Here is a 144179-nt window from a genome sequence, read left to right as displayed (position 1 = left end):
TACGTCAAGGCTGTATATTGTCACCTTGCCAATTTAACTTACATGCAGAGTACATCATGCGAAATGCCAGGCTGGATGAAGCACAAGCTGGAATCAAGGTTGCGAGAGAAATATCAAATAACCTCAGATACGCAGATGATTCCACGCTTATGGCAGAAAGTGAAGAGAAACTAAAGAGTCTCTTGATGAAAGTGAAAGAGGAGAGTGAAAAAGCTGGCTTAAAACTCAACATTCAAAAAACAAAGATCATGGCATCTGGCCCCATCATTTCTTGGGAAAAAGATTGGACAACAATGGAAACAGTGACAGACTTTATTTTCCTTGGCTACAGAATGACTGCAGTTGATGAGTAGAGCCAGGAAATTAAAAGAAGCTTGTTCCTTGGAAGTAAAGCTATGACTAACCTAGACAACATATTAAAAAACAGAGACATTACTCTGCCAACAAAGTTCTGTCTAGTCAAAGCTATGGTTTTTCCAGTAGTCATGTATGGATGTGAGTTGGACTATAAAGAAGCTGAGAGCCGAAGAATTGATGCTTTTGAAATGTGGTGTTGGAGAAGACTCTTGAGTGTCCCTTGGACTGCAAGGAGATCAAAACAATTAATCCTAAAGGGAATGTATGTCAAAAAGGTTTATTTCTAAAGATACTATTATGGTCCTTGTAACAAGTTCAACTTGTAAGAAAATAAATGAAAATTAACCAATATGAAAGTTTAATTTCTCTGTCTCCATTATTAAACTGGAAATATGTATATATGTATTAGGTTTTGTCTCTATATTTGACAAAATATTTAATGACTAGTCCATACTTATTATTCTTTATTTGGTAATATTTCTACTATATGAAAAATTATAGTGATTTCATTTAAATGTTAGCAATTTAAATGAGTAAAGCTATGTTTTAAAATATCACACCATTATATCTAAAACGGATAACCACCAAGGACCTACTGTACAGCACAGGGAACTCTGCTCAATGTTATGTGGCAGCCTGGATGGGAGAGGAGTTTAGGGCAGAACGGATACGTGTGTACATATGGTTGTGTCCCTTTGCTGTCCACCTGAAATTATCAAAACATTATTAATCAGCCATACTCCAATACAAAATAAAGAGCTTAATAAGAAAACAAAATTACTCAAAAATATTGAGGGGTTTGTGTTTTTTGTTTGCACCAAATAGAAAAATTAAAAGGTACAATTTTTGGTGGACAAAAATGAAATTCATGAGAAAATTGGTTAGATCTGAATTTCCAGGGTTTACTCTGGTTGATTCTGATACATGTTACCCAAAATCAGTTTCAGTCAACACTTCCTTAAAAGGGAAACATCATGGATTATGTTGATATAGATACACTGCAGAATCTTCTACACATTGAAATGGACTTCCTTGTGAAAATGATATCATTAAACAAAATATTCAGCATTTACTACTTTTACTAAATCTTTGCTACCTTGAGTGATTACTAGTGATCCCCTATTGTCTAAATAATATATTATATATTATGCAATTTTATTTTAAAAATCCCACTACTTTGCCATGATACTTAGTATTATCTATCACTATGCATTTAATTAAATTTTGTATTAATAATACTGAGATGGTCAGTAATACTGAAATTCCTTTCAATTCCTTTATATGCTGAATGAGACAGTTTTAGACAGCTCAAAGTAACGATAATTTAGGGATTCAGTTCAGCTCAGTTCAGTCGCTCAGTCGTGTCCGACTTTTTGCAACCCCATGAATCGCAGCACACCAGGCCTCCCTGTCCATCACCAACTCCCGGAGTTCACTCAAAGTCATGTCCATCGAGTCAGTGATGCCATCCAGCCATCTCATCCTCTGTTGTCCCCTTCTCTTCCTGCCCCTAATCCCTCCCAGCATCAGGGTCTTTTCCAATGAGTCACTCTTCGCATGAGGTGGCCAAAGTACTGGAGTTTCAGCTTTAGCATCAGTCCTTCCAATGAACACCCAGGACTGATCTCCTTTAGAATGGACTGGTTGGATCTCCTTGCAGTCCAAGGGACTCTCAAGAGTCTTCTCCAACACCACAGTTCAAAAGCATCAATTCTTTGGTGCTCAGCTTTCTTCATAGTCCAACTCTCACATCCATACATGACCACTGGAAAAACCATAGCCTTGACTAGATGGACCTTTGTTGGCAAAGTAATGTCTCTGCTTTTGAATATGCTATCTAGGTTGGTCATAACTTTCCTTCCAAGGAGTAAGCGTCTTTTAATTTCATGGCTGCAATCACCATCTGAAGTGATTTTGGAGCCCCAAAAAATAAAGTCTGACACTGTTTCCACTGTTTCCCCATCTATTTCCCATGAAGTGATGGGACCGGATGCCATGATTTTCGTTTTCTGAATGTTGAGCTTTAAGCCAACTTTTTCACTCTCCACTTTCACTTTCATCAAGAGACTTTTTAGTTCCTCTTCACTTTCTGCCATAAGGGTGGTGTCATATGCATATCTGAGGTTATTAATATTTCTCCTGGCAAGCTTGCTTCCAGCTTGTGCTTCTTCCAGCCCAGCGTTTCTCATGATATACTCTGCATATAAGTCAAATAAGCAGGGTGACAATATCCAGCCTTGACGTACTCCTTTTCCTATTTGGAGCCAGTCTGTTGTTCCATGTCCGGTTCTAACTGTTGCTTCCTCACCTGCATATAGGTTTCTCAAGAGGCAGGTCAGGTGATCTGATATTCCCATCTCTTGAAGAATTTTCCACAGTTTATTGTGATCCACACAGTCAAAGGCTTTGGCATAGTCAATAAAGCAGAAATAGATGATTTTCTGGAACTCTTTTGCTTTTTCAATGATCCAATGGATGTTGGCAATTTGATCTCTGGTTCCTCTCCCTTTTCCTTAGTTAACTGTTTTTTCCCCTTGGAAATTAATATGCAACTAGGAACTATTGTACCACACTCATACTGAAGACCTTGGATATGAAAATTGAAGGTAAAAACTTCTGTAAATGATGTTACTGTAGCAAATTTAAAGATGAAATACTGAAATCTCTCTAACTCTGTTATTTTATATTTGTTTGGATTGACTATCTAAGCCAAAACCCACTGGCCCAGTTTTATTAGAATTTCCATGTCAAAATAGGCCTAACAATTCTGAATTTTTCTCCCACAAACTGTTAAATAATTGCTATTCTCGTTCTCATTAGGAATTATGAAGAGGGCAACCCCTCAGGTATATTATCTGCCTCTCGTTGCCAGTTAGAGATCAGGTAAGACAGATTTCATAAGCAAGTGGGTCCCCAAACTATCATTACATCATTACATTGTAAACAAAAAATCATTTATTCCTGCCTTAACATTTTGATTTTCTGCTGTTTTGTAAGGTGGAGTGGAGAGGCAGGAAGAATGCTTTAATCTGAAACAATTTGTAATGAAAATGAATTTTCCATTTCTATTGCATTTACTGTTTTATTGATTGATTTCAACTAGGGTTTATATCAGCCAAGATACATGTGCAAATTGCTCTGAAACTATAGTCATGTTTGGCAATGTTGGTGTTTCAAGAAATTCTTTGGTTTTCATTGGAATCATTTTTCCTTATTCATAATGTAAAGTGTTTGAATTTCTCTAACACAAAATTCCTGGATTGGGAGTTAATACTAACTTTACCAAAGTACATGATGGTAAGAAAGAGGATGTCTCACTCTGGATCTTAGTTTCATTTCCTATAAAATAAGGAATTGGTACTGTCATGAGCTTCCAGGTCCCTTCTGATGATAGGATACTGGAGTAATAGACAGCTGTACTTAGCCATTATTTTTATTTATCAGTATTTGTAATGATCAAAATACAAAGTACATTGATGACAGACCATGTGATAGGATAACTTATTGAAATATCAATTTGTGTGTTTTGTTTTCATTGCTATGGATAACAAATGTTGGCGAGGATGTGAGAAAAAGAGAACCATTGTGCCTTGTTGGTGGAAATGTAAATTGGCACAGCCACTATGGAAAAGCAGTGTGGAGGCTTCTAAAAAAATTAGAAATAGAACTGCTGTATGATTCAACAGTTCCACTGCTGGCATTAATTAAAGAAAACAAAAACCCTACTTCAGAAAGATATATAGAGGCTCATGTTCATTGAAGTATTATTTACAATAGCTCAGATATGGAAGCAACTTACACGTCTATCAATGGGTGAATGAATAAAGAAGACACACACACACAATGGAATATTACTAATCCATAAAATAAAATGGCATCATGCTATTTGCAACAACATAGATGGAACTCAAGAGCCTCATGCTAACTGAAATAAGTCAGAGAAAGACAAATACTGTATAGGTAGGTGTGTGTGTGTGTGTATACATTAAAAATATATCTATAAAACTAAGTTTATAGGTACAAAGAAGAGAAGTGATTACCAGGGATAAATGGAAGAACCATTTTGTTTTAGTTTAAATAAATTGAGCAAAAAATTAAATTAAAATATGATTTTTTTTGGAAAAATGTGAGCCTGGATATTAAGCATATCATTAAAATCATGCTTGACTAAGAAACTGAGGCCTTCTCCCATTATCCAATTTTTCTGTAGAACTTGTGGGTTTCTGTGTGGTCCTGGAAAGGCAGATGGATGTTGCCAAAATAATTGAATTTGGATCACTTATCAACCAAACAAGAGGAGGCTTGGAGTCAGATTCAATTAGATTTAATGACAAGAAAGATAATGTGACATTTCTTGTTTGTGAGTTTTAGAAACTCAAAATTATGACAGCAAGTATTGAGAAATAAAAATTCCTTTGAAAATTAACTATAACGTAACTCCAAATAATTAAATTAGAATTACTTTCCTCTGTTACAAACATTGAAAGGCAAAGTTCAAACTATGTATATCAAAGAGACATATATGTTCCAAGAGACTAAAAGTAGTGTTATGGTTGTTAGAAAGTATCATCATAGGTAAAACTTTCTAAGACCTTTTTTTATGAAATAAAAGTGTATAATTTCAGCAATTCTACAAATGACTTACGGAGAAGGCAGCGCTTTAATATTTGTACTTAAAGCATGTCTTACACAATATAGAGAGGAATGATAAAATTAATGATAATAATTTAAAATGTTAATTTTTGTTTACTTAGAGCAGCATTCTATAGTATATATACATATAAATACCATGGCAAATTGAGACAATAGATGAAATTTTAAAACTTTATATTTTAGTACCTTTAGTACTTTTTCCTGCTTTTTTAATTAAGCTTTTTATTTTGTACTGGAATATAGCCTATTAACAATATTGTGATAGTTTCAGGTGGAGAACAAAGGGTCTCAGCCATACATAAACACGTATCCATTCTTCCCCAAACTTACCTCCTAGCCAGGCTACCACACAACATTGAGCAGAGTTCCCTGTGCTATACAGTAGGTCCTTGTTGGCTATCCGTTTTAAATATAGCAGTGTGTACCTATCTACCCCAAACTCCCTAATTATCCCCTACTCAAATCCTTCACCCCCGACAACCATAACTTTATTCTGTACTCTGTGAGACTATTTCTGTTTCTAGGACTTTTCAATGCACAGAAAAATTTAAAGCTTTCAAATTTGTTTTTACAAAGCCAAGGGGTGAAGCCTAACATAAAAAAAATACAGCATTCTTTACTCCTTATCTTTGTACATTACTATGCATTCAAGAGATTTGCCTCTACAAAGCTTAGTTATTTTGAGAGACAGCCCAGTGAACTTGTCACCATTCATGAAGCCGTTGTGGGAAAAAAACTCTCTTGTGTGTCAAGTATCCTAATTCTAGCCCTAGTTTCTAATTTGACATCTGCGTACTTGGTTAAATTGCCTAACTTTTTTCTCAGAAGTATTGTCTCTAGGTTAAAAAGATCATAATGAGATACTCCAAAGCTTCAGCCAGCTTGAATTTGCTATTACAATGATTATTTTTTCCAAATAGTTTATTTCCCTAGCCTTTAGCCAAATATGCTAAGAACTGCCATCTTGACTGCCATTCATGTATTAATGTTGGCAGTTAAAGGAGTCACTACAAAGATTCTCTCATCAGCTAATACTTCTAGAATTTTGTTTGCTTATGTGTTCAGAGTCCATCTGAGTTACACAACAAAGTGAATCTCATTACTGGTATGTTAAACTCATAGCAGTGTTAGAAGAAAAGCAACATTATCAACTTTGTTTCAATCACAAGATGCCCTCCAAAAGATATAAGTTGTTTCAAAGAAAATCCACACTCTAAGACTCCCCTATATTAAAATTATTCAACAAGAATATGCTGCAGGCATTGATGCCAGCTACAAAGGATGAGATCTGAAAGTGTTTTAGGTGATGGCGGTTATCTTTGAAATAAACAACATCCTTTAGTCGATATATTTAATTCACTAAATATAAGGCCTGTATGTTTGCCTTATTTACTATTTTCTTCTAGAAATGCCCTTTTCTAGAGGCATCTGTTATGTCATGTGCCCACCACTAATAGAGAGCCGAAATATCAGGGCTCCAGCATTCTTCTGAATGGAAAGATCTAGAATGTTTGCTGGAACTCAGTTCAATAATAATACGCTCAGAATGGGCATACTTTTTTTATTTTATTTTTTTGCACATTAGCCTTTATCAAAGGACTGTTTGCAATACTTCAATGAGACTAAAATCAAAGGCATTCATTTGAAACTCTGAATAATCAGATAAGTACACAGGATTTGAGGGCAGGAAAGAAAAACTATTGGCTCCATTTTATAGCTAGGTGAAGCAGAGACATAATTTGAAATCCAAAAGTTATGGAGGAGGCAATGTTAAACCTAGAGCATAACGAATTTTTTTAAAGACGTAGAGTCAGCTACAAATTGGCACTTGCCATCTACCTCTGCAAGGATTAAATCATGTGCTGCCGCAGCTGCTGACCTTTATCATTCCCTGAAGGAGTTCAGGGTGGAGAGCAGAAATGAGGCACTCTGTGCTCAGGGATTCGGGGGAGGGGCAAGAAACTAGCAGGACAGGTCTTCAGATAGTTAGATATATTCAGGAGCTGAATTAATGAGCCCAATTTTTAGATCTCCCCATATCTAGAATGGCACTAAAATCTTTCATAGTAACGACTGTTCCTTGTGACTAACAGAAAGCTTCATGAGACTGGTAGAAACCTAGAAAAATATGTGCTTGATTGCATGTATTCCTCCTCCTGAAAATCACACATATATACTGACCTTCCACTCTGGCTCTTCAGAACAGTTTCTCAGAGCTATCTGAGGTGTTGTCTCCCAGGCTGCAGTCCTCATTTTGCCCCAAATAAAGTTTAACTCGCAATTCTCATGATGTACATTTTTTTAAGTCAACATCAGTTTTATTCAGAAGAACACTGCATGCATTTATCAGTTATACTACCTTAATAGGTAGCCAGCAAGTCATTTCTTTTTGAAAAATTGATAACTATCAAAGACACTTAATAGAATATTGGCAATGGCCTTCCTTTTCTTGTCTTTCTATTTGACTGGAAGACTGATGTCCCAAGACACCCTAAATAAAATCTATATAAGAACATTATGCTTTTGAGGCAAAAACACTACATGTTACACTGCCCTTCCTCTCAGTCAGAAGAGATTGTTGGCTGATTGTCATCTGAAGTCCTCCCATTAAGACATTCTGGAGTCCTCTTCATGTGTTAGAACCAAGATAGTAGTCTCGAAGAAAAAAAGAACAATCAATGCAGACTTCAGTTAACATGTGACATCAATAGGATTGGTGAAAATTTCCATGGCAACACCCCTGAAAATGTTGTTTAGCAACTATATTGTTGTATAATAACTATATACTTAAACACTTATCTTCCGTTGGATGAAAAGAAAGTCAGATGGGTTAATTCTGTCAGTAAAATGTTCTGGCTGTCCTTTATGCCTACCAAAGTACAAGAATATTTAGCAAATAAAGTTTTTGTCTACTTCTTAAAGAAAAAGAATAAGAATAACTGACATGAAGTAGGTAATAACAGGCGGTGGGAGGAATGCAGTCTGCCTTGTGAAGCATCTATGAAATTTTTACATCTAAACAGCAAAGAAATCTTATCTTTAGTTTCTTTAACCCACAGAAGATAAGCTAAGCACTCAGATTGTAAAAATTTGTGTGATTAGACAAACATGGCATAAATATTTTTCTTTCCCCATATTTATTTTATTTTTTAATGTTTACTTATTTATTTGCCTATGCCAGGTCTCAGTTGAGAGACATAGGATCTTAAGTTGGCATCATGTGGACTCTCATTTGCATCATGTGGGATCTAGTTACCTGACCAGGGTTCAAACCAGGCCCCCTGCAGTAAGAGCTCAGAGTCTTAGCCACCAGGGAAGTCCCTCATCCCATATTTAAATATATATAGGAGATCAGCCCTGGGATTTCTTTGGAAGGAATGATGCTAAAGCTGAAACTCCAGTACTTTGGCCACCTCATGCGAAGAGTTGACTCATTGGAAAAGACTCTGATGCTGGGAGGGATTGGGGGCAGGAGGAGAAGGGGATGACAGAGGATGAGATGGCTGGATGGCATCACTGACTCAATGGACGTGAGTCTGGGTGAACTCTGGGAGTTGGTGATGGACAGGGAGGCCTGGCGTGCTGCGATTCATGGGGTCACAAAGAGTCGGACACGACTGAGCAACTGATCTGATCTGATCTGGTATATATATGTATGTGTATGTGTGTGTGTGTGTGTGTATGTATGTGTGTGTACACTCAGGTGTGTCTGACTCTTTGTGACTCCATGGACTGTATCCTGCAAGGCTCCTCTGTTCATGGGATTTTCCAGGCAGAACTAGAATGGGTTGCCATTCTCTTCTCCAGGGGATCTTCCTGACCCAGAAATCAAACCTGTGTCTCTTATGGTTCCTGCATTGGCAGGAGGATTCTTTACCACTGAGCCACCTGGGAAGCTCCTATACACACATTCTTATTCAACATTCAGAAAACAAAGATCATGGCATCTGGTCCCATCACTTCATGGGAAATAGATGGGGAAACAGTGGAAACAGCGGCAGACTTTATTTTTGGAGGGCTTCAAAATCACAGCAGATGGTGACTGCAGCCATGAAATTAAAAGACGCTTACTCCTTGGAAGGAAAGTTATGACCAACCTAGATAGCATATTGAAAAGCAGAGGCATTACTTTGCCAACAAAGTTCCGTCTAGTCAAGGCTATGGTTTTTCCTGTGGTCATGTATGGATGTGAGAGTTGGACTGTGAAGAAAGCTGAGCGCCGAAGAACTGATGCCTTTGAACTGTGGTGTTGGAGAAGACTCTTGAGAGTCCTTTGGACTGCAAGGAGATCCAACCAGTCCATTCTGAAAGAGATCAGCCCTGGGATTTCTTTGGAAGGACTGATGCTAAAGCTGAAACTCCAGTACTTTGGCCACCTCATGTGAAGAGTTGACTCATTGGAAAAGACTCTGATGCTGGGAGGAATTAGGGCCAGGATGAGAAGGGAACGACAGAGGATGAGATGGCTGGATGGCATCACTGACTCGATGGATGTGAGTCTGAGTGAACTCCACGAGTTGGTGATGGACAGGGAGGCCTGGCATGCTGCGATTCATGGGGTCGCAAAGAGTCGGACACGAATGAGCGACTGAACTGAACTGAATTGAACTCTAAATTACCCATATTTTCAATCCCTGATTTAAAATTCTCAACTTTTTCCTTTCTAGACTTAAGAAATTATACACGTATATATGACATCTTTTTGCCTTTTTATACTGTTCATGGGGTTCTCAAGGCAAGAATACCGAAGTGGTTTGCCATTCCCTTCTCCAGTAGACCACGTTTTATCAGAACTCTCCACCATGACCCATCTGTCTTGGGTGGCCCTACATGGCATGGCTCATAGCTTCAATGAGTTAGACAAGGCTGTGATCCTTGTTATCAGTTTGGTTAGTTTTCTGTGATTCTAGTTTTCATTCTGTCTGCCCTCTGATGGGTAAGGATAAGAGGCTTGTGGAAGCTTCCTGATGTGAGAGACTGGCTTGGGGGAATCTGGGTCTTGTTCTGATGGGTGGGGGCATACTCAGTAAATCTTTATTCCAATTTTCTGTTGATGAGCAGGGCTGTGTTCCCTCCCTGTTGTTTGGCCTGAGGCCAAACTATGGTAGGGATAATGGTGACCTCCATCACAAGGGCTTATGCCAGCAGTTATTCAGTACCCCTGACTTTGCAGCAGGCCGTTGTCAACCCACACCTCTGCCTGAGATTCCTGGACACTCATGGGCAAGTCTAGCTGAGTCTCTTGTGGGGTCACTGATCCTTTCTCCTGGGTCCTGGTGTACACAAGGTTTTGTTTGTGCCTTCAAAGAGTCTATTTCCCTAGTCCTGTGGAAGTTCTATAATCAAATCCCACTGGCCTCCAAAGTCAAATTCCCTTGGGGTTCTCAATCCCTTTGCTGGATCCCAAGGTTGGGAAATCTGTTGTGAGTCCTAGAATTTTTGTAACAGTGTAAGAATTTCTTTGGTATAATTGCTCTCTAGTTTGTGGGACATCTGCTGGGTGGGCTCCATGGTGGGGCTCACACACTGTGACTCCCAGCTCTGCTGCAGCCAGAGGCCCTGTCCTTGAGTCAGGCCACTGCTGATCACTCAAACACTCTAAAGCAGGTCTGGCTCAGTCTTTGTGGGGTCTCTGTGTCCTGGTGTGCACACAGTTTTGTTTGAGCCCTCCAAGCATCTCTGGTGCATGTGGGGTTTGATTCTAAATATGATTTCGCCCATCCTACCATCTTGTTGGGACTTCTCCTTTGTTCTTGGACATGGGGTATCTTTCCTTGGTGGGATCCAATATTCTTGTAGATAGTTGTTCAGGAGTGAGTTGTAATTTTGGAGTTTTTGCAGGAGAAGATGAGCGCACGTCCTTCTACTCTGCCATCTTATTCTCTCTCAAATTCGAAAAGGAGTATGTCAAGACTGTCTATTGTCACCCTGCTTATTTAACTTATATGCAGAGTACATCATGCGAAATGCCAAGCTGGATGAAGCACATGCTGGAATCAATAATCTTAGATAGGCAGATGACATCACCCTTATGGCAGAAAGTGAAGATGAACTAAAAAGCTTCTTTATGAAAGTGAAAGAGCTGCCTTAAAATTCCACATTCAAAAAAAGAAGATCATGGCATCCAGTCCCTTCACTTCATGACAAATAGTTGGGGAAACAATGGAAACAGTGACAGACTTTATTTTCTTGGGCTCCATAGTAACTGCCGATGGTGATTGTAGCCAAGAAATTAAAAGACACTTGCTCCTTGGAAGAAAAGCTATGACAAACCTAGATAGCATATTAAAAGTGAAAGTGAAAGTTTCTCAGTCATGTACGACTCTTTGTGACCCTCTGAACTATACAGTCCAGGGAATTCTCCAGGCCAAAATACTGGAGTGGGTAACCTTTCCCTTCTCCAGGGGATCTTCCCAACCCAGGGATCAAACCCAGGCCTCCCACATTGCAGGCGGATTCTTTACCAGTTGAGCCATAAGTGAAGCCCAGCATATTAAAAAGTAGAGACATTACTTTGCCAACAAAGGTCCATCTAGTCAAAACTATGGTTTTCCCAGTAGTCATGTATGGATGTGAGAGTTGGACTGTGAAGAAAGCTGAGCGCCGAAGAACTGATGCCTTTGAACTGTGGTGTTGGAGAAGACTCTTGAGAGTCCTTTGGACTGCAAGGAGATCCAACCAGTCCATTCTGAAAGAGATCAGCCCTGGGATTTCTTTGGAAGGACTGATGCTAAAGCTGAAACTCCAGTACTTTGGCCACCTCATGTGAAGAGTTGACTCATTGGAAAAGACTCTGATGCTGGGAGGAATTAGGGCCAGGATGAGAAGGGAACGACAGAGGATGAGATGGCTGGATGGCATCACTGACTCGATGGATGTGAGTCTGAGTGAACTCCACGAGTTGGTGATGGACAGGGAGGCCTGGCATGCTGCGATTCATGGGGTCGCAAAGAGTCGGACACGAATGAGCGACTGAACTGAACTGAATTGAACTCTAAATTACCCATATTTTCAATCCCTGATTTAAAATTCTCAACTTTTTCCTTTCTAGACTTAAGAAATTATACACGTATATATGACATCTTTTTGCCTTTTTATACTGTTCATGGGGTTCTCAAGGCAAGAATACCGAAGTGGTTTGCCATTCCCTTCTCCAGTAGACCACGTTTTATCAGAACTCTCCACCATGACCCATCTGTCTTGGGTGGCCCTACATGGCATGGCTCATAGCTTCAATGAGTTAGACAAGGCTGTGATCCTTGTTATCAGTTTGGTTAGTTTTCTGTGATTCTAGTTTTCATTCTGTCTGCCCTCTGATGGGTAAGGATAAGAGGCTTGTGGAAGCTTCCTGATGTGAGAGACTGGCTTGGGGGAATCTGGGTCTTGTTCTGATGGGTGGGGGCATACTCAGTAAATCTTTATTCCAATTTTCTGTTGATGAGCAGGGCTGTGTTCCCTCCCTGTTGTTTGGCCTGAGGCCAAACTATGGTAGGGATAATGGTGACCTCCATCACAAGGGCTTATGCCAGCAGTTATTCAGTACCCCTGACTTTGCAGCAGGCCGTTGTCAACCCACACCTCTGCCTGAGATTCCTGGACACTCATGGGCAAGTCTAGCTGAGTCTCTTGTGGGGTCACTGATCCTTTCTCCTGGGTCCTGGTGTACACAAGGTTTTGTTTGTGCCTTCAAAGAGTCTATTTCCCTAGTCCTGTGGAAGTTCTATAATCAAATCCCACTGGCCTCCAAAGTCAAATTCCCTTGGGGTTCTCAATCCCTTTGCTGGATCCCAAGGTTGGGAAATCTGTTGTGAGTCCTAGAATTTTTGTAACAGTGTAAGAATTTCTTTGGTATAATTGCTCTCTAGTTTGTGGGACATCTGCTGGGTGGGCTCCATGGTGGGGCTCACACACTGTGACTCCCAGCTCTGCTGCAGCCAGAGGCCCTGTCCTTGAGTCAGGCCACTGCTGATCACTCAAACACTCTAAAGCAGGTCTGGCTCAGTCTTTGTGGGGTCTCTGTGTCCTGGTGTGCACACAGTTTTGTTTGAGCCCTCCAAGCATCTCTGGTGCATGTGGGGTTTGATTCTAAATATGATTTCGCCCATCCTACCATCTTGTTGGGACTTCTCCTTTGTTCTTGGACATGGGGTATCTTTCCTTGGTGGGATCCAATATTCTTGTAGATAGTTGTTCAGGAGTGAGTTGTAATTTTGGAGTTTTTGCAGGAGAAGATGAGCGCACGTCCTTCTACTCTGCCATCTTATTCTCTCTCAAATTCGAAAAGGAGTATGTCAAGACTGTCTATTGTCACCCTGCTTATTTAACTTATATGCAGAGTACATCATGCGAAATGCCAAGCTGGATGAAGCACATGCTGGAATCAATAATCTTAGATAGGCAGATGACATCACCCTTATGGCAGAAAGTGAAGATGAACTAAAAAGCTTCTTTATGAAAGTGAAAGAGCTGCCTTAAAATTCCACATTCAAAAAAAGAAGATCATGGCATCCAGTCCCTTCACTTCATGACAAATAGTTGGGGAAACAATGGAAACAGTGACAGACTTTATTTTCTTGGGCTCCATAGTAACTGCCGATGGTGATTGTAGCCAAGAAATTAAAAGACACTTGCTCCTTGGAAGAAAAGCTATGACAAACCTAGATAGCATATTAAAAGTGAAAGTGAAAGTTTCTCAGTCATGTACGACTCTTTGTGACCCTCTGAACTATACAGTCCAGGGAATTCTCCAGGCCAAAATACTGGAGTGGGTAACCTTTCCCTTCTCCAGGGGATCTTCCCAACCCAGGGATCAAACCCAGGCCTCCCACATTGCAGGCGGATTCTTTACCAGTTGAGCCATAAGTGAAGCCCAGCATATTAAAAAGTAGAGACATTACTTTGCCAACAAAGGTCCATCTAGTCAAAACTATGGTTTTCCCAGTAGTCATGTATGGATGTGAGAGTTGGACCACAATCAAAGCTGAGCACTGAAGAATTGATGCTTTTGAACTGTGGTGTTGGAGAAGACTCTTGAGAGTCCCTTGGACTGCAAGGAGACCAAGCCAGTCAATCCTAAAGGAAATCATTCCTGAATATTCATTTTAAGGACTGATGCTGAAGTTGAATCTCCAATGCTTCATTATACTCCAATATTGATGTGAAGAACTGACTCATTAGAAAAGATCCTGATTCTGGGAAAGACTGAAGGCAGGAGGAGAAGGTGATAACAGGAAATGAGATGGTTGGATGGTATTGAGCAAGCTCTGGGAAAGGAAGCCTGGTGTGCTGCTGTCCACGGAGTCACAAGGAGTCAGACATGACTGAGCAACTGAACTGAACTAAACTGAACTATGATATCAGTTGGAAAAAAAATCTTTCATAATAGTTTATAACTAACTCCTGACAATTATAGCAGTCATTTCCTAAATTCTATATATGTTATTCACTTTAGCAAAAAGGAAATGTCATTCTTCTTCTTTATTATTATTGCATTAAAGATATGCCACTTCATTGAGTTATAGAATTACATTGAACATAAGTCAACCATTAGAATGAAATTATGAATACCAAATATACATATGTATGTTACTCTTTTCATTCTTAAAAGTTTGGGAGAATATAAGGGAAATGTATGCACACTTAGTTGCTCAGTCATGTCTGACTCTTTGAGACCCCATAGACTGCAGCCAGCCAGGCACCTCCAGGAGAGAATACTGGAGTGGGTTGCCAAGCTCTCCTGCAGGGGATCTTCCTGATCCAGGGATCGAACCCATGACTCCTGCAATGCAGGTGGATTCTTTATCATCTGAACCACCAGGGAAGCACAAATATATATATCTCTCCTACCCTTTTCATTCTTGAAAGTGTGGGAGAATAGAAGGTAATAGGAGAGACTTACAATGCCTCCAAGTAGTCCTGTCCTCAGAGAAGGCAATGGCACCCCACTCCAGTACTCTTGCCTGGAAAATCCCATGGACGGAGGAGCCTGGTAGGCTGCAGTCCATGGGGTCGCTGAGGGTCGGACATGACTGAGTGACTTCACTTTCACTTTTCACTTTCATGTATTGGAGAAGGAAATGGCAACCCACTCCAGTGTTCTTGCCTGGAGAATCCCAGGGACGGGGGAGCCTGGTGGGCTGCCATCTCTGGGGTCGCACAGAGTCGGACACGACTGAAGCGACATAGCAGCAGCAGAAACAGCAGTCCTGTCCTAGACAAGAGGGGACTCAGCATTTAACAAGGATCCACATACTTAAATAGACATTCACTTGTATTTTTGTCCCTAAATTTTATTTTGCCCTGAAAAGATTGATTGATTTGCATTTAAACATCACTTCAGTTGTTCTTAGTAATGATATTTTATCAGAGATTCTTCTTTATAACAAACAATATATACAGCAAATGTTGTTAGAAGTTACCCTTAATACTTACCTCTCATTGCCTACATCCCACCACTTTAGTATTTTAGTCATGGCTAAGTTGATAATACAAATTAAGAAGGGATTTGTGCTTGTGGAGATTAATGAGAAAATGGAGAGAAAGAATCTTTTCAATGATGAAAATTATATTTATACTGTAGGATTTCCTTAGTTTCATAGTTTCTTATACAGTTTGGATCAGAGGATGAAGCAGAGGACACTATGGTTTCCCCATCTATAGCTACAGCTGTCACATCATTGGAGTTGAGGCCAACATTCTGGATTCCAAGGAAAGGTGGCAGTAATAAGGGAGAAATAAAGTGCAAAACAGCTGGTAGAAAATTAAATGAAAATAATCTTTGATAGTATATAGCTGCTATTATAAGTATTAAAAATTGGTCATTTAGACTATAACCTTAATAACAAAAACCTTATAAACTGGATGTTACATTTCAGCAATGTAATAACAGGTCTTAGAGAGATTAAGCAAACTGCCTGGGATCACACAGCTGTTAAATGGCAGAAGCAAGGTTGGAATCAACAGGTATAGCCCGAGGAATTTATCTTTCTCAGTGTCCACCTCTTCTCCCATCTTCTCTATGTTCAATGCAACCTATTTCCTTTTTTTTGTTAATATTTATTTATTTGTCTATATTGAAAAGCAGAGACATTACTTTGCCAACAAAGGTCCGTCTAGTCTAGGCTATGGTTTTTCCTGTGGTCATGTATGGACGTGAGAGTTGGACTGTGAAGAAAGTTGAGTGCCAAAGAATTGATGCTTTTAAACTGTGGTGTTGGAAAAGACTCTTGAGAGTCCTTTGGACTGCAAGGAGATTCAATCAGTCCATTCTGAAGGAGATCAGCCCTGGGTGTTCTTTGGAAGGAATGATGCTAAAGCTGAAACTCCAATACTCTGGCCACCTCATGTGAAGAGTTGACTCATTGGAAAAGACTCTGATGCTGGGAGGGATTAGGGGCAAGAGGAGAAGGGGACGACAGAGGATGAGATGGCTGGATGGTATCACTGACTCGATGGACGTGAGTCTGAGTGAACTCCGGGAGTTGGTGATGGACAGGGAGGCCTGGCGTGCTGCGATTCATGGGGTCGCAAAGACACACGACTGAGTGACTGAACTGAACTGAACCAGGTCTTAGTTGTGGCATGTGAACTCCTAGTTGAAGCATGTGGGATCTAGTTCTCTGACCAGGGATTGAACCCAGGTCCCCTGCATTGAGAGTGTGAAATCTTAGCCACTGGGCCACCAGGGAAGTCCCAATATATGATTATTTGGCTTCCTAGGTAAGTAGAAGCCTATTTCTATTCAGAAGAACTTCAACTGCAATATCAGTTATTTTTAAGATGATAAAATAAATTGGTATAATCTGCTAGAAAATGAATGCACCATGCACTGATCTAGATAAGAGATAATTCCTTTTATCAACTCTGTGATGGAGGTATCTAATTATTCCAATTTTTCAAAAGAACAGATAAAGGCACAGAAAAGTAAAATAACTTGCCCAAGGTCACACAGCTGCTAATTAGAGAAGCTAGGATTTGCAACAAGTCAATCTGGCTCAAGACCCTATGTTCCTGAGCAAGGCTGATTTCTCTATTAGGCACACAGACACAATGCCAAGGGCCTGCCATATTTTAGAAGACCATAAATGTGCTTTAATCTGAGTTTTTTTTTAAAGAAAATAAAAAAATGGAAATAAAAATGAAGTTAATAATATCAAGTATATAGTAAATATAATATCAAAATATAATACATATAATTAATGGTTTCCCAGGTGACTCAGTGTAAAGAATCTGCCTGTCAAGCAGGAGACCCAGGTTTGATCTCTTGGTCAGGAAGATCCCCTGGAAAAGGAAATGGCAACCCACTATAGTATTCTTGCCTGGGAAATCCCGTGGATAAGAGCCTGGTGGGCTATAGTCTATTGGGTTGAAAAGAGTCGGACATGACTTAACAACTAAACAAAAACAACCCAACAATAATGCAGTAATTCTGAATATATAATAATTATTTCTTATGCCAACACAATCTTAAAATATAACAATATAATTATATATTTTATTAATAATATTTAAAGGAGGAAGGACCCCATGAAAGCAAAGATGATCAGGATCCACAGAAGTCAAATTTAGCCATGTTCTTAATCACTGTGCTATGATGCTTCTCATTATAAATAAAGTTCACAGTCAAACACTCTTAAGTTTATTTGTGGAAATAACTTCCCCAATAGTTATCTGCCTATTATTTAGCATCCTTCATATTTATCAGCAATGATATGTCATTATCTCTTCCTAACTAAAACAAATTAAGAAATGAAAATCATCCTTTTCATGCAAATATCAATTTTTACTTCTAAACTGCATACTGAAATCATTTTTAAAAAGCAGACACAGTAAAAGGTAGCTGAGGTCAATTTCACAAAGCCTAGGAGTAAAGTCAAACAAATTATTTTACTAGGTCTCATTAATTTAATGGAGATCCAGTTTTTTGTTTGAGGGTGGACAGGTGATATAGGTTTGAAAATGTTCTGAAAACTAAAATGTAGTTTATTATCATTTTTAAAAAACTTTTTTGAAATAGAGTTGATTTACAAAGTTGTGTTAATTTCTACTGTAAAGCAAAGTGATTCAGTTGTCCATATCTATATTGTGCTTGTATTCTGGCTCTACAGCTTAGAAAGCTAAGAAGAGGACTCAGTATCAGTTCAGTTCAGTCACTCAGTCGTGTCCGACTCTTTGCGACCCCATGGACTGTAGCATGCCAGGCCTCCCTGTCCTTCACCAACTCCCGGAGTTTACTCAAACTCATAGAGGATAAAAATCAGTGATCAGAATGTTGAAAGGTCAGAACTTAAGTGAAAGCATAAATGAAGGAAGTAGAATTTTAAGCCTTGTTATGGATAATATGAGAGAATTTATAGAAAAGCGTAATAGATCTCATGTTGCCTTGAGCATGCCTCTAGTTAACTATTTATTCAGTGTGTATTTGGTGAACGCTCAGTGTGGGCCAAGTCCATTTCCAGACAGGCTTGTACATAAAATAATGAACAAGAACACCAGAACCCGCCCAACTCCACGAAACAACTAAGCCCACCGACCACAACTAAGACCTGATGTAGCTGAATAAATAAATATTAAAAAAAAAATCCATACTACTTTCCCGGAGCTTACGTCTTGGAGTGGAGAAGGAAGAATCAGGAAACAAATAAAAACTCGGGCATATAAGTAAACAAGTGGGAACATTTTAGACAAGCTAAATGCTATGATGAGTAAAGCAGATGAATATGCGGGAGAGATGAGGTAGGGGAGACACAGGGTGAGTCATGGAGGGCCCTTCTAAAAGGCTGTTTCACTGTGCTGTCTCTGCTTCCAGCTTATGCTTTCTGTCTGGCGGGGGTGCTATGTTATTTGTGTCTTCCTCATATAACACAGCGCCTGGCACACTGTGATGATGAGTGCTGAGACCTGCTGGTAGCAGCTGCACTTCTCCATTTGCTAAACAGAGAATTTAACAAGAGGAAATAAGTTTCCACTTCAGCAGAAGGGATTTAGTTTAGTTATTACTAAGCATATCCCAATCCTGAAGTGTTAAATCCCTAAATGGTGTTGTAATTTGCAGTTCTCGATTTCCTCTGGGTCTTAGTTTGCTCAGGCTGCCACAGCAAAATACCACAGACCGGCTTAACAATGGAGACTCATTTTCTCACCATTGCAAAGACTGGAAATACAAGATGTGGGTGCCAACTTGGCTTCTCAATGTGCGCTTGAGTGAAGTACCATAAGTCCCCTACCCACAGACAAGCTTCATTCCAAAAGTGCATTTGTAAGTCCAATTTGTTCTAAAGTCCAACAAAGTTAGCCTACATACCCAGTTAACACAGTCAGCTATATAGAACTGTACTGTCATAGGTTTATAATACTTTTCACACACAAATTAAAACATTTTTAATCTTACAGTACCTTGAGAAGTACAGTAGTACAGTACAACAGTTGACATACGGGGGCTGCCGTTAACAGTCAAGAAGAGTTACTGACGAGCAGGAGAGGAGGTGGGAAATGACAAAGCTGAAGGATTGTCAGCAGTAGGACACAGGGCAAACTAACTGTCACTTTCACCTGACATTGACGGCACAGGTTCTGGTTCCCTGGCGGAACCAGATGCACATTTCCATCTTTGAAATTTTGCAACTTGAATGTTCGAATGTAGGGCACTTATTGTAAAGAAAGTGGGAAGGGGCAAGAGAGAGACAGAATGAGAGATAATCCCTCTTTCTTGCCCTTCTTACTCTTTATACAAGGGCACTAAACTCACTGTGAGGGCCCTACCCTCAGGAATCATCTAATCCTAATTACAGAAGGCAATGGCAACCCACTCTAGTACTCTTGCCTGGAAAATCCCATGGACTGAGGAGCCTTGTAGGCTGCAGTCCATGGGGTCGCTAAGAGTCGGACACAACTGAGTGACTTCACTTTCACTTTTCACTTTCATGCATTGGAGGAGAAAATGGCAACCCACTCCAGTGTTCTTGCCTGGAGAATCCCAGGGATGGTGGGGCCTGGTGGCCATCGTCTATGGGGTCGCACAGAGTTGGACACGACTGAATCGACTTAGCAGCAGCAGCAATCATCAGATGGGGCTTCCCAGGTGGCGCTAGTGGTAAAGAATCTGCCTGCCAATGCAGGAGACTCAAAAGACGAGGGTTTGATCGCTGGAGGGGAAGATCCCCTGGAGAAGGGCATGGCAACCCACTCCAGCATTCTTGCCTGGAGAATCACCATGGACAAAGGAGCCTGACGGGCTACCATCCATGAGGTCTCAAAGAGTTGGACATGACTGAGCAATTTAGCATGCACACATGCAGCATCAGATTAGGGGTTAGAGTTTCAACATACACAATTTTTTTTTTCTTTTGGAAGGGGTGAACATAGATATTCAGTCCATATGCTTTGTTTTAGCATCTTTAACAATAGGATGTGTTTAGTAATTCCCTTAAGAGTCATTCCTCAGCTAGGTGACAGGAATACAACCATGAGTAAGAGGAATTCCTGTCTCCTGGAGCCTTGCGTCTAATTGTGGCATAAATTTGAATGTCAAATAAATGGATTCAGTCTGTGATGGACTGGGCATTTGGAAAGAGAGAAGTGCTTATAGTCACCCTCTAAGGTGGCCCCCAATGATCCCACCCTCCTGTTATTCTTCCGCTTTCTGTACCATCCCTCTCTCATGAGGTATTAGTCTGTATGACCAGTAGCCTGTGGCAGAACTGTTGGTTAGTCATTTTCAAGATTTGATTGTAAAAGACGGATTTCCATCTTGAGCTACCTCTCTTGGATTATTTGCACTGGGAAGCCATGTCATCAGCAGCTCTGTGGAGAGGAACACATGGTGAAAATCCGAGCTATGTGGCCAGTAGTTACAAGGAGCTGAGATGGCCAGCCACCACATGAGTGGACTTAGATGCAAATTTCCTAGCTCCAGAAGTCTGCAGCTCCAGTCTACAGCTTGAATCTCAAGAGGGACCCTGAGCCAGAAACACTCAGCACGTTTCCTCCCAGATTCCTGACTCACAGAAACTGTGAGATAAATAAATGTGGATTAACTTAAGCCACTAAATTTGGGGTAGTTTGTAACTGTGTGATAGATAACTAATGCAGATCTTTCAGTGCAGATGATTTGAGAGACAATGATCTAGAGTGTTCTTGATCAATGGTCAAATATGGAAAGCTTAAGTGAGAATTGATAAGCTCTCAATAAGCTAGAAAAATAAGAAGAGTAGCAATGGCGTTGATACCAAAATTGATGCACTACTGGCGTCTGTTTGAGCTGTAAGATTGAGTTACCCAGGATCCAAGCATTGATATCTCACATTTATGTCACGAAAGAGTCAAGTAACAAGAGCTATTTATAATGAATGTCATGGCCTTTTCCTCTGTTTTAACTGATAACACTTATTATTTTAAGAATTCTGAGTTATCAGTAGGAGTGGGTGTCAGAATGTGTATATGTAGAAGAAAGAATATCGTTGTCTCAACTCTAAATGCAAAATTATTTTTAGTTCTCATTCATATACATACCTGCTTCCTGAATGCCTTTCTGATAATGCCTTCCTTTATGGACTCAAATGATGTCTAGAGCATCAGATACAAATCTTTCCTAACAAAGGTAAGGCTCTCATCATAAAAAACTTATTTTTCTGGGTAGACTATGTTTCTCCAAAATACATTTGATAAACCTATGAGCATTGATATTATTTGACACCAGAGAAACAGGTAGTAATTTCAATTTAGAACATAAAAATGAACCAAGAATAAAAATCCAAGTTGTATTTAGAGTGTGTCTTACAGATACAAAGAAGATTTGCAGCTTTCTTTGATGTGCTCACATGAAATGCCTGTAGTCAAAGGGCTATTTTTAAACTTGAGAAGAAATTCGGGACAAAAGGAACATTTTAAATATAAAAGAGAACTCTCGGGAAGATCACAGAGAAGTGAAATCACTATTACAAAGTTCAAAGACACATTGTTCTTCAAATACCAAGAGGCTGACTTAAGGATCATTGGTGACCCTCATTCTGGGACGACTTTTCTAGCTTTTAAGGAAGTGATGGACATGAAGCTGTTCTTTTGCCCCTTTTCAGAAACCACTCTGTTTTGGACCACTTTTCTGCTTTACTTTTTTGAGACTAATCCCTCTGCTGTCAGGCAACATTTTCTGTCTCCTTCAACTACTAGGCTAGAGTTTTTGAACTCAGTGAGGAGATCCGAATTGCAGGTAATTAGCATGTGGTGTCAGGCATCAAGTTGGCCGATCATAAGAGACTAGGGAAAGGAATCTGAGGTGTCAGTCCCTGGTTGGAGCAGGAAAAATATCAGAGACCAGGAATTGCTCCCACGTCGATGGGAAGCTGGAAAATTATTTTAAAACATGGGCAGGAAGCCAGGCAGACCAGTCCCATGTATTAAGGACAATTCTAAAAGTTAGCTGGAAGGTCATAGGGATAGATCTGTGACCTCAGGCCAAGGAGGACTGACCCAGAGAGGCGGAATCTATTGTTTGATGTCAGAGAGAAGCTCTAATAAACAGGACATGAAAGGCAACTTCTATGAGTACCAACTCTGAGAGGCAATTTGAATACATTAGCTCATTTCTTCCTCATAGCAATTTTGGAAGATAGGTTTTATATCCATTACATAGACGTGGCAACTGAGACTCAGAGAGATGAAGCAATTTGGCCTTTGTTGGAGCCACCATTCATGTCCATGACTGTCTGATGCCAAATCCTCTTTCACCACACCACTTTTTATTGTCCTATGAGTGATTTTATTTAACACAGTCATTGACTAAAAATAATAAACTTAGGGGACTTCTTTCATAAGGGATCTCAAGAGCATCAAACTCTTTATTTAATGTGCTTAAAAATGAAAGAAAGGTCACAGTGGTACAGGTTATGATTCTGAATTATATAATTCAGATACTTTGCTGTTGGTCACATATCAGATCCTTAGAAATCACAAAGAATGTTTATCTGTGTCAAAAAGAAAAGAAACCAATACATAGGAGAAATATATTTAGCTCAGTGCATCTTTTAATTTTCTTTTTGATGATAATTTTAAGAATTTTTATCTAGAAGCCATTTGTACGCAGGTAGTCAGTCCTTTGGAGAAGGCAATGGCAACCCACTCCAGTACTCTTGCCTGGAAAATCCCATGGATGGAGGAGCCTGGCGGGCTACAGTCCATGGGGTCTCTAAGAGTCGGACACGACTGAGCGACTTCACTTTCACTTTTCACTTTCATACATTGGAGAAAGAAATGGCAACCCACTCCAGTGTTCTTGCCTGGAGAGTCCCAGGGACAGAGGAGCCTAGTGGGCTGCCGTCTATGGGGTCGCACAGAGCCGGACACGACTGAAGCGATTTAGCAACAGCAGCAGCAGTCAGTCCTTTTCAACTATCCAGTAAATTTTGGTTTGTTTTCAGAACAGTCACTGCCTACAACATTGCTTAGGGAATATTTGAAATGCATTTATATTTGTAGAATAAGGCAATTCAGTAGCATGGTGTCCATTCACTGGTTCACTCATCCTACAACACCTTCTATATGCCAGTAGCTGAGAACACAATTGTAATCACAGTACGAAGAAGTTTATTGAATGAAGGATGGTAATTAACATTTACACAGTATTTAGAGCTATCAAAAAATGCCAGCTCTGAGAGGCCACAGGAAGGAATGCTCCTAATTCTACCTTGGAGTAAAAAAGCAAACTATACTTCCAGAAAGAAAGCTATATTTCCAGGAAGTACTTTGGAAAGCCCATCTTGAAAGCCTCTTCCCAATGTGTAATAACATTGATAATAAAATGATTAACTTGTTAGTCATTAGATTGTTCTAAATCAAGTTGTGTCTCAGGAGAATAAAATTCCATTTCTAAAATGGACCTTGAGAATCCCTTTTTCACTAACTTGTCTTTTATATTTGAGGAAAGCACCTCCACCACACCTGCATCTCCCACCGTGGGCCAGAAAACAACTATGAGGATAGAGACTGGTGACCTCTGCTGACACTTTACTGTTTAAAGTTATCAGTGCCATGCCTTCAAATCTAGAGGAAATGCCAGTGGTCCTCTTTCCAAAGAAAGGTAAAGGATTTATGTTTTGCTCTTTGTTCATTATTTATTTCAAAATTTACAAGTCACTCAAAGTTAAGATTCATGACTATCTAGATATATCGTTATTCTATGTGAAAAGTTCTGTGGTTCTTACAAAACTAACTATAAACTGCTAATGTGTTCATCCCTTATATGGACTAAAAATGACCATGATATGTGCATGTTGTAATAAACCATTCCACTTGCTAAAAGAAAAATGTAAAGATCTTTTATATCACAACTCTAATCAGACTTCCTGTAGGTACATGTAATTAATAGTAAGAGATAGGCTGTGTATTCTTCTTTTAGATGATAAAAATCAATATTTCTGGGTAAATTCAATACTTATAGAAAGAGAAAAATATAGGTATATACACTATACATTATAGATTGGCAGTGGGGCTGATATTGCCCCAAGTGTTGAAAATTGGTTCTTGGAAGGATGGATGCTAGTGTTACACTAATTTTTGATCTTACAAAGGACTACAGGATATAAACAGATAAATAGTGTATCCATAATATCAAAATTTAATAGGAGGGAAGTTAGGAATAAAAAATATCCACAAAGGCTCTTTGGGGGGTAATAATAAAAAAATGTTGAGTAACACTAGTGTATAAGTATATATACACATATGTCTCATATATGTATATATAGGCATCTTTATGCTCACTATTTTTCCTTTAGAACAAAACAATATATGATATTCTGTATCTGTCCCTTGCTTTTATTTTTTAATATGCTATGTCACATATGGCAAAGAATTGATGCTTTTGAACTGTGGTGTTGGAGAAGACTCTTGAGAGTCCTTTGGACTGCAAGGAGATCAAAGCAGTCAATCCTAAAGGAAATCAGTCCTGAATATTCATTGGAAGGACTGATGCTGAAGCTGAAGAAGCTCCAATACTTTGGCCACCTGATATGAAGAGCCAACTCCTTAGAAAAGACCCTTACTCTGGGAGAGGTTGAAGGCACGAGGCGAAGCGGACAGCACAGGATGAGATGTTTGGGTGGCATCACCAACTCAATGAACGTTGAGTTTGAGCAAGCTCCAGGAGATGGTGAGGACAGGAAAGCTGGCTTGCTGCAGTCCATGGGGTCACAAAGAGTTGGACACCACTGGGCGACTGAACAACAGCATGTCACATGTAAAGCAGGATTTACACAGGCCAATACTTGCAGGGATCAGGTAGGTAACATAAATAAGAAAAACAGGAATTAGGGAAGAGGTGTGGACGACAGCAAAACTGATACCCATGCTCCTGTACACAAGGGGGAAGTGGGATTCGGCTCCAGTTGAAGGCTGCTATGTGGAAATTTGGTCTCAGTGTTATCATATCCTCTGATTTGCCAAGCAATAGTGGAAATACAAACTTTACGTGTTGACATCGAATTTTCCAAGTGTGTCAACATCTTGTGGGTCAAGTGAAACATGTCCGAACGAGTAAACATCGCAGGTCTCCCTTTGGACTTCTGGTAGAGGTCCAACCTGGGGTTTCCCCAGATTGATTCAGAAGCCAACTACAACAAAATTCCTTGCACAGAATTTTCATGGGATGTGCTTGCTGGGCTTCAGTTCAGGTCTACTGAATCAGAAACTCTATGGATCCATCCAGGAACATGAATTTTTAACAAGGAGTTTCTTATGTAATCTCAAGTTTGATAACCAAGAACACAGCATACTTTTTAACAGATATATTACCTCCATAATTGGATGCCAAAGTAAGAAATGACCATACTGTATTAAAAACCATGTCCTTATTGGTGGGTATTGAAGTTGCTTCTAAATTCCCCCCTCTATACATAATACTTCAGTAAATGTCCTTTTGCACATTGCTTTTATTTTTATAGATTTAAAAAATCAGGGTTACTGGGTCTAATTAAGGTCTAATAGATATTGTACATTTTAGGGTCTAGTAGATACTGCAAATTTACTTTAAAAAGGGTGCAGAAAGTTACATTCCAACCAGAAATATATATGAGTGTCCTTATCCCAACAGTAACATCACTGGACATTAGAATTGTTTTTCTTCTTGATAGAATAAAGATTTAAAAATTTTCTTTTTTTAAATGAAAAATGTTCTGACTTCCAATGCAGTTAAGCATATTTTTAGAAAACACATGTTTACATTTTCTTTATTTGAGGAGTTTGGAGATATATCCTTGTTGAGAATAGCAGGTTAGAGTGGAAGCTAACACCTTGTATACAGTGTTAATTTTATTGACACCTTTACCTGCTTCCTAGGGTCTACCCTCTTCTCAAATCGCTGCTTCTCTTCCCACAGGGAGCCCACTATAGCCACTAATTGTCTTTCACCATTCTGGTATATGTTTCTGAGTTTTATGTTCACTTGTTCATCCCTATCTCCACTTGGCTATTTTAATAGTCTATCTTTTCCTTATTTATTTGATGTAGCTCTGTGCAAACTAGGCCATTAGCAATTTACTATAAAAAGTATTTAAAGAATTATAAGGTTACTGTTTTACTTAATAATCAACCCAATTTGGACAAAATTTTACTTAATTTCAATCATATTCACCCACTGAATCAATCAGTACCCTTAGTTTCTCTTTTTGCTTTTAGAAATGTGCTCTATTTACCACCATGCATTTTCAGTATAATGCTATAATAAGTTAACTCCAGAATAATAGTGATTTTTATTTTATTAAATAACAGCAAAGGAACTATAAAGATTTAAATAGCTTTATATGCAAGTTAAAAACTTTCCAACCTCAGAAATGGATTTTTATGGGGGGAGGGGGGAGAGAAATGGGCTTTCTCTCAAGAGTTTTAATTTCAAAACCCAAAAGGAATTTCAAAATAGAAGTAAATAAATGTCAAAGCCTCTTGGCCTCTGCTCTGCCATTCTATGCCTGAAATCCTGCCAAAATGAAATTTTCCATTCAAGAAGAACTGGCATTTACTAAGCTGATTTTTAAAGACTCACTTTTAAAAGTAGTGGAAACTTTGTGCAACTTTGGACGTTCCTCTGTGAATAGAACAGCTGCCTCTGTAGACATTTTCCACAATGGTAATGTTTTCTGAAAAACGAATTTGTAGCCCTTTCAATGTCTTCAGCCACTGGGTCTACTGGTTTTTCCCAGCACCAAGCATAGAAGATAAACAGTAACCAAACTACAAGCTAGTGTCTCACTAAGTATCACGGCACAAAAAGGACAGAGAGAAAAAGGACAGAAGAGAAAGAGAGAGGAGGGAGAATAGTCTGATAGTCCATTTGCTATACAGAAAGATTTATCTCAAAACTGTGTACTCTTTCCACAAAACTGAGCTGTAGCCTGGCTTGAATATGTATCATCATATTCAATTGCTGTTAAGATCACACAGTTAAAAGCTGAGTTCGTTTAAAGAATCCAAAGGGGGAAATATGGAGCCCCTGCAATACGTAATCAAATCCGAGGATTAAGTCTCCGCTTCTGTTGGTCAATCCAGCCTAGGTGGGGAGAAGCGGCAGTGCTTTGGGGTGCCTATGAAAGAGTGAAGTTTTGGGAAATGGAAACTAAAACTGTCAGCCAGCGAAAGCCTGCAGTGTTCGTAAAGGAAACTTTAAAAAATTAATAAACTATGGGATGCATCTAAGGTAGAAATGAACATTACAGAATGTTGTGAAAAAACTGAAATCCATTTTACTGCTTGTCAGTCTAAAAGCAGTGACTTGCAGCAACAAGCAAAAGTTCCTAGTTTGTCTTTAACGCTTTCTCACACCTCTGCTTAAATTCTCTTCCTTTCCTCTTTTGCAGCTCTTCTCATATGCAGTGTACCCTGGAATTAACCCCAGTCTTCCTTTGATTTCTAGCTCCCGCCGCACTCCCCCCCCCCAACCCCCAACTCCCACCCTTTATGTTCCAAGACCCAAGCCTACTTTTCCTCATCTTCTAATATTTGTTGGTTGACGGGGCTTGGAGGAGGTAGCGAGGCAGAAAAAAGTTTTGTGGTTTGGAAAACTTGGGCCTTTGTTGTGTCATTTCCCCCACCGCTCCCCGCCCCCACCACGTGACCAAGACAGGCCGGAATTTTGTGAATGGAGCTGAAAGGTGGGTGCAAGGGAGGGAGAAGCTCCGCCTCCTTCCCTAAAGCGGCCAATCTCCTAGCGGAGCGCTGCGGGGTCAGCAATAAACAACAATGGGCTGGGAACAGACGGTACGTTATTGGCTGCGGAGAGAACCTCGCGGGGGCTGAGCCCGAAGCTCCGCCCCCTCCTGTTACCCTGGTTACCCGTCCGGCTCCAGGCGCAGAGAAGGTCTTTGGAAACTGTTGCCCAGATTAGAGGGGCTGGGCTATCCCGGGATTGTTGGGCGGCGGGGCACGCTTGCTGCCTGATTGCACCCTGGGAAAGTACCCGAGAGCCTCACTGTGCCGGCCTTGAAGCCAGGCTGCGCCCAAACCTCTCCCTGGCCGGGGTAAATGTGCGGTTCCCGCTTAAAATACTTGTAGGTGCGCGCCTTAGGACCGGCTAACTCTGATTCACTGCTTTTAAAGAACTCACGGTGTGTGCCCTTGCTGTCCACAGTTATTGGGTGTTTCCCCAGTATTAAGGTTTTTAATATTATTATTATTAATAAAAAAAATTGACCCTTGACTTCCATGGGTCCGGAATTGAGTCTTGTGCACTCATACTGCAGTTTAATATGGCTCCATAATGTTCCATTTAAGGAAAAACTTTGAATTAGAAATTGAGAATTGCAGCACGTTTCCCAACGGGCTGAACAGCTGCCGAAAATTTCCTTTGGTCTTTAGCTCTGGTCGCCACCAGGATCACAAATGAATTTTAACACCGCTGAGTCCCCGGTGCCATTCTGAGGCCTCTCAGCCCCTGTTGGGCCGAGGCTTTCTTAAGTGACTCTTTACAGCTCTAAGCCCAGTTGGAGGGTCAGGCAAGTGGTTTCAGAATTGCAGCCCTCCCTTTTTAACGTCCTAGTCATTGTCCTTGAAACCCGACCCCCCTTCTCCCCTCGCCACCAACTCCCGGCTCTAGCAGTTTAAAAACTGGAGAGGAAGTGAAAGCGTCAAGTACAGTAAGTGACACCCTCCGCCTCCGTGTATACATAACAAAAGCTCAGGAAACGTGCGAGTCCCTAGGATATCCGAGCTACCCCAACCCATCCCTGCCCCTCCCCACCTCCACTGGGGACTCGAAACACCTAGTTGCAGTGCACACGTGGGACACATTTTATACTTTTCCTCACTTAGATAGCTCCGTAGTTCTCTCAGTTCCCCCTCCCAACGCAACCCCTTCTAAAAAGCAATTCCTCTGCTTCTCCTAAGAGCTTTCCCCACAGATCTTACTGTCCCATGAAAGACTGACTTGAGGATGACGTTTAAAAAAAAATGTTTTTGATACATCATAACGGTGATGGTGGGCGTTGAAAAACGGGAAGAGAACTTGGGCCAAAAGCTTAGTAGGAACGAGGCTGTATTGCGAGGTGGGTTCCTTATCAGGTTCAAAGTGGAGGGACTGGAGATCTCGAGGAAGGTGAGGTAGGAGACTACGGACCCACGGTCTTGGAAGATCGCGCTTCAGAGTATGTATCTGCCGCGAACGAAAGTGCTTTAGGAAAGTGCTTCAGTCCGATAGTGGACCAAACACACCAGTTAGGAGAACTGGCGACTCGATACACATGGCTTCGGTGTCCCCAGGCGCCTTAACAATAAGCAGCAGGTTAGGACGGCAGCCGATTTGCTCTGTGGAGTTTCCAGGCTGTGGTCACAGCGCCGGCAGGCACAGCACCACCTTGGGCAGAGGGGCGCGGGAGATTCACGAGAAGGGGCAGCGAGCCTCCTGATTGACAGCCCGAAATCTGATCTTGTGAAAGAGACGCGGAGCCAATGGGAGGCAGCGATCCATCAGTTTGGATTGGAGGCCCCTGGAGGAGAAGTAGAGGAAAAACCACCGAATTGAGCTCTGTCAGAGGCGCTTTCGGCTTCCAAGGGGGAAGTGCTGGGCAATAATTAATGTTTTTATTAAAATTGGAGGGAATTTTTTGCAGCCGTTCGCCTAGCGTGGCTTTCAGGTGGGTCTTTCCGACAACTTTTTATGTCTCTCCAGATAATTGCATGGTTGTGGGTTGCAAAAACTATCCTTACGAAAGAGGTGTCTCCGTCTCTTTAGTCCCGTTAGGTGCAAAGCAAGTCTCGCTGATCGCCATTGCTAGTTTTGCACACGTTTGCGAATCAGAGCTGCCCGGGGTACACCGACCGCGCAGGGAAACATCGAGAGTGAAAATAAATACATCGCCTCTTGTTCGAATTTTTGCTACTGAGGAAAATATGTAAATTGTGAACTCTCTTGGCTCTCTTTGGATCCAGGTGAAGGAGGCTGTGTAGGGAGGGTTATTTTTGTGAATGGGACTGTCGGAGGATAATTAGCTATGCAAATTCAAGAGCTTCATTCATGATTTTTTTTTTTTTTAAAGCCTAAAAGCCATCTTGTTCCCCTCTAGGTTGATAGAAGTCCAGATTCCGAGGAAATCTCCAGCTAGATGCTTAAAATATAAAACACTGAGCTGAGATTTGCGAAGAGCAGCAGAATGGATGGATTTTATGACCAGCAAGTGCCTTACATGGTCACCAATGTGAGTGATCAGTTCGAAAGTTGCTGTTTATAAACTTGACTCCGACGGAGGGGAGAGGGGGGAGGAGGGCGAGTGAGAAAGCGGGGGGGGGGGGGGGGGGAGGGAGCAAGGGGGTTGGGACTGCAGATACTTTATCTGCTTTGTTGCCACTGTAGGGCGACTCTGCTTCTAGAAGCCCAGTCTTCAAAATGAGCTTACCTTTCAGTGATTTGGATAAGGCATAGTTTTGTTTTTAAGACCCCCCCCCTTTTTTCTGTTTAAAGTGCTCAAGATGAGTGGAAGAAGAGAAGGAGGGCAGCAGCAGCTGCTGCACTCAAAGTTTTTGGCTGGGTTTGTCTGCCACATTGAAAAGAATGAAGTTGAGACAAATGCTGACACTTTTTTGTTTACATGGGTTTTGTTTCTTTTTTTTTTTTCTTCTTTCTCATTGTCTCTCTTATGTTTTTCATTTCATCACTCTCTTTTTGTTCTTTTTTTAGGGGATTATCTGAGAGAATAAACTTCAACTGTGTTTTAATCTAGCTTCGATCTAGCCTAAAAACGACTTTAAGTGTAATTGCTTAATGTTGTTTTGATGCTGAGATACCATGAATCTATGACTGATACACAGTATATTCAGATCCGCACAGGGAAGCAACTCTCCCTGGCTGTTGAATTCTCAGCATATGCTTTCACTGTCAAATGAATGCAGAAAATGGATATTGGGATTGATACCATGGACTTTTATTTTTCTGTTTAAGGAGAGGATCCAGTAGACTTCTGTATGCCTGTGTGTGTGCGTGTGTGTGTCTGTGTGACATCTGAGGTTTACATTCTTTTAAAAGAATTTTATCTTTCCCTTTGTAGAATCAGCGTGGGAGAAATTGTAACGAGAAACCAACAAATGTCAGGAAAAGAAAATTCATTAACAGAGATCTGGCTCATGATTCAGAAGGTGAGGTTTGATTTAGAGCTGAATTCCCCCTCTTTACCTGTACTTCCCACCCTCATAAAGAAGAGAAGCATTCAGTCTTACCTTAAGAATAATAAACTTTCAAATGACTGCATTTAAGCAAGACTTGTATTTGGAGCAATTAATGTGATATGACAGTTTGCTGTTTTATGGCCCTGTCACAAACTAATGAAAGAAGGAAATAATAAGAGTGACATCCTTCTTTTAACCATTTTGTGTTTAAATACCTTTGTCCATATGGCATATAAGCAATCCTATACACTAAGGTAACAATTTGAAAATATCCAACACAGAGGAACAAATTAGACAGCTATGCGCACAGCTTAATTACTCTTTTCTCCTCCATTAGAAGTTGAGCAATATAAGTTACTGTTTGGTTTCCCATCTCCTTACACTAAACCATATACTGTTACCAAACTTTTCAGAGATGGTTTTGATGACTACATGGTGTGGTCATAATACCTTGTTTATAGGCCTTTTAAGTGGTCAATGAATCATAATTAAGGCCTAATTAATAATTATAATACATATTTAGGAAATTAAGTTGCAGATTCTTTCTATGAACTATTGATAGGAGGTCAATATGTTATCAATTATTCCAGCCGTATGGGGGCATTCATAATAAACTTAATAAACTTAGATTTAATTATCAAAGTTCAGTTTGCCATTTAGATTAGGTATATTGAATTCTCAAACTTCTTCAAATCTTCATATAAGTAGGAATAAGTTACACATACCTCTCCCTCCCCAGTGACAGAATACACAGTTTTGCACTTGATAATAAGCAGGTGCCTGGGAATTATCTATTTACTTTTGTAAACCTATTAGTGTACAAATTTTCTTCTAAAATCTTGTATTTAATAGTTGTCCCTTTGAGTTCTGAAGCACTGAACATCAAAACATATAGTACTTTGAGAATTATACCATGTCCTGTTAAATCTTTGATAGAAGATTTGGAAGACAGAAATAAAATGTTATTTAGTCTTTCTGATTTTTCCCCTAACACTATTTTATCAAGAATTGAATATGTTTAAAAAAAGTTTCTGAGGATAGACACACCTTCATCTCAACCTTTTTGAGTTCTACTGTAAGTGTGTTGTTTGAGGTCTCTAGGCTTATTTATTAAGCTATGTATTAAAAGGGGGTAAAAAAGATACTGAGAAGCATTGCTTAGTAGGCATCAAAATGGGCAGGATTATTGGTATAATTAAGTTATGAATCCTCATTTCTTTATTGATGTCTCTCCCCAAATTAAATTGATCTATAGGACTAATTTCATGACAAACATTTCTATTTAATGTTGCCTAAAAGGTTTTCAAATCTTTTGTTTATGTCTTTGACTTGTTTTTTAGAACTCTTTCAAGATCTAAGTCAATTACAGGAAACATGGCTTGCAGAAGGTAAGGCAAAAAATTGCTTTCAAAGGAGGGGAAAAGCAACTCTAGAAGGGAAAGATAAAAAAAAAAAAAGTCCTGAACTTGCTGTCTTAATGTTCAGCCCAATTAATTGAGCTCTAAAAGAGCCACCTCATGTGTCATGCATACATTAGAGCCTCTGATGAGTTTGTCTTTGGGGAATCTGGGACTGCACTACCCAGTGTCATCACAAATTACCAGGAGAAATTGCTTCCAGCTCACAATCACATCTGCTTTTGGCAAGAACTAATGCACCAAGACTTCAAGTTCTAAGCCTCTGTTCAGATTTTAATTGCAATTGATCAGGTTTATATTATTGTACCTCGAGAGACCTCCTAGAGCCAGAACCCGGCTTGCTGTTTCCTTTAGAGCAGCGCATATCATTATTTGGTGTTCTGGTGGAGGACTTTTCTGATGGCAGAAATTAGTTTCACTGGGTTCATCGGGACGGGATGCTTCAAGATTTAAGTGCAAGTGTCTTCTTTCCACCTTGCTCACAACACAGAACGTTAGGTGTGTATCCAATGCTAAGGATATGTATGGCTTTAAAATAAATCTTAGGGGGATTGGAAGATTTTTAAAATGTTTCTGTGTGTTACTATGATGTGATGTTTGTTGAAATTGACTTTTGCTATTTTGTTGCTTGTATTAGGATTTATTTAATGTAGCAAAGAGACATTTAAAGGCATTGCTTTTAATTTTGATTGCTTTTGGATAACATTTTGTGTTGCCATCTATTGTATCTTTTATTGTGTGAAACTTTATTTTATAGGAACAAGGAGATACTGCTTCAGTACAGCTTTATGCAACTTGAGATATGTCTAATGCTGAGGGACTTTTGTTGGTGTCTATAATTTGAAATTTTTCCTTTGGATTTGTTATGCTAAATGTGAAATAATTTTATTATATTATGTATCTTGTGGGAAACACAAAGAGAAAATTATAGATATTTAAGCATTGAGTACAGTTGTGTTATTTCTATCTTTACATTATATGGGAAACATGCAATTTTTGGAACAGATTTTTAAAAAAATGGTTCAAAGAAGAGAGAGGGTCTTTAAAATGGAATTGAGCATTGCTGTTGCTACTTTGAGGCAGACTGATGTGGTTTTTCGGTGGTCTTGCTTGTAGTTGATCAAATTGCTGTTAGCATATAAAATAAGTTTCTTTGTGTTGCTGATATCCTAGTTTTTCCAAAGAGCTCCTACAATCTTTATGAAGCTTTTAAGTTAAATAATAGCTTTTCCAGGAGCCCTTTGAAAGAGTCACTGTACTTGTATGTTAATGAAAGTTTTAGTTATATTTAAAGGTCATTTTGCTTGTCTCTGTAAATGAAACTTACTGCAATAGATTACTTATTATTGCAACATAAACCATATATTCAAACATAACTTTCTCAGCAAAAATCTGCACAGAGGCTCTTGCATGAACTTTTGTCTGTTAAGTTTTGCAGAGTTGAAGGTTGTAAGAACATTACATTTATGAGGGAATTTATTCGCTTTTCCAAAATACCTTCTAATATCTATTTTAATTGTTCTGGAAGGTTTGTTGGTTCTTAAGATGTTTAAGTCTCACTGATTCCAAGTCAGTGCACTTGCTGGCAGATTTTGAATGTGCATAGCAACTCTGTTCCTGGAATTTAAAAATGTGGAACTGTGACAGACTCTTACCATTTTATAATCAGTTTCAGTGCAGTGTTTCACTTTTGACTTGTTTTGTTTCTTTGTTACTCAGATAAGTGATTTGGTAATTTATCTGAGTTTATTTTAAAACTCTGAGCTGAATATTCTTACCTGTGATAATTAACTTAACCTATAAATTGGATCTGAAGATTTAGTTTTCTATAAAATAAACCTAGGAAGTGATTGATGTATTTGAAAGAACATGGACTTTTATTTGTAAAAGAATTTATAAGCTTAAATAAGTTCAGGGATTAATCCTTGGAGTGTTTTATTGAATAACCAGGTGGGCTCCTTTTACAAACCATGAATAAGACTGTATTTTAGAATAATTTAATTCTATGATGATATAAGCATTAACAGTAACTTGATTTTTTAAAAATCTAATAGTAAGAAGAAAGGTGAATTTTTCTTTTTATTGTTAATGGGCTGCACATTTATTTTTATTTTTAGCAATTTTATATGATATTTGCATTAGCATTTTAACTTATTCTACATCTTGATCAACATTAGCTGAGATCTCAAAGTTACATTAGTTTATTCGTTGGTAGCTAGATCTGTTCATTTATGTCCTTCTGGACATCCAGAAATTAAAACATTGCCAAGCTGTCAGACTGTGAACCATTTACTTATTTCTTTTCATAATGTTTTATCTCTAAGAAGGATACCATAGAATTTAAGGCATCTTGACCCTTTAAAAAAAAGATCATTAGCAATTAACCAAGATTCTCCCCTGAGTAAGAATCCCATTGGAAAGTTAAACAGGTCTAAAAATGTATTAGACAGGAAAGTCAAGTTAGTTCTGATGTGTCATAGGAATTTTTAAAAAAATAATCAGAGTCCCTAAATACTTGGGAAACAATACATTCTCTCAGGTTTAATTTGTTTTTTTTTTTCTATAAGACTTTTTATAAAGTAGACCCAAAGTGCACCATGAATTAGTCATAAGTAGATTATTATAGATTATGAAATGTGTTGTATGTCCAAGGAAAAATTTGGGGTAGATAAAGCAGGATTTGTTTGAGGGTGAGATTGGAACCAGTCTTTTCGGTTCACTAAAGTGTTCTCCAAAAATATATACTTCCATTCCCCCCGCCCTCCCACCCCCCACCGCAATTTCTGAACAGGGATCAAAAATATATTTTTGAAGAATATAACTTTATATTAGATCACTTTTGAAGTACTAACATTGCAATTTCAAGGTTTTTTTTTTTTTTTTAACATATATGCCACACTTTAATCACATCTCATTCTGAAGAAAATTGAAAAGGTTATGTCTTCAGTGGCCACAGTAGCAGTTAAAAAATGGAGAATGTGCTTATTTAAAATTTTGCCAAAGCCACTTACTTATGTTGTCATTTTCCATGTACAATTCTTTATTGATTCTTTGACTTTTGAATTAGATTGCCATTGACAGAAAGGCAATTCCAATTATTTGATCCATGGAATAATGAGTTCAAATGTCCATTCTAATAACATCTTGGTAACATGCTTTTTTAGTGGTGCTTTAAGGAAATGTATCCTAGTAATTCATCGTTAAAATGGAACCTTTTATATGTGGAGGACAGAAATAGAAGGATGTAGAAGTGAGTTAAAAGAGGCTCACATTTTTAAAAGTTACTCATTAAAGCTTACCTGCTAACACAACTTAAAGAGAAATGATACATTTCATATGTAGCTAATATAAATATATAGCAACTTTTGAATGTTATTTTTGATGTTGGTCTAGATGTCCGTGAGGTTTCCTTTCGTTAGTAGTTTTAAGGATAAATGTCAACAATGATTCGCCCCTATCAGGGCAGAATGTTTCTCAGTTGTGATGTAAGTTAAATTTCATGCTGCCATGACACTTGAGTCAAAGTTGTATTTCTAAAAATAACTTTTCTACTCTAAAGGTTATTATTACCTCATGCCCTTGTGCAGATAAGCTTTTTCCTTTTGTTTTCTGTGACCTTCCATTAATAATCAGGTTTGCTGAAAAGCAGAGATATCATCGTATCTCCTCAACTTTAGTGGTTGATACTAAATTTATATTCAAAATCATTTATCATGAATTTCTTTAAATGATATGTTGTTACTCAATGTGCATAATGTCACCCACAATACAAAGCTATTACAATGCATTCATTTTTATTTTTCAAAAATTACACTTTCTTTTTGAAATCAAACATAAATTGGATATGTACTCATAGATTTTTTTTTTTTTCCTCCATGTGATGCAGTTAGGAGAAAAGGCTTAAAAACTTCATTATTTGTGTGTTGTTTTTTTTTTTAAAAAAAGAGGAATTGAGAATTAGACATCAAATTACAGAAGTCCATACTATTTCTTAGTGTTGAGCAAGAGTCATTGTGAGGGGGCAAAAGGGAGCTACTGCCCATCTTTTTCTTGTACCACGAAATACTCTAAACTATGAAACAAAGACTTCTTGTTTGGACCTGACTAAGGGATAGCAGTTGGAATAAACATATTATATTTTTCAGCATTTATTGACAATATATAAATGCATTTCATCTAGAATCTATTTGCAAAATAGAAATATTTGTTAAAAAAATAAAATTTGGATCTCGTACAGCCTAGATATAGTTTTTCCAGAAGGTCTTAATATATGTTAATAAAATTACTAAGCTAATTCAGTTACAGAAAATGTGTACTTTGTTAAATTTCATAGGAAAACTTTATTCCCTTTGTTGTGCAACATTGTAATTAAAATAATAATAATAACAATAATAATATAAGTCAGCTCTCAGTACCTTATAGAGAATGTTTTGCTGACAGCAACAGCTCTGAGCTATGCGTAAGTTTTCAAACCTCTATATAAGTTAAAGTTAGGAAATTGAAGTTGATTTAAGGCTAAAAACAACTGAAAGTTACTGGTTTCTTTCTCTTTGAGCATACACAAAGCATGACTTTATCACTATAAAAGATTTTTTTGCCATGGAAGAATAGCCCCCTTTTTGGGCTGTTTAAATATATTTATACCTCTGCATTAATTAATGCTTATACATTGGTACAATCATTTTAACGTTAAAAGAGGATGTGGTATAAAACCTGGCTTAGAGGTTTCATGATTATTTCGTTCCATGGCCTGACGCTTCATTGTAGGATTAAACAAAATACGACTGTGTGAAGGTTGATTTTCTTATTGTTTTATTTAAAAGAAAAGTTAAATTTCTTCAGAGAAACTTGTTTCTTATCCTGTGAGAGGGAAATGCTATGAAGTTAAGCAATAGGCTATTATAATCTTAAAATAAAAAGAGCATTTGAAGAATAAGCAAGAAAAATAAAAGGTATTTCTTTAATGCTTTGTCATTTTTTCCCCTTCCTCTTTCCTTCCATCCTTGCTTCATCCATCCATCCATCCATCCATCTGTCTTTCCCTCTTCTTAGTTTTATACATTCAAGTTTCTGTGACAAGTTACCCTATAGAGCAGGATGGATTAAATATATGTAAATGTATATATGGATTTCATTTTGCCATTTATTTAAACATATACCTTGATGGATCTGAGCTGTATTTGAGATAGAGCAGTAAAATTGGTGTGTTTATATTGCAAGTTCAAGTTGACTTGCCTTAACTCTCTGGAAGGGTGTGACATGAAAAGATTGCGGTTGAGCCACATGGCTCATGCTGGACTGTGTTTTTGTGAATGGAGGCAGAACTCCAGTTCTGCCTGCTTGTCTGGAGGAATTGCCGAGGAGATCAGCTGTCTCATTCACGGGCAGAAAGAATGACTCATACATCTTCCGCCTTGTTTGGCTCCAGGTCATTGTTACAGTGGATAGAACTGGTTTTAATTAAATATTAACCCCTTTTCAACTTAACATTTGTTTCATTTGTAAGTTTTCCACTTTTTCCCTAGCTTTAAAAGAAAACCCGACAGGCGCCTAGTTTGTAAGAATAAGACGGTTTTTCCTTGTCTGTAGCCAAACTTGGAAAATATTTCAACATTCACCTTTTCTTAAGTAATGATTACTGCTTTATTTGAACGTTAAAAGCAAGCACAAAAGAGAGACAAACTGTTTAAAAATTGTCTGCTCTCCACCTCACCCCCTTGCCTAGGCAATGTCAGTTAAGAAAGTATATATTAAAATTCAAAATAAGGATTAATGATTCTGTGACATCAAGGTTGTGGTTAATATTTTCATGATTTTCTCTCTCATAATATATATTGCAATGTAATAAAAAAGAGAAGGAGAGAGGGGGGAAGAAAAAAACAACTTTCAATGATAGTCTAGGTAAAGCAAGTAGCTGAGAGTGCACATACTATGCTTTTAAAGCCGAAGTCCTGAGACTTGATGGCAGCTTGTCTATTAATGTGCAAGGAACTGACAGAGCGCTCCAGCTATTACCAATAAAATCCACATGCTTCATCTTCTTGAAAGCCTTTTATTGGTCTTTTGGTATATACTTTCTCTTCCCCTTTCTTACTCTTCCCCTTCCTCTTTAATTACAGAGTGTGGGAAAACATTTTCATTCCCCAAAGGTGATTATTCCAAGCATAGTTTATAATAGATAGTAGTAAAATAACTATATATATATATATATATATATATATATATATATTTAGGTTGGCCTCTATTGTTAAATTTTCCTCTTTGGAGTGGGTATGGCTTGCCACAAATTTTCAGGCAGCTGTAGTTTGCTACTTCATAGAATTTTCGTGAATGGAGGCAAAAAAGGAAATGTATGATATGAGTGTGGCAATACTTTGTCATATTTTCCTTGCCCAGATCCAACTTGTGTTTTTCGTTAACTGCTTTCCTTTGACTCTAACTTGAAATTAGAGATAGACTGAAGCCTTTGTCTATTTAAGTGGCATGCTGCTTCATTTGGTCTATTCGGTTTCTCAAGATTAGCTTCTGTGAAACTGTGAGTCATATGTTTTTTGTTAAAATTCTGTAATATGTTCAGGCATAAGTGTGAAGTATTTATTCAGTATGTTAAGGAGTTAGACTAGAAATAGCAATTCTTATTCTTTTTACAAAATTGTTAGTATGTAGCTATTTTCTGTCTCTGTGAGGTATAACTTCTGATTTCTTCTCTTCCCAAAGTTTTGCCTCTGCCCTCTCCACTCAACAACTTCCCCCCCGCCGACCCGCACCCCACACATATGCCAATATATACTACTTATCCACCAGTTATTTTTATACCTTTCTTGCAGTGATATATATCATGGAGTTGCAAATTTGTCTTATGATAGTAAGAAAAAAAAAGTTTGGCCTTTAGGACATTCATACCAGCATATTCTGTTACAAATATATTTGTTACTCATTTGCTATTTTTAACTATTCCTGTAAAGGGATATTACATTTTTATTAGATTCTTGTAAATGTTGGCTTTTTAAAAGCGTAGTAATTGCTGTGGTTGATAACTTCGCATCTCAATGGTTATCTCTGTTTAGCTGTGAATTTAGAGCAAAAACCAAAACGTGTAGATATGATAGAAAAAATGTATAGGGTTTGATTCTGTCTGCCCACTGTCATTTATTAAATAAATATTTAAAACATTTTTGTACTATTTTTGGTGAAAACACTTACTTTAAAGGACATTCCTCTACATAATTTGTGAGTCTTCGAGAAAAATGAGGCTTACTGCAATGTCAAAAAATGATTATAACTAAGAGAATACTAATGTACAAATTTTAGCTGTGATTTTTTTTTCATATCCAATCTAATTCATTAGAAGTAAAAATATTAAACTTGCATTATAGTAATTTGAGTAGTACTTCGTGTGTGAAAGGAAAAAAATTGTGGGTGGTGGAGGTTGGGAAAGAAGAAAATATGTAACATTTTTTGAATATCTGATATTGTGACTGGCATTGTGTTTAAACTATTTCATTTAGTCTTCATGAAAAATATGTATTATCACTGTTAAACTGATGAGTGAAATGGAGTTCAAGGAGATTAAATAATGTTGCATAGTTTACACAGCAGAGCACAGAAAAATGATTTGAAAGTTGCTTGATTTGATTAACCTTGGTATCAGATGTTAGTGGAACCTGAAGAAAATATACCTTTTCCTCCAGTACAGGCTGGTGAAACAGGCATCAGTTCTAATTTGGAAAAAAAGTTCTTAATTTGTCTCATTTCCTTTAGTGGCAGGGGATGTAATTTATCTGTAATAAACTTAAGTATTGGTGAACAGAAGAAAGTTGTTAGAAAATAGTTGAATGTCCTGCTGCATATATTTTGGCAATTTGCAAGATTATCATTTATTCTGCTCTTGAAATATAACAAATTTTTTTCAAAAGATATGTTTTTTTTTTATATCCTATTACATAAGCTGACACACCAGACATTTGAATTGTGTGTATATTGTATTACTTTCTTATATAGAATTTTTTAAATATCGAATTTCTCTTTATATGGATTTTTTTCTTAACTCTATTGCCAACCCAAAACTTTTTCAACAAAGACTAATTATTTTCACAGAATAGGTACTTAAAAAAAATTACGTCTGTTTTAATATGACTTGATTAGATAAGTTTCAGGATTAGGTAATATTAGTTAAATAATACTAGCTGATCAGATTATACCTAAAGTTAACTAGGATGATAACTCATTATATTTTTGCCAAATTAAAAGTGACCCCACTTTTATGTAGTTTGTATGTGTGTAATTGTGCATATTTTTGTGTGTATATGGAAACTTGTTTTTGTAATGTTACGTCAATTTGGAGTAGGTTATTTTGATGCCTGAATTAACTGTGATAAAAATATTCTAGAAGTAAAATATATACTTCTGTTTTGATTGCTGAATACATTAAGTTCTTGCTATATTCATTGTTTTATTCCTTTACTAAAGACAGGGAAGTCATTTGATATTAAGACTGATGAAATAGTGATATTCTTTTTGTTAGTGTTGAATGGTCACCTGGAAAATATTGTGAATAAAAATATGAGGTTTATTTTTGTTAACTGTTATTTTTATGATTGTGACCATAATCATTGAGATATAATATTTTATTCCATATGACCAAAATCAATGACTGTCTTTCATGTAAAAAACATTATCACGTATTTTGGCCAAATTTAGGGCAAATGTTAATTATGGTAGTCTAGCAGTAGGTCAAACACATCAAAAACAGACATTTCTGAAAGGCAAGAGGGGTTTGTGTAATAACTGCACATCGTTTGAAAGAATTCTCTGATAAATGTAAATGGGCTGTTTAAACATCGGCAGTAGGTGAATTGAAATACTTCTTACTCCATTCTTGCAAAAAAAAAAACAAAACACTGCAGCTAATAGAATTCCTGTAGCTGCTTTTATTTTCATGTTTTTTTTATTTCCATGTGGCAAGTAAAATGCAGAGAAGCTACAACTGCCACCATTTTATTTCTGATATATGTGTTTGCTGGTTGACATTGATGATTGCTTCTATTTCCCTTCTTGAATTTTGCTGTCAATACCATTTGAAATAGGAGCTCACTGGCAAATAATGGTAGATTTGGTCTCAACCTAAAAAAAAATCTCCCATGAGAGATGTTACTTGACATTCTTTATGCTTTGGCAGTTTCTCTCTTAATTTTTTTTTTTTTTTTTTTTTCATTTTTCCCTTCAGCTCAGGTACCTGACAATGATGAGCAGTTTGTGCCAGACTACCAGGCTGAAAGTCGTAAGTACAGTATGACTTATCCCTTGGATTTGTCTTTGTTTCCTCCTTTGATTCTTTCCGTGTGCTTGGTCTCCTCTTCCAGTGTCTGTTCTTGGTACTTATCAGCTTACAGTCATGAGGTAACTGTATTTGTTAGGTTGTACAGCAGAATTCCTCTGTGATCTGAACAGAGCTTGGGGAAACTGGCTGGACTAAAAGAGGACCCTGTTCCCTATTTGGTTAATATCCTTGGAGAAGAAACAGGGTGCCATCCATGAATGCTCAGGTGTTTACTTTCAGCTTTTCAGTGGGTCCACCAGGAAAAGTCTGAATACCGATGGCAGACAGTCAGTAGTTAAAATCCTGAAGAGATTTGTTGTATGACGTAAAAATCTTGGAACAAGCATTCTTTGGCTTATTGTATTATTTTACATTAATGAACATTCACTTGCTCGGATTTCATTTTTATCTTCATTATTTGCTTCCTGGATGGACACAGTGACACAAATGAAAGTTGCCATTGGCTTCCCTTAGAGTCCCTTCATGTTTCTTTCCCTGAGCCTCATTCCAGGGCCTTTCAGAGGATGCAAGAGAACTGATTCAGGGGTTCTGCCCTCTAATCACCCAATGAGCATTTTGCCTGTATAAGCATGGTTGCCTCTATTAGCAAACTGCAGCTATTGGCCTGAGTAGGAATAGTAAAGAAAAAGGTATAAATGCCATCCTGATTTTAAAACTGATCTAACACATTTTGTTCTCTTATTTATTTTTTATTTTTAAAATTTTTAAAATGAACATGGCGTACCATGCCTTAGTTTTATTTATTTTACTTTTTATTTTTTTATCATTTTTGGCTGTGCTGTGCCTCATGTGGGATTTTAGTTCCCTGACCAGGGATTGAACCCGTATCCTTTGCATTGGAAACAGGAAGTCTTAACCACTGGACTGCCACAGAAGTGTCATTTTTGTTCTTTTAGCACCATTTAAAACTCTAACTTGTTTCATTTTTCCAGACCATTGACAGTTTCACAGGAGGCAGTAGCAAGAGCAACAACAGATGCTTAATACCTTATAACTTATCAAACTCGTATTTTCACACCTAATATCATAAATCTAATACAAATACCTACGTTTCTTTGAGGAACAGATGTTTGTGTGCAATGTTTTCAACTTTTATGTTTGAAATCTTTTATTTCTCAGGTGTCAAGGGTTGTAAGTGGTTTCTTCCAGGTTCTCTCCCATTTTACATAGTTTAGTTCAGCATCATTAAAGTTCTTTTTCATTTGTGGTAAAATATATGCATTCCAGAAAATTTGTCTTTTGAACCATTTTTAAGTGTGCAGTGTGGGGCTTCCCTGGTGGCTCAGATGGTAAAGAATCTGCCTGCATTGTGGGAGATGTGGGTTAAGTCCCTGGGTCAGGAAGATCCCCTGGAGAAGGGCATGGCAACCCACTCCAGTACTCTTGCCTGGAGAATCCCATGGACAGAGGAGCCTTGTGGGCTGCAGTCCATGGGATTGCAAAGAAGTGAACACAACTGAGCAAGTAACACTTAGGGGCAGTCACACTGTTGTGCAAACATGAACACTATTTATCTGAACTTTCTCATGATCTCTACTGAAACTCTCTACGATTACTAAAAATTCACTCCCTACTTACCCTGCCTCCAGCCCCTGATAACTGCTGTTCTATCAATTTAACTTTTAATCTGAGAAAATAATGTTCTGTGCTGTTTGTTGTCTGAATATAGTTATTAGACATAGGATTTCCAGAAACCTATTCAGCTAAGATACAGACCTTCATTAGAGACTCTCAGAAATTCCCAGAAAGATGATGGCTAAGGATAACAGCTTGGCAAGGCTTCCCCTTCTTTGATAAAGTGTAGGAAGAGAATAGTCACATTTCTGCATGTCCTTTCCTGTTAGGAACTAGAGTTCTTTCTAAATACTGTACCTGTCATCTGAGTAGGAGAGTTAGTCTCATGGAGTCACTTTACATCTGAAAAAAATTGGTAATTTTAATACTCTGCTCCCTGGTGGCTCAAACTGTAAAGAATCTGCCTGTAATACAGGAGACCTGGGTTCAATCCCTGGGTCAGGAAGATCCCCTGGAGAAGGGAATGGCAACCCACTCCAGTATTCTTGCCTGGAAAATTCCATGGACAGAGGAGTCTGGTGGGCTACAGTCCATGGGGGTCACAAAGAGTCAGATAGAGCTGAGCGACTAACCCTTTCACCTTTCACAAATGCCTAAAGATAACTGTTTACATCTTATTTGCCCTCTCTTAGTTTTTCATATCGGAGAAGGCAGTGGCACCCCACTCCAGTACTCTTGCCTGGAAACTCCATGGACGGAGAAGCCTGGTGGGCTGCAGTCCATGGGGTCGCTAAGAGTCGGACTGAGCGACTTCCCTTTCACTTTTCACTTTCATGCATTGGATAAGGAAATGGCAACCCACTCCAGTGTTCTTGCCTGGAGAATCCTAGGGATGGGGGAGCCTGGTGGGCTGCCATCTATGGGGTTGCACAGAGTCCGACACGACTGAAGCGACTTAGCAGCAGCAGCAGTTTTTCATATTCTTGGTTAATTCATCTTCCTGAACTCAGTTCTCTTGGTTCACAGCATATGATTATTTTTCTTTCTCTTTTTACTCCTCTGATTACTCCTCACATCACTTATCTACCTTCTCTCTCTTGCCCAGGGTTTTGTCTGCAAACCTTTCCTCTTCTGTTTCTTATGCCATGCCTGCACAGTTCCATAGACCAACAGTCTATATCTGTTCAGTATAGTAACCACCAACCACATTTGTTACTGAGCACTTGAAATGTGGCTAATGGGTCTGAAGAAATTAATATTTAATTTTGTGATTTTAAATTTATGTGAACATGTGGCTATCGGCTACTGTAGTGGTCAGCACGGTTCTGTCGAAATAGGTTTCCTACACTGCTTATTGTAGTGTTGCTCTCCAGTCTGCTCCTGTCTATTGAATATCTGCCCCTGATCCACCACTGGGGTCCTTGTGCAAATTATAACTACACAGCACCTCTGGACTCATCCCCTCCACCCTCAGCTGAGCATCAGCATAAAACACCATTTATGCAACACCCCCTGTTTTCATTGTGAGGCTTCACTGCGAGTTCACATTCCCTAAGGCCAACAGTGAAGTCTTTCATTTTTTTCTGCCCAGCATCTTTCTTCAACTTCTGTTGCCTAAGTTGATGATATTACCAGTCCAAGCTGAAAACCTTTATCTTCAACCCCTCCCAGTTCTTTATCATCACTCCCTTAGGTTACCACGTTGTTAATTCTACGTCTCCTCTCAGGAGTATCTTAATTTCATGGTCTCATTTCCATTTCTCTTTCACTACCTTAATTCACACCCATATCTGCCTCCACTGAACTTGTGAGTCAGCCTTTCTATGGGGGCTCTTGCCTTCAGATTTCCTTCCATTCTGCCCGCTGCAGTGATCCTGACGCACAGCCATCTGACTTTGTTAATTTTCTTTGAACTTCTTTCAACACAAAATTCTAATTTAGCTGTACAGAACATAGTTCCATGTCCTGGGCCTTGGCTACCTTTTCAGTTTTAACTGTTGCTTTCCCAGTACCCTGTCCCTCCCCATTCTCTAAACTTGAAGCTTTCTAATTTTTCAGTTCCCCCAAAGAGTGAGCTCCTTTATGCCTCTTTACTTTTGCACATGTTCATTTTGCTTTAACATTTTTAAGATCATTCTTTGCAGTCTGGGGCATCTCCAGCTTCAGATTCAGCTGAGACTTCATCATACTGAGATTTTTCTTGACCTTTCTTTTCATCCTTAGCCTGCAGAGTTAAGACTCATGGCATCTTGTATGTTTCATTTATTATTATATCTTAGATACATGTCAGTAAGACTGTGAACTTCTTGAGGACTAGGAGCATGTCATATTTCAGTATGCCTGGCCTATTTTAGAAGCACAATAATTAAAATTGTCATAACCACGATCAGTGTCTTAGTGTTTATTTTCATTCAAGTATTTTCAAAGTCCCAATTCCCTTCTTAAGGTATAAACATATGATCATGCCTTAAAGAATATATATAGCTTTCATCTGGAAAACATGCTGAAACCATGAATGTTTAGCCAGGCATTTTCAGAATGCTGAAATTTTCCTTCAATTAGTGAATATTTACAGTTTAACAAATATGGCTCTGGGACTTCTGAATAAAGAACGTCATTATAAAGGGAAACCTATAAACACAAGTAAAAATAAATCTGAAAGAGTCTACTAAAAAGGAAAGTAGAAGTGCAATTTATTCAAGTTTCATTGAAATAAAGGACTATTGTTCTGATGATGGTGACCAGCTAATTTCAGTCTTTGCTGAGGATGGAACAAGAGGGATATAATTTTAAAAGAGGAATAGGGCATATGGATTAGATTCTAAAGAAGATTTCTGGGTGGAGAAGTTTATCAAATATTGGAACTGAAAGGCTATATTGTCTCCTAAATGCCCTTTATAAATGTTTGATACTTGTCTGTCTGGAGAAGATTAGTGGGGCAGAGGGACCCTATCTCTAGGAGCAGAAAGAAGCTACATCCTCTCTGTGTGGCCCGTCTATTAATTCTGTGGGGCTATTTTTTTCCATTGTGAATAATCAGATTTCCTTACATACCTCAATCAAATAAAATGCTTCTGTTTTTGCTTTTATTGCTTTAGCTGTTTGGTAAATGTAGGCTAGATGAATGAATGGCAAATTCCTTCCCAACTTTGTATTCTAGAACATATGTTTGACTGTAACACATATAAACATATATAGAAGAGTAGTGACCAGAGCATTCAAAAAATCTGAAAAATGAAATTAAACTGTAACACTTGGGTGTTTTTCTAAAAATTTTCCTGAGCGTTCCTTATTTTGTTTATAAAGTATTTCACTCAGAAACCTGGAATTTTAATGATGTCATGCTATAGTCTGGTAACCTTTCAAGGATGCTGACTTTCTAAGCATGTATAGACATTAAAAACAAGTGAAAACAAACAAAAAACCGCCTACAAGCCCATCCTAGGAAATGAATGGAGGCTAAGAAAAACAATTACCTGGCTTGAACAAATTGTTTCTTAGAAATGAGTCCAGAATTCAGACATTGCTGACAAAAAACAGAATAACTATAGGATACCCTTTCGTCCAGATGAAGTAGAATTATACTCTTAAGAGAATTGAAAGAGTGTTTAGAATATAGATCAACCTTATGTTTCCAAAGTAGATACAAATTTGTGTACACCTTGAATTTTTGAAAATCATGTGTTTTAAATACAATACATTGATAACCTTATATTTTAAATAAAATATTTTTACATAGCTAATCCTTTAAAATCTACCACCCCTCGTTTTCTTCCTTTACAAAGTTGTGTTATTATTTTTCTAACTAGCTTGTTTCCATTTGATGACATTAGTTCTTTTTGTGCTTGCTCTACACTGATTCACACAATAGATGATGTTCACATTTACATTTTATGTTCTTCCAGAACATTCCCACGGGTATAGCCAGGATTAGGCACAATTCCCAGTAGCACAATTCCTTGTAACTATACTTCTTTCTTTTATACCTGAGAAAAAACACTGGAATGCAAGTCAATTAGAAGGATGTCATTAAAGGAATAATATTGCCTAGATTCTTCTCTGGTTTATTTATGAAAGTAAATATAAAAAGGTTGCAATTTACTTTAACTGAAATTTGTAACACAATAATACTAGTGACCCATTCAGAAAATAAAGACAAACCAGTGTGTGGGAACTTAACTGTTTGAAGTCATTATTATATGGGTGATACTTTGTGTATGTAAATTAAATTCATAGCTGCACTTCATTTTCTTATTTTTTTTTTTTTTTAAGAATAGCACTTTGGATCCCTTTTGCAGTGAAGTAGAGATAAAAATACCTTAACAGATTCTTGTATAAATCTGCTTCTGAAAAAAAGCTGAAGTTAGACAGGTCTATGCAGACCCTAACTGAATAATTCCTTTTATATTAACATGTATTTCCTAGATTGGAAAGTTCCGTTTGTGTTTCTTAATTTTCTTTTCTACTAAGCTACCTTCCTGCATTCTGTTCCTTTCTACGTGGACAATGAGTACTTTATAAAGTTTACTTTTTTGTGACTACTTTTGAAACCTTTCTTACCCAATTCGTTTTTTGGATGTGACTTGACAGGAAGGTTTTGTCTTTCATTTTTCTTTTACCAGAGGTGCGTACACATTCAGGCTTCCCTGGTGGCTCAGTGGTAAGAACCTGCCTGCCTCTGTAGGAGACAAAGGCTTTATCCCTGGGTTGGGAAGATCCCCTGGAGGAGGAAATGGCAGCCCACTCCAGTATTCTTGCCTGGAGAATCCCATGGACAGAGGAGAGGAGTCTGGCAGGCTACATCCATGGGGTCCCAAAGAGTTGAACACGACTGAGCCACTGAACAACAAGAACACACGTTCACAGAGGAATTCCGTTTCTGGGATTGGAGTGCATGATTTTGCAACTGTGTCCTGTCTTCTTTTTAAACATTTTCTGAGGAAAATTTGAGTATGTTGCTGTCCTCAGACTCAAACTCTCCATTTGAAGGATGAAGTGTCTCCTGCTTTTTCATCTGAGATCATCTGTGTGCCTAAGATCTCAGCCGTCTCCAGCCCTTGAAAGGTGTTTGCTTTGTGCTGCTTTTTGTTGTGGTTTTGGCTGTTCTTGGTCTGTTTGTTGCTTTGTTTTTTGTCTTTTGCTTTTTTTTTTTTTAACAGTTTAAATATTTTATCAAAGCAATATATTGATAGAGGAGGAGAAAAAGCGCAAGTCAGATCAGTCCCCATTTTCACAGTCCTCTTCTGTAGAGGCATAGAGGCAACCATTTTTTTTTTTTTCCCTTTGTAGTTAGCTCACATACTAAGTGATGTAATTGTACTGCAACTTATTGATTTATCAACTTTATATTTTTTTCTTTTGCCCTGTTCAGATAGATAATTATTTGGGGTAAATTTTAAATTATTTTCCTGAAAGTCATCAGTTATATAATTTTATATGAGTACAGTAATCTTATTCTCATTTGAGTATGAACATGAATTACTTGGGAAGCTTGTTCAAGTACAGCATCATGGTCCCAATCCTGTGAGAGTTTGACCTTTTAAGTCTGGAACTGAGCCCTGGAATTTCTAACGAGCTGTTAGGTGATTCTGATACAGGCCTTCCATGGAAATAAGGTTAGACATTTTTTTATCCTGTCATTTACTTATTTGTAAAATAAAGGCAGCAACATCATTTCTTTTTTTTTTTGCAATTAAATTGTAAGGTGGACTCAATTCATTATGTAATAGATACAGTTTCTGAAAATGTTAACAAGTAATATTTTACCATATTATTACTGAAAATACTAGGGAATTAGTCTATATAAAAATGATATTATTGAAGTGGTTTCTTCATTTTCATTTTTGCTTGAGTTATTTGTGTTTCCCATTTCCAAAGACTATTTTCTACTTATTTTCTCTAACCTTTAGCTGTAAGTCATTGCTGATTGTTCATCCCTGTCATCCTAGAATCAATTCTACATTAGAAGCCTACCTAGTAAACTTTGAATCTTCCCAATCTGGTTAGAAAAAACCAAACACTGTGCCCTGTCCTGTTCCAAGTACCTCCGTTAAGGTTTCTTGTTATCAAAGAGTTCACTCTGACATTGGTAGTACACATCTGCCCTATGTATGTCATTTTGGAGTCCAGCAGCCACATTTTCAGCAAAATCAATTTTTAGTTTGGTGCTTGGTTGTTTCATGCACTCAGTGTGTTTAGTCACTCAGTTATTTCCAACTCTTTGCAACCCCATGGACTGTAGCCCATCAGACTCCTCTGTCCTTGGAATTCTCCAGGCAAGAATACTGGAGTGGGTTGCCATTTCCTTCTCTATGATTGTTTCATAAGGAATATATTTTTCAAATCAAAATAGAAACCCATTGGAAAATAAGCTGCATCTTGCAATAATTTTCATTTTAGATAACCCACCAGGAATCCACTGAATTCAAGAGAAGTATATCTAAATTATACACCTTGGCCCTGTTTTTTTTTTTTTTTAAACATTTATTTACTTAAACATAAAATGCAAAGAAATAATCTCTCAGGCTCATGCCACATTATGATTCTGTGACATTTTTTTCTACACTCAAGGGAGAAAAAGGAAAAGTAACATCTAAATATGGTAAATGCTTGCTTGCATTTAAAAATGAACTTTAGAAAAAGCATAATTAATGGGGAAATGTATAAATAGAAATTATAGTAGATGACTATGGACTTACAAGTAAAAAGTTGCATCAGTTTTATTAAAATATACTCTAGTAGATAGATATTTTTAACAGTTTTTGGTTTTACCAGTTTATTCTTCATAAGATAGATGGTTGAGACTCAATGCCAAAATGAAAACCAAAAGACAAAGCAAAACAACCACCCTCCAAAAAAAATTGGGGTTTTTATAGCTGACAGCTAAAATTAGGTATCACAACACAAGATTTTTGCTTTTTGTTTCAGATTTTATTTATTCTTTAATTTGGCCTTCAGCATAACAAATTATCCTAGAAATTAACTTCAGAAACACACTCAAAGGGAATATGTCAACAAATACTTTCCAGTCACCCTGCCTATAATTAGTATCAAATTATTTTGAGAAAAGTGATCTGTGCCTTCTTTGGTTGAACTTTACTCAATGTTAAATAAGTATACTGTTATGCAGTAACTGGACTTATTAGTCTAAGAGCCAAACCATATCTATTGGAAAATTTAGGTAAGGGATGAAGGTGGAAAATTATTTGCAGAACTAAAATTATGTTCTTTTTTTTAGTATTTTTAATATATGCAAGACACTTATGTATAGTGATGAATAAAAAAGCAAAAACAACATTGATTAGTAGTTACAAATAAAGCCAAAGCAATGATGAAAGTAAGTACATTTTTGAGCCACCAAATTTTGTATGTAAATTTCATGTAATCAGATGTAAAGGAGACATGAAGAGAGAATCTGAGCTAAACTAGTCTATGTGAATCTTTCTGTCATAATTGTATGTTTAGTGTTTTTATGGAGTTGTATTTATATCATTCTTTTTCCGTTTTTTCCCTTTTTTAACGTTAACTGTCTGCTTAATATGCATAGTGCATATTTGCTTCTGTCTGTTATTGAATTTTCTCCTAATGAGAGTTTGTGCTGTGTTTCACTAAGTAAAAGTGGTTGATTTAATGTAGTTGCTTTTTTAAATCTAATGAGTTGTGCCCTAACAAGTATTACTGTGATTTGGCTTTAGCTGAGGCTGTTGTTAACTCAAGAATGTATTTATTGAAAATTTGTCAAAATTTGTCAGGAATGGCTAAATTAAAAATCCTACTTATATAATGTCTGATTAAACTTTAAGAAAAACTACTTGTGGAATGGTTTTGTATGCCATCTTTAAAGCTTATTTAAATCTAAGTTTTAGCCAAAAATTCATTTTTCTGTAGATGCTACATTGTTAAACCACTTAGGTTTGTTTCAGTTACTCCTATTTGTTGGATTTACAGTCATGTTAAGAGTAATTATTAGATCCCATGGAATAGGTTTTGAACTGTGATTGTTCCTTGATGTGTATAGGAAAATATTATATTCATATTTCTGTTTGCAAAATTGGAGTGCTTGTATATGCTTACAAATGTGAGCCATATCCATTATATTCATTTTTATGATTTGAAATATGAATAATAGATCTTAGTGGTAAACATTTTAATTTTTCTTATGAGATTTTAACTTAGTTACTGGTACACATGTCTATATGGTTTTATATTAAGGATGCTCGATGGGTTTAGTGCCTGTGCTCAGTTGTGTCCACATTTTTTGTGACCCTGTGGACTGTAGCCCGCCAGGTTCCTCTGTCCATGGGGTTTTTCAGGAAAGAATACTGGAGTGGGTTGCCATTTCCTCCTCCAGGAGGTCTCCCCAACCCAGGAACTGAATATGTGTCTCCTGCCTTGGCAGGTGGAATCTTTACCGCTAAGCCACCTGGGAAGCCCATTAAGTAAGTTTGTAAGGCACCAAAGATTTATTCATTCAACAAATGTGTTTTAAGCCTATTATATGCCATGCTTTGATCCAGGCATTGGTGATAACAGTGGTGGGAAAACCAGAAAAAATTACCTCTACTCTCATGAAGCTTTTGTTCTTACCGAGTGTAACTAATATAAAGTCTCACTCATCTCATGTTGAGGGATGTGAAGTTGTATCAGGGGTCAGTGTGTATGCATAATCATTGTGTGTTCAGACTCCAATCTGTTATGTTCTGAAGAAAATATACTTGGGTATTTTTTCAAACTTTGTTTATTTCCACAAAAAGCACTCTGCTTAAAGTGGTAGCCACTGGATTTCCCAGGGGATGTCTCTGTGTTCACACCTCTTTATTCCTAAACCTAAATTCCTGTGATGGTTGACTAAAAGAAGATATTTTTATCACTTTTTAAAGTTTATGTACTCTCATGTTAATAGCATACATTGTATATTACCATATACAATGTATTAACCTTTACTTTTTGAGATCATACTCGAAGATTCAGTTCATTTGTCCTTTATTCCTTAATTATCTTAGAATTGATGACTTCTGTGTGCCCACAGATGCTTTGTATACATCTCAATTTAAACAGGATTTCAATTGACTTGTAGAGAATGGATCATGTCCTACTCATCCTTGTATAATTCACATGTGGTGGGTATTCACTGAATATTGAACTGAATGACTAGCTTCTTGGGTGCTTAGATTCTTTTTAAAAACATTCATTCAGAGGTAGCTTGCATTGTTTAAAATCTTGTACAAATATCTGCTTTTATTTTCCTGTGTTTTATTTTCCTTTGAGGGATAATGGAAAGCTGTTCCCACTTAAGTAACATTAGAACTAAGTCTCAGTTATCAGATAAGGGCTCTCTGATAAATATTACTTAAGACTCATATCTCACAATACATTTCTCAGTAATCTTTATTTAGCACAAATAATCTTAAGTTACTTAGTATTGTTCCCATTTTATTCAGAGAGAATCTGCGATGTGAAATAATCTGGTAACAAGGCACAGGGTTGAGATTCGAGAGGTCAGACACCCTCATTCTGGCTCTCTCTGTGGAGATCTCCCTTCCCTGAGGGCCCAAATTTAGCCCACTGGTAGATTTCAAAACTGTTATTAATCTTGAAAAAAACATACATCACAAAGAATGTTCTTCATAGGGAACATCAATATTGTTTGCAAATTCCTATTAAGGTGTGATAAGCTGAGGGAGACCAAGAGCACCTTTTTCATAGGGATTTGCAATGGCACCCCACTCCAGTACTCTTGCCTGGAAAATCCCATGGATGGAGGAGCCTGGTAGGCTGCATCCACGGGGTCGCTAAGAGTCAGACACGACTGAGCAACTTCACTTTCACTTTCCACTTTCATGCATTGGAGAAGGAAATGGCAACCCACTCCAGTGTTCTTGCCTGGAGAATCCCATGGACAGAGAAGCCTGGTAGGCTGCAGTCCATGGGGTCACACACAGTCGGACACGACTGAAGCGACTTAGCAGCAGCCCCAAGAAAGATATTCTATGAGCTGATGTGAGGTAATAGCTGGAAAGCATGGTGGGAGGGCTTGGTATTTGGGAACTATACCAATTCTCATCTAGGTTACAGTGAATTTTTTTTTTTTCCTCTTCCTCAAATATTTTATCTTACTTATCTAGCATTGGAGAGATTTATGACAATATATTTTCATGTTTATGTGCAGGTTTTGACTTCAGAAATGTTTGAGACCTGGCATATTTTCCTTATTGGGGGAGGGTGGATGGGGAAGAATGGCTTGGGTAATTAAGACAGTAGTTGTAGTTAGCAGCTGCAGAGTTAGTAGAAGTAGTACTAGTCACAGTAGTAGTATTGATGGAATTGCCAAAATAGTAGTAAATATTCATGAAGATCCCAAAGCGGCAGCTTGTGGATTAGTGATATTAGCAGTCTTATTTTAAAGATGAAAAACTGAAAAAAAAAATATTATTGGGCTGTCTCTGGCTTCAAAAAAAAGTGTACGCTCATACTTGTGCCAAAGTGGGAAAACAGCAAGTAAAAATTATGCGAACCCAGGCACTTTAGCTTATTGGGGAATTTTTCTTTATCGAATTCTCTGTAACATTGGAGTAGAAAAAATTTTTTTCTCAACCGTTTTCTTATTAAAGAAGGTACTTTTAAGTTCTGCAGACTTATTAGCACAAATATTTATTTGTTGGATGAAAGAATGAATTTGAGTACAATGTCTTTATACCAGTCTTTTGTGTATCTGCACTACTCATTTTAGTGTGTCTGTGGTGCTGGTGGTTTAGTCACTCAGTCGTGTGACTCTTTGTGACCCCATGGACTGCAGCCCACCAGGCTCCTCTGTCTATGGGATTCTCCAGGCAAGAATCCTGGAGTGGGGTGCCGTTTTCTTCTCCTCTTAGTTTAGTATTACTTAGGCTTTTCACATTAAATAAGTATAATCAAGAATCTATAAACCACTATAAAATTCTGGATGTATTTTGATCAAAAAGAAATATAGGCCCCCCCTCTTTGTCCAGTTTTTCCTCTGAACTTTTTAACACTGACATTTAATCCTAAAGCATGATATACTCTTCTTAGATTGTCTTCTAGCCACAGAGCTGCCAGCAGAAGTTCTGTCAAATCCTCCAAAGGCCACTGGACTCGGTGAAAAGTGGTTCTTTCCTAACAAGATGTATGAATAACATTGAAGTAAACCCTTCAGTAGTGTGAGCTTTTTCCTTTGAGATAGTGGTCATGCGAAGAAGTTTGAGCTTTTTTGAGCTTTTTCTGCTGTTTGAGCTTGTTTTTCTCCGACTTTATGGACACAACAGCCTATTATGTTGATTTGATTTGATTCTCTAGTCCTTGGCACTGGGGCTATAGCATCAGGTGATGACTCAGTTATCTCTACTCACAGGACTGCAGGGAAAGCCAAGTAACTGGATGTTACTGCTCCATCTTTCAGGATGTTTTTGCCTTCTTCAGTAGCCCCACATTCTTGTTTCCTTCTTGGGCAACCAAACCTTGTTTTCCTTTCTGAAAGCTCTACTTTCATTCACAGTTTTATGTCAGATTAAAGGCTGGTGCATTAGGTTATCAGCTAATCAATAAACTTCAGTCATCCCATCTAGTGATAAAGCTGTTTCATTGATCAAAGTGGAAATTTAGGCCCTTAGCTTTTAAATGGCAATTTCGGAAGGTTTGAAGAATGTGCTTGTGGAAAGTATAGCCCTATGTTCTTACGTGTATTGAGAGGCGGTCACTAGAGTTTATGAACTGTGTCTGATGTACACATAAGCAGATCCACATATAAAAATGTCTATCTGGATTTTATCTAAAATATTTTTCTGATTTTCCTTACTTTTTTTTCAAATTCTAATCAGTAACTCTTTCTCTCTCTCTCTCTAAATGTATAAAACCTGTATTTGTCAGAACTGATGTTATGATGTCTTCTGAACCTCTAAGGTGAATTTTCAATAAATGCACACATAGAAAAAAAAAAGGTTCAAATGCTGTAATTGTGATATCAGGAAGAACACCTCTTATTTTCCTATTAATTAAGTTATTAAATGGGTAATAGTTTAACAATCTTAAGATTTGGCATCTTTAGCCTTTTCTCTTGGTTGAGTTCCTACCATTGCTTTTTTTTCTCCATAATGAAAAATAAGTGTAGCCAACAAATATTCATACTGTCAGGCATTATGCTAGATGCTATAGAATGAAATTTAAAAGCAATATTAGTGATAATACTAATCTCTCTTTGTTTAGCAATTTAGAATTTGTAGGTTATTTTCACACCCACATCTCATTTGTGCCTCGCAAAAGCCCTGGGATTTAGGCAGAGCAGACAACTTCATGCAGGTTTAATGAGATTCCCAGTCTCTTAGATAGTGAATGGCAGAACCAAAACTTATCTTGTAGTGTTTTCTCTTATACCCATCAGACAAATTGCAATAACCCATCATTCATTGAAATGATACCGCTGGGCAAGTGAATTAAAAACATATGAGTATTTTGGTAATATTAATATATATATATATACATAAATTTGTTTATATAATAAGTTAAAGGAAATATGGAAAACATCCAAAAGTTTCTTATTGTGTATGGATGACTTCTAATTTATAACTTAATATCCAAAATAAATCATATATGGAAAACAAAGGTGGAATAGACAGCCCTTTAAGTTCCCTATTACCCTATGAAAATCACCTTCATACTTTGAATTGTAGAAGTGTGGTTAAGTCCTGTGTCTACATAAGCCTGCAGCTTCCGGAATCCTGGATGTTTGATTAACAAAATAATGAAGCGCTCCAAAGAGAATTTTTAAATTTTGATTTGGAACACTATTTCTCTTTGGACATTGTGTAATTTGGCCAGAAAAATGTTCCAATATTGTCCTGAAATTAACTGAACACTACATTTGGCATTTTGTCAGCTTTTTTTTTATATTTATTCAGCTATTTTATAGTATTAATGCTGAAGACACTAAATACATATACATATACATGGTATATGTATTACACCATGTAATATAGATATAGAATCCTTTCAACGAACCAAGTGCAGTATACTGCATGAGAGCAAGGTGTTGGATCTAGGATGCTTGGTTTCAGATCTCTGTTTACTTGGCATGTGGTTTGTAAGCAACGCAAGATAAGACCTGGATAATAATGTTCTCATCCCCTAGGGTAACTTGAGTTTTAGGATAACTTGTGTATTTTTACGTAAAATATGTAAGTAATAATCAGTGAGTGATAAACTACTGTGCCGTTTTATGTAAGGGACTTGAGTATCAGGATTTCGGTATTCACAAGTGGGAGGAGATCCTAGATCTAATACCCTGAGGATACCTACAGAATGATTATAATATGACTGACACAGAGAAAGCCCTAGGTATGGTTTTATTCTATATACACACAAATATATATGAAATATACGAAACATACAATTCATATTATTGTTCATTTGCTAAGTGGTATCCGATTCTTTGTGAATCCGGACACCGCAGCACACTGGGCTTCCCTGTTCTTCACTGTCTCCCAAAATGTGCTCAAAATCATTGCAGTATTTCACAAATGTACTCATTTTGAATAACTTACCTTTATGTGTTGTGTGTTTTGTTTTTGCCATATTTAGAAATTATATCTACACCTCCTTACTTAAAAGGTTTATTTAAACATACTGTAAATTTGTACAAGAGTGATTTGATCTTTTAGTATGGGTTACACTAGCAGTTCAGTGCATATCCACAGTGATGCTGTCAAGAGACACTTGGAAGTGTTTGTACAAACCTGTTGTCATTTTGACCATAAGGATTCATAAACAGAAGGTTGAACGGGAAACATTTGATACTTGAAAAAAAGGCCTGGTTATAGGATCTGTTACCATCTTATGTTTCAGATTATGGGTTATGCATTCTGGTTGATCAAGGACACCCTAATTTGTGGCTCTAGCAAAATTGCCTGCATTTCAATGTTTTTGTTGGTTTTGAAGTTGATGTATTCATTGAAAGGGAAAAAAGTGTTGATTTTTCAATTAAGATGCAACCTTTACAATGCAAAGCAATAATAATTATAGTGTTCACTCAGCCTGAAGAAAATATTTCACCAGTTAAATAGCAATAATCAAGATGAGAACTATATTAGAAGGGTGCTAATTTTATGATCATCTCTTATTTAAATAATAAAAATTAACCCCCAGGACCTTTGCTGTAACACACTGCGTGCATTGAAAGCCATATCAGCTTTAGATAGGGCCTGGGGAAGCACATTTAAAAGTTAATTGGTTGCTTAAGTTGTGAATAACCTAAGGTCCTCCTTATAAAATAGAATGAATGAATTAGCTAGGGAGTGACTGAACTTCTACCAGTCCAGTTGTGTTTGACCCAGCAATTGGGCTCTGTGTGCTAAATTTAAGAAAAGTAGATTCTAGCTGTATTAAAAAAAAACCCTGAAAGTATTAACATTAAATGATTGTCAAGCACTAAGTAAAGTAAACATCTTAAACAGTAGCTGTAATTTCACAAGGTGACACAATGACTTTGAAGCCCAAATGTCTAGGTTCAAATCTTAAGTTGCACAGTTCAGTGCTCAGTCGTGTCCGACTTTTTGCAACCCCATGAATCGCAGCACGCCAGGCCTGCCTGTCCATCACCAACTCCCGGAGTTTACACGAACTCATGTCCATCGAGTTGGTGATGCCATCTCATCCTTTGTCGTCCCCTTCTCCTCCTGCCCCCAATCCCTCCCAGCATCAGAGTCTTTTCCAATGAGTCAACTCTTGCATGAGGTGGCCAAAGTACTGGAGTTTCAGCTTCAGCATCATTCCCTCCAAAGAAATCCTAGGGCTGATCTCCTTCAGAATGGACTGGTTGGATCTCCTTGCAGTCCAAGGGACTCTCAAGAGTCTTCTCCGACACCACACTTCAAAAGCATCAATTCTTGGGCGCTCAGCCTTCTTCACAGTCCAACTCTCACATCCATACATGACCACAGGAAAAACCATAGCCTTGACTAGATGGATCTTTGTTGGCAAAGTAATGTCTCTGCTTTTGAATATGCTATGTAGATTGGACATAACTTTCCTTCCAAGGAGTAAGTGTCTTTTAATTTCATGGCTGCAGTCACCATCTGCAGTGATTTTGGAGCCCAAAAAAGTAAAGTCTGACACTGTTTCCACTGTTTTCCCATCTATTTCCCATGAAGTGATGGGACCAGATGCCATGGTCTTCGTTTTCTGAATGTTGAGCTTTAAGCCAACTTTTTCACTCTCCACTTTCACTTTCATCAAGAGGCTTTTGAGTTCCTCTTTATTTTCTGCCATAAGGGTGGTGTCATCTGCATATCTGTGGTTATTGATATTTCTCCCAGCAATCTTGTATCCAGCTTGTGTTTCTTCCATTCCAGCGTTTCTTATGATGTACTCTGCATATAAGTTAAACAAGCAGGGTGATAATATACAGCCTTGACGTACTCTTTTTCCTATTTGGAACCAGTCTGTTGTTCCATGTCCAGTTCTAACTGTTGCTTCCTGACCTGCATACAGATTTCTCAAGAGGCAGGTCAGGTGGTCTGATATTCCCATCTCTTTCAGAATTTTCCACAGTTTATTGTGATCCATACAAGTCAAAGGCTTTGGCATAGTCAATAAAGCAGAAATAGATGTTTTTCTGGAACTCTCTTGCTTTTTCCATGATCCAGCGGATGTTGGCAATTTGATCTCTGGTTCCTCTGCCTTTTCTAAAACCAGCTTGAACATCTGGAAGTTCACAGTTCACATATTGCTGAAGCCTGGCTTGGAGAATTTTGAGCATTACTTTACTAGCGTGTGAGATGAGTGCAATTGTGTGGTAGTTTGAGCATTCTTTGGCATTGCCTTTCTTTGGGATTGGAATGAAAACTGACCTTTTCCAGTCCTGTGGCCACTGCTGAGTTTTCCACATTTGCTGGCATATTGAGTGCAGCACTTTCACAGCATCATCTTTCAGGATTTGAAATAGTTCAACTGGAATCCCTTAACCTCCACTAGCTTTGTTCGTAGTGATGCTTTCTAAGGCCCACTTGACTTCACATTCCAGGGTGTATGGCTCTAGGTTAGGGATGACACCATTGTGATTATCTTGGTCGTGAAGATCTTTTTTGTACAGTTCTTATATGTATTCTTGCCACCTCTTCTTAGTATCTTCTGCTTCTGTTAGGTCCATACCATTTCTGTCCTTTATCATGCCCGTCTTTGCATGAAATGTTTCCTTGGTATCTTTCATTTTCTTGAAGAGCTCTCTAGTCTTTCCCATTCTATTGTTTTCCTCTATTTATTTGCACTGATCACTAAGGAAATTGTACAGTTTACCATATTTGGGATCTTGGGCCAATTACCTTTTTTAAGCCTTGTATGTAAAGGGGAAAGTAAATGGATTGATGTAATGATTAAATGAGGTGTCTTATGTCAAGATTTTGGTATACAGGTTAGTATTTGATAACTCACACTCTGTGTAGAAGGAAGACATTATCTGTGTCTATATTCTTTTGAGGCCAGAGGATTTCTTAAGCTACCAGTGACAGTTTCAGGATCATAGGGCCAATAATACAGTTAAAAAGAATTGAAAATGACTGCATACGGTTGACATAGAGGTGAAGAAATTTGGTTTGTTTCATCATTCCTGCTGCCTACCACCTGCTGATAATATACTTATCCTAGATAGAGATCATGACTATATTATTCTTTAAAAAGTAAAGATCTCACCATTTTTTCCATTACCAACCCAAAAGGAAGGAGCACTACAGATGTAGCAGTGTTATCTTACAAAATTGTGAAAGATCCCGTGCTTTCTCTTGTTTGTGTGGTAGGTTGTCTATGCCCAGTGCTTGAAGTATTTCCACTAAGAAAGACAGTGTATTTATGACTCATAATTGGAAAAAAAAGGTGGTGTGACAGATGAAACCGTTTTTTTCTTAATATGTTATTTTACTGAGGTGTAGTTGACTTATAATGTTTCAGGGACACAGCAAGGTGATTCAGTTATACATATACACATATATTATTTTTGAAATTATTTTCCATCATGGTTATTACAAGATACTGACTATAGTTCCCTGTGCTATACGTAGATGGAACCATTTTTAAACCATGGTTAAGAGTCATCCTATTTTAGAAATTGTGTGAATTATTTGTACAGATATGATGCCAAGATAAAGATAGACAAATATTTAAGTCTTCATTCATATGAAATACAGTTTTTGGGCATAAAGGTATGTTAAAAAAACCAAACCAAACCGTGATCCTTGAATTCAAAATCATACTAGGAAATTTGGAAGAAGAGGGTGAAATATGTCTGGGATGGTTAAGATACAGTAGAGTGAGAAGTTAACATAGCAACCAAGAGTGTACTGTAGGTTCTGGGATCCTAACTAGTTAGGCTCAGTATCTCAATCTACTACTTCTAGCTGAGTGACCTTGGCAAGTCACTTAATTTCCCAATACTTCCATTCCAGTCCTTCCTGGAGCTTACAAAAAGGCTCTCAGTGGTAAAGATGCTATAGATGTAGAACAAGAATAAAACTAAACAGGGTATTCATAATTAACATCATTATTATTATAAAATTAAGAAAAGTCCTGCATGACTAACAATGAAAAGAATGCTGCATAAATACTATAGTGTTTTTAAAAGTAAGAGATTATTGTAAATTGGAATAGTTAAGAATGCCTGCATGAAGAAAATGGAACATGACCTGGAACTAGAAATCAGATCCTTAGAATAAAATGACCCATGAAATGCAGTGAGCCTGGAGATTATCCACCCTTCATGGGTAGTAGTAGTGAATACTTGCTCAGTGCTCCTTGTGTGCTGGGTGCTTTTCTAAGCACTTTATATGTATATTCATGTATTATTCTGTGTTTACACCAGACTTGTGTTCTGTGAGCTATTATCTCCTTTTATTCAGGTGGGAAAATTGAGGCACAGAGTAGTTAAGTGGCTTGTTTATCATCATAGAGTGACCAGGTTGCAGATCTGGCTCTCAAGTTTACACCTGTAACCACTCTCCTACACTGTTCCAGATAGAGCTTTGTGCCCAAGACTAAGGTTACGGGGCAAGAGAATTTGCCAAGGTGACTAGTAGTTGATGCCCAGGTCGTTAGGCACTTAATCCTCCTTAGTGCCTAATTTTCAATATTTCTGTGCATCTAGCACCCTGGTTGGCTTCTCATGATGTGTATGATTTCCCCAGTCATGATGGGAGGACCCATTAGGTTAGATGAAGGCCAGGTGTTAATTTCTCTGCGGGAAATCTGAACATTCTCTGTCCCTTGGGAAGAAAGGCAGTTGTATTTGGAGATTAGGTGTCATTGGATAGCAGGAGAGTTGGAGTTTGAAGGTCAATGTAAGTCAACATCTGTGAGGCAACAAAAATCAATCAGGTATATTTGGGGTTTATTCCTAAGGACAAACAGGCCAACTTGGAAATTTCTAAGCATGCAATTAGATGTCACATTCTTGAGGAAGAGAAAGTAGAAAGAAAAAGGCAAAGGGACATACATAATATATATATTTTGTACATAGGTTTCAGCAGATAGGCACACTGTCATTAACCATATTTTAAAAACATACATACTAAGTAATGCACCTCTGTCAGAATTGTTTTAATTGTATCAGTGGAACCTAATGTGGTAAGTCTAAGAAATGTGCAGTGGCTGAGAATTTAAATGCAAGCATTGTAACAGGAGACGGGAATCAAGCTTTATCTGACTTAATATTTATCCTCTGCACACCCTCAGTTTACAAAGCTCCTGTTAACTTCAAAGGGGTGAGGTGGAGAATGCAAACCAGGCCTGTTGTGTTGGTGATCATAGTTTTTTTGCAGGTGGTCTCCATGTGTTTCTCCAAAGTTCATCTTTTCTATTTGCACACATGGAAAGAGTACCGAGTCCTCTTTCATCTTCATATTTTTGTAGTTTCTTGGAGCTATCCATTACAAAAAAAAGGGCTAAATAAATTCTTTGTGTGTTTTGGTGCTAATGTAAGCTGCCGAATGTGTTAGCTGGTGACAGTATTTGACACACCTTATAGTCACTTTACACCTGCAGTTATAACAGATGCATTGACAGAGCTCTGTGTACTAAAGAATGAGATTATATTTCAGAATACAACATAAAATGGAAATCTAAAAAAGAAGTCCATTCTGCTTGTGAGTTTCTTACATTATATTATGTTGGTAAATACAGGGGCTTGAAAAGAAGTGCTGTTTGTTGTCAATGTTTGTCATCCTCTTTGATCACTAAGTGGTAGAAAAATGATCATTCCTGTATAATTTGTGATCAGCAGCAGACATTATAATATTCGTTTATATTCACATGGGCTTGCTGTTAACATCTAAGCGTCTCAAAAGGCAAATTTTAAAGAGATGGTTCAGGTTGACATAGCAGCAGACATAGTTTTGACAGTTTTCAAATAAAGCAGTTAAACATTAGAATATGTTGATTGTTTGGCTATACCACCTCATTTAAGCAGGGAGATCCATTTATATAGACCTTACATCTTTAATTTTTAAAATCCACAAGGATTCAGTCAGATGAGTTCAGTCACTCAGTCGTGTCTGACTCTTTGCAACCCCATGAACTGCAGCATGCGAGGCCTCCCTGTCCATCACCAACTCAGACTCATGTCCATGGAGTCGGTGATGCCATCCAGCCATCTCATCCTCTGTCATCCCCTTCTCCTCCTGCCCCCAGTCCCTCCCAGCATCAGGGTCTTTTCCAATGAGTCAACTCTTTGCATGAGGTGGCCAAAGTACTGGAGTTTCAGCTTTAGCATCAGTCCTTCCAATGAACACCCAGGACTGATCTCCTTTAGAATGGACTGGTTGGATCTCCTTGCAGTCCAAGGGACTCTCAAGAGTCTTCTCCAACACCACAGTTCAAAAGCATCAATTCTTCGGCGCTCAGCCTTCTTCACAGTCCACCTGTCACATCCATACATGACCACTGGAAAAACCATAGCCTTGACTAGACGCACCTTTGTTGGCAAAGTAATGTCTCTGCTTTTGAATATGCTATCTAGGTTGGTCATAACTTTCCTTCCAAGGAGTAAGCGTCTTTTAATTTCATGGCTGCAGTCACCATCTACAGTGATTTTGGAACCCAAAAAAATAAAGTCTGACACTGTTTCCACTGTTTCCCCATCTATTTCCCATGAAGTGATGGGACCAGATGCCATGATCTTAGTTTTCTGAATGTTGAGCTTAGTAGCTAATATTTAAATGAAATTTATGGGAAAATTCAATCTAGTGGGTAATTTACTAACTGGTTAGTGCATCTATATATTGTAACATAAAGACTTGCATTGTGTGAGGATTAGTATGATTTGATATGTATTTTAATGATGTGCTTCCCTGGTGCCTCTGATGGTAAAGAATCTGCCTGCAGTGCAGAAGACCCAGGTTCAATCCTTGAGTTGGAGAGATCCCTTGGAAAAGGGAATGACTACCCACTCCAATATTACTGCCTGGAGAATTCCATGCACAAAGGAACCTGGTGGGCTACAGTCCATGGGGTTGCAAAGAGTCAGACATGACTGAGCAACTAACACTTTCATTTTTCTTTGATGTTACCACAGAATGCTTTGCCCAAAATAGATGTAAAAAGATTTTTAATATTGAAATATTATTGCTTCCATGCTATGATTTTCTATTTCCAATAATACCTGTACAATACTGCTATCCAGTTATGCTCAACGTGTTATGCTTAATATGGTAATCGAATTTCCCCTTATTTGCAGTTAGCAAGTCAAAGTAAAAAAATATACATTGGAAAGTTGCCATGACATTATTGGCCCTGGAGCCAAATTTAGTAACTGATGAGAAATCTTGGTTCTGTCAGATGGGGTGGTTTCTTGAAGGACCAGAACAATCTTATTACATGGCTTTTCCCCTGTAATGTGGCCTCCAGAATGCCCTTGTTGGGACCCTGCAGTAGAAAGGCTCTAGAGTAGGAAATGAAGGTACAGACATTCTTCGAGCTAGCAGCTGGGAAGTTATATCAACAACTCTATGAAGTGTAATAAAAATTGGGGGATAATTTTCAACACATTTAAGGAGCCCTTCTGGAATACTGTGAAGAAGATGAAAATTAAGGAAATGTCTTAGGTGTTCAGCGTGTGTAATTAATGAATAGTTGCATAATACTTGATTTCATAATTTTAGTTATTCTAACAATTATATATCCCTGTATGTGTTAGTTGCTCAGTCGTGTCCAACTCTCTGTGACCCCATGGCCTCTGTCCATGGATTTCTCTAGGCAAGAATACTGGATAGGGTTGCTATTTCCTTTTCCAGGGTATCTTCCCAACCCAGGGATCAAACCCAAGTCTCCTGCATTGCAAGCAGACTCTTTACTGTCTGAGCCACCAGGGAAGCTTCTTATGTATCTCTAGATCATATCAACTAACTCATATTTAATTGTAAATTTATATAAATATGTCTTAAAATGAATTGGGTTGTGGGGTATAAAAATCAGATTTAAGAAATTGTATATCCATGGATAAAGTCATTCTCAGTAACTGTTCATTGTGAAGACTGTGAAAGTGTACAAGAGTAACCTCTTAAACTCCTTATGTAATATTGTGTACTGACTTGGTTCATTTGTGATTCATAACTACCAACTGTTACACTGATTAAAAATTAAAGATGTGTTCCTGTAGAAAAAAATTATAATCTATCATGTAATACATTTTTGTAAGAAAAACATATTCAAAGGAAGTTATCTATAAAAAATGAGTATGTTAAAAAAATTACAGAAATCACTTATATAATGCTAATATAATTCTGAAACTCTATTCCAATAACTCTTTTCTTGGGATTATATTCTTTATTTGTGGAAATGAGATATGTGTATATACTGATCCTTTACATTTGCTTCCTGCAACATTTGAAAGTGAAATCAGCTCCTTATATACAGCATTTTATGTGGTATCTCTTGATTATTTATTCCATGACCTTGGTTAAGCCTAGCCAAGGCTTTCTTGGTTGGTCTTTTTTACTAGCTTTTGACTTGTTTGCTTATTATATTGATGAAGGCTGGGCCTGTGTCAGTAGAGACTTTTATAGTTATTGTTTTGATATCACTCTTATGCTGCACACTTTAAAAATTATTTATTTTTTATTTCTGCTCTGCTGAGTCTTCGTTGCTGAGCGGGCTCTTCCCCAGTTGTGGCAGGTGGGGGCTACTCTTCATTGTGGTGTGCAGGCTTCTCACTGCAGTGGCCGCTCCTGTTGCGGAGCACAGGCTCTCGGGCATGCGGGATCAGTAGTTGTGGCCCATGGGCTCTCGTTGCCCCAAGGCATACGGAATTTTCCCGCACCAGGGATCTGACCCGTGTCCCCTGCATTGACAGGTGGCTTCTTATCTGCTGCACCCCCAGGGAAGTCTCTGTGCTATAGATTATTTTAAGTTGATATTTATTGTTAAGAAATGGAAAAAAGGGCTTGATTGGCATCTGGAGATGCTGATGATCTTGTCACAGTTTTGAAAGCAGACACTGATACTTAGCTATGCTTCTTATTTTTAAAGAAAATCTTGATGGATTTCCATAAGGAAATTTGATCAACAATATTATCTGCTGTATGAAAAAAATACGTAGTTTTCTAAAGGTTTCTACATAATAATTAAATAATTTTTTCTTCCTAAAGATTATTTTGAGGTTAAAAAGTGTGATTCCCAAATCCTAGTATTTACTTTTATCTCTCATGCATCTGCCTTTCTTGGGGAGCATTCTTAATCTGGTGCAGTTACATAAATCTTTTTCACGGTAGGCAAGATAGTTTGAGTGCAAGCTTTTCTGTAAAAATGGTCATTTCTAATGGAAAATGCTCTAGAATACATTGAATTAAATATTACAGAGCATGTTTAGAGAAAATCTCCAAATTTATTTTGGGGAAGAAGTTATAAAAATTTTGAGCTACATAGTGGTTGGTTTAAGTAAAATGTGTCTGTGGGATTTACCCGCTTTAGTATTAACAGCTGTAACCATTGAGGTCAACTGACAGATGATTTCTTCTTAAGAAGGTGTTTATTGTCAGGAAAATTGCCAAGTTTCCTTTGTAATTACTCTATCCTTGTTATTTTGGCAGCCTGTAAGTTTTATTGGTATTTACTGAAAGGTAATTTTTTTTTTTGGCTCTTGCCAGCTGCCTTTCTGTTTTTGGGCAAACTTTGCTAGCTCTGGTATTCAGACCATATTTTCAACTTTTTCTGCCGATGGGGTCGTTTTGAACAAGGAGCCAAGTGACAAATAATGTCTGAATTGTTCTCAATCATGTTTTCAGGAGAGTGACATCAGAATACTACAGGTATACTTCAGTCATTTGAGTCTTGCCTCCTGCTTATCCGGTGTATCATTTTGGTACTGCTGCTACTACTAAGTCACTTCAGTCGTGTCCGACTCTGTGCGACCCCATAGACGGCAGCCCACCAGGCTCCCCCGTCCCTGGGATTCTCCAGGCAGGAACACTGGAGTGGGTTGCCATTTCCTTCTCCAATGCATGAAAGTGAAAAGTGAAAGTGAAGTCGCTCAGTCGTGTCGGACTCATAGCGACCCCATGGACTGCAGCCCCCCAAGGTCCTCCATCCATGGGATTCTCCAGGCAAGAGTACTGGAGTGGGGTGCCATTGCCTTCTCCGATTTTGGTACTGAAGTGGTCAATTTAAGACCAGGCAAATTACAGAATCTCACTATTTTCACATGCAGCCTGGAGGAAAAGTATGTTGAAATTATGAATCAAAAGTGAGGATTCACTAACTTGAAACAAAATCGAATCTTTCAAGCAGTATGGGGTCATCAAATCCAAATGGAAAGATTCTTTTCAGGAGGTTAGTATTAAAAGAAGTAAGGCCCAAACATTTGAAGAAATAGAGCTATGGTATAATTTTTTAGACGTGTGGGTGTGAAATATAGGTTTGGAATTTCAGTTGCCTTCTTGGGGATATTCACTTTGTAGGTTGTGTACCATTTTTCATACCTCTGGGCTTATTTAAAGACTTTTCTAGTTCATACTATTACATGTGAGATGAATTCTAAATTTAGAATTATACTGCTCTAGTTTTGAAGACCATGATAATAAATTCATTTAAGCAAGTCTTTGCATCACTATTTATTTCATTGCTTAAAAAAGAATACTGGAGAAAAGTGGTTATATCTATACTTAATTGCATAAAAGCTTATTTATTTGACTACATGTTCTTAGTAAAACTTACAAATTACAGAAAACTGCTGGTCTTTTTAGTAATTATTATTCTAAATTGGTGACAGGCATATTAGTAATTGGCAGTCTTCTTTGGCAATGAAGTACTATCTTACTTTCTTTTTTTTTTATGTTATTATGGTCTATAGAGTAATTAATGTAAGTCGCTCAGTTGTGTCTGACTCTTTGCAACCCCATGGACTGTAGCCCACCAGGCTCCTCCATCCATGGGATTTTCCAGGCAAGAATACTGGGGTGGGTTGCCATTTCCTTCATTCTTTTCTATTGTGTATTGTCTGCTTCCTTTTTTTAATCAATAGATTTCAAAGAATATATTAACACCATTTTGAACCATTTGTTAGAAATCTAGTCTGCAGGGGCTGGCACTCTGGGGGTTGTTCTGGAGAGATGGAGGAGGCAGCAGTGCAGGATGGAAAAAGCCCACCTTGTTCTGTCCTTCCTATGAGAAGGACCTGTCTTCATGATCACACTGTAGTGAGAACAGAGCACCCTTGGTGTCTGGATATTCTGGCCATCTGTCATGGCCACCCTCAGGACTTCTTCATGCTAGACTGAGAAACACCAGGTAGTGTGGGTATCTTCCAACTCAGCTAGGAATAACAATAGATCCTGCTCAGCCTTTTCCAAAAAAGTGTTGTCCATTATTTGAAAGAAATCACAGAATTACAAGGTAGGGAAGTAATATTTATTTTTGTGATTTTATAGGGCTTAACAAGTAACTGTATCAAAGCATAGTGGAACAATTTCTGCAGAAGAGGTGTCTTCCATATTTATAAAGGTTTTAATTTGGTAATTGATGAAGGAGGGTGGTTTTTGAGGGGTGCAGGTTTGGGTGGGTATCTTGATTCAGAATGCCATTTCAATTTATTAGATCTGTTTCTCAAATAGCTGCAGCTTGTTCAGGTTTGATTCCTGCCAGCTGGATATGAAGTACTCTCTGTTTGGGCTCACTATATGGAATCTGTTTCCAAAAAAATAGTGTCGTGCTGCTTTCCATCTACTGGACCAGTAGGGGTAGGAAGATCTGATTTGAAGCCAATGCAGAATGCAAAACTGATTAGATTTGGATTGTTCTAACAGGAGGCCTTCTTTTCCCTGTTCTTACCCTTTTCCAGATGGAAGAACCAGTTTCCTTCCAGGGCACTTTCTCCTGGCAATTAGACTGTGAAGATGAGGTTCATTTAGCACTACTAGAAGTACTATTATCGTAGGATTAGGCTTTAAATTTTAGAGGAATGAATCAACGCTGTTTGTCCGAGCATTGTTTGTCTTTAATTTTCAATTAATGGTGCTTGTAATGCTTTTAAATTAGGAATATAACTTTTTATCTTTTGATCCTGCTTTTTGTTTTATCAATATATTAATAATAGCATTACTTTCCATCATCAAGTGGAAAGTAGGTGGTCCATGAAATGCCTTTTAAAGCATCAGGCATTTTAAAATGTTAACCATATGTTCACCTTTCTAATGTGCATTAGGTACCCTCCCTTGAATATAGTGGATTACACCCAATTGTGCTTTTTCATAGTGATTAAGGCCCATTATGAATTCCAGTGACCACCGTTTGCTAAAATGCAGTAATGCCCTCAGTTATTATTGAGGTACTTAGAGCTGTGTGGCCTCAGAATGTTATGCCCTCTGAATGTCTTATGTCAAATCTTTAGATTTTTCTTAGATATTAGTGAACAGTTACTTACATCCAGAGTTACATTTTAGAACTGCAAGGTTGCTTAGTGTGATGCTTTCATTTGGAGATTAGGAACTGAAGCTCAGAGAGGTTGCACAGTATGCCTGGAGTCACACAGCTAGCTAGCAGTGGGGTGGGAACTAGGTCCAGATTACTTGATTCCTCATCCAGTGCTCATTCTACCAGGCCATGCTGTTTGCTTTTTCCTTCTCTCAAGGTGCCTTGCTTACAGATTCTTCTCCATGTACACATTTTTTGCTCTTAGTAAGTAGTTGACTTAATAATGTGAAATTGAAAACAAGATGAAATAGAAGAAGTAGTGCAAGTAACACTCTGATGGCTGAAGTCCTGCTCCTGTCATTAGTCACTTTACTTCCTTGAGTTTCAGTTTACCCTCTGTGAAAGGAAGTGGTTGGAGTCATAATGGTAATAACCAACATTTCCTGAGTGCCTACCATTGCCAGGTACTATTTGAAATTCTCCTGTGCATTACCTCATTGAACTGTCACACAAACTCCATGTGGAAGGTCTATGATAAGCCTCATATTATATAGGGAGAATCCAAATCTTGTAGTAGCTACCTGGTTGACCAGAAGTCCTTAAACCAGTAAGTAGCAAAGCCAAGGTTCCTCTCCATGCTCTTAGCCACTGCTGCTATGTCTCTGGATGATCTAAATGCTCTCTTAGCTGTTGTGCCTAAATATTCTGGGTTTGAATAATAACTATACCAATAGCGGATATTACTGAGTACTTACACACTGCACATAGAGTGTCCTATTTATTTAATCCTATCAGCAACTCTATGAGTCAGTTGCTGTTATCATGCCCATTTTTTATAGGAGAGTAAAGTGAAGCACAGAGGCTTGCTCAGTTTTACTACTGGTAAGTCAAAGTGGTGGCAAACTTTGAAACCTGACAGATTGAAGTACCTGCTACCTTTGCAGCCATGCCTTATTGCCTGAGAAGGGTACTTGAGTACCTAAGCCTGAACGTGATATGAGTTTTATATTTATTTTTGCTGATTAGAGGTAATGTGTATGTGTCTGAGCACGTGCACATCCACATGTAGAAACACACTCACTAATGATTTCTTAGCTACGTGTTTGGTGAGGTGTAGAAAACACTCATGCCCAGTGTAGAAATGGGGGAAGTGAATTTAGTGCAGGAGATAATGGAGTGTGGAGTGGGAGCTATAGTGAGGACTGTGGCAGAGAGGAAAACACAGGTTCTGGCCGAAGAGGAAGCTGACAGTGAGTTCAGTCAACTTTTGAGGCTGGAAAGTAGAATCAGTGTTGCTGGATATTGTGTATTTTTTTTTTCCTAGAGAAGCCAGAGTTTTGGATTTTTAAACCAGAAAGAGATTTTGAAGCTTATTTTTAAATGATCTCAACTAACTGAAATTAACTGAAGCTCCTATGTGAATCAAATAGAAACCCTCTGGTTTAGACCATCAGTACTGCTAGGTAGATGAATGATCTTCAGGTGAGAGAGAGTTGACTACATCATGGTATCACCACTAATTTTAGAAGAGGATGGGTCCCATATCCAGAATACTTGTCCATCCTCTTTTGTCTGTTAAAATGGCATGATGGTACACTGTGATGTAGAGAGTTGAATTATGAAGTGTACTTCTAAGAAATAACTGTCTTGTGAGGCTGTGCAACCTTGTCAGAAGGCTTTACTCTGCAGACCCCGAGATTTTGACTTCTGATTTTGGCTCTGTCCTCAGCACTGGTTTTCAAGTCTGTAGATATCACACCTGATTCTGGATGGGGCCTTGAGGTGTGGAATGACTTCCGGGACCATTATACACTCTGTCCTCTCTTTTGTTCAGGTATGTACAGCCCCCTGGCAGGACCATTTAGGAATCCCTGCAGTGGAGTGTGTAGTCCCTATTACTACTTGGAGTTTGGTACTAGTTAAAAAAAATCGGATTGTCCCCTTCTGAGAAATGTGTGGCTTCTCTGAGATTCAGTTCTGGTTTCCAAACTGCCCAGGAAGTTCCTTGCAGGTACTGAGTATTTACTTTCGGTAGCAATGTAGGGATGGGTTAATGACTGTTGATCTTCCTCCAGCGTGCTCCTCTTAGCACAGCAAGGCTTCTAGGTGATTTGCTCACTTCTTGTCTCTGTGTTACATTTTGGTAATTTTCACAATATTTCTAACGGTTTTATTATTACTATATTTGTTATGGTGATCTGTGATCAGTGATCTTTGATGTTACTATTGTAATTGCTTTGGCTTTTCTTTTTTAGCAAAAAAAAATGTATTTTGTAATCAAAAAAGTAGCTCCTCTTTTTTATCTTTTTACCCATTTTTATTATTTAGTCACTAAGCTGTGTCCAACTCTTCGTGACTCCATGGTCTGCAGGCTTCCCTGTCCTGTTACTGTTCCCCAGAGTTTGTTCAGATTCATATCCATTGAGTCGATGATACTGTCTAACCATCTCATCTTCTGCCACCCTCTTCTCCTTTTGCCTTCAATCTTTTCCCAGCATCCAATGAATTGGCTGTTTGGAAAAAGAGTCATACCCATAGGGTATTCACTTATGATTCCTTTAGCACAGAGGTTTCTGGTAGAAATATCAGCTCAGTCCCTAAAACTTGATCACATATAATGTTTTCAATTCAAGAATGCTGGGACCCACAACAAGGGGTGAAAATCTCCCTTAGTTCACCTTTGTGATTGTTACTGCCCAGAGTTCTGTGTGCTGCCAATACCATCAAAGGACCAACTAGATATGATGTCTAACCCCACTGATAATATTCCTTTTAAAACACAGAAAAAATACACATCAACTTGCTGTGCTATGGTCTAAATTTTTGTCTCGGAAGTATTATAGGTGAATCTGTTTCCAGATGCTGCAAATAACGGAAAATAATGGAAAACGGGAATCAGGGTCTCTGTCCTTAAAATGTGTTTCAGTTTGCATTTTGATAGCGGTTTAGAAATGTTATCGCTTGTTTTGTCACAGACATAATTCACATCTTTCTTCGGGTACTGTAAACAAGAGAAATGGTTTAATGGCCCCATAAAGGCACTCTGCTGATAGCTGAGATTAGGCCCTTTAGTAATGGATGTCAGTGTGTGTATGTGTGAGTGGTATGTGTCCGCGGTGGGGGCAGGGCGAGCTTGAAAGAGGTAAATGTACTGGAAAAGAATCTATGAGAGGCTTAGATGCGGCCGAAGTGCCTGCCGATTTTCTGTAAGTCTTGGAAGATGGATTTATTAAGCATGTAACACTATTGTCTTTATTTGTACACAAACGTTCGCCTTTGCTTCTGGAATTTAACCCTGTACTAATTGAGGTCATTGCCACCCATTTATCACTTGGAATTGAAGTGATATTAACTTAAAGTGAATGCTTTTCATCTGGTGAGTGTATTTCCAACTACATATATTTATATAAAAGGCTACATGCATTTTTCATGCCATACTTGTATCTGGCCTTAAATAACCTAATTTATGTATACCATTTACTTTTTCCCCTTTTTACAGAGGCTTTTTGAAAATTCACTGCCATAACCAAGGGAAATTTTTTTTACAAGTGCTTTAGTGTCCACAGAGTGATTTGTTTTGACTTTCTCAGTTATATTTTGTAAACAAGTATAGAAAACTCTCCGCATTATACATAACCATGGTCGAAGTAAATGCTTTGAAATTCCTCAAAGCACATAAATTTCTAGTGTTTTAGAGCCTCAATAATATGTCATTTTTTTCACCATCATGTTTGTGTATATCCCTGTAAATAGGCCACACAGGGCTGTTTATCTGATTTGGAGAGTCAGAGTAAACACAGGGTTAATAAAGCAAACTCGAATGTCCCTTGTTAACTAACTTAGCATATCCTAACACTAGGAGGTGTCACTATGCCATCCATCCACTCTGATATTTTCTTTTTTCTTTTTCTTTGCAGACCATAATCTAGAATAGGGATCAGAAAACTTTTATTTTTTTCCCTGTAAAGGATCAGATGGTAAATATTTTAGATTTGGTGGGTCAAAGGGTTTCTGTCACATTGTTACTCAATGTAGTCCTAGACTACATAAATGAATGGGTGGAAAAGTGTCCCAATAAAACTTTATTTACCAAAACAGGTGGGAAACTGGATTGACCCATGGGCTGTGTGATTTGCCAACTCTTGTTCTAGAATACTGTTTTTTTGTTGTTGTTCAGTCGCCAAGTTGTGTCCAACTCTGCCACTTAAGCACACCGGGTCTCCCTGTCCTTCACCATCTCCTGGAGTTTGCCCAAGTTCAAGTCCATTGAATTGGTGATGCCATCCAACCATCTCATCCTTTGTCACCCTCTTCTTCTTCTGCCTTCACTCTTTCCCAGCATCAGTGTCTTCTCCAATGAGTTGGCTCTTCGCATCAGGTGCCCAAAGTATTGGAGCTTCAGCCTCAGCATCAGTCCTTCCAGTGAATACTCAGGGTTGATTTCCTATAAGATTGACTGGTTTGATCTCCTTGCTGTCTGAGGGACTCTCAAGAAATTTGTTCAGTAGATCATTCTAAAATAGATTTTTTTTGCACAGCCCAGAAATCTCACCATCAAAGTCAAGAGATTCTCATCAAGGCTCTAAACTCCCAGCTAATATTGATTCAAAAACTACAGATGTGATTCAAAGATGTAGTTTTATTTAGATAAGTAGTTAAAAATGTGATGTGTTTCTCTTCCCAGGGTAATTGTTTTGCACTCACAGAAATTACTGCTGTATTTCACTTGCATATATGATAAGAGTTGGGAGGAAAGCAAAGTGAAAGGTCACAGCTGAGACAACTTATCATTGTATTTATGCTCACTGTCCACATAGAGAAGGGGACCCATCATTTGTGACATTTTGGTTATCAGAGTCACAGGGAAGCTTTAGTTGTTGGATAGCAATATTTTTCCTTCAGTGGAATATGAGTAGTGTGAATTTTTAAATGCCTTTGGTCCCAGCAATAAATTGAAAGAAGGCAGAATGCCTAAAAGCAAGCATGAATGCTCTGAGAATTGTTTTCATTTAGATGCAAGTGCCAAGAATATATTACTAAGGTTATATATATAGAAATATGCATTGCATACACATGAATTAATCAAACTTGAAGACTGGATAATATACTTATTAGAACTTTTCTTAAAAAAAAAGCAACGTTATGAAGCTCCAATTGGAGTTCTGTGAGTTCTTGATGGTAGGACTTACTGTTCAACTTCTTCTGTAACTCCACATGTCCTGTCCCTTAGCAAATGGCATAATGTCTAGGCCAGTAAATGGATGAATTAATGAAGAAATATATGGATAAAGAAACATCTGATATAATGTTACAGTGGTTCTCATGCATGATGGAAATCTTAAGTGTGCCTACACAAAGTAAATTTGAATTGTATGGTCAAGGGTTCAAGAGTTGCTGCCCAAAGCCCAAGACTTTAATTCCTACCTATAATAAATTAGTCCTAGGCTTTTAGTTAGGCATAAAGCTTAGCTTCTTTATGCCTCTTAAAATTTTTTTTTTTTCCCAAAATTGGAATGCTAATGTCCTTGTCTTGAATGATGAAAATCCAGAGTTGTTGAAGATTCTTCGGAAACTTTATAATACTGTGTAAATCTGAGTTTTTTGAGGCTTTGTAGGAGAGTTTTCTATCACTATTCCAAACTCAATGAGAGTTCAATATATTAATATTAACACCAAAGTTAAGCATATTATCTTTCTTAAATTTACTTCATGTTCACTATAGAAATATAAACAAAAACTGAATTCATAGATTTCATTGTTTATTGTCTGAACTAACATGAACCAATCAATCATAACATGGTCTGTTTTCAGTTTAGTAGTAACCAAAAAAATACTTCAGAGTCATGATTATTTAGGAAATTATTCTTCTATGAGCAAATTGTTAAATTTATTTTCTACATCAATATTGTAGATGTTCACATATGACTTATCATATGTCTACCCTGAACCAAGGGACTTGCCTGATGGCTTAGTGGTAAAGAATCCGCCTGCCAATTCAGGAGACTCAGGTTCAATCCCTGAGTCAGGAAGATCCCCTGGAGAAGGAAATAGCAACCCACTCCAGTATTCTTGTCTGGGAAATCCTATGGACAGAGAAGTCTGGTGGGCTACACAGTCCACGGGGTCACAAAAGAGTCGGACACAACTTTGTGATTAAACACCACCCTGAACCAAAACTTGGTTGTATGCCAGCGTTGTTGCATTTGGAGAGCCACGGGCCCTACACTCTGTGCTCCAGGAGAATGATGACAGGAGTGTGCCTCTGGTCTAAAATGTGGGCAGGAAAAAAAATGGAAGCCAAGATGATGCCTCAGAGTTCATTGTTCCAAAATGAAAACAATCGCTAATCTAGCAAATACTTTACGATGAATACCATAACCCCAAGTAAACTTTTTGAATTAAGAAGTGGTTAAGTTTATTTTGGAAGTGCATTTTTTAACGTCTTGGTATTTTGGAGCTCTTAAATTTAACCATTAGAGGAACTCAGTCATTGCAAGTCAGCCTTAAGATGTGGTTTTAAAGGTCAAGCCTCCATCAAAGCAAAAATGCAAGATGCATCTCTGGAGAGTTCTCTTGGCTTCTCCTCCTAAAAATCTGATTGTCCGGAGGAGTTGCGGGTCATAAAAGTTTGCATGGAAATGTGGTTGAGGAAGTCAGCAGATGAATGATATGAATTGTCTGAAGTCAGGGATAGAATGTAATATACATTGGGAGCCATCACTTGTTTGTAAATGAAGGAGTTAACTCTTATGATTTGATACACTTGAAGAAGGAAAGAGTCACTGTAATTAAAACTACGAACAATGCTGATGCCTGTAGCCCTCTGTTGCCGACACAGGCAGGACAGGACAGTAAGCGAGATGAAATGTACCTAGCAGCCTCGGCAGCAGGCTGGAGCCATGTTCAGTGAAAGTAATTTAATTAGTGTTGATCATGACTCCAGATGATGGTGATTTGATAAGGAATAATTTAGTACTTAACAGCCTTTTACATGCACCAACTCCATGTGGGAAGGTAAAGCAAATTGCACGAAATGAATGTGCTGCTTCCACTTGTACCCGTGCCAGCGAGCTGGAAAACTGCCTGTTCGCAGACGCTCCGACTCTCAGCCCTGTGATGAAATACCCAAACCTGGTCTCCCCTCTGGAAGGAGTCTCTGTACTACCCTTACCAAAGAATAAAGAAGTCATTTTTGAGATCCGAGATCTCCAGGATGCAGAAGACTGAAAATGAGGAAAATAAAGTTGCTTTGGTTCTTGTGCAAAAGATTGAAGATCTCAGGTTGGCTTCTTTTTTCCTCCTCAACACAGCAATTTAAAAAAAAAAAAAAAAAAACCTAGTATTTGGCTTATGATTAGAAAAAAAAGTCATGGTTCCAAGAGCCCACAGCGATTAAGAGGCCCACACACGGAGAGAGTACGGGAGCCCTAAACCTCTTGGAGAACCTGTGAGAATCCTTGAGTGTTGGCATCTAACAAAAAGGGAGACATTGTTCAACTTCATTTTTTTTTTAAAGTCTTTTCAAGTCTTGGACCTGTTTCAGGGTAGCATACACTGGATCCACGTGTTGCTAAGATCATTGTGGATCTGAAATTTGTCTGGTTATGAGAATCACCTAGAAAATTTTCAAAGATAATGCTGATCTATATGCCAGCTGTAGTGAAGCAGAGTTCCTGGGAAGGGTGTATGAGTTTGCTAGAGTCACCATTTATGTTGTTGTTTAATCACTAAGTCATGTCTGATTCTTTTGTGACCCCATGGACTGTAGCCCACCAGGCTCTTCTGTCCATTGGATTTCCCGGGCAAGAATATTGGAGTGGGTTGCCATTTCCTATTCCTGGGGATCTTCCCCACCTAGGGATCCAACCCACACCTCCTGCCCAACAGATTCATTACCACTGAGCACCCAATGAAGCCCAGGGCTGCCATTACAAAGTATCATAAACTAGGTGGCTTAAAAAGTGGAAATTTGTTGTCTCACAGCTCTGGAAGCTAGGAGTCTGAGATGAAAGTGTTGGCAGGGTTCTGATGGCTATGAGAGAGAGAGTGTTCTTTGCCTCTTCCCTAGATTATGGCAGTTTGCAGGCAATTTTGGCAATTCTTGGCTTGAAGAAGCATCATTCTAATTTCTGCCTTCATTTCACTTGGTATTCTCACTGTGTTTCTCTGTCCTAATGCCCTATTTGTACGAGGACACCAGTAATACTAGATTAGATTCCACTCTAATGACCCTGTCTTTTTTTTTTTTTTTTTTGTCAAATTAACTACCCTCCCCAAAAGAAAACCAACTCAAAGAAATATATCACAAATTATTTGCTAAAGTGACATCAACTAGTTTTCCAAATAAAGTCACGTCTGAGGTAGGACTTCAAGTTAAAATTTGGAGGGGACACAGTTGAACTAAGACATATGGAATAGTAGAATCCCTGTTTGTTTGTTTGTTTTCAAAATTTCTCTGAGTACTTTGATGATTGGGCAACTTTGGGGATCCTCTGTTTAGGGATCAGCTTCCCTCTGAGTACACGTTGGGTGTCCTTATGTTCTTTCTTCTATGGTTACTCCAAGAAGTTCTTGGGGCCAGTCTGAAAGCTCCAGATGGTGTATCTACAAGGATGAGTTATGCTTTTTTGCTTCTAGGCTGATATTAATGGACATTTTGATAGAAGGCTAGTGTCCTGCTAGGAATCTTTCCTGATGGTACCCCAGAGTTGTCCTCCCTCCCCTGCTTCATCTGGAATTATTTATCCTGTGAGGTTAAAGCACATTATCAGATGTCTCTACTGGAACAGGAGGCCAGGCATTTTCAAACATCTCAATTTTTTAGAGCGTTGCTTGACGTTTCTCATATTTTTAAACCTTTTTTTGGAGCAAAACATTTATCTCAATGTAAAAATCTTAAGTGTAAAACTTGGTAAATTTTACATATGTATATACTTGTAATCACTGCATAGAGCAAATATAAAATATTTATAGCTCTGTAGAAAATCCACCTGCCAGTGCAGGAGATGCAGATTTGATCACAGGTTGGGAGGGTCCCCTGGAAAAGGAAATGGCAACCCACTCTAGTATTCTTTCCTGGAAAACTCCATGGACAAAGGAGCCAGGCAGGCTACATTCCATGGGGTTACGAAGCAATCGGACATGACTTAGTGACTAAACATCAGCGTTAGATTACTAGATCCCTGTCTGTCATTAATACTCCCATCCACCACCGGAAGATTCTTTCACTATCAGGGTGGTCTGTTCTTCAAATTCCTTTACTACATACTCTTTTGTGCTTGTCTTCTTTTATCAGCTTACCATCTGAGAGACGTTCTGTGTGTAACCAGTGTGTTCCTTGTTATTCTTGTAGAGTATTTCATTGTATGAATAAGCCACACATTATTTATCCATTTTTCTGCTAGTGAACACTGGAATTTTTCCAGTTTTGGTATTATGAATAAAGCTGCTATGAATATGTCCTTTTGGTGAACATATTCAGTCCTTTCTCTTTGATATCCACCTAAGAGAGTTATTACTAGATCATAGTAATATGATCTTATATAAAATCTTATATAAAAACTTGGTTGATACTGCCAAAAAGTTTTCCAGACTGTGTGTTTGTGTGTACATGTGAGTTTGTACTCTCAGTAGCATATATTTAAAAGTTCTTACTGCTTTAGGTCTTCTTCATGTCAATGTCAATGCCAATCTTTAGCCATCCTAGTCGGTATATAGTATAACCTGATGTGACTTTATTTGCAATTTCTTGATGAGTAAAGATGAATACCTTTTCATATATGTTCATTTTGTTGCTTATTTATTTTGCTATTTGGATATCTTCTTTTATGAACTGCCTGTTTGAATCTTTTGCCCAATTTTAATTGGGTTGTTTCTTTTCTCTCTTTGTAACAATTTTTATTAGGTTGAGTATGATATCTTTGATCTTTCTATAGCAAGTAACTTCTTGGTGTGTGTAGCTTAGTGTCTTGGGGAAGAGAAGTTCTTAACTGCAATGAAGCCTAATTCATAGATTATTTTCTTCTGTGGTTAATGCCTTTGCATCCTGTTCACTAATCCTTTCCTACTTCGTGGTCCCAAAGACTTTTAAAACAGTAATGTTGAATATAGTAGTCTCTGATGATGTCTGATATTTTGATAAATATGATCAACTTTGCATTGTAGTACCAATTTATTAGCTTTTGAGATCTTATCCATTTTTATTCATACAAATTAGTTCTGATCTCTCAGGTATAATTTGAGTTCCTTTGATGTTGGTACTGCTTTTTCTTAGGAAAATATAAAACCCAATACTTAATCTAAAGTGCTGAACTTAACACATTTTGTTGTATATGTTCAAGTAAGTCATAAAGAGTTGAAAACTATTTGTTAAGAAAGCAGCAAATACATGATTAACATATTACAAGATTTCATTGTGCAATATCTGTCATTCTAAGAAGTAGCATACACACACACATACACATGCAGAGGGCAAAACATTTTCTTAAAGGATGCTACTTTAAATCCTTTGTGTTTTTGTTTCATAATTTAAAAGCATTTTATCTTGTGAATTTAGAATTTAGATAAAAGTAAAGAGAATAATGTAATGAACTCCCACTGACCCATCAGTCTGCTTTTAACATTTATCAACATTTTTCTATTTGATTCTTCCCCTACACATCTTTTTCTAGATTATTTTAATGAAATTCCAGGACTTACTTTTTTATCCGTAAATATTTTATGAAGCTTTAGCTTTAAACCTTTTTTGGGAACAACTGCCATTTCATTATCACATTCAACAAAATTAACAATAATTTCTTACCTAGTCCACATTAAAATGTCTTACTCATTGGTCTCTTTTAGTTGTTATGTTCAAATCAGAATCCAAGCAAGTCCTCAGGTTATGAAGTGAATCCTGAGGTTGTTAAGCCTCTTTCATCTTAGCATTTTATAAATTATAACTTTCTGACTTGGTAAAGTTAATGAACATATGTACCATTTGCATATGAAAACATACATAATTTCCTCTTTGTTTCTGTTCCTCTGACTCTCTCTTCTCTGAGTAGGTATATTAAACACACATTAAATTAGAAAAAATACTTTGAAATAGATCACTCAGTGAAATAATTGTATTATTATTTATTAAGTTTTCCTTAGACAACTAATTTAGGTGACAAATTTGTTTTCCACAGTGCTTCAGATGTTTCTTTAATATCACTAAACATTTTAGTCAAAATTATGTGCTTATATTAACAAATTTATTTTCTTGGAGCTTGATAGTTCTTGATATCAATTTCTTATACTAAAATTATATATGACATTCAAGCAAGTACAAGTTCATAATGCTATAATGTTATGATCAAGATTGAATGGCATCATAAACCACAAAGTTTCTCTTCTTTTATCTTCGTTTATAGTATATGTACTTAATATTTTGTATTTTAATCTCAGGTTTTACAGAGTTGGGATAACTATCCACAGTGTGTCCTTCTTGGGCTTATCCTTGATTATTCTTACCTGTGCATATTGTATGAAACTAAAATTCATTCTCATGTCTGTTTTTCCTCTTATCTTTTTATTTATTTTTCCATTTTTACTAAAACTTCAGTTATTCTGAGGATCTCTAGTATATATTTTTTTCAGCTTCACTTAAAATAACAAAAATATATAACCTTATTTTATTTTTTGGTTTAAGAGATATGATTCCACCTAAATACACATATTTCTTCATATTTTGTGATATTATCTTTGTATTATATTGAACATTAATGACATGACAATGTCATATGAAAAAGGAGAAACTATCATTTCATATAGAACAATTGCTTTATGGTCATAATATACAAAAAATAACTTTAATGTATTTCTCACAATGTATCTTCACACTTCTCTTAAATAGTTAGATAAGTACTTTTTATCTGTAGTTTAATATATAAGCACTGTCCACAAAGATGTTGAGTTTTTATCCTTTTGTCCAAAGTATCATTAGTTACTCTAAGAACGGCAGCTGGGGTTTCTTCGTCATAGTTCAATTTTTATTCCATTAAACCATTACTATTGATGCACTTGAAATATTTTCCTTTCAGTTAATTCTTAAAATTATGCTTCTATTTTCAGTTAATTCTTGAATAGTCAGTTGTGTTTTTTTTTCCCCCCTGCTTGAGTTATTGGAAAACTTGCTGAAATATTTTCAAGTTTATTTTCTGAAAACTGAATTTCTCATTTTGTTAGTGTCAGCTAAGCCAGTTACAAATAGTTCATTTGACTTTCAGTAATGAGAAAGTTCAAGCGTGCATTTTGTTATACAGTAAAAGCAAACAATGAGTATATGGAGAGTATATAAAATTCTCCAGAATCTTTTCTTGCATAAAATTTGTCCAGTGTGATTTTTCTTATGTATGAGAGTTAATATGAAATGTTAGTGACATTTTAACCAAGAGGGATAGAACAGGTTAGTGTACTTAATTCCTAACAGGATTTCATTTTTGCGGGTATTTTTGTTTTCTAGTGGCTTTTCATGGCCTCCCACTGAAAATCAAGAAAGAACCCCACAGTCCATGTTCAGAACTCGGCTCTGCCTGCAGTCAAGAACAGCCCTTTAAATTCAGCTATGGAGAAAAGTGCCTGTACAATGTCAGGTAAAGTAATTGAGTGTATAGTGAGCACCTGATGGTTCTTACAGAAACACAGATTTACCATAATATAAAATCTCAAGTCGTATTTTATAAGAGTTACATCTTCAACATGTAACAAGCTAATTAGGTCATATGTTGAGCAGAACTCAAAAGGACCGTTTACTGTCTGATCATATACTTCTAGAATCATTTTAAAGGAGTAATTTTTATCCAGATCATGAGCTGCTTTTCCACAACCGTTAGGGGATGCATCCTGAGATTGTAAAAAGGGTCTTAGGTGGCATGAGCAGGTACCGAAAGTTCAGTTCTCATTAGAAAGAATGCATTATGCACTTTAGAGTTTGTAGGGGGAAAACAATGAAGCATTTGGCAGGTCTGAACAGTACATTAGTTATCTGACAGGCTTTGCAGATGATCTATAAGATGCATTCATGGACAGTTGCAGTAAAGTTAGAATTTTATAAGGCTTAGCAGAGGCTATTATCTGTTAAAAACCCAGTTGTTCCTTCTGATGATAATAAAGGGTGGAGCAGTAGAAGTACATTGTTCCTTTGTTGGAAAATTTGATAACATGTATGTTCATTAAAAACCCTTCACAGTAAATTGCATTCTGCTACTTTTCGTATTGGCCCCTAATTGCATAAGGAAAAAGTTGGCTCTGTATATTGTATGTTATTACTCTCAATTACAGTAGAGACATAGTCCTTTAAAGGAGTTAGTTTAGAAACTTATAAAAATGATTACAGATATTTGCGGTCTTATAAATTATGTTGATTCAAGTTCAAGTTCATAATGCATTATGATTCAGAGGAGTCTTCTGTTTCCTCAGATTTTTTGTTTTTTTTACCTATACTCTGTTTCCTTCTGCAGAATAATGTTATTTTTTTTCCCATTCTTTAAATCGAAGCATAGCTGAAGGTTAGAGGTGTATAATATAGTGATTCACAATATTTAAAGTTATGCTCCATTTATAGTTATTATAAAATACTGGCTACACTGCCAGTGTTGTACAATCTGTTCTTATAGATTATTTTACTCCTAGTAATTTGTACCTCTTAATCTCCTACCCCTATATTGCTCTTCCTGCTTCCCTCTACCCACTGGAAAGCATTCACTTGTTCTTTGCATCTGTGAGTCTACTTCCTTTTTGTTACATTCACTAGTTCGTTGTTTAAGATATTTAAGATTCAAAAAACTTTGGTTTGTATAGTTTCATGGTACCGACCGGTGCTTGGATATTTCATTACTATTTGTTCTTGCAAACTTGTCTTCTACATCCTCTTTCCTAGACAGTTCACAGAGTCTGAAATGATAAAGGTGGTCCAGTTGAACTGCAAAGCTTTTATAAGATGTATCTCTTATAGAAGCCTACTATTAAAGCATACTGAGTTCAGATAAAACAGTATTGATCAATCTCAGTTTTATTTTATCACATTTTTAATTTTTGCATTTTCTCCTTATGAATAATACTATGTATTCACAGAGTAATTATTTAACATATTGGAGAATTTTTAATTAATAAACCAAATAGGTATAGAATTGTCATTGCATTTTAGCATTGATCAGAAGTGTGATTATGGAAGAACTACTGGTTTATAGACATATTTTTCAAAAATGACATCTGACTTCCATAAATTAATGGTAGAATTACCTGTGTGTTTTGAGATTCTTCTCAAAGACCAATAATTCCCACAGTGATTTATTGGATTAATTCTGTTTTTTCCATTTCTATATGAACAGTGTAACACAGTATAGCATTTTATGAGAAAAAAGTAATATCCTAGGACAGAAGTTGTATCACTGTTTTTCACATGGGAATGAGACAGGTGAACCATTTTATAAAAGAAGTACATTCTCATTCAGAAATACTGGTAAAGGAAACAGGTGGAACCAAATAGTATGAGTTTGTGGACTTTGCTGTAAAGGAAGAAAGACTTATGCAGCCCATACTCCTCTACTTCTGTAGTTTCATGCATGGATGTAATTCTTTTGTATGGATGGAGCAACAGGATAAATTATTACATAAGTCAATTTTGTTTTAAGTTTCTTTTTTAAAGAAAAAATATACTGGCAAATGCTTTTTATCTTAAAAGGAACAGAGTGTTTTAACCTAGATATTTTTTGTTCAGAAACTTAAATATAATTTGTTTTCAATAAAGTATTTTTAGATTAGAAGAATTAGTTAAATCATATCCCTGAGAACTATGCTAAAGACTGCAACTTAAATTCATAATGTGTATAAAAACAAGCTTACTCATTTTATTCTTTTGTAATTATGTTTAGAAATTAGACTGTGATAACAGGATTTTATTCTTAAGAACATTATTTTGTGCCTATTCTTATGCTCCAAGAAGGTTTAAATATATCAGAGACGTTTTAATTTGCCTCATAAATCTTTATTATCTCATGTGAGGAAGTTAATGCCAGGCATCATTTATTTTACACTAAAAGAATGAAAATAAGGCAAAAGCATCGGCTTAGAATTCTACAACAAATAAAGGCGAGTCAGGTATGATCTGCATCTCGTTAAACTGATACGACTTCTTACTGTAAAGTCTTCTGCAATGTAGAAGGATTATAATATCAGAAATATTTAATGATCTAGAAAAGATCTATGAAACTTGCTTATGGAGACATATCAAAAACAGATGGTAATGGGGACTTCCCTGGTAGTTCAGTGGTTTAAACTCCACACTTGCAATGCAGGGAGCATAAGTTTGATCCCTCCTAGGATCCTGCAATGTCTCACAGTGTGGCCAAAAAAAAACAACGAAGAATAGATGGAAATAATGTCACTGCTTTTGCTGACAGAGATTTTCCTTATGTTATGTTGTTTGTATATGTATTAAAAATAGATGGTTTATATTTGTACTGTTTCCAAGTGATAGATTATCCTATTTTCTGTTTAAGTGTGTGGCTGTTTTGATGATTACATGTTTTGGAATTGCAAAAACCAAAAGCCATACCATTCTAAGCTTCCTTAGGACTTTAGCCTGAAATATTTTTTTCTTTCCTTGACTGTTTGGGGTGGGGACAGAGTTTTAATTTTTCCCAAGAAACTCACATTCTCTTTTCTCTTATCTCTTGGGTAGTGCCTATGATCAGAAGCCACAAGTGGGAATGAGGCCCTCCAACCCCCCAACACCATCCAGCACTCCAGTGTCCCCCCTGCACCATGCATCTCCCAACTCAGCTCACACTTCAAAGCCTGACCGCGCCTTCCCAGCTCACCTCCCTCCATCGCAGCCCATCCAAGACAGTAGCTACCCCATGGATCACAGGTAAAGTGCAAGTACCTTATTAAAAAAATTTATTGGAATATAATTGATTTACAATGTGTGTGTTAGTTTCTGCTATACAGCAAAGTGAATCAGTTATACATATATCTACTCTTTTTTTGATTCTTTTCCCATATAGGTCACTACAGAGTATTGAGTAGAGTTTCCAGTGCTATGAAATATATCCTTATTATTTATCTATTTTATCAATGGTAGTGTGCATATGTCAGTCCCAATCTCCCAATTTATTCTTCCCTACCCCTTATCCCTTGGTAACTGCAAGTACCATTAAAAAAAAAAAAAAAAAACAAAGCAAAACTGTTTTTAACATTCTTGGAAGAAATTCCTTTTACCACTTCCTAGGACCTATAGTAAATTCAAGGCGAGTGTATTAATTTTGCACATCTGTGCAAAATATTTTTAGAGTTTGCTCTGTCTTTCGCTATAAATAATTTGTGGAGAAGGTCATTTGTAAACATTCCTTTATAAACATTTAAATTGGTTGCTAAAATGGAAAATTAATCTATATACTGACATTTGAACATTTCCCTTTCTCTTTGCTTGAATTAAATTGCTTCACTTAAACTTTAAATCAGATCATCCCATTTTTATGAGCATATGTGTGTACTTGAAAAATAAAGTTAGGAGACTAATTTTAGTAGATGGCTTATGGAATTAGGTTCTTTACCTTAGACTGACTGGTTTAGCTGTACATAGTTTTGCAGAAGAGAACTTATATGATAGAACTCTCTTTCCTCCTTTGCAAGTGATGGATATTTAATGTCAGTAGATGCATGACCCTGAACACTGAGAATATAACATTAAAGTGGTAGAGACTGAATTAGTATTCCTTAGAAAGGAACAAGGCAAGACACAACATAGAGAACATGCTATGTCAGGTAATTCTCAACTCTTAGAGATTTAAAAATTTGTGTTTAAATAAAATATTGAAGGACCCTTAGAGGCCTTAATAATACAACTTAAAAACACAGTTCAGTTGTATACAGCATTTATTTTTTCCCCTTCTACCCTGTACTTATAGAACAAGTGGTGTGTTGGTAAATGGATAACAATAGGATCTATGGAAGAAAACCCAAAAGACTTTGATCTGTAGCATTTGATGAGTCTGTGATGTAAATATTGCCCCCATGGCAGATTCCAAGCTATCAGTATGACAACCCTGAATGTGGAATTGGAAAGAGATGTATAGTAACATGCCATGAAATAGTAGTATTTCTACCAAACAGATACAACAGGCATAATCTCGAGACCATGGTTAGCATGCTGTTGTTGTTCAGTTGCTCAGTTCTGTCTGACTCTTTGCGACCCCATGGACTGCAGCACACCAGGCTCCTCTGTCCATGGAATTCTCCAGGCAAGAATACTGGAGTATTCTTTCCCTTTCCCAGAGGATCTTCCCAACCGAGGGATTGAACCCAGGTCTCCTGCATTGCAGGCAGATTCTTTACCTTCTGAGCCACCAGAGAACCCCAAATTTAACAATAAGCCTGTGCAAAGGGGTTCTGACACAGCATTATAAAAATAGCTCAGCCCAGGAATCCTCCAGATCAGCAAAGGAAACCCAAAGATGAGCCACTGGCAACTTTCTGAAAATAAGGGAATACTCAGCTCTGCTTTTTATAGATTATTTAATGGGACTCAATCTCAATTTTAGTCACTCTTCTGATATGAAAGGATAAGATGAAAGCATTCTTTCCAGCATGAAACCAAATAATAATGTTTCTACCTTGGTTTCCATCCCTGTGTCCTCTTGTGCTTTGGTTATGAAACGCTGTCCATTATCTTTTTCTTCTCACCCTGTGGACCTGAGACTTTCTCAGAGTGTAATGGTATGAGCATCTGTGTAAACAGTTTTGTAAATACAGATGAAAGAAATCTTATTGCCGGGTGGGCCATTAAACAGATGCACATTGTGTAGGACTGATGGGGGCATAGAGAGGACGATGCAGAAAAAAGCAAGTTTTGTTTTGTCTACTTCTGGGGACTTCCCAGAGTTCTTGGTACCAAGCCTCTCTCCCCCTCAGACGAGGGTCAGAATTAGAGGTGGAACGGTTGGCGCTCTCTGAAGTTCTCTCTTATGGAAGGTGACTGCTAAACAAGCAGTGTGGCTGTTTTTAGGTGACCTAACTAGAGCTGCCATAGCCAAATCCATTTGAGCGTCTCTACTTGAAGTCAAATATTTGAGACTGCGAACAGCCGGCCCGGAACTAGGAGAGGGAAGCTCAGGTCTTTTCCCAGTGTCCCCCGCGGAGCGTGGAGGCCAGTACCAGCTGGCCCATCCCAGGAAAATCTCTGAAGCCGTATGTTTCTGAGGAGGATTTCTTGGAGAGCTCTCGCCAACAAATGACAGTCCCTCAGTTATAAATGGCAAATTTGCTCTGGGAACAGATCCTGTCCCCAAATAGCCCCCTCCAGCCCAGCACCCAACCTCTCTCAGGGAACACTTCATGGCCAACTGGGCTGCACCCCACTTCCTCTCCTCTGCCTCTCTCTGCTCCTCGGCCCAGCCCTTTGGCACTTTTCCCTGAACTCACTGTGCAGGAGTCCTGTCTCTTTTTCTCTGTTTCCCACCACTTAGACGCTGTTTTTCTATACCCAAGAGTTCATCAGCGTGCTCTCCTTACCCATGCACTCTCTTCCAGAAGCTTCTGAGTCCGTTTCTCTTTACTATCAGTCATAAGAACATCACCACAAACTTGTAGTTTCTTAGGAAGCATATGTGTGTTGATATATGCATGGTCCTCAGTGAGTACCAACTGGAAGCACATTGACTCCTGCAAACAAATGGCTTGACTTTTTTTTTTTTTTTTAAACAAAGCTTTTAGCAGAAGTATTATTAACTTCCTTGTGTGGCTTCCCAAGTGAGCAAGAGTTCTTATTTTAACTTCAAGTTACAATTTTCCGATTCACTCCTTGACAGTTCTTAATGATAATTTCTGTTTCTTTTTTTGGCTAATGAAATAAGCAAGAGAAGGGAAATGAATGCAGTGCCAGTCAGCCTAATTGTTTGGCAATATCTGAGTTTCTAAGTTGGTTTTCTGCAGGTGTAGTTGGAATTTCAGTGCTTTTCATGGCAGCTGGCGAGGCTAGAGTTAAATCACAGGGTGGAGTGTTCTGAGAAACGCTAAAGCAATCGCTCCGCCATTCTTTTGCTTTTCCCTTGTTTTCATTTAACGTTACCAAAATTAAATGTTAACTCTCCAAATTAAAGTCACAGGAATGCTTTTAGAAGGGTGCAGGGGAATTAATAGGCATACATTTGCTCATAGAAATGTCGGATAGGTTATTTTTAAGCACTCCTGGGCATTTTAGAGCACTTTTAAATCTTTAATTAATCCACATCTTTGTGGTGGGTCAATGGTATTAGGATGAGACACACAGAACTGAATGATGATGTGATGAGCCAGTCAGTACGGTAGATAACCAAGAAGGAAGGAGTGTAGAAACTTACCGTCAGCCTTCTGCCAAGGCCTCGGAGCTTCCACATGACCTAACATCATGACGTGTTGCAATGCTATGTAATGCATGAATGTTCTTTCCATCTTCAGAGGTCTGCTGTAATATTTTATGCTTATTTTCATCGACCTGATATTTTGTCTGAAGCTCTCGGAAGCCAGTGTGTTCTGTGTTGCTGTTTTGACAGTAAAGAAGTGGTCTTTAAAAACTAGCTTGGATTTCATTCTCTATAATATTGCCCAGTTTAATTTCTCATTAGAATACAGTGTTCTTTAGGACATTGTTGAAGATGTAAGAGTCCCACCCATTTGAAAAGAAAGCCATTCCTTTCTTCTTTCCTCAGTAATCGATGATAAGAAATGGAAAACCATTAAGGAGGTTTTTATTTGGTTGATATTTTGTTTGTTGATTAGCTTGATAACAATTAAAAGATAGAGGATGCAGTTTGAGATCAGATTCTTTCCAGAGTCTCTGTTTTGCTTTTTTTCCCTTGTCTATAATTATTTTAACTCACTTCATAAGGAAATTTGGTGAGCTACCAAGTTGATTTCTCACTGGGCATTTTAACTGTCAGGGTATGTATTTCTTGCAAATGCTACATCGCTCTCCTTAGCCTTACTTGAGGCACACCTTTAACTTCTGGTAATACACTGAAATGGTGCTGAATGGAACTAATTAGAAGAGGAACACAAGGTGTATTATGATTAGAAAGCATATTGCTACTGACCCAGGAAGGAGAAATCTCATCTTCATTGAAGATTTACACTTTGGGTCAGTCAGCTGGTGTCATGTTCACTAACTAAGCGATTAAAAATTGTGCCAGTATTTTTAAAGGCTATTTCTTGTTACCTTTTTATTTGAAATATGCTCTCTTATTTCCCAGATTTCGCCGCCAACTTTCTGAACCCTGTAATTCCTTTCCTCCTTTGCCAACAATGCCAAGGGAAGGACGTCCCATGTACCAACGGCAGATGTCTGAGCCAAACATCCCCTTCCCACCTCAAGGCTTTAAGCAGGAGTACCACGACCCAGTGTATGAACACAACACCATGGTTGGTGGTGCAGCCAGCCAAAGCTTCCCCCCTCCTCTGATGATTAAACAGGAGCCCAGAGATTTTGCATATGATTCAGGTAGGCCTGTGCTTTAAGTTACATTTATGATATCTTTTCACTTGCTTGTCGCTTTCATTAGTGTTGGCTGCAGGTTAGGTGGCTCCTGACCTTTTTTTTGGTTGAAACTTTCTGATTTATTCCTTCTTTGAATCTTTCTCTTTATGTGAAGGGTTGGACTATCAAACTATTTTGGCATGAGTCGATGGTTGAAATAGTGTCTAGGAATGAAACCTGTTTGAGGAAAAGTACAATTTGTAAAATTAAGCTCTCCTATCTCAGGCCAGGAGAGTAACAGGAGTGTTCTTTTCTAAATTCTGGGTTTGTTTTTCTATTTGCTCCTGTGGCATTATTTAATGACAATATTTACAGAAATTAATATTCTGTACTAACTTATTGCTTATTAACTATTTTTTTCTTTATTGGTATGGCAAGATTCCAAGGCACGAATAAGAATTCTTCTATACTGGACAAAGAATAGCAAAAATAGCAATAATAAAGCTTAGCTGTTGTCTCACTGAGCCAGAAAGGCCCTGCTAAATATGGCAAAGTGGAGAATTGGGTTACCTGGAAATAAAGAACATTTTTGTCTATTGTTAATGTTGCCAAAAACTTTGCCAATATTCAACGTTGAGAACTCAGAAAAATTACATAATCTGTATTCATTTTATTTTACAAAATGAATTGAATACATTCAAAATGAATCACATTCAAAATACACTTACGAAATGAATTGTCTTACATTCAAACAAAATGAATTTGTTTTACAAAATGAATACATTTTTCGAAATCAAGACACCTGCCTTTCAGAAATCTTGGGAATTTTGAAAAATAGTATGAAATAAAAGCTAATGCTTCTAAGAAGGGCACCAGGCAAAAAAATTGCTAACATTATTGTAAGCATGATCAATAGATGGTTGTAGACTTAAAAATATTTGAAAGCAAAGTGACTTCCTTTCATGTGGAAAAAAGTTATGGATATTCTTTATGAGGGAACAATTGCTTCTCTAGGCATAACTCTGCTGAGTTTTTCTATCAGTTCCACTTGATGAAGGAAAACTGTCTCCTGGTCTTGCTTCCTTGTCTTAAGTTAACTTCTATAAAGTTACCTATTTTATTATAAACTGATCTTAAAGCTCAGCAAGAAGGAGCCCTACTGAGAGCCTCCTTCCGGCCATCCTTTCTCATTGGACAACAAGTTCAAAGAACTAAGAGGAAGTTCTGCTGAGAGATTCGGACTCTACTTCTAGAAGGTACACTAGCTACCCAGGACCCATGCCTTCCCTGCCCAGTCAGCCCTGAGTCTACTTCCAGGACTGGAGCAAGTTCATCCCAGGCCTGGTTTTCCAGGCAGAGCACATTGCTCTTGTGTATACCTCTTAAGTCCAAGGAGGTGGCCAACGGGCAGCTGTTTGTGAGAGGATGAGGATGGAGCTTGGTTGTACCCATAAGTTTGGTGTGTGAAGCTCCTGTGGTATGGAGCAGTGTGGGCTTGAGGGATATAGGAAGTGAGGCAGGAAATAGGGTGGGCTGGGGTCTGAAAACTGAAAACTGGCTCCATACCATTTTCTCTTTCAGTTCTCATTCTAGAAATTTCCCCAAAGTCTAGGTTTGACCTGGCCTTCCTAGTTGCTATGTTATCACATTTTCAAATAGGAGGAAAGAACATATTTATTTATAAGTTTGTTTGATTCATAGTTTTAAAAGTTTTTTTAAAGATGTTTTTGATATGAACCATTTTTTAAATCTCTATTGAGTTTGTTACAAGATTGCTTTTGTTTCATGTTTTGGTTTCTTGGCTGCCAGGCATCTGGGGTCTTAGTTCCCCAACCAGGGATCAAACCTGCACCCCTTGTGCTGAAAGGCAAAGTCTTAACCGTTGGACCACCAGGGAAATCCCCATATAGTTCTAAAAATTTAAACATATGGTGTGAGGGACTTTCTTTGAATGCTTGTCCTGGACCCTGTAATTTCAAGACCAACCTACAATGTACCATAGTGGTTATAGTTTAGAACCTTTTATATTTGTCCATGATTTATGCACATAATTAAGAACCCTGCACTACCATCGGCTTTATTACAGATAAGGCTCATTTTTTTCTGTAAATTTCTAATCCTGTTAACTGATGTTATCCTGATTCTCCAAACCTCATTTTAATTTGCTACACAGTTTCTTGAATTCATTGTGATTTCAAGAATCTTGGCATGTAAATCATTTAAACTAGCCCAAATAATTGGTTCAGAAGGAACTGCAGGGCATAGCATTTTTAGAAATTTCTTCATGTTTTCTAGAAATGATTTTATATCTCAGAAAGATTATAATTGGAATAATTTTCTTGATTCTTTGGTTTTCCATCTATTTATATTATATGTAAATATGCATATATTTATATTAATACAACATTCTCCTTATATTTATATCATATATAAAATCATATATAACATGGTATTGAGAATGTGTAACTTTTCTTAAGAAGATGTGAACCAAATAAAAAGATTTAAGTAATCCAATGAGGGGGGAAAAAAAAAGAAGAACTGATACGGTGAGGTTTAATTGCTTTAGTTTTGGGCCATATGTAATATAGAGTTCTAAGTCAGTTGCTGTTTGGTCCTCAGAGGCACAGATTCAGTTACTTATAACCAAAAAAGGATAGTCCATGCTTTTGCTCAGCCTGCTATCATCAGATACCATCAATTGGAAAGCTTAAACAGCAGACATTTAACTCTCACAGTTCTATAGGCTGGAAAGTCGAAGATCAAAACTGCCAGCGGATTCATTTCCTGATGAGTCTTCTCTTCCTGGCTTGCAGATTGCTACTTACTCACTGTGTCATCATGTAACAGAGAAAGACAGAGCTCTCCTCTCTCCTTCTCTTCCTTTAAAGATACTAATTCCACCATGAGGGCCCCACCCTCATGGCCTGGTCTTATTCTAATTACCTCTCCAAGCTCTCCTCTCCAAATACCGTCATGTTAAGCATTAAGGCTTCACAATGAATTTTAGGGAACTTGATCATTCAGTCCATAAAGAGTGCAATATCCTATTTTAAAGGTACATAGGGCATCTTTTTTTGTAAGTTACCATATACCTTGCAAATGACTTCTGGAACATTTGTTTAATATTTAAGAAGTTGTTAATGTAACTTTCTCCCCTCTAAATTACATTTCAAGTTGTTAAAGTTGGACAGTACCTTTGAATTCTAATTTCAATATTGCCAATAAGATACAGTTCAGTTTTGCTTGAATAAATAGTAAAATAAATAGTTCAATAGTAAAGTTACATCTTCTGAATGGATGTGGTCTGAAGAACTATAGTAACTGTAACCAGGGCTGATGAAAAATTAACCTGTGCCTTTCAAAATGTGTTATACTGACTACCCACTTGCAGCAATTAGGCTGACACATCTGCATATGTCCTTCATTGCTGTCACAATATGATCTCCAGATATTTTGTTTTATTGTCTTTAGTTCTTTCATCCTCGCTAGCAATTTATTAATCTTTTTTTTAGAAAATATAATGTATTTATCCCTGAATTATTGAGTGCTTAGTTCACTTACTGATGTTGAACAAATAGCACATTAGAAAATACTTTATGTAATCTAAAGACAATGCGAGAAACATTTCATAATCCTTTTATTCAGCATCTATGATCCACAGATTGTCCTTTAAGAAGGCCTCTAGAACTCTTCATTGCTTAATTCAATATAACATAAATGTTGTGAAAATAAAAGAAGCTTTGTAAGTGAAAAGGCAACATGATTATGCTCTAATAAAGCCTGACATTAATTATGACATGGGAAATGGAAGGTCTATTAGTCATAATTATAATTACAGGAATGCAATTTCAACTGCTGAGTATTTAAGCTAAAAATTACAAAATATTATGTTAGTAGAGTAGAAATTTTTATGAAGAGAAAGGGAAAAAAACTTAGATCAGAGGACTCTGAAAAGATAAAAAACAATTGATATTTAGGGCCAATTTGATGAACCAGTACAATATGATCATGATTATAATATTAAGTTCTCAACAGTCCAGTACAATAATAGATGTAATTATCTATTATTGTTGTTTTCCTTCTCTGTTTCTCTAGCCTAATATCGCTGCACAAAGCAGGGACACAGGCTTTTTGTTGGTTGGTTGGGTTTTACTGAATCCAGTCTGATTTCTTCTTTTTTTGTCCCTGTGGCTGAGTTCAAAAGAATTGAGTAAGCACTGTGCTTCATATGGATACAGTGCTCTATTTAAATAAAATTGTGGCTGTTTTCCCGTGTTCATACTCGCAGAAGAGGTTTTGCAGATTCTGAATGCCCAATGAGGTAAATATTTTAGATATTCGCAAAAACATATTTTGTTAGAATTTATGTGTTCATTGACTGGTCTTTTGTTTTGGTTTTGGATAGCTAAGGGTAGTATTTTTAGGAGGGTGGTGAACACATGACACTAAAATTTAACTCAAGAAAATATCAGCACAAAATGTTCATACACTTTGATCAGCTATTTTCACTGTCAGAAAATTATCTTATGGAAGGGGAGACACATGATGAATATTTAGTGGTGGAGGAATATCATAGAGTAATTGGTAATGTAAGTTATGGCTCTCAATAGCAAATATTATGCAGTCATTAGAAGCCAGACTTTTAATAATATTTAATGAAATGACACTATTGCGTAAAAAAATTATACACGTCAAGTGTGGCTCAGGTAAAAATAAGACCCAGTATAGAAACACTGTAGCGCTATATAGGCAGTGATAATATAGTCAGTATCTACTTTGTCTATAAAGTGCTTTGTCTTTTAATTATGCTTAGTACAGCTTTTCTAATCAGAGTATTAAATTGTCAAGTATCACCCAATTTAGAGTTGAAAAAGAAAAGTGTTCAAGTTAATCACATCAGTCCTATAAGTAAAAAGAACACTAAATAAAGAAGGACATAGTCTCATTTGTTGCAAACCTGGCTTCTATTCCTTTGTTTCCAGGGCTGCCTTAGAGAGGGAGGAGAATGCATATGATACCTGGTCGGTTTCAGGCTCATCCCTGCGCTGTGCTTGAAGCCCCATTATTTAATGCTGTTATGTTACTTTGCATTTGCGGCTGGTGACTAAAAATCTTAACCCAGTAGTTGATTGAAGAGGTGATACATTAGTAAAGTGTTTTTAACACTCAGGGCCTATTCTGTTACTTTAATTAATTTGAAAAGCTGCCTCCCCACCTTGTGTTGGAGCAGTTTTAGCCAGGAGCTGGGAATGAAGAAGGGAAAGAACTTTCAGAGACAGGAAATAAGAAAATGGGGGAAAGTGCATGCTTGTAGCTTTAGGAGGGAAGGAAGCAGTTCTAAAGGGTGGGGGCGAAAGCTGGGATCATGTTTTCTAAAGAAAAGGTTTCTGTATTTTGTAAGTGTTTTTTAGGGTCATTGTGTTTTTTAGTGTCATTCCTTCTGGTACTGATGAGTCCTTCTTTCAGTTTGGAGGCATGACATATGTATGTGTTGGCAAATGCGGCATTATTTTCAATTGGGAAATTGACACAAATAGTTGTTTCATAGAATCATAAGTCTTTAAGCTCATGAAACTCTTGGGGATCACCTCATTGAAATTCCTTCTTTACACTCCACTGTAGAGATAAAATGTCCAAGGCTCATTCACGTTAACTACCATCAGTTGCATAGTTCTCCTGTGAAGCAGCCAAAACTAGAACTTATTCTTAGTGTACAGTTTACAGTCTTTCTATATAATTGTCCAAAGTAAAGTTTTTTAATTCATAATTTGTTAGATGTATTATTTATTCTTTTCTCTAATTTTAGCCTGAATATTTGCATATGATTTTGAAAAGCTCTACATGATGCAGGGCAATGAAAGCATTTGCATTAAAACCTAAGGTATGCTTTTTCTAATTTGAAGGTATTCATTTCATGTTAGATAGTCCTCAAATTTTATTCTGGTTGTTAGGTACTCACTGTTGTAAGACAGGAAAATATAAAACTTCAAATGATATTTTGGATTAAAATGTGTTCTGTCTCCTTTTTAAAAATGCACCATAAACATTATCAAAATTTGAGATTGTCAGATAAGTGACTTTTCCTAATAGTTCTTCTGAAAAAGGATGAATGATAATTAGAAGGAAAAGTAACAAATCAGTGTCATCAGTTCAGTTCAGTCGCTCAGTCATGTCCGACTCTGCGACCCCATGAATTGCAGCATGCCAGGCCTCCCTGTCCATCACCAACTCCCGGAGTTCACCCAAACTCATGTCCATCAAGTCAGTGATGCCATCCAGCCATCTTATCTTCTGTCGTCCCCTTCTCCTCCTGCCCCCAACCCCTCCCAGCATCAGTCTTTTCCAAAGAGTCAACTCTTCGCAGGAGGTGGCCAAAGTATTGGAGTTTCAGCTTTAGCATCACTTCTTCCAACAAACACGTCATAGCCAGCTCTAAAATTCTTTGATTATGTAAACTTTGAGTTTGTCTGAGCCTTCTTTCTTATTGCACTTCACTCTGTTAAAAACACTTGATCACTTGATGGCTTAAAATGCAAGAGTCATTTTCAAACTGGTGTCAGCTCAATCTATTTTTTAGTAGAAAACTTATGAAGAACTGAAATATGTAAAGAAAGCTTACATTTGGAAAAATAAGATGAGCCTTTTCTCACTTTCAATTTTAAATCCAAGCAACCCTTTCTACGTTCTCCATATACTTCTTCATCATCTAAGGACTTTAATGAAGGCCAGTAGACAAACCTTCAAATTTAGAGAATAATTATCTGTTCTTAGCATGTAGAAAAATTATATGTAGGCAGAGAAATGATCAAATAAATGCAAAATATTTAGCTCATGTTAAATATGTTAAAAACTAGAAATGTGTTCAACTTTCAACTGTTAGAACTGACAAATATATCTGGTAGTCACATAGGCCCAAGCTGGCACTGCAGTCATCAGAGTTAAATAGTCTTGGGTTTCTGAAATGGTGAGAGAAAAATTTTATGTTGTAAATGTTATTCTATGTTTTGCTGTGTTGATGGGTACTCATCTTAAATAGCAAAGAAAATAGTGAAGTAATTCCTAACACTGCTCTTAGTGAGCATTCTTGGAATTTTTCTTGTAAAATTTAGAATATGATTTTAAATTTATGGGATGAAATCAATAGCTAGTAGAGCAAGAAAAAGATAATTATTTTCTGCAGCCACATAGAAATATGAGTAAATAGTGCTTTATTTTGGGTTGAAGATGATTTGTCAGGGCCTCATCAACTGGTTCAACTTGCTCAAAATTAAAAATAGACAATTCAGAAGGCTAAATTTACTCAGCAGTTTATTTCTAAATTATTACTATTATGATTGTTACTACTACTACACTACTACTACTGTAGTAATATCTCAGGAATTCTGTCATCAGGATATCTTTTTTTTTTTTTAATGATTCCTGATTATTTACTTTATAAGAGGAGATATGTATTTTAGGGAAATTGGCCTCATATATGTTTTATGATAAATATTCTTACATGCTTAATGAACAATTGATCCATACGTAAGTAAACAACCAAAAATATTATTCAAGAAATAACAAGGAGTGGAGTGAAGGCAAAAGAAAACTGTTGAAAATGCTAATTAGATTTAGATGGAACAGTAAGAATAGAAGTAAGGGCTCCTGATACTCGGAGAAGGCAATGGCACCCCACTCCAGTAGTCTTGCCTGGAAAATCCCATTGATGGAGGAGCCTGGTAGGCTGCAGTCCATGGGGTCGCTAAGAGTCGGACATGACTGAATGACTTCACTTTCACTTTTCACTTTCATGCATTGGAGAAGGAAATGGCAACCCACTCCAGTGTTCTTGCCTGGAGAATCCCAGGGACAGGGGAGCCTGGTGGGCTGCCGTCTATGGGGTCGCACAGAGTTGGACACGACTGAAGCGATTTAGCAGGAGCTCCTGATACTTATTTTACACTTTCAGGTCTCCCATAAAGCTTTGTCATTTCCAAAATGGAAGGCCTCAAGACAGATAATTATAATTCTAATTTTTAAAAATACGAAATACAACGTTTGTAAATATTCAGCTTTACTTCATCATTTTTACTTACCTATCTTTGAACCACCATGGAAACTAGTTCTAGATACTGAAGTTTTTTTTAAACCTTGAAAAAAGAATATTATTTAAGAGTTAGTAATTGAATATATATTGACTCTTCAGCAGTCTTGTTCTGTTCTGTATTTCCTGTGGATGACATGTTGTAGGTTTCCTTATCATCTCTCCTGGCTATGTCAAGTATTCTAATTTTAGTTCAAAGTTAAATATGCTGGTAACTTTATTTATTTACTATCATTTTATTTGGCAGATATTAGAAATTAGAAGATAAATATTAAATTATTATAACATCATATTAGCAAATCTTGCACACATTTAAAACCAAAGACCATGCATTTTTCGTGTTTCTTCTCATTCCTTCTTCTGTAAGCATAGTGAAGATTCCTTGAGAAATCAGTTAAAGATCTACCCAGGGATTGTTGACTGCAACCAGTTCGCAAAATGGCTTCAGGTCACTGGAAGAAAGAAGTATTTTCTTCCCTTCAGGGTCAAGGACCAAGTTACAGATGGCTGATAAAACCCACGATATGTTTTGACAGTATTTGGTAGTGGACTGGGTCTTTACAAATTGTTCCCATAATTGCTCATAAATAGCTTTTTTCCCTCCTAAAAACTCTAGATATTTTTAAGTGTTACCATCTTTAGTAATTTCCAGTGTAGTGATGATTATGGTTCCATGAACTTTGGCTTTTTGTACCTGATATTTAACACTCCCAAAGGCCAAGAGTTGGCCCTACTCCATGACAGAGCATCGTTTGCTTATGGTCACATTTTCTCCTGAAACAAGGCAACTGGTTTTTTTTTCCCTCTTAACATTAAAACTGTCACTCGAAGAATTGGAAAATCACTTGGGAATTTAAAGGAATGAGTTATTGGATTGTTCAGAAAATGGTAACATCTTACCTGTTTCTCTGACATCCAAAGATAATTTTCTTTTATTCAGCCAGTAATTTGTGGATTAGTAGGTCACATAATCTCTGATTTTTAGGTGCTTCAAATGTGAAAAGTGATGGTGATGTCTTCCTAATTGATCTTGTTATTATAAGAGAGGTCATGGATTGGCCTCACAACTTGACATTGCCTTTTTTTGCTTATCAGATCTCACATGAGTTTTCCTATTTCAGTTCTGAGTGAAAATAGCAAATCTCTCCAAGATTTGGTCCACTCTGTCAGTTTTTCTAAGAAATACTTCAATATGCTCTAAATCTACAGTTACAGTAAGTGGCATTGGCTAGTGATTTGATTTGAGAATTGAGACCATGGTCTGGATTTACTCTTTATGCATTAACACAGGTCAAATGGACAGGGACTGCATTTTAAGTCAGTAATGGAAGGCTGAAGGCTGTTTTAAACCAATCATATCAGTTTTACCCATGACTGATTGATCCCTAGAGGCAGAGCCCTGTAAGCATTTCTCCTACATGAATGGACTCTATAGAGCCTGGAGTTTCATTCATAAAATGGAGACTGAAAGGAAAAACATACAGACACACACACACATACACACTCTGACTCTCTGGAATGTCCATTTATACAGAGCTGAAGGGTGTAGTGTTCCATCAGCTGCTGCTTTTGCCAGTTGCCTGGAAGTAATGATTAATGCTCATTGGTCCTGCCTGCATGTAACCTGACCCTATGTAAGGCCGTGCAGTGTTCATAATGTATAGTGAACGGAGAAGACAACATTCTCAAATCAGAAACATAAACAGGAACTGGTGGGTCTGAATTCCATTCAAATATGTCATTTCAGCCACACAGTGTTTGTCTAACTTGGATTTTACAGGCAGGAAAGGGGGAAGGGAGGGATAGTTGGCTTGTGAGCTGTACTAGCGTGAAAAAAGGGAATTAGAATGGGGAGGGGAGTGTACTTTTTTAGGGTGGGATTTTTAGTTTCTTTTTAGAGAAAATGACCACGATGCTTAGGCCCAGAAATGCTTATTCCAAGTGGGTGAAATGAATATACAACTGTTTTCATGTGTGCAACTTTAAGATTTGCAATTAAATGAGACAGTTTAAGGATGTACATTTGAATCTCTCCCTGTGTGTGTGCTTCATAAAAGTGAATAAGAGAGGGAAATAAATATTTTTTTTACGAGTGTATATATCTGAGTATATATTTTTAGGTTTAGAATATTGTTATAGAATTTTTTATACTCTATCCTTTAGGGACTTAACTATTTAATAGTTTAGAGAAAAAGGAGACTTTATATTTCATAAAATATTTTTACCTAACGTGTATAACTTAATGGAAATCTTTTCAAGGAATTTTTGTCAAATAGCTGATTGTTTTTGTTATCTTGTATATGCATTTTCTATTGAATTGCTTCTAATACAGTCTTGGAAATTTTACAAAAACAGCTATTCAAAGGCACATGTGAAAAACAGAGCGAGGCAAGACTAAAAGAACGACATGCATGTGTCATCGTGATGTATTTACTGTTCTCTGAAGTTTAGAAAAGTATCCTTACATGTTCCATTCTGCTAACCCTTCCACTCAGTGTGGGCGCTCACAGTTCACTGTTTTCATTCACTTGTTTTTATTATTCTTAGTGTTAAAAAATAAAACCACCCACTTTGTATGACACTGGAAACATTATACTAAAGCCTGGACCTGTTAGCTATTTACTAACTGGTGTCATTTTGAGCGGGCGTCGTTACCTCTTTTGTCCTCAGTTGCGTCATTCATAGAAAGGGACAAATGATCCCTATACTTTTGTGTTTTTGTGCAGCAGTCCATGGGGCCGCAAAGAGCTGGACACGACTGAGCGACTGAACAGAACTGACTGAAGGATTCAATATGACTGTGCTTGTAAATGTTAAAGTATTAAGGGTCCAGGCAATTATAATAAGGATTTCTGTTGGTATGATTTTTATCTCCTAGAGATTTCCTCAAAGACTGTTGCTAGTTCTTGAATGAAATGCCACCGTTACATCTAACATTTACAAATACACTTTGGTGCTAAAGGATAAGACAGAATAGAGAAGTTCTTTTGTTAAAGCAATCATGTTGTGTATGGCCAATAAGATACTATAGTATTAGGATGTTTCTAATGTAGTGAAACAATCCTACTCAACTTACTACTAGGACTACCTGTGTTCAAAGCAAGTAGATGAAATCATCTGAATGTTGTGGTGATCCAGGGAGAAATGAAAGTGAGAAGACAGTTCCTGGTGTATTTGTTTCAGATCACGTGGATTCCAGAAAGGGAACAATTCAGTATTGAAGCTCATCATAAAAAATTCCCCCACCTCAGAAAGTTTGGAGGGGCTTGTTTGGGCAACTAATGGTATCTTTTCTTTTAAACTTCTACTGGTTGTCAGAGTACAGTAATATCTAATATTAATAAATAGTCAAAGTTAAAATTGTACTTATTTTATGTAACTGTATTTCCTATCATTTCAGCTTTATTTTCAACTCTTAACAACAAAACCTCCACAGGCTTATAAAACTTGTAAAACAGTGAGCCAACTAGATCACAATAAGCCAATCCTGTTTGAAGGTGGTGGTTATTTGTGTAGGATATTGTCCTCACCCTAAAAAGAGATGCTTCCAAGAGAAGTCTGTGGTAAAAGTCTGTCCTGTTATTTTAGATATGTTGTTGTTGTTCAGTCAGTCAGTCACGTCCTACTCTTTGCCACCCCATGGACTGCAGCACTCCAGGCTTCCCTGGCCTTTAGTTCTTTTAAATTACATAGCCTTTAAGATTTAAAAGCATCTGACTGCAGATAACTGTTTAAGCTTTTTTTTTTTCTCTCTTTTTTAAAGCTTTGCAAGCACTATTCTGGGCGTACAAAGACTGACATAGTTCTCTTTCTGTCCTCAAAGTATGTTAGCAGTAGATTCAGTACATCTGAACTGTGACAAAAGAAATATCTCTGCAGATTTTACATTATTCATTTTTACAGTTTACTAAAAATCCTAATGACAAATTTCCCATCTGAGTGTGAATGAAGTAAAACTCCAGCTTTTCTGCCTTCTTCACATGAGTTTCAATGACTAAGTTATTACATTCACATACAGATTTTGTGAGTGACAACAGATACCTCTTATAAAACTCAACATTTTAGCCATCACACTTGATTTCGCCACACTTTAATTCAAACATACTGGTACTGGGCCTTATTTTTAGAACTAATTATTTTCAGGTTTGTTCCATAATAGAACGATTGTATGGGTGTAAAAAAAAAATTTCTCACATTAGCATCTTTTTCAGGGAACTTCATAAAATATGTTTTTTTATCACCTATAAAAATCTATTCACGTGGCAAGTGGATATGCAGAGGCAAAGGATGATACACTAGTATGTATGTGAATAGTTTTGCTTTTAAATACATCCTTACGAAGTTTATGCTATTTACATACCCTGGAAAACCTTTGGATTTTAAATGTTAAACTGTGAGTTTGCCAGGAAATGAGTAGAAACAAAAAAATTAAATTTAAGACAGACAAAACTTAGGCAAGATCTGTCATTAATACTCATGTTTCTTGAATGAAATTGATGCCATTATTTCTTGGTACAGCTCAATATTTTTTTGGTAAATGTTTTTGCAAAACTTATTTAAACTCCTATGTTTACTTTGAAATACACACACACAGAAACATATTTCTCACCAAGTACCTGTTAATTTCTGATGTATGTCAATACACTCATTTTGGCCCTTCGCTTTTTTTTTTTTTTTTTTAATTTTTAAACTTTACATAATTGTATTAGTTTTGCCAAATATCAAAATGAATCCGCCACAGGTATACATGTGTTCCCCATCCTGAACCCTCCTCCCTCCTCCCTCCCCATACCATCCCTCTGGGTCGTCCCAGTGCACTAGCCCCAAGCATCCAGTATCGTGCATCGAACCTGGACTGGGCCCTCCGCTTTTAATGTGCCAAATTTTCCACTGTCATCCTTATGCATTAAACAAATTGAGGTGGACCTGATTTTCTCACATCACCTCCTCAAGGAGTTAGTTAAGTGTGTAATCAATCCATTCCTGCATTGCACACTGATATGAAAGTAAAAATCACATTAAAATACAACATCCAGTGTATTCCTATTTTACTGGGATTTCTCATTTACTCTTTGAGATTTGTATGCTTGATTAAGTTATCACACCGATTATTTTTTTCAAGAATTTAACTACAAGCATCAAATGAAAGCAAGGTGCTTTCTCCTCTTAAATAGAATTTGCAATCTGGAGTGTTTTCAGGTTTGTACACTATTTGATAACAAACAGTTTCAACACATTGTAGGGATGTCTCATACAAATGTGGCAGATAGTTCCTCTCTGATCTGGCCTGTTCAGCTCCTAGAAATTTTAGGCAAACCATGCCCTGAAGAGGAACCTTCATTCTGTACTACAGGGTGGCACTTAGGCAAACCAGAAAAGTGCCTGGCAAAAGCACAGCTGCACTTTGTGAGCAGATCTTTGGTAAAGCTTCCCAAGTCAGTATTCTATTTCCCAATACAGCTGTAAAATGCAGGTCAAGAAACAGAAACTGAGTTTTTAGTTTCATACCTTCACATCTTTATTTAAAGGAAATTTTAACAGTATGACTAAAGGTGAAGATTTAATCAAATCAGGTAGTTTAGGGTGTTAGTTTACTCTTAACTTCCCCCCACAGTGTTTAGGGCATTAAAATAACAACAGTGTTTTGCTGCTTTGAGTTTTTGCAGCATATTAGATCAGCTTTCATCACCATGAACTCATCTGTGACAAATTATAAGCAGCTTAGTTTCTGCAAGCTGATTTGGCTGTGTCTTTATGACATGTTCTTTGATCCATAAGTTTCAAAATTAAAAAAAATTATTTATCCTAAATTAAATATACATGATTCAATTTACAGACTGAATTTAAAATTTTTTAAATGAAAGTCTAAATATAGCAACAAAATTGGGGGATAATACTGTAAAAAGGAAGCTTAAAAGAAGTACCTCCAAATATTTTGAAAATATAATGGAGCATCTCACTTAAACCTTATACATCATAAATTTATAATGAATTTAAAATCAATATTTTAAATATCACAGGTTAATATATTTATGAAGAATATTATGAGTAAGCATATGAATAAGCAATGTCAGCCATCTCAGTAGATACCTTATATAAGAATAGAAAATTAAGATACAAAAATAATTTTGATACATAATTACTTTTTGTTGTAAGTACTGTGGTTCACACACTTTAAATACTTATGAGATTCACTTAAAAATAGATTCTGTTAATAATAAGTACCTTGTATTAAATTCTTAGTGTTCTCAGAAACTGGGTATAATGTTACCCATGGCTTGTTCCATATGGTCTTATCTTTGAAGGAAATCACTGTGATTCCCATTTTACAGATGTGGAGGTTGAGAGAGATGTTAAATAAATAACAAAATGTTTTACTCTCACAAAATATCAGAACTGAGATTTCAAAAGCAGGTCTTAGATGACAAGGTATATGTTTGTAATCACTGCCATACTAATGGTCCTAAGATTGTAATTATAGATGCATATTAAGACAGTGTAAATATGCAGTCGCCTTAACATTTGTGCATAGGCTAAACTGCAGCTTATGATTGTCACTGAATTATAGAAGTTTTATTTCATGAATAAACATAAATGAATATGTATGAAATGCCTCTATTCCCTGCTACAAAACATTTGCCTTTGAAGTCGCCACTTGGCTAGTTTGGATCTGAGTTGAACATTTAGCAAAAGTTAAAATGTAATGCCAAACTTCATTGGTTGGATTTTTTATTAGATAAGGTAGAAATGAAAGCAGCAGGCAATTTAATTAGCAGTAATTTTTCTGGGCAAGTCATTACTTTGATGAACTTCAGAGCAATGTTTATGGCTCCTAATTAACCATGTTAGTCATTTGATTGAATAATCACTTTGGAAATGTTTCTACAATTTGATTAGAGTCTGACCCACTCTGATGGTCATAAATTAACTGATATCACTTTAGGATAACATGACTTTAGTTACTTTAGGGAAATAAACTCCTCTTAACCATATTTTTTTCAGGCTTCTCTTTTCTGTATGAAGGATGCTGAATTTAAAGACAGACTGAATTTAGACAATGCAGCCAAGTGTCTCAATTTCAAGAGCTAGATGTTAATTTTATTTACCCTGAGGTGTAATAAATAGTATAAGATCTGGCATAAACACAAATATATTCTCATATATGCATTTTTTTTTTCTAAATTGCTGTTTGATGCTTTTTTTTTGGAACTTAGATCATAAGTTGAGCCTTTGGAGATGTAATGGAAGCCTGGCATCAGGTGTATTTTATGTCATTAATTTATGGCGAATTTTAAATTAGTATACTTTATACCTCATAGATTAATAAGGAGAATGTATGAAGAATATTAAAGTACAGCAGAAAACAGTAAATCGTCCAGTTCGGTAAATACCTGAGTGTTCGTGAAATTACCCATCGAATCCTATCTTTGATGTCCAATGTCTAGTTTTCTAGAATATGCTTATTTTGTGTGATGTTGGAGTACTTTTATAAACTGGCCCTTCAACTTTCTCAGAAATGCTTAAACTTCTTTTCTCCGCCTCTGGGGAGGAAGGGCTACATTTAGTCCCTCTTATATATAATAGAGTTTAACCTGTACGTTTTCTAGCTGCCTCCAGGGCCAGCCAGCTGTTTTTACAGCCACACTCCAGCTGTGCAGCAGTCAGTAAAAGTATTTTGTGGCAGGGTGTCAACATCAGTTCGACAAAATGCTTGCCTCTAAGCAGCTGCTGAGCTGATGGCAGAGTCATTAACACAGTCCCTTCCAGGCCCAGCTGCATGAGGGACCTTATGCCTTGGCAATAAATCAAAATAACATTAAACATTAATTTGAAGTACCATTGGTTAAGAAGTTGGGATAAAATGGATTGCTAATTATTTGGAGACCCAGAAGATCCGCTCCATTGCAACCCTATTATAAGCACTGATATCAGAAAACAAGGTTTAACCCTGCCTTTTATAGGGTTAGATCTATAAACTGCATAATACTTTAAAGAAGGCACAGCACAATAAAATGTTTGAAAATGAGTTTGACACTATTTTCAGCTTGTAAACTATTGATTGCTAGATGCTTTTCAACGTTATTGCTATTAGGGATCGCCATTAAGATGTTTTTGACCAAGATCTTATAATGTATGCTTTTTTTTCTGTGAAATGATATCTCATATTTTGGTTGACATTTATCACCAGGCAAATTTTTAGAAAATCAGATAGACTTTAAAAATGGAACATTCTGGACCTAAAAAAAATGACATCTGGACTAAATAATGGTCATTATCTGTTATAGCATGAAAGTTTATAGACTGATAAGAGCCTTTAGATTCCAATTCACTTAAATGCTATTACTTGTTCAGAATTACTACAAGGGGTGGAAAGGAGGTTGTATTCTTATATTAAATAGCAACCTGTCATATATATTTTAAACATCTAATTTTGTATGTGCTCAGTTGCTCTGTCATGTCTTGACTCTTGGTGACCCCATGGACTGTAGCCTGCCAGGCTCCTCTGTCCATGGGGATTCTCCAAGTAGGAATCCTGGAGTGGGTTGCCATGCCCTCCTCCAGGGGGTCTTCCCAACCCAGGGATAGAACTCAGGTCTCCTGCATTGCAGGCAGAGCCACCAGGGAAGCCCTTTTTGTTTTTTTGTATATGTTTATTTTTGTAGATGTTGCTTTAAAATCTTTAGTAATACATGCAGAAGGTAGAATCAACGTAATCATGTTTATGCATTTCTGTGGAAACTGTGTATGTTATATTCAGATTTGGACCCAGGTTTTAGGTACCTAAAACCTATAAAATGTGGAACCTGAAAGAAAAAGTAAATGAAATGGCATATACAAAATTAGGCTTAAGGTCTCAGCAGCACTTTTGCAAGTGGAGGGTCTTGAGGTTGAAACTTCAGTATTCACCCTGAATTGACCTCTTGTTTACGTGAGTGAACTTCCAAATTCAGAGTCAAAGAAGAGCAGACTCAGATAACATGTGACCCCGTCCTCTATTTTATATAAACTTAGAAAATAACTTCTCTAAAGTCATATAGCTTTATTAGTAGTAAATGAAGGACCTGAATTTTTATCTTTTGTCTCTTAAATCTGTATTTCTTTCCCTTTCCCCATATCTAGGCTGCTAAACACATTACATACACAGCCATCACTATGACTCAAGGTTAACCATTAACCGAGTTTTGTTTTCTCAGGAATGAATTAAGTTGGTCATACAAGTAAGGCCTTGCTTTTAGGGTAGCAATGGTGTTTGCTATTGGATTTCTGCTGTTGGATTTGTTGCTGTTGGATTTCTGTTTTATAGCCTCACTGGCTTTGAATATGGCCTGTGGGCTTAATAAAATGAAAAGTCAGTCTTGTTTTTGTCTGAAGAAAAAAAAAATAGCAGTCATCTTACTAGGCTGAAGTAATTATAAGAGACATAACAATTTTGTCTTTCCATCATGATTTCTAGCCAATGTTCATGAAATAAACTATGAACGAGTCTTGTATTGACCTTTGCTTTGGTTGCCACTGGGTAAACAAATTTATCCCATACGTGTCCTGAAATGTCTTTTAACTCATGATGCTGTTTGTTTTGAGGACTCCATCACATTTATGTGCTGTTGCTTAGCCTACCTTTAGTTTAGTCAGGTTGGTGTGGGTAAAACTTCGAATTCACACACCTGTTCAGGGGAATCACTGCTCACCATGGTATGGTTCTCAACCTTCCGTCTCGAGTGCAGGCCCTACCTGCAATGTTAACCATGTGTTGACAAGTTCCCCTCAGGAGACTCGTGTCTGTTTCTGTTACTTTCCTATCTGCACTCCGTTCACTGATAACAACATGTTTTCAGCTCCAGACATCTCTTTGACCGATGTTGTTTCCTCTTTCAGAAGTGCCTAGCTGCCACTCCATTTATATGAGGCAAGAAGGCTTCCTGACTCATCCCAGCAGAACAGAAGTTAAGTTTTCCATTATTGAAATTCTTATAAATACTTGTCAACATAATCAGCCATCTTCAGGATGCTGTCACATTATCATGATATACGGGAAGAATCACTTAAGTCCACTAAACCATTGTTTTAAAACTTTTTGAAGTAAAAGTAAGATTTTTCAGGTCATGATCTCTTATATTCTGTTAACATGAGTCATGTGCATATAAACAGCTGATAAGTGGATTTCTCTGTTCTTTTTTGCCAACAACCATATCCTTTTAAAATAGAACATGTGCTTTATAGATCACCCACCTTACTGCTGTCTGCTGAAATGTATCTTCAAGGAATTTTCAGTTTTGCTTGAGAGAGCTAAGTCATTGTGTTGACATAAAATGCAGTTGATTTAAATACATTCACATTTAAATATCCTGGATTTTACATTTTGGGACAAGTAATTGTTAAGCCTCACATAAGAGGCTTAGAAAAGGTGTTTTTCTCATGGGTGTGTTATAGTAACTGAGGTGGGAAAGTTTTGTTCTAATGGGCATGGTATTTGCAAGGTCATGTATGAAAGTTCTTTTATCGGGATAGACTAACCTTTAAAGTATTTCCTGAATTATGTGCACGGTCCTTGATGTCAACAGTCTGTGTCATCAGTGAAACGACTTGGATCCATCCTTCTAGGTTGAGTCTAACATTGGTTGTTTTGCATAAATGATATCAGTAGAAGTTAACCCCTGTGTTTAAAGGATAGTAAAATGAGATGGTAAATCCAGAATATACGAGACCAAAATTTTGCACAAATGCAATTTAATTGTTGTTGTTGTTAATATTATGTACCTACCACAGAGACCAATACTTATGAGAAATAAAACTGTGATTAAATTATGTGAAATTTCTTCCTAGTAATTGAAGATAATAGCAATTAAATGAAAGTCCCACAGTCAAGGATATTTGGGGGAGAAAATGATTGTAGAAAGCCATCAATTTATTTTGCATTTTTTCTAAGGATTTAGCAATAAAGGAAAATTCTTTTTTTTTTTTTTTAAATCTGACTTGTCTATTGAAGATGAAATCATGAAAAGGTTAACGCAGCTAAATATTTCTGTAAAGGAGTGAGGGAATAAAGTGTATTTGTTTCAGTTCATCAGGGTCATAATGCAAGATAAATGTCAGTAATTCTCATCTGTTTGAATAATGAAACTTGGAAGAAAACAAAAAAGAAGATAATCTGTTTTACATCGCAGGTTTGCCAGTGTTTACATGAGCATTATGGGTTAGTAATAATATCTATAGCTAACTTTCATATATTACCATGTGCCAGTCACTGTTCTAAAGTTGCATATATTGAACCATTCAATCCTCACAACAGCCCTATAAGATAGGTGGTTTATTTTCATTCCCATTTTATAGATGAGGAAACTGAGGCACAGAGGTCAAATAATCTGTCCAAGGTCACAGAGTGGAAAAGCAGAGAAGTCCTTTTCTGCCTCCATTTTTGCATTCATGGTTATATTTTGAATTGTTTGTGAGTTTTATTTCTGTCATGAATAAATGTATCCCATTTCCCCTCCACAGGCTGCATGTTTGAAAAGGGCCCCAGGCAGTTTTATGATGATACCTGTGTCGTCCCAGAGAAATTCGATGGTAGGTTTTTCATTGTGTATCAAGTGTTGATTTCTGTAAGAGGCTGTGGAGAGATACCCTTACCTCTCCTGAAAGCAGTCAACATCGCTACTTAAAGATTTTCATGCTCATCACTTACGGTGCACTCAAGTCTCGCTAAACTTTGCCTCTTATAAATTCCCTTTCCTTTTCCCATTAAGAAGCTTTTCTCTTTTGTCCTATGAGAGATCCCATTTTTAAAGACAGACAGAGTATCATTCTTGCTGAGCTTTATGTAGAATAAGAGAGGGCCCTTTCCATTGCCCGACTGAGTACATGCAGCTTGTTGTTTGAGATGTATTGAAAGCTGATCCCGTAATTAACAAAGCAGAGCAGAAAGCTTGCTCCTGTGGACGCACAGTTGACTAATGTAGCCTCTTGCCTTTTATTGTTCATGAAAAGATGCATTATGGAACACAGGAGCAACATAGCTGCCCATTTAGTTAGTGATTGTGCATCCTCTTTTTTTTTTTCTTTGGAAGATGTTCATTACTAATGCGACATTAGTTTGTAATTGCTCCAAATGGATTTAGGAAAGCATTACCTTTTTAATATCACTTGCTGTGGCAATGAAAATGAAAACATCACCCCCACATGTTAGAAAAGGGTAAGGGGTGTCAAGTTCGAGAGACTCTTCTTCTCTTGACAAAGATTGCAAACAGTGGGCATCTAGAAGGAGGCTTGGGTAAAAAGCAAACGGTTGATTGACTTAGTGGTTCTTCAGAGTGGTCTCCCTATTTCCTGCTTTGATTGTTTAACAGGAAATGAGCAGGGGCCTTCTGATTAGCTGATTGCACAAACTTTCAGGATCATGGCTGTAATGACTTGGTAGCTCTTGGGAGTTTTAATTGTCATTATTTAAACAGCAAAGGATATGCACAGATTACTCGTCTATCTCTAATTAGTTGCTTGAAGACTACTCTGTTCTCGATGCTTTTGCTACTCTTAGACTTATCAGACAGGATGACCAGTCTTGGGAATATCTGTTTCCTTAGCCTCCCTTTAATATGCTAAATTCATCTCAAGGTCATGGGTTAAACTCTAACACAGATCACCTTTTCAGTTTTATTCTATAATAAATGTTAGTTTTAACCTTTGAGTTTCAGAGGTGTGATGTCTGTTATTGTATTTAGCACCATTAGCAGAGTATCAAAATGCTTAAAATCTAGTTTTTTTTCTCTTGAAATAAAGCAGAAGGTCTACTTTTTGGAATAACCTTCATCAGTTCCTTTCATAGTCAGTGAGTTAACTTTTTAAGAAATGACGATAATTAGTATGGGCATGCAAGGAAGAAAAACAGTTCAAAATATAGACAAGATCAGGGTGTAATCTAACAGGGCGAAGACAGAGTCACACTTGTGTTTGGGGAAGCTAATTGTCTTGATTATTTTTTCCCTTTGATTTTTAAATACTTCTCAGCTTCATACTAAGGAAATATTTTGGGCAAAATAGTATTGGGCTTACATTTTATAAGGAACAGAGAACAAGAAGAAAGAAAATCAAAGAATTTTTTTTTTCCTTGTGCAAGGCGAATATGATCAGTCAGTTTTATAGGCAGAAGCAATCTAAAGGTTAGAATATTTCACAGTGTTTCATTCCATCTGCAAAATTATTCTTTTGCCCCCATGAAAATTTCTAAATCTCAGAAGGAAAAACTAAGATAAATAAAACTATCACTGAACAATATGAAGAGACACTTCCATATTCTATAGCTTAGACCAAAACAGCATAATGATTTTTAGCAGCTATTGAGTGAAAAATTTTACTTTGATTTTTTTTAAGTATTTTTTCTATCATTATTTCAAGAGGTGTATTTCTGTCTTCTGACCAAAGGAAAGTTTTAAAAAGCTTGTGATTTGGGCTATTTTATAATTCACTCTTCATGTTAGTATATCACCTTAAGTATATTCTGTCTAAATTGTTTCTAAACAATTTCCCTCTGCATGAAGGAGAGAAATTCATGCATTAATAGTGATATGCTTATAGGGCCTTAGACATTCAATTCCCAATGTGATTGGTTCCACATATTTTTGAGACAGTTTGCTGGACCTGGAAATGTATAATCAGTAGTCATGAAACTGAGTTGTGTGTGTGTGTTTTCTTTTGTTCGTTCGTTTGCTTTTGGTAAAACCAAAATATCTGACCAGATTTATACCAAAGAATTGGAAACTGACACCTTTATTGCTGTAATGTATTTAATAGACTTTTACAGTTTGTATGTAGCACAAACAATCCTTTCTTGTTTAAAAATACAGCTTTACAGAAAACTCTGGTGTGTTCATTTTTATGTGTATATGTATTTTTGAATTGGACTCTCAGAAAAAGAATAACAAGCTAAACTCAAATAAGTGCAATATAAACAAGAGATAAGGAAAAATGAGAGACTTTTCATTTGCTGCCAGCTGAGCAAAGCATGGTGGCAATATGAAGGTGTGGTAGAAAGATAGCATGATGGTAATCCAGTATGCCTTGCATTACCCATGATATTTTCCTGATTTTTACTTAGCTCACAGAGTTTAAGCTGCTATTAAATTTGCTTTGAAACATTTGCATTTAAATTTTCAATAGTTTGTCACATGCAAATCAATGAGGTATTTATAAATTGTAGTTTGCAAATTTTAATTTGTATAAATAAAATGCCTGGAGCTTAAAATTGATTACTGCCTCTCCACTGTTGCTTAGAGTAGTGTGTGTGTGTGTGTGTGTGTGTGTTAGTCACTCAGTCATGTCCGATTCTACGACTCCATGGACTGTAAAGCCTGCCAGGCTTCTCTGTCCATGGACTTCTCCAGGCAAGAATACTGGCGTGGGTAGCCATTCCCTTCTCCAGGGGGATCTTCCTGTCTCAGGAACTTAACCTGGATTTCCCACATTGCAGGCAGGTTCTTTACCATCTGAGCCACCAGGGAAGCCCTGCTTAGAGCAGTAAGAGATGGCATTAACAATGAAGTAAAGAAGTAGGATTAGATACTATAGTTTTTAAAATGTATCTGAAGAAAACAAAAGATACAGCGTTTTTATAAGTCAGTGACATCTGTGCATTTATTTTGCCCTGTGTGCATTTATATTGACCTATGCGTAGTTATCTATAAGTTTGTAGATTCCTGGTTTATATTCAACCATTTAACTGTGTTAAATCCCTATTTAATGAAAAAGATATATTTCATAGAAACTCTTAAATTAGTTGTGGTTTAACCGTTTTTAGTGATTATTTTAATATAAATTTTATATAAATGTCATAATAATGCTAATCATAGAAACTTAAAATGTTTTTAATTTAGGAGACATAAAACAAGAGCCAGGGATGTATCGGGAAGGACCCACATACCAGCGGCGGGGATCACTTCAGCTCTGGCAGTTTTTGGTAGCTCTTCTAGACGACCCTTCAAATTCCCATTTTATTGCCTGGACTGGGAGAGGCATGGAATTTAAACTGATTGAGCCTGAGGAGGTGAGTTTCATAGCTTCTATTTAGGGAAATCAGCTATGTCATAATAGAAAGACACATACTTGATTAATATGCCAAAAATTCACTTTTTAATTTTAAAACTTTAGGGGAACATTTTGAGTGAAAAGGTAGTCCAAAGGGAAAAAAAGCAAGCTACGTGTAAAATAAGAAATGAACATGTTACAGGCTTGTTCCAGTTGAATACTATCCTATAGAACTGATGTTGAAGAAAATCAACGGGAACATTACTGTGCATGCGCGCTAAGTCACTTCAGCTGTATCTGACTCTGTAGGGCAGGGCCTGGGCCTTCTCTAAAGGTGCTTCTAAGTTGGGCTTGTTGGATGGTCTTTGAGAAAGAGAAGAACGTGCATCAAGTTCAACTCATTTTAGGGAGAGAGGAATTGTTCTTGAGAATTAGAAGCTATTAATTGGACAGTCTTGATTTTTGGCAGGAGGGTCGGAGAAAAACATTTAGAGAACTAAGTCATGTGTAAGAGGGCTGTAGGGGAGACACAGCTGTGGGAATACAGGCACTCAAAGGCCATAGTGGGAAATTCTCACTCCTTGGGTGTCTCTTAGGAGACACAGACCCATAGGAATATTGTTTCCCTTTGATTAATGGTAATACCTGTTTTGGATCAGCTGGGCGGTATACACTCCATTGGAAGGTAAGAATAAAGTTTAAAATGTCACATGATACCTAAGAAATTGCCCAAATGAGAGGACTCTGGATAGAGATACAATGGGTAAATGGAGCTCCTTTCATTCTGTTCAGTTGTCTTACCCCCTTCCAGCCTGCCCTTGTGTACATACAAGTGGAGTATTTTCCTATAAAACTTCCCAGTTCAATGTTTATTCTTCTCGGGAGTAGCTTTAGATTTAAGGCTACTGTTATTATTACAGTGTAACCTACCAAATAGCATTTGGACCTCAAGGGAAAGGCGACGTTTTATATTTATTTACACTTTCTTTAGAAGAATTTTGTCCGTGCTGGGTCTTGGTGGCAGTGTGCAGTCTTCTCATGTGGTAGCTTGTCTTGTTGTGGAGCAGGGTCTCTAAAGCACAGGATCAGGGGTTGTGACACGCCAGCTTTAGCTGTCCCTCAGCAGGTAGAATCTTCCTGGACCAGGAATCAAACCCAGGTGCCCCACATTAGCAGGCAGACTCTCAACCACTATACCAGCAGGGAAGTTTGAAGGGCCAACTTTCATTAAAGTTTGTGTCTTTTCATGAAAGATGCTTTCTCTCTTTACATTAGCTGAGAAAGCATTGGGAGACTTTTAGCTAACATAGCTATGACTCAGATTGGCTGTTGTATCTTAAACACCCCAGAAAAGTAAAAAAAAAAAAAAAATTCAGAGATATCTATTTTTTTTACCTTAAATTAATTCGTTTCATGTAGATTTGACATCTACAACCTAGGCTAATGGGCCTATATACATCTTATATTATCTGCTCTGTGAGTCCGTGTATTCAGTCATAATCAGATAATATGTCCTAATTTGATATCCAGAAGATAAGATGATAGTACTTGTAAAGATTTAAGGGATTTATCTGATTTGAGTATGGATTGAATAAAGTATGAAATAAGAAGAACTAATGAGCACAATTAAGTCAACTCCAGCTTATATCAGTGAGAGGGTATGTTTCCATCTTCTTTAGCCCCACACCAAGTATACACAGATACATGCATAATACCTACTCACACACAGAGGGCTTAGGATCAAAACTGTAAGTATCCATTATCAAGTATGGGCTAAATGTTTGGGTAGTTGAATTTTGTATTGTGTCTAAAACTTAATTTGGCTGTCAAAGGAAATTCATCTTTATGTAGATGTACTTAAATAATGTAAGTGAAAGAACCACAAAAATGTGAAGCACTAAAGATTGAGGCTAGAATCACTTAACATAAAGTAATTTGAAAGCTTGTTAAGTAATGATGAGAATGTGAGCTCTTCATCTCATGAAAGATGTTAATAATCACTGCAAGAGTTGGTTCATGCTAGACCTTAAGGACATCCAGCAGGGATTTATATCAGTTACTTCTGTCCATCTGTGATTAAAGTGAGCAGAAACAGAATTTTTTATTGTTGCCATGGGCTTCCCTGATAGCTCAGCTGGTAAAGAATCTGCTTTAAATGCAGGAGACCACAGTTTGATTCCTGGGTCAGGAAGATCCCCTGGAGAAGGGAAAGGCTACCCACTCCAATATTCTGGCCTGGAGAATTCCATGGACTTGGAATTCTCCAATACGTGGAGAATTCCATGTATTGTCCATGGGGTCGCAAAGAGTCGGACGGCCTTCACTTCACTTTCATTTGTTAAGATGGGGGTATTACTGAATTACATCAGTGATTATTGATCCACTTAGAAGTGTAAAAATTCTTAGGCAAGTGATTAAGTTCTTTATGTATTGATTTTTAAGCTGATTGTGTTGAAACAACTAGAATAGGAGACTTGACCAGAGGACCATTATGTTACATCAGATTGTGAATCTCTGTGACTTTTTTATTTTTTTAGCCTAGAAGGAATACAATTATATCTGTTCTTATGACAGACTAGCATTTAGATACCTTTTCTGTAGCAGACTCTGAAAGTGAAAAAAGAGATGAGGAATTCAGAGAGTCGGCAGACCATTTCCAAATAGTAACTAACCCCCTGGTAATAGGGAAGTAAGCACTGAACGTCTCCGAAGGCCTTTTGTTCAAAATGAAACATTCCATTTCTGATTGCTGCATTGCTCACTGCTGCAATTGCTTCCATCAGGCAATGACTCTGCTGTTTATGTTTAAATTTCTTCTTTGAGAAGTGTTTGTGAAATTCCTTTAGTCTCCGTGGCCCCCGGTCACCCTCTTCTTTCAATCACACAGCAGTTCTTTGAGGGTCTGCGACAGCGCAGCTCATGAAAGGTGGCTGTGAAACCATCCTTGTTGGAATTACTTTAAGTTCCACTTGTTTATATTCCATCTTGCAGTTTAAAATGATACTGAGTGAGATTTCAGTCTTGCACTGATCATCTGCTCTGTGTGTTTAGGATAACTTCAGCAAGCGCATAATCTTTACCTTCTCTTCTTTGAGATGTTTGAAATTATGGGATCTTATTTTTGAATTAATCATGGGTTCAGGGAACAGTTATTGACATAGCAAAGCATCTACAGGACACAGCATGCTAAGTCATTTCAGTTGTGTCCGACTCTTTGCAACCCCATGCACTATAGCCTACCAGGCTACCTTGTCCATGGGGATTCTGCAGGCAAGAATACTGGAGTGGGTTGCCATTTCCTCCTCTGGGGGACCTTCCTGACCCAGAGATCAAACCCACATCTCTTATATCTCCTTTATTCACAGGTGGGTTTTTACTACTAATTCCACCTAAGTAGAAGTCTTTTGGTAATATTCAAGATTGTTGAGCTGGAAGAGTTATCGAGAAGTCTGATAGCCTGTGGTTTCTAGGTTTACTGTTGCATATTCAAGCATGATTTTTTAAAATAAATTGAATAATATTAATAATTGAACAATTACATTGTCCTATTTAATTCATTTGACAATAAGGGTAACTGCTATAGTGCTACATAGATCGTTCCACTCTCCTCATTGACAGCCAACGTGTTCATTTGAAAGAATGTTATAAGGAAGTTACTAGAAGTATTGTTACCGTTGTACATGCTCCATGTTGAAAATGGTCCTTTGGCTGGATATAGTGGTGATTGTGATGGGTCATTCGTGAGGGCTGGATGGACTTTATTAGTTGTTGGATGGTCTAACCTGTCCTGGAAGTTTTTATGTTGTCTGTTCATTTTAAGTTTCAGTCTTTTAAAACGATTTTCTTATGATAGGAACACAACATGGGATGTATCTTCTTATCCAGTTTTTAAGTGCTTGGTCCAATATTGTAAACTAGAGGCACAGTGTTAAAGCAAATTTCTAGAGCTCATTCCTTTATCTTCTATAATGTGTCTACATCTCCTAGGCATATGGGTATGTCTCATTTTCTTCAACTTTATGATAAATGTGATATTGAAATAGCTCTAAAAATAAATTTGATTGTTTTAATATGTCTACTGATACCCACAGTGCTGTGAATTAGCTGGCATCAGAAAAGTCAAACTCTGCTTACGATATTAAAAAAAAAGGCATCTTTTTCTCCCTAAAGACTCCTTTGGGGAGAGAGAAAGTTGTTGTTAAGTTTGTCGCAGGTTATTTTGCTTTCTAGGTATATCCTGGTGAGCTAGAAAAAAATTATTAAGAAATGCCAAAGTATTCAGAAATTGTTGTTCAGTTTAAGGAGATACTGATAATTTATTTTCACATCCCCTCCAGGTTTGCAGGCTCTTCAGTTGTCCTGTCTGTTAAAGATTCACTGATGTCCATTGTTAGCTGTTTAAAAGATGTTTTATTTAGAAAGTATTGGTTTCACTTATTATTGCCACTTGCCCATCACACTATTGCTCCCAACATTTACATTAAAATTAAGTTTATCTTAATTAATGAAATTAATTAATGGGTTGATTAATATTAATGGAATCCATTAGTTAATCCATTAATTAATGGAATATTAATGTGTGCCTGTCACTGTGACTTTCTATTTGGAGATACATAGTCACAGGGATGTGACATCTCATATTTCGCTTTTAAAAAGTATACTGATGTATGTGACTAAATTACATTGTATCTTCATTCAGGAAATAGAAATTAGTGAGAGAGAAAATAGGAAAGATCAGTGTTTTTTAAAGAAAAAAAACAAACCACAGAGAAAGGTTATTGCTAATAAAATAGAGTATTTCTGCAAAGCATTGTATAAGATGTTGCTATATGACATACAACAACTTGGAATTCTGAGAACTTGAAGGCGAACGCTAACCCAATTAGAAAATACTCTCTCCGGGTTGCCTAGGTGTACACGGGGGCTGCAATTTCTGCTCAGATGAAGCAAAAGTGGAAATGAATGAGGATGTGACTTTGACTGGAGTCACAAAAGCAGGCTACCCTGTTCTGGATCATCTACAGCTAGCCCAGGGTCGTGGGGAGGGAGGGGATACAGATTCATTGAGGAAGGAGGTTTTGCTAAAGCTCTATTGAAGAACTTCGTCTTTGCCAGAAAAGTTGCACTTCCAAAGTCGTATTATAAAAAGCTCGGAGATTGTTCACAAAACCACAAAATGGATATTCTGCTTTAGAGATTTTTGTTTGTGGACTCATATACATGGTGACCTTTTTTGCTTCCTTCTTATTTTTAGCATCTAATTACTGTTCTTTAAATGAATGCTTAATTCCACCAGTTTAGTATTGACTGCACTTTTTTTATTTTCTGATGCTGCTTCAGGCAATAAAAATTATGTACAGTTCAACTTACTAATTTGTGCACACTATGCCACTTGTCTTTTAGCCAGTGTGTTTTAGCCAGTGTCAAGCAGGGTATCTTTTTTCCTTTGACTTATCATAACCTGAAAAACACCTTTACCAAGAGATCTTTATTTATAGATAAAGTTGCTCTTGATCTTTAGTTTTTAATCTGAAAAAGAAATAAGAAGGAAAAAGCAGAAATGAGACCTCAGAATGGGAAATATGCCTCATTTTGGTGAATTGCAGCCTGTTCAGTCCTGTTGTAAACACATTCCCTTATTTCCATTTAATTTTGTATCCAAAACAATAGTGACAATGAATTCTATTGTGATGTTTCAGAATGATCACTTAGTGCCTGGTTGAGAAAGCAAACCAGGACCCAGGAAATGCAGATCTTGATAGCTTTTGCCTCTTACACGTATGCCATCGATTTGGATATGTTTTAGATGGTTTGGAAGTAGTTAATGAATTAACTTAATTTTTATGAAATATGTTGATAAGATAATACTTAACACAACAATGTGGTTCTGTCTCAATGGCAGGTGGCCAGGCGTTGGGGCATTCAGAAAAACAGGCCAGCTATGAACTATGATAAACTTAGCCGTTCACTCCGCTATTATTATGAGAAAGGAATCATGCAAAAGGTGAGCAGCTAACACAGCATTAAAATTTATTGAAATGTTTCACATTCATCCGCATGTCATACTTCAAAGCCACATATCATTGCATTGCTGAAGCAAGGTTTTCGCTCACTTTAACGTATGCTTAGCTGTTGGTTTTCCTATTACAGGGCCTTCTGTTTATAAATTTATGAGCATTATAGGCAAATATGTAATACAAAATAGATTTTCTGAAAGTCCCCACTTTGCTGTGTTTGGTTAAAAAAAATCCTGCTTTAGTACTAATATGGCAATATATGGCAATATATGTCCCTAAAAGTTGTTGACATTTTGCTCATTCTCCACAATTATACAATTTTGAATATTAGCTGAATGTTTCCTTTCCCCCTCTTTTTCTGATTCTTAGAACAGTCAGAGCATTTCTTGTTCTCATTCTGAAAAACATCTTTTCTTGGCTGATTTCATTACTTGACAGCTTAACATCTTAAACAGTTGATTTGAAATGAGTATTTAATCTTATCTTGTTGGCATAAGGACATTAAATATGCTTTATTTCAAATCAGTGTCTTAGTATTTCAAGGTAGCTTGTTTAAAAAGTGTGAGATAAAACAAATGAATTACACTTGGGACAAAATCTAAAATTTTTGAAGAAGGTAATGAATAAATAAAGATAAAACATTTGGGCATTTGTTATTATTAATATCCTTCAGCCTTGCATTGTACTCAATCTATTAGTCTTGACTGTGAACGGCGTTTTAGGATTTATCCATTGTGAACGTTACATTATAGTTTCATTATGTGTCCTTTGTTCATTTGTGGAAACATGAACATAGTTACATATTACAGATCATGACATAGTTTTATGTCACCATGCTGCTGCTACTGCTAAGTCGCTTCAGTCGTGTCCAACTCTGTGCGACCCCATAGACAGCAGCCCAACAGGCTCCTCCGCCCCTGGGATTCTCCAGGCAAGAACACTGGAGTGGGTTGCCATTTCCTTCTCCAATGCATGAAAGTGAAAAGTGAAAGTGAAGTCACTCAGTCATATCTGACTCTTTGCAACCCCATGGACTGCAGCCTACCAGGCTCCTCCATCCGTGAGATTTTCCAGGCAAGAGTACTGGAGTGGGGTGCCATTGCCTTCTCCGTAGCTATTCTTTCCATAGCTACTGTCACCATAGCTATGCCAAGAAAAACTATACCAGTTGGTCCATGACAATGGTAAAAGAAGAGGGGGAAATAGCATCATTTGGGCTTTCTGGACCAAAGGCAATCTGCTGTCTGGTTAGCCAGCCAGTAAGTTAGAACTTCAAAGAGCCTTAAAAGATAAGGCTGAATGGGATTCTTAATTGCTTCCTGTTTCCCTGAATCTCACCCTCAAATTGTAAAACCAGTTACTGTCTGCTCCGTCTTCTCCATCTCAGTCCTGGAGTCTTTTTTTTAATTCTTCCTTTCTTTCACCAACCACTCCCGTTCACAGCCAGCCTTTTTCAGATACATACCATCCTTTCAGTTTTCATCACCATCTTCGTAATCGGGCAAAGCAAGTAAACGGGCACAGTAGGTCTCTGCGGGTCCCCTGCGCAGTGGTACACAGCAGTAACAAATGCAGTCATGGCTTTGGTTTGCATGTTAGCGTCGTGTGAGATGACTGGTTTTGAACAGATTCTTCTGCTAGTAAGCAGCAATATTCTTTCCTCATGAAGCTGCTGTGATCGTTAAATGAAATAATATGCTTGAGACGCTTGCCTTGTACCTGGTGCAGTGAAAGGCTTCAGCAGATGGTATCTGTGAATAAACCTTGCACCTTGAAGCCAAGACATATTTAGCTTGTATATCTTGACTAGTAAGCCCTTTAATAAAGGGAGCAGTCACAGAGGCTAAAAAGTATCTCAAAATATCTAATCATACCTCAACTTTTACACAGTGTTTAAAGGGGTATCTGCAGGATGTTATGTCTGGTCTTAGATATTCTCAAAGGTATTCAAACTTATGCTTATTATTGATATCATTACTAACATATTCCCATTTATTTATCCAGTTATCACACATCCCATTTGTTTACCTCTTATTTTAAGAAAATAATAAGGCAAGATGCTTTCAAATGATCAAATGATAGCATAGATGTTGGAATACAGAGAAAAATGTTGTGGCTCCTCATATTTTCCCTATTAGGCTGTAATTGCCAAGGTAAACTATTAGTAACTATTTATCAGCCAACATAGGATAGCAAAATGTGTACTTAACAGGCCTTTTGGGTATCACATATGATACAAGGAAGAATAGACCGTTTAAAGGTGAAAACGCAAAAGTTGAAGTGTACTTACAACTAGCACAACAATCAAGACTTGACAGTTTTTGCAGACATACGTATTTACTCATTACACATGTTGAGCCGGTCTACTTGCTGCTCTCTGATACACCTGTGGCTTTCTCATTGCTTCATTTTCTCCCTGATAACATAATGGATAAGTAAGTCCTAAGATAGTCATTCAGAGGAAAATTGTGCAGTCCTTTAAAAAAATATGAGGTAGAATTACATATTTTAATGTGTAGGGGAAAATGTTTATCTGATGATGCTTGTATATGAACTTAAAATTCTGTGTATATGTAGTGTATGTCAATATTAAGTGAAAAATTAGAAAATACAACCAAAGTGTATCAAAACATGAAAGAAACCCTAATTATTTCAGTAGCTATGAAGGAAGAAATGATGAAGTAATGATTATTATACATTATAGACGATACATGTATGTTTTTACTTCAAAATTTAGAAGTGCCTAAATAAAAGTATATATAGACATTTAAGTATTGGTTATTTCTGAATGATATAATCAAATTATTATTTCTTTTGGCTTAATCTGTAATTTCAAGTTTTCCTCCAATATTACTGTACTATTTTTGAAATTTTAAGAGTTAACACATAATTTAAATAGCTAGCCTTTCAAAGCACAGTTCAAAAGCTAACCTCCTTGTTTAATTCTGATTCATCTCTCTTGCAAAATTAATGTTTTACCTGAGCATTACTATTTATATATACTCAATGTATAACATTGTCCATATTGTAATTGTATTACTAATAAGAGGATTCATTATGTTCCTTGGTTGTTTATCAGACCTTGTTCTAAACTCTGTGGCATTTAACATAATCCAATAAACAGAGTAGTAGCTCTAAATATGTTTACTGAAAGAAGAAGTAAAACAGTGTATCAAGGCAGGGTCCTTAAGAGATTTTATAATGCTGATTGCATATCATACATTTTAATTCCCCACAATAATTTATTAAATAATTTCTAATTATAACCACTAGCAACAGGTTGTACAAAAACATTCCAGTAGTCTAAAGCAAAGCAAATGCCTCCTTCTCAGTGGCCACAAGCAAAACAAAGCCAGTTATTAAATGCTCTGAGATATGCTGGCCAGTTACTTCATTTTTTTTCTCAAAATACTTTGAACAAAGGAATAACATGAAAACTGGGATTTAGTATTGTTGAGCTTTGTTTCTGATAGGGCCTATTTTTACTTTTATGGCAGTTACACCATTTCACCTTTATGAACTTAATTTCCTTTTTATAAAGGGCTAAAGTGAATAAACTTATGCCAGACTCCTCTGTTTGCATGCCCTGTGCTAGAAACTTCCATCTCAGTCTTGTAACAGGCTTTCCAAGAAGCCATCGCTGCCTCCATTTCATCAAAAAAAAGGGGAACCGAGGGTGGTTTAAGAAACTTGTAAGTGTTGGCTGTTTTCAAGCCTAAGGATATTCACAGTATTTGAATTCTCTTGAATTCTCGAAATTGGTTTCTCTTATAGGGTAAAAAAAAAAAAAAAAATCCAGGGCAAAAAACATTCTAAATCTGAGTCTAGAACAACAGTGCTCTTTGGTAATTTTTTTCCTACAAACAAGCACAGACAGTTTATAAACCTTGAATTCACCATTCCCCCACGTTTCAAAGCAACTAGTAGAGGTGTTGACTGATTTTCACCTTTCTAAAATTACTGAACTCAACATACACACACAAAGTCAGTATCAAACTTAATACAAAGAACTGTATTCATCCACTCCCACCCCCTACCCCAAACCCTCTGGGCTTTTGAGAAGCTCAGCATTGTCTATTAATGGCAGCGGGGGAGGGCTGTATTTGTTTCACTCAATTGTTTATAATTTCCTAGAGAAGCATTACTCTTCAAAATTTAACTTTGGGACGTGTCATTTCCTACAAATTACACTACTTCTCCTTTATTTCAGGCAGCTGTCACATTTCTTTTTCTCATTTCCTCCCTATGTATTGTATATTTTAAATTCCTTTCACTTTTTTTACACCTCTTAATTCAATTTGACACTATATACACATCCTTAACGTCTGTCTAAGGCATCTTGCTTTCATTTTTAAAAGTGATGTACCCAGGATAATACTGCCCTGTTGATCCATCTTTCATTTAAATAAGGCTATGCGTCTTTCTTTTTTCAGATGAGAATATACAGCGAAAAAGAAAAAAATTAAAGGAAAGAGAAAGAATAGTTCATCCTGCGAATTAGTGAAGCACTAGTCTAGTCTTATTAGGAACACAGTCCATTTTTTTCTTTTAAGGTTTGAAAGTTTAGCTTTTCTATAATTTCAGAAATATAATGTTAAGAGGGAAACACTACACTTTAAATGTCTTGTTATTTTATAAGTACAAAACCTTTTTAAACAGAGGGGAAAAAAATTTAATGTGAGATGCCTGCATGAAATCATTGATTTTTTTCCCCCAAATAACAATGTAAGTTTACATTTATATTAAAACAACAAACTGCTAAGTTTCCAGTTTTATCTAAAATGAATGTAATTATCACTCAAGGTCAGCATTTTGCATTTCCCTCGCTTGAACTGTAATTTATCCCACAAAGTGAGGAATTTTTTTTTTTCCCTATCTGTATCTGTTAATACTTGATTGCCTTTTCTTTTGTTATCCATCCTTTCTGGAGCATTAAACCATGTTTTTTGTTCATTTCTCTCCCTGCATTCCCCATTTGGAAATGGTGAAGATGAGGTTGTGTTTGTGTGTGTGTGTGTGTTTTAATTGAGGTGTAATTGACGTAACAACCTTGCATTAGCTTCCAATGTAAAATATAATGATTGGATATTTGTATCTCTTGCAAAATGCTCACTATTCTAAGTTTAGGTACCATCCCGACATCCCACATAAGGATGGGCTTTTTCTTCCATGTTTCCCTCAGGTGGCTGGAGAGAGATATGTCTACAAATTTGTGTGTGATCCAGAAGCCCTCTTCTCCATGGCCTTTCCAGATAATCAGCGCCCACTGCTGAAGACAGACATGGAGCGCCACATCAACGAAGAGGACACGGTGCCTCTGTCCCACTTTGACGAGAGCATGGCCTACATGCCGGAAGGGGGCTGCTGCAACCCCCACCCCTATAACGAAGGCTATGTGTATTAACACAGTGACAGTCAAGGGCCTCCTCGCGCTTCTGCTCTTTTGCAAGATGAAGAGAATCTCTGAATTCTCTTCAATATTTGATTTTTGTCATTTGTATTTTATTTTTAAATAATAATACACAAAAAGGGGCTTTCCTGTTGCATTGTTCTATGGTCTGCAATGGACTGCGCACTTTATTTGAGGGTGGGTGGGGGTAACCTAAACATTTATTCTGTGTAACAGGAAGATAATGGGCGAATGGGAGGGGGGATTGGGGTATTACTTTTTACTTAGGCTTGGGATGGGGTCCTACAAGTTTTAAGTATGATGACGCTATATCATGTTGATTTGATTTCATAACAACCTAGAAAATGTTCATTTCCTCTGGGTATCTATGGTACAGTTAATTCACATTGTGTAAATATCCACTTGGAGACTATCTGCCTTGGGCATTTTCCCCCTAGCATTTCTGTGTCTCCGCAAGGTGTACAAAAAAAAAAAAAAAAAAAAACTACTGTAAAAGGCAGTTTAATTGTTAGAAATGACTGTTTTTGCACCTCTTGTAAAAAGTTATTTAGAGATTGCATTTACTGTTTTTTTGTTTTGTTTTGCTTTATGTATGACTCCCAGAGGAAAACCATACAATGGGTATTCTCTCTGAAGCTGAGTAATCACCATGACTGTAAATGAGGGGCACAATTTTGGACTCTGGCTCCAAACTGAGTCACAAGGCCAGTAGCAGTACACGTATCTGGTGCCACCTTGCTATTTAGATACAGATAATACTGTCCTTTAAATATTTTGAAACCCATTTCAGTTACATAATGATATTTTTCATGGTCCTTTGAGATCTTCATTTAAATGTTAAATCTGGGATCGCAATGAAGCAAAAAATATCTGTCTCCATTCACTTCCTTCAGTACATAAAAACATTATTTAATCAATAAGAATTAACTGTACTAAATCACATATTATGCTGTTCTAGATACAGCAAGCACTTCTTAAGAAAAATATCCAATACACTAAATAGGTACTATAGTAATTTTTAGACATGGTACCCATTGATATGCATTTAAACCTTTTACTGCTGTGTTATGTTGATAACATATATAAATATTAGATAATGCTAATGCTTCTGCTGCTGTCTTTTCTGTAATATTCTCTTTCATGCTGAATTTACTATGACCATTTATAAGCAATGCAGTTAACTACAGATAGCATTTCAGGACAAAATAGATGACTCAAACCATTTATTGCTTAAAAAATAGCTTCTGCCATGCTATGCTATAAGCAGCTTTTATGCACATTGACAAAATGAAGAGTAAGCTTCAGCTTGCTAAGGGAAATTGTGGAAACTTTTGGTGAAATGGAAAATTATTTACAAACTGTTCAAGAATATGAGCAAGTTGCTGTATGACATAGTGCTGGCACTGATATTATCCATCATCTTGTTCTGGACACTTGTGTAAATGTGATTGGATTGTTTGAAAGATTTAAAGATTTGAAGTTTCAAAGGTTTTTGTTTTGGTTTTGTTTTGCATTTGGAGGAAATAGTGAAAGCAGGGTATGTTGTTCTGTTTACCTTGACAAACCATAAGTAAATGGTGTTATAGTATCTCTGATTAGCTTGCTAAAATGATTCAAGCAAAAAACATAAATTTTGTTCACTATCTCAGAGGAAAAAAATTTTAGAGAGTCAATAGCAAAATGGATTTTTTTTAAAAATCCTTAACACAAAGCCAAAATCAACTTACAAAAGATTTTCATGATGAACACAGGAAAAATTGTTGAAAGATGATCTCCTGGCTACCCATTTTCCAACATGACATTGATCACAGTTCATGTCTCTAAACTCAACAGTTATTGGGAAACCCACATAACATAACCTATACTTACTCACATTTATTCCTACCAAAATAATTCTAATTTCAACATATTTATGTAACCTGTGATTTCAATGGTTGTTCTACATTTACATTATATATCATTAGGCCCATTATGGGTTAACAAATATGCCTTAAAAATCAGAATCCCCCCCTACCCACTATGCTCATGTGGCCATTTACAGTTCTTAGAACAAAAATGGATTTTAAAATATTCAGCTAAAATTTTATTGGAAAGAGAATTGACACATTTGGAGAAATTGAAAGTAGGTCTTTAAAATATGATCCAAGTGAAAATTATATTGAGAATACTTTTTCTTTTTTCTCTCATTTTCTTTTATTCTTTTAAAAATTCTAGTTTGATAGTGAAAAAGAATCGGACTATGAGCTATTTTAAAGAATCAAGGAAGAATTGGTATTGATTATATAGTATTTAAGGACAAATTATATATTTTGCTGTTTATGGTAGTAACTCACTGAATAAAATAAGTAATTGGCCAACATTAAGTATATTTCCAACACAGAAGGGTTCAAAACATTACATTATAAACTCTTTTGGGAAATGTATCTAAAGGGTTTTTTTTTTTTAAGTTCTGTTCTTATTCTACTTTTTGTTTGGTTGTATTTTTATTTTCAGATAGATTAATAAATCTGGCAGCTGATTTCTGCAAGATTCTTGTGTTTTGAATTTCTAATTGAATTGGCTATTCAAACATAGAAATCAATAATGTAACATTTTCCTTCAACTTGGTAAAAGAAACTAAAGAAGTATCTCCCCTCATGTTTGCTGCCTCTCGATGCCAATACCCAAGGGGTTAATTACAATAAAGAGTGGCACCTCTCAAATAAGTAATGAAAAATGACTTTCCTTAAGTTATGCCTATAAAAATGCATAAAAATAAAAATTCACACAGCTGACAGTGCAGAGCAGTTTCCTCAAATTATAGAAAGATCTTGGAGGTCATATACTTGAAGCTCCTTTTTACAGATTTTATCAGTTTCATGTTGATGTCATAACAAATTGCCACAAATTTAGTTACTCAAAGCAAGCAGATTTACCCTCTTATCATTCTAGAGATCAGAAGTCCACAGTGAGTCTAAAGGGGCTATAGAAGGATTCAGGGGACAGCCCCACCCTGTTGTCATTTCTGTCTCCTGGCTTTGCCACTCCAGTTTCTGCTTTTGTGGTGACATGTCTGTCTTTCTCCTCTGCTGTAGTCAAATCTCCCTCAGCCTATCTCTTGTAAGGACACCTGTGATTACATTTAGGGCCCACCCAGATAACCCAGGGTTATCTCCCTATCTCAAAATCTTTAACTTAATCACATTTTTCAAGTCCCTTTTGCCAGGTAAGTTATTCACAGGGATCAGGGGGTGGATAAAGGATATGAGGGGGAAAGGATGGCTGTTATTCACTTTACTACACAGAAGAAGACATGGCGTATTAAAAATACTGATTGACTTAACGTATGGACAAAAATGTTTTATTGATCTAGGATTAGAAATTACTAAAGATCGTTGGTTTTTTTACCATTAAGATAGTCTCACTATACTCTTTATAAAAGATAATAAGAACATCTTAGGTTAAAGTTCACCTACTCTAATAAAGTGTCTGGTAATCACATAGAGCTTAGATTATTTAATCCCCTCTTGTGTAAACATTATGTAATGAGAGAGAAAAATTAAAAAGTGATAATTACAGAGTCGTAGCAGAATGAATTAGATTGCCCAAGCCAGATCATATTTTGTAACAGAAACTTCTTTTGGTGAGATTATGAGTTATTACTGTACAATCTTAACATATACAAGCTATTACTGTTTAAGAAAGAATAATATATAGAATATATCTATTACTCAAAAGGACAATTCTAAAATATGAGTCAACTCATGTTTATTTGACAAGGAAGAAAATATATTACCTGGTGTATAGCCTTTGGCCAGATAATAGATGTTTCCAAAAGGCATATCCTTATCAGGCAGCATTTTCAGGCCTTATAATGACAAAACATTACAGAAAGGAAGACCACTTGAATGTTTCTTGGTATCTTAGAAAAACTTGAATTTGAAAATAAGAAATAAGTGATATTTTCCAGTTGCAGTTTGATATGAGGAAGGGGAAAAACAGAATTGCAAGAAAAAAGAAAAGGTAAAAAATAATAAAAGGAAGTTAAAAAAGGCAAATGAACATATTAAGCAATTGTGATAAGAATTGCATAAAAACTAAGTTTTCCTAAGACACCAGTGTTGGACATGATAATTGGTTCAATTTATTCAGAACTTAACTAGTACTTGTAGGACTTAGCTGTTATTTTTTTTTTCCTTTAATGTGAGATTACTTTAGAAAAATGTATTTATTTTAAAAACCCAGTTTATAGAAAAATATAGCTTAAGAAAAGGAGAATTTGATCAGGGTAGTGGATGCCTTTATAGAAAAAAAATACTGATGATTTTTAGAATGTTCTATTAAAAGTATATATAAAATAGCTATGGTTTATAAACCCATGTAAAATAGGATTATTTTCTGTTTTTGCATATAGACTCCAATATTCTTATTTAGTTCTATTCTAAAATGTTTCTATGGAGAAGAAAATTTTAATTCACTTGGATGTATTAAAATTACACATACAGTTTGAGAAAACATTCTATGAAATTTATGTGATTATAGCAAATAAATATGCTCAAATTTTAAGTCTAAAATAAAAGCCCAGAAACTGAAAATATTGCACTATCGTGATCACTCTGGAAGGTGGCGTATATAAAACTGATAAATATTATCTAAATGTTTGACTTGCTTTTGAATCATTTTAATCATTTAATTTATGGCCACGACCCTTGAATTCTGTAGCTTCAGTCCTGTCCAACTCTTTGCAACCCCAGGGACTATAGCCGTCAGGCTCCTCGGTCAATGGAGTTTCCCAGGCAAGAATGCTGGAGTGAGTTGTTATTTTCTCCTCCAGGGGATCTTCCCGACTCAGGGATTGAAACAGATTCTCCTGCATCTCTTGCATTGCAGGTGGAGAAGACCAGGGAGGCCCTTAGGTCCTAGGACACCTGATATATCTTTTTCTTGAACTGTGTTCTATCTCTTTAAATGCATTTTTTCTCTTAATCTGTTCAACTATATTAGGAAGAAATTCTGGGAAAGGAGCTGTCTAAATTATTTCAGTGACTCTGATGTGCCAACCAGCATGCATGCATGACACATGTTACAGCTTTCATCACATTGGCTTTGTCTGAGAAGCTGAGGCTAACAACAAAACCAGAGTCTTTGTGTTAAGATATCACAGGCAAGTGATCACAGACAAGTTTATAAACCCTTCTTTTTTCTGTAATCTTAACCTAGCTACTTTCTTGATTTAAACTTTAACAAAAATGTATGTAACAATGATTCACATTTTGCTGAAACAGGTTTAATTAAAATGTATTTCATTAAACATTTTTCATTAGTCTTTATAGAAAATCTGAAAAAGAAGTCAAGTACTACTTAAACAATAGCAATATCAAAACATGATTTTTTTTTTTTTGAGCCTTTAAGCATTTAGAAATCAAAATGATTGAAGTATCACTTTGGTTTTTCCACTGGAGAAGGATACAGCTTAATGATTCCAAAAGAGACAGGTCAACTTCAGGATGTTGTAAACACGGCCCCCATAACTAATGCTGTTAGACATAATTTCTGAAAGTAATAGATTTCCCAGAAAACTTTTAAAGCGTGGTAAAAGTCATGTGATTTGGAGTCATGTGATTCAGAAGATGCAACAAATGAGTGGAATGAATTGGGAGACTGAGATTGTAATACACACAATACTATGCATAAAATACATAACTAATGAGAACCTACTGTATAGCACAGGGAACCCTACTCATTGCTCTTTGGTGGACTAAATGGAAAGGAAAGCCAAGAAGGAGGGGATGTCTGTACAGGTATGGCTGACTCACTTTGCTGTACAACAGAAACTAGCACAACACTGTAAAGCAACTATGAGAAATGAAAGTGTTAATCGCTCAGTCATGTCTGACTCTTTGTGACCCCATGGACTGTAGCCTGCCAAGTTCCTCTGTCCATGGAATTCTTCAGGCATGAATACTGGAGTGAGTAGCCATTCCCTTCTCCAGGGGATCTTTCCAACCCAGGGATCAAACTCGAGTCTCCTGCATTGCAGGCTGATTCTTTACCATCTGAGCCACCAGAGAAGCCTTAAACTCCAGTAAAGACAAAATAAAGTAAATCAATACAATTAAAAAATAAAATAGAAAGTAGAACTGAAATCACAGCAGCTATCTTTTCAAAGCAATCTGAATTTTTAAAAACTATCGTATTGTTTCAGAGGGGACTATGATATCTTATGTGTGTTTAAATTTTGTGAACAGCCCATAAAACTATTTGTCCTGTAGAAAACTTTATGTGAATTTAATTGAAAGAAGAAAAATATGGCATCAAAAAAGTGGAGAAAATAAGGTAGTACATGTGGTATTACAGTTTAAATTGCAAAATGTTATCTAATTCTCAAGAAATATTTTACTTTACACTTGAAAATATTTTAAAATTTAAAAATTCTTTAAACTTTTCCCATTTAAAAAAGTTATAGTAAAATATATGTAAGATAAAATTGACCATTTTGAGTGTCCACTTGAGTGATATTAATTGCATTCACAGTGTTGTACAATCATCACCGCTAGTATTTCCAATCCATTTAGATTATTTTATTCCTAAAACATTGTTTAAAAATCTATGAAATATTTTGTTATATATTAAAAATGTAAAAATGCAATCTTATGCTTTCTAATAATTCACATAGTATAGTTCCTTTATTAATATGTTGGCCTTGATTTCATACTGTGGTTTAATAACATTATGAAAGAAAAAAAAAATCCGTATAAAGACTATTTCTAGTAGCCAGGACGTGGAAGTAACCTAAATGTCCATCAACAGAAGAATTGATAAAGAAGATGGAATGAAGGGGGGATAAATGTATACATCTAGCTGATTCACTTTGCTGTAGAGCAGAGACTAACACAACATTGTAAACAAATATATTCCAATAAAAAATACTATGTCTGCAAATTCTCTATGATTGCAGGGAAAAAAAGTTCACTTAGATACTGAGTTTATTAAATGTTTGAAAATAACTCAGTAATTTATCTCTATATTAACAAGTAAAACAGCCCAGCACTTTAAAACAAACCACATCAAACAGAACTGACAGGTTGCACTCAAGCTTCTTTAGTTTGAATGGACAGATCTGATTAACAGATCATAAAGACACAAAGATACAAAAGCTACACTTAAACTCTTTAATACAGTGATAGTTTCAGATAACAATTTTTAAGGAAAAAAATCCCAAACAGAAACATGATAGATTTAATAAAAATGTATTTTATTAATGTATAATCAGACTAACACACTACATTGGGCACCATGCCACCATCCTTCACAATATTTTTAGTTTAAACACTAAGAACTTGCTAAATTAAAACAAATTGAATATTTTTCTGTGACTTTTAAAATCTCATAGATTCCTTTCAAAACCTGTCTTCTGAAATATGGTACTTAATCACAAGATGACTTGTTTAGAATCATTCACTTATGGATTAAATTTTGCTTTATTATTGAAAAGACAGCATCTGAAAACAGAAGATTCTATTATTCATTTTTTCTCAGATATATAATATCAGGCCCAACTGTGATAACATTCCAAATTTGTTTGTTGATTTTTGTTTCATGAGGAGCTTGCCTTGCAGGTATAACAAATAACCCATAATATTTCCATTTAAATTATTTCATGAGCTAACCTCTGAAATTCAGTATCAAGAAAACTGTGAAATAGAATCAACTGAAAAAAGGAATTCTTCCCTAGAATTTACTGTTTAGTTATTTTCATAACAATTTGTGATTGAGTAGAAACTCTGAGGCAGTGTTTCTAAAACCAAAACAAGGAGAAATATGAAAATAAATATTTGAATAATTTCTATCTCAAAGGAGAAATACATCACAAACTGATTTATTCATTGAGTCAATATTAATTCACTCATTAGAAGAGATTTTGAGTTATTCATTTCAATTTGTTCTTTGTTGGGAAATCTATTGATTTAATCCCTCAAAATTACCAATTATGAATCTTCTACAAACTGATATTAAACACTGCTATCAAATCAGTTGGGCTTCCCCAGTGGCTCAGTGGCAAAGAATCCACCTGCCAGCACAGGAGACACAGGTTCAATCCTTGGATGAGGAAATGGCAACCCACTCCATTCTTGCTGGGATAATCCTGTGGACGGAGGAGCCTGGTGAGCTACAGTCCATGTGGTCACAAAGAGTCAGACAACTGAACACACATGCACACATAAAATCAGTTGGTTTTCTACTTTGTTGTTATTGTTATTCAGTGGTTAAGTCTTGTCCAACTCTTTGTGACTGCATGGACTATAGCACACGAGGCTTCCCTGTCCTTCCCTGTTTCCTGGAGTTTGCTCAAACTCATGTCCATTGTGTCAGTGATGCCATTCAACCATCTCATTTTCTACCACATGCAATTTAGGTATACCTCCCCACAGGAAGACTCTATAGAAGATATAGTAGGTTTATAAAAGTGATCCTTTACTTCAAACTAAATAAGACTAACCCATGTGAATCCAACCCATCCTTAGAGAACTGCATATGGTGTATCAATAACCCCTTATTTAATGCCTACACTCTATGGAAAAGGAGTATGATTTTAAAAAGTGGACTTAAGAATGCTTGTGACAGTAGAAGCAGGTATACTTTTATTCAAATATAATGTGCACGTGCGTGCATGCTAAGTCACTTCAGTTGTGTCCGACTCTTTGCGACTCTCTGGACTGTAACCCCACCAAGGTTACAGGAATTCCACAGGAATCTCCAGGCGAGAACACTGGAGTGAGTTGCTATGCCCTCCTCCGGAGGCTCTTCCGACCCAGGAATCAAACCCGTGTCTCCTGCAGCTCCTGCACTGCAAGCAGATTCTTTACCACTGAGCCACTGGGGAAGCCCAAAATATAATGAGTGTTTCAGGTCAATAGTGCCTGTTACTATAAAATGAAGCATTCAATTAATCATAGACTTGCATGCAGTCTGTGTGGCCCATCATGGAGAAGAATACTGAACATTTAACTAAAAATCAAGGCAGACCAGACAACTTATTTCATTAACTTCTGGGCTTCCTTGACCCTGAACATCTTGATTAACAGCATTTATCAAATGCCCACTTGCTGTTTTATGTGTACATTCCTAGTAGCAAGAAATAATCATCAATCTATTCAGGTCACCTTTGCCAAAATCCATGATTACCAACTGTCTTTCCATTCTTGCATTACTTTACCCAAGACTCAGAGTCCAGGAGAGCACAAGGGTTTGCCCTTGGATTATGTCCTCACTCCTTGCCTGTAAATGGGCATAGATCATACTGTCCCATCAAGCCCCTGAATGCTGGATGAGAAGTAAGTCCCTCAAGTAACTGGCAACTTAAGAAGTGAAATTGCCTGCTGGTGTCGTCTTTCTCAAAGTCCCCCCAAATAACATTATTATCATCATCCATCTTCAGAATAGGAAAACTGCTGAATATAGCTTGTCCTTTTTGTTCTTCCATTTCCTTCAAGAGTATTTTGATTCCTATGGGTTTTTAAAGCCTGCTGACATGGTAATGTGCATAAAAGCAGTGAGTAACAATTACTGGATGTCTTTACCAAGTTCTCTAAGAGTATAAGAGGAATAACGATGAGAGCAAAACAATATGAGTTTAGAATGGGTACTAGTTTACTGGGGCCACCCGAACAATGTATTTAGTACCAACAGGGTGGTTTAAAATGCAGAAACCTATTTTCTCAAGTTCTGAGGCTAGACGTCCCAAATCAAGGGTGTTTGCAGGATTGGTACCTAGGGCTCGATCTGTTCCAGGTCCCTTTCCTTGGCTTGTAGCTGCTCTTCTTTTTCCCACTTTTCTTAATCTTTCCTTTGAATCTGCCTCTGTGTTCACTTTCTCCTTTTTCAGAAGGATACTGATCACACTGAGTTAGGGCTAACCCCAACGACCTTATTACTTACCCAAGACCCTGAAACCGTGGTTAAATCCATTTCACCTTCCTTCACCAATCAAGGTTCATTAAAATTTGCATGTTCTCCAAGCCGCACATGGCCTAAACAATAAGATGTGTTCCCGTGTTGTTATCTAGGAACTTGGAGTCAGCTCTCCCTCGATCAAACTGCTTCTGTTAAAGCCTGATTAGGATCGCTGACCGTACAACTAGGCACGCGCTAGCTGCAGATGCCTTAGCTTAGTTACACCTGCGCAGAACCACACACCTTTCCTCCAATCACCTCTCTTTGCTTTCCTATGGGGCCTCAAACCATCCTGCTTTCTTATTTGGTATCCTATCAGTACCCAGGACCCCTTGCGTTGGGGAAGGTGGCTTTGATACTTTTCTCCTGTCTCCTCGCTGGGCTGCCTTGCACATAAGCCCTCTCTTGCCTGCAAACCTGGGCGTCTCCCCTGCTTTGACTTGACAGGAAAGGCAAACCTGGCTCAGTAGCAACGTCATCTCCAAATAAGGTCACTTTCTGAGATGTTGCAGTTAGGACTTCAGATGTCTTTTTCAGGGAGGACACAGTTAAACCCATAGCAGGTACTTAAGTTAGGCTTGAACGAAAGAATCCATTAAAATGAAATGATTATTATCCATTACGTGTAAGATTTAAGCTTAAGACAAATTACAACTGTATGTGTCTTATATTACATGACTAATGTAGACAAATATATTGCATAAATATAACTGAGGCATTGCCCTTTATTCTTAATGAGAATGTTTAAAATAAGTTTTATTCTCAGTCCTCTTCCTTTTACCAATGAACACTTTTCCTAAAAAGATGTTAGAGGAAAATAGAAATGAAGGGATTACTCACATAATATAATGAAAATCTAATAAGGGATTGTAGGGATAATAAATGGGAAAAAGAAATCATATAAAAACAAAAAGAAAACAAAAAGGAAAAGTGGCAACCCTAATAATATCAGTACACTGCTTCTGGTCTCTGTTTTTTAGGACCTATAAACTTCCTATGTGCTAGGAGAAAAATCCATGAACAAAAACACTATAGGCTTTTCTGAGCTAAAATGAGAAGTTAGATGAGGAAATTTGCATTGAGCACTACTTATCATTTAAGCACCATTGAGCAATAAGCAGCCTGGGTTTACAAAGAACAAATCATGCCAAACAAACCTGATTGCTTTTTTTATTGAATTACAAGATTAGTGGATGAATGCAATGTGGGAGATGTAATACATTTGGGTTTTAGCAAAACATTTGATAGAGTATCTCATGAAATCTAAAATGAATTTAAAGAGTCAGGAATATTAACACCATGATAAGGAATGGAAATTAATGAAGGATTGCAAAGAAAAAGAAATAATACTCAACCGTGATGTGGCAGCCTGGGAACACATCGTTATAAGGTGCTACAGTGATCACAGGATTTATTCAGTCCATATTAACATTCACACAGCTTTCTTGGGCTTGATAAAAAGAAATGGAATGAAGAATTCAGAATGCACCTTTTGGTTTCAGGCTGTATATAAAGTCAATGCAGATTTAGGGGAAGGAGAAAATAGACTTGAACTCACGTATTTTTGATGGCTTTAAAAATATGTGTCACTGGATCATTGAATTCACTTAGTGCTCTGAGTTTTGTCACGATGCTATTCTTTGATCTTTTTTCTGTGTCTCAAGACTAGCCCATTTTTTATGTCATCCATCTTCTTATATCGGGTAAATCATACTATAATTTACTGTAAGTCTGCCTGGCCTTATACTAAAGATCACTGAAGACAACACAAGCTCTCGGTTCCCCAACTTTTTAGTGTTCAAGTGACTCGAATCCCACCACTCTATCTGGACTTCATGGTAGATACTGCCCTTAAGGTGCAAGTTCAAAGGATACCTATTAAATAAATAGAAAGTAGTAGAAGCATTCCCTCTTCCTGTGGGAAGCTGGCTGGTTGGTCTACAGGGTACGATTCCTGCCTGAGGCAATGAGAGGTCCCAGATTCAGGTCCCGGATGAGCCCTTTTCTTTGGGGCTTCCCTGGTGCCTCAGACAGTGAAGAATCTGCCTGCAATGCAAGAGACCTAGGTTTGGTCCCTGGGTTGGGAAGATCCCCTGGCAGAGGGCATGGCAACCCACTCCAGTATTCTTGCCTGGAGAATTCCAGGGACAGATGACCCTGGAGGCTACTGCCCATGGGGTTGCAAAGAGTCCAACACATCCAAGTGATTAACATGGGGCCTTCCAGGTGACTCTAGCAGTAAAGAACCAACCTGCCAATGCAGGAGACAGAAGAGATGCATGTTGGATCCCTGGGTCAGGAAGATCCCCTGGAGAAGGAAATGCGACTCACTCCAATATTTTTTCCTGAAAAATCCCATGGACAAAGGAGCCTGACAGGCTGCAATCCACAGCGTTGCAAAGAGTCGGACACGACTAACTTAGCACACACAGAAGCATTCCAATAAAATCCGCAGTTGATACTAAGTCGGGAGGTGCTGCTAAAAAGCAGTAAGACCAGTAAAATTATAACTGGTGCCCTGGCACAACTGAGAAATGTATATGTCAAATGCAAAGTGCAAGAGTCACTTGGAAAGGAGAAAGACTTTCAGCAGTGAGCCGGAGCATGCCAGGAGGCGACAGGAAACAGCAACTTGCGTGTGAGTTTACAATATCCGATACCACCCAAGAGACGTAACAGGATGTTTGATCTACTAGATGAGTTTATAAAAGATCCATCAGTTTCTAACACAATGCTCAAGTGCCTTCTGGAAGACTGAGTTTATTCCCTTTGGAAACATCCTTTCCAGAGTAAGAAAAAGGTACAGAGAGAAGTCAGAATACAGCAACAAAAAAATGATTATGAAGTAGAGGATAGCCTCACAATGAAAGAAAAAAATATATATAGCATTATTGAAAGGGAAAGGAATTATATATATATATATATATATATATATATATATATATATATATATATGTATAACATCTGTTAGGCTGAGTAGCAAAAGAAAGTATTTTCTAAAGAGAAGGAAGAATACTCAACTTAAAAAACTTAGAATTAGTAAGTTTATAGCCACATTAATAAAAAATAAAATCCTGAGAAAGGGAGATACTATATGTCTGAGAAAGTCTTTAGATTTTACCCTTTGATTAAATAATTGACTTGAGAATGTACCAAAATGTACCTTTCTTTTGAAGTATAGTTGATTTACAGTGTTGTTAATTTCTGCTGTATAGCAAACTGATTCAGCAATACCTATATAATAAATGTATATACATTGTTTTTTTCTTATTCTTTTTCATCGTGGTTTATCATAGGATACTGAACATAGTTCTCTGTGCTATATGGTAGGACCTTGTTGTTCAGTCATTCCATGTATAATAGTTTACATCTGCTAACCCCACCTTCCTTCTCCATCCATCCCCTAGCCCCCTTGGGAGACTGATCTAAGAAAACAGTGGTATGATATATGTCAGGGTATGTTTCACCTCTATTGTCTTGGAAGAGTTTTATGGTGTTATATTTAAGTCTTTAAGTCATTTTGGGTTAATTTTTGTGTGTGGTGTGTTCTAAGTTCACTGATTCATATGTGGCTGTCCAACTTTTCCCAACACCACCTACTAAAGAGACTGTCTTTTCTCTATTGTGTATTCTTGTCTTCTTTGTCTAAGATTAATTGATGGTAGGTGTGTGCTTTGTTTCTGAGTTGTGTATTCTGTTCCATTGATCCATGTCTGTTTTTGTGCCAATACCATGCTGTTTTGATTACTGTAGAGAAATGCAATGGCTTTCTGAACAAAGCTTTGCCAAGAACTTAAGAATCTTCTTGACAAACTGATATATTCAATAATTTATTTGAATAAAAATTCAAATCCCAGTACATATTTTTTATAAATCCATTATGACCATAACTGTTGGATCTGCATGCCCCTTCCTTCCTTCATTCCTTTTTTTTTTTTTTGTATGGTTAACCTGTGTGTTTCTCAGTGGTTTGTCTGGTCCAGTGCTTTACTAGCAGAACAGTTGGCATTTGGGCCAGACAATTCTTGAGCAAGATTCTCATGCTTTGTAAGATGTATGGCATCTGCAGGTCCCAGACATTACATGCCAGTATGTCCTCTAGTAATGATAACAGTCAAACCCTTACATACACATACACACAATTTCTAACTGCCCTTAACATCACTCTCTTCCCCAGAAAGTTAAAAAAATAATTTTTAAACACTCACCATAGAAATCTCAGTAACTAAGTTTTCCATATTTAAGGGTTTTGTCATACTTGCTTGGAGAATTCAAGAGTGTAGTGTCACAGGAATCTTGCTTGTGTTGAGTGACTTACAAAAACAAAGTCTATTTTTCTGTTCAGCTGCAGTCTCATCCCAGACTTTTTTTGATGGTGCAGTCTTACGGCAGAGCAGTGATGGTTCTTATAGGGAAGAAGAACATAGCTCTTGGAGCTTCTGCTATGAAGTTTCTGTTCATACTCAGCCAAAGAATGTCACTTCCCTAAGTTTGAGTTCCAAAGAGTAAGAATGTACAGCATTTCTGCTGGGGGAGGGAGGGCATTTAATACGAGTAAATAAACTTTCTTTGGCTCTTAATATTCGTTTTGAATTTCAAGGAAAATACCATTGGAATTCATCATAAAATTTCCCAATGGGAAAATGACATCTTTAAACAATGTGATGGTTGCTACACTGATATTCATAGTAAAAATTTTAGGGAGTCATGGAATAGAACTGCTTTGCCTCTGGCCACACAGAGTTTTCTAGAGATGAGAGGGTCAAAATTGCCACACTAGAACTGGTCTCACTGACTTTCTTACTACTGTTACCTGAGATATTTGGTTTGTTGTGTCTGTAAAACAAGAATTCTTAATTACTTCAACATATATTTATTGAATAAGCTCTGAAAATTACAAAAAGAAAGAAGCTTCCTCTCTTGAGGAATTCAGTCTTGCAAGCAAGAAAGACACAGATCACTGACTATAATTCAGTATGGGAAATTTTGTATATGAATATCTAATAAGTATCTGAGTACAGTTATGAGAGCAGTTAATCTTGCTTGAATGTGGATATGGAGACATCTTTATAGATGAAATGATATATAGCCCAAGCTTATAAATTTGGTGGAAAATTTCAAGTAGATAACAGGGTCTGGCAAGTGAGAAGAAAGAGAAAATCTGGGAATGTCAGAATCTTCTTGGAAACTTTCTTAAGCCATGCATCCCCATCCCCCAACTCCCACTGACACAACAGACAAAAAGCAGGATACTTGCTTATGCTGATAAAGTTTCAAAGATAATTCTAATGAATACACAACCCATACAAACACCATGACCACTCAATACTTTGCTCTACTCTCTAGTAGGACAACCACCTACACAACTGAGTTCTTTAACACTGGAGTCACTTGGGACTTTGATGTAAAATAAAGATTCCCAAGTTTCAGATTCAGTAAGACTGGGATTCTTGTTGTTGTTCAGTTACTAAGTTGTGTCTGACTCTTTGAGATCCCATGGACTGTAGCACACCAGACTTCCCTGTCCTTCACTATCTCCTGGAGTTTGCTCAAATTCATGTCCATTGAGGCAATGATGCTATTGAACCATCTCATTCTTTGCCACACTCTTCTTTTGCCTTCTATCTTTCCCAGCATCAGAGTCTTTTCCAATGAATCTTAATCCCATGTGATTCTACTGTACAAGATCCATCAACCTCACTTATATGGGATGGAAAATACGAGGAAGTGTACCTAGAGTTGAGGTTATTGGGAGAGGCTGAAACTAGAGCTTGAAATTCTCCTGTGGAAAGATAAGGGTTCATAAAGTCTGTAAGTATGGGGGTCCACTATTCTGCCTACCACAACATGTAGGCATTGAGCTACATAAAATTCATATAATTACAAACCAGTAGGAAAATCTTTAATTTTACTGTTTGTTAATTTAATTCATAAAATATCAGTCAAATTAAGAGGCTCAAGTGATTATTTTTTTAATGGGTTTTTAAAAAAAACATTTATTTATTTGGCTGTGCTAAGTCTTTGTTGTGGCACGCAGGACCTTTTTTTAGTTGTGGCATGTAGGATCCAGTTCCCCTACGAGGGATCAAACCCAGGCCCACTGTATTGGGAGTTCAGGGTCTTAGCCACTGGACCACCAAAGAAGGCCTCATATGATTGTTAATATAAAGCAAATTTTAGAAACTCAGCTTTTGGCCAAAGTGAGCCATAAGAGTCCCTAAACATAAGTAGAAAGAGGTTGCTGCTGCTGCTGCTGCTAAGTCACTTCAGTCGTGTCCGACTCTGTGCGACCCCATAGACGGCAGCCCACCAGGCTCCCCCATCCCTGGGATTCTCCAGGCAAGAACACTGGAGTGGGTTGCCATTTCCTTCTCCAATGCATAAAAGTGAAAAGTGAAAGCAAAATCGCTCAGTCGTGCCCAACTCTTGGCGACCCCATGGACTGCAGCCTACCAGGCTCCTCTGTCCATGGGATTTTCCAGGCAAGAGTACTGGAGTGGGTTGCCATTGTTTAAAAAAATGTTCTTTTATAGATATGTGCAGATATATTCGAGGATGCAGCATGGAGACAAGCTCATCAATTAGAATGCAGCTAGCTGAGTCAAGAGATAGGTGAGGATCATAATTAGACCCTAGAAGCTCATTTTCTAGGGACTGTGAGCTCCTCTGGGAAAAACAAAAGAGAAGGGTGCTGGGTTTATCTTCTCCCTTTCCCCTACCCAACAGTTGTGTCTGCTCTCCATGTTAAAAACACAAGAAAATTGTGAAGAATACAAAGTTATCATCTTCACATCTGTTCACAAGAAGCTTAAAATCTGGCATTCCCAAATGATATAAAGAAATAAACCTAGAAAGAAAGGGTGCAGTGGAATAGAGGTGAAGAAAGGGCATGGATAACAGTGATATCCTGCTGTGGAGAGATTGCTTTTAAATATTCAGTACTTTACAGGTAATGCTGGGGAGGTCAGCATCACGCTCACATCTGCACAAGTTGGTTGGAAGGTCTTTTACATTCTGCCCCAAATTGCAGCTCAGTAGCAGCATCCTGCCTCATTTATAAATGTCAGAAGAGACTAAAGGAACAGGTCTATCTGAACAATTTTTCAGTGTTGCCACTTGCTGCAGAATACTGTGTGAGCTTCAGGATTGGAAATTGAATGGGTGTCTTTAACCCTTCAAAATTCCAGGGTGGGGTTTTGGGGCTTCCAGCTTGAGAAAGTGGACTTTTATGCATTACTGAATAGAGTGTCTTTGAATGTACTTGAATATATATATGTATTTAGGCTAGTGAATCAACCTGGCTTCTATTACCAATGCTCCCACTCACAGGTACTAAAGAGCAAAAGATTGAAAACAGTTAAAAGAGCAAAAATAGCTCTGTCTAGCTCAGGCCTCCATCACTTAGGGCCTGTTAGAATAACTGGCACTGAGAAACAGAGGGTAGTTGAAAACTTTTGATGCCAGTAGAAACCACAGAATAGGTAGATTCTGGTCTGGTAGCATCACAGTGTGAACAGGAGTGGATGGGGACTGGTCAAGGGCTGAGAGAAAGTGAAAGAAGTAGCTGGTCAAGGCCCATCTTCATGGTACATGCTAAGTCGCTCAGCTGTATCCACCTCTTTGAGACCCTACATACAGTAGCCTGCCAGGCTCCTCTGTCCATGGGATTCTCCAGAAAGATTATTGAAATGTGTTGCCATGCCCTCCTTCAGGGAGTCTTTCCAACCCAGAAATCAAACTGGTGTCTCTTATGGCTCCCACGTAGGCAAGCGGGTTCTTTACCACTAGTACCTCCTGGGAAGCCCTGTCTTTAAGGTGACCAGAAACCAATTCTACAGGAAGGATCTTAACAGGACCTAAAAGGTTGAATACAGTCAGAGTCAGCACACATATCAATAGGTAGCCTACACCAAGGAAAACTGGAAGGAACCTTCTCACATGCAGTAGATTCTTCTGATCAGAAGGGGTAGTTTCTCCCGTGCATGTTATAGTGAAAATAATGCTAGTATTTATAGAAATTTGAGTTCTAGGTTGTCTTGTAGGGGGTTTAGAGACAAATAAAGCCTTTTATTGGTAGTAACACTTGGCCACTATCTCTGTCTTTAAGGCATTTCCAGGTATCGTTCTGTCTTGCCTCTGTGGTCATGTCTGTCAGTCCCTAGTGTGTTCTTCTTGCTCTGCTAGCATGCTTTACCATTTTCTAGTGTCATTTTGTGGATTCTCCCTGGATTCTCTCTTTGAAGCCTATCGTTCCTATCACCTCTTATTCTGATGTATTCTAGAAATCTAATATGCAACTCCAGCTCCAGATCTTAATTTCAAATTTACTACTGGTCATCTCAACCTGGATATTCCACTACACTCTTGAATGGAATGTGTCCCAAACCAGCCCAGCAACTGTCCTGTCACAGGCCCTTTGTTCTCCTGCTGTGGCCCCTCAGCTCACCCTATAAACATTTACTCTGGAAAATCTAAAACTCACCCTCCACCTGTATTTCCTTGCTTATTCTGTGTATGTTTTGTATTAATGTCTCATGGCTAATTGAAGTAGTATGTTGTTTAAATTTGACCTTGTGTGACTTGTTCATTTCAGTTCAGTCACTCAGTCATGTCTGACTCTTTGCGACCCCATGGACTGCAGCACGCCAGGCTTCCCTGTCCGTCACCAACTCCCAGAGCTTACTCAAACTCATGTCCATCAAGTCTGTGACGCCATGCAAAACCATCTCATCCTCTGTCATCCCCTTATCCTCCCGCCTTCAATCTTTCCAAGCATCAGAATCTTTTCATATGACTCAGTTCTTTGCATCAGATGGCCAAAGTATTGGAGTTTCAGTTTCAGCATCAGTCCTTCCAATGAATATTCAGGACTGATTTCCTTTAGGATGGACTGGTTGGATCTCCTTGCTGTCCAAGGGACTCTCAAGAGTCTTCTCTAACAACACAGTTCAAAATCATCAATTCTTTGGTGCTCAGCCTTCTTTATAGTCCAACTCTTACATTCGTACATGACTACTGGAAAAACCATAGCTTTTCTAGACGGACCTTTGTTAGCAAATGCTGTCTAGGTTGGTCATAACTTTTCTTCCAGGGAGCAAGCTTCTTTTGATTTCATGGCTGTAGTCACCATCTTTAGTGATTTTGGAGCCCAATAATTAAACAAACACTGAATCAATGGGCCTAATTGCTGGTTTGATAAATACTGCAAGGACGATGGGGCAATGGAATTCCAAATATCTTATATCCACAGACATGAAGATAACCATGGACATTCATGAACTGGGCAGTCTAGAGCCAAACTGGACCCCATGTGACCCAGCAGGGCAGTGTCCTCTGTCTCTGTGCTCTAGAAACAGAAGATAGAAGCCATAAAGGTCATGTGCAGAATCATACTGGACTGTGTTGACTGGGTGTATCAGACCCAGAGTAAGAAAT

General features: G+C 37.2%; 1 protein-coding gene and 1 long non-coding RNA gene across 11 annotated transcripts; one reads left to right on the top strand and one right to left on the bottom strand.

The window, feature by feature from the left end:
• Nucleotides 1-26735: 26735 nt before the first annotated feature.
• Nucleotides 26736-28272, bottom strand: LOC132345069 (uncharacterized). Its single transcript, XR_009494174.1, has 2 exons — nucleotides 27971-28272; nucleotides 26736-27131 (listed from the first exon to the last, which is right to left on the bottom strand). It is a non-coding gene; the product is annotated as an uncharacterized lncRNA (long non-coding RNA).
• A 103-nt stretch (nucleotides 28273-28375) lies between these two features.
• Nucleotides 28376-127338, top strand: ETV1 (ETS variant transcription factor 1). Of its 10 annotated transcripts, XM_010804047.4 has the most exons (15): nucleotides 30016-30119; nucleotides 30218-30414; nucleotides 30549-30680; nucleotides 31527-31614; nucleotides 32985-33032; nucleotides 42289-42342; nucleotides 71540-71644; nucleotides 82298-82427; nucleotides 85517-85705; nucleotides 90063-90310; nucleotides 108246-108314; nucleotides 109866-109934; nucleotides 113234-113403; nucleotides 119287-119388; nucleotides 124584-127338. In XM_010804047.4, exons 3-15 carry the CDS (start codon nucleotides 30636-30638, stop codon nucleotides 124803-124805), a joined length of 1539 nt encoding a protein of 512 aa, XP_010802349.1. In that variant the 5' UTR covers nucleotides 30016-30119; nucleotides 30218-30414; nucleotides 30549-30635; the 3' UTR covers nucleotides 124806-127338. The 10 variants fall into 10 exon arrangements, with proteins under 10 accessions (XP_059741698.1, XP_059741697.1, XP_059741696.1 ...); XM_059885715.1 differs by lacking the exons at nucleotides 30016-30119; nucleotides 30218-30414 and adding an exon at nucleotides 28376-28508; XM_059885714.1 differs by lacking the exons at nucleotides 30016-30119; nucleotides 30218-30414 and adding an exon at nucleotides 28390-28595.
• Nucleotides 127339-144179: the final 16841 nt, after the last annotated feature.

This window comes from Bos taurus, chromosome 4 (genome assembly GCF_002263795.3).
Source record: "Bos taurus isolate L1 Dominette 01449 registration number 42190680 breed Hereford chromosome 4, ARS-UCD2.0, whole genome shotgun sequence".
In the NCBI taxonomy this organism is placed as follows: domain Eukaryota; kingdom Metazoa; phylum Chordata; class Mammalia; order Artiodactyla; family Bovidae; genus Bos; species Bos taurus.
The sequence above is the reverse complement of the archived record's forward strand: the minus strand, read 5'-3'. Positions and strand labels throughout refer to the sequence as shown.

Coding starts and splice junctions, on each gene's coding strand:
- ETV1 (XM_059885715.1), top strand. CDS start 30,636: ATGGATGGATTTTATGACCAGCAAGTGCCTTACATGGTCACCAAT. Junction 108,315..109,865: donor TCATCCCAGCAGAACAGAAG/TTAAGTTTTCCA, acceptor TCCCCTCCACAG/GCTGCATGTTTGAAAAGGGC. Junction 109,935..113,233: donor CGTCCCAGAGAAATTCGATG/GTAGGTTTTTCA, acceptor TTTTTAATTTAG/GAGACATAAAACAAGAGCCA.